At 35.5% G+C, this 133,216-nt stretch overlaps 6 protein-coding genes across 6 annotated transcripts; 2 read left to right on the top strand and 4 right to left on the bottom strand.

Moving 5' to 3' along the window:
* Positions 1-18,791: 18,791 nt before the first annotated feature.
* On the bottom strand, positions 18,792-34,640 carry LOC121424169 (dnaJ homolog subfamily B member 11-like). The gene is made up of 10 exons (XM_041619778.1): positions 34,500-34,640; positions 33,277-33,433; positions 32,091-32,188; positions 31,299-31,434; positions 30,398-30,540; positions 29,404-29,486; positions 27,626-27,683; positions 26,316-26,427; positions 24,078-24,237; positions 18,792-23,263 (listed from the first exon to the last, which is right to left on the bottom strand). Exons 1-10 carry the CDS (start codon positions 34,562-34,564, stop codon positions 23,199-23,201), a joined length of 1,077 nt encoding a protein of 358 aa, XP_041475712.1. The 5' UTR covers positions 34,565-34,640; the 3' UTR covers positions 18,792-23,198.
* Positions 34,641-34,675: 35 nt separating this feature from the next.
* On the top strand, positions 34,676-48,005 carry LOC121424159 (serum paraoxonase/arylesterase 2-like). The gene is made up of 9 exons (XM_041619772.1): positions 34,676-34,842; positions 39,631-39,701; positions 40,328-40,383; positions 41,473-41,635; positions 42,568-42,703; positions 43,396-43,593; positions 44,668-44,749; positions 45,961-46,089; positions 46,849-48,005. Exons 1-9 carry the CDS (start codon positions 34,676-34,678, stop codon positions 47,014-47,016), a joined length of 1,170 nt encoding a protein of 389 aa, XP_041475706.1. The 3' UTR covers positions 47,017-48,005.
* Positions 48,006-51,964: 3,959 nt separating this feature from the next.
* Positions 51,965-69,137, bottom strand: LOC121424149 (serum paraoxonase/arylesterase 2-like). The gene is made up of 9 exons (XM_041619762.1): positions 68,775-69,137; positions 64,285-64,355; positions 63,535-63,590; positions 62,196-62,358; positions 60,450-60,585; positions 59,490-59,687; positions 58,738-58,819; positions 57,785-57,913; positions 51,965-52,312 (listed from the first exon to the last, which is right to left on the bottom strand). Exons 1-9 carry the CDS (start codon positions 68,846-68,848, stop codon positions 52,145-52,147), a joined length of 1,077 nt encoding a protein of 358 aa, XP_041475696.1. The 5' UTR covers positions 68,849-69,137; the 3' UTR covers positions 51,965-52,144.
* Positions 69,138-71,840: 2,703 nt separating this feature from the next.
* Positions 71,841-80,989, top strand: LOC121424146 (mesocentin-like). The gene is made up of 3 exons (XM_041619751.1): positions 71,841-71,939; positions 78,144-79,400; positions 79,891-80,989. The coding sequence occupies exons 2-3, from the start codon at positions 78,299-78,301 to the stop codon at positions 80,814-80,816; spliced, it is 2,028 nt and encodes a 675-aa protein (XP_041475685.1). The 5' UTR covers positions 71,841-71,939; positions 78,144-78,298; the 3' UTR covers positions 80,817-80,989.
* Positions 80,990-87,580: 6,591 nt separating this feature from the next.
* Positions 87,581-104,299, bottom strand: LOC121424136 (probable Bax inhibitor 1). Its single transcript, XM_041619737.1, has 10 exons — positions 104,151-104,299; positions 101,037-101,105; positions 100,360-100,468; positions 99,176-99,296; positions 98,471-98,519; positions 97,958-98,055; positions 97,208-97,287; positions 95,727-95,827; positions 88,953-89,028; positions 87,581-88,063 (listed from the first exon to the last, which is right to left on the bottom strand). Exons 2-10 carry the CDS (start codon positions 101,096-101,098, stop codon positions 88,034-88,036), a joined length of 726 nt encoding a protein of 241 aa, XP_041475671.1. The 5' UTR covers positions 101,099-101,105; positions 104,151-104,299; the 3' UTR covers positions 87,581-88,033.
* Positions 104,300-107,569: 3,270 nt separating this feature from the next.
* On the bottom strand, positions 107,570-132,449 carry LOC121424125 (protein Wnt-6-like). The gene is made up of 4 exons (XM_041619727.1): positions 129,778-132,449; positions 121,367-121,593; positions 111,656-111,936; positions 107,570-109,535 (listed from the first exon to the last, which is right to left on the bottom strand). Exons 1-4 carry the CDS (start codon positions 129,849-129,851, stop codon positions 109,059-109,061), a joined length of 1,059 nt encoding a protein of 352 aa, XP_041475661.1. The 5' UTR covers positions 129,852-132,449; the 3' UTR covers positions 107,570-109,058.
* Positions 132,450-133,216: the final 767 nt, after the last annotated feature.

Here is a 133,216-nt window from a genome sequence, read left to right as displayed (position 1 = left end):
TCCTGGTCTGTTATAAGAATCACTTCTGTCCTTATACTCAAGGATCAGCCCTCCACGGGACGATACCATTGTAATAATGGAATTCAATGTCCCATAGAGCTGAGCAATGCGGTTTTTAGATGATGTTGGATTATCGTATATAAATATCCTTTCCTTCATTGATGTTTGCAAGTCCAATATTACAAGCTTTACTTGGTGACCTTCAGAGCTCTTGATGTACATCCAGCAGTCCGTGTCAGCATCTTCTTTTGTCCGTGGTCGGTTATATAAAAGTGATGAGATGGTGATGCTGGGTTGATCGTATGTCAAGGTAAAGGAGAACCCGCAGACTCCATGGCTAAACGAAGATTCTGAAGTTGAGTTAGCGCCTAATTGAAAGTGAATATGGCAAAGCTTGGTAACTTGTTACAGAATCTAATCATTTTTTATACAAGATATTTCATCATTAGGTATTCTAAATGATAAAATAACAATTCCCATACTAAAATATCATTATGTTTGTATGATTAAAGTCCTTGAAATATAAGTAAGAAATAGTCATTCATGTTATCAAGAAGGAATTTCAACGTTGTATACATATTCTAGACTTTGCTTATTTCATGTTTAAGTGTATTAATTTCATAATTGAATAAAATTAAGGAATGGGTGTGATACAACACTATTTCTTTATGTAGTTTTGAAATTCTCTGACAATTCAAAGAGCAAAAGTTTAACCAATAATATAATTTTTAAAAACTTACAAAATGCGACTGAAAATATATTGTTTTACCTCTATCAAGGAACATATAGATTATGTTTTATTGAAAATATGTTGTAGCTATAAACGTCTAGTTGTAACTTTTTCAGGGCAATAAACATTGACCTCGAAAAAAACTGATAGTTTGTTTTTCTAATAAAGAGTAAAGTATTTAGATATCCTGACTAGATGTGTAAATTCTAATTGGGTTAGCAATTTATATGCCCCACATTTTATTTCCATATGAGGTAGCCCCTTCATGGGGTTTAGCCATTGTTTCCATTTATAAAAGCCAACTGTTGTTTTATATTTCTTCAACTTTTTACTATATTTTTAACAAGTTTCACTGTTCACAACAAAATACAATTTGAGGAGTAAACGTGGAAACATACCCGTGATACTTGCTTTTCCACCAAATCCATGCCCATTACGGCCTAACTCAGTAGCATTGTAATACACATACACCCCTCCTAGAGTTGAACTATATTGGATAGGGAATTCAAAGGTTCCCGACAATCGAGAGACTATAAAGGTAGACCTTCTTGCTGTAGGGCTGTAGTCATACACCTCAACTTTTTCACCGTTTGAAGGCACCGTTTCTAGGTTATCTAGTTCAAAAGTAACTTGTCCCTCGGGTGACGCGATAAAATACATCCAACACTCCATTTGGATATCATAATATAATGAATCGTTGTAGAGGGGAGTGGTGAAGAAGAAGGATCGCCCATTCGGCTCCAGAGGTACAACGCCGCCACAGAATCCCATCTGAACATTGGGTATTTGGTCTAAATAAATAAAAATGGTTATTGTATATTATTTGGTGTCAATTGTTAAACAGTTTACAATGGATTAGATTTACAATGAGCAAGAATTACTGCATGAAATAGCCTCTCAAAATAATTATGCAATGTCAACGTGTCTCATGCCACTTCGACACAGGCTTGCTGTTGGAGGGGATGAAAGGTGTATGGGGCAAATCACAGAGTCCATCAAAATACCCTTAGTCATATAGGCTGAATAGGGTATGCAACCAGTTATGAATGCACATTCTATTTGTGAGAGATCATATTTTACGATCCATTCGCTCCCTTTTCTTTACCCCTTATTATGTTACATTTCACCACTCATTGTTTAACAGTTACCTTATGCATGGGTCATATTCATAAGACCTATAGACCTTGTAATAGACCTTACCAAGTGACCTTATGATAGACCTTGTTACCTATAGACCTAGTTGTTACAAATACTGTCAATAAAGAGCAATGCTTGATAGTCTTTCCATTATAATTGGTCAACCATTCCCCATTTGATAGATTGACCAATAGAATATTTAATTTTGATACAACTCGATAAATGATTTATGCGATATACAATGAAGCATGCCATGAATAGTATATTTGTTATTGTCAAAACAAGAAGAAAATGAAAAGAGATTATTAAAGGAGAAGTTTGGGTTGTTTACATAACTCTATAATAATTGGCCATTTGAGAAAAAGTAATGATATCATGTTTGGTCCTCTGGAACCCCGTCTAGTAGGCCCTATAGCTTTGTGCCTCTCCTGTTCCTAGACCTGTACGTTAATTGAGATATTGATGCAGAGATTTCCACCAGCAACATGATGCTAATTTTCGTTATCTATAGTGTGTTGTTAAAAATAATGCACTTTAAACAGATGGGGCAATTGAATTGAATACTGACCAGTCATTAATTGAGCTTCAGCCGTGAATCCAAACCCATTTGAAGTCTCACTCCTGTCATCGTAAAATATAGTCAGTCCTCCCTTTGACGAATACACTGTTATACTATTGGGGCTAACCAGTGTGCCGCTGAGTGACGAAATTATGTCATTTTCCCAGTTTTCCTTGTTATCTGCAATGTAAACCCATTCGTTCACTTCCGTCTCCAATGACCAGATGGTGAGTTGAACCTGTTGCCCAGGAGGACTTACAATGCGAATCCAGATATCCATGAGGAAGTCTTCGGTGGAAATTAAACCAGGCGTGGAGAAACTGACGTTTGTAAGGTTAGAACTAAGCGATACTTTACCTCCGCCAAGTTGAGGTATTCGAGAAGGCTGTTGTTCTGTCAAATTGAGGGAATGATGGTTTGGAATATGAGCAAAATGATATCACACATGAATTTTATATGGTAGGTCGATCCTAATCGGTTGCTTGTATTGATGTCAATCATTCAATATTCCATGAGTCATAAAGTGTATGCAACAGCGATGCTTTACAGAAATGTTAAGAACAATGATACATTTCTTAATTAGGATTTCCCTGAAATGAGCACATTTTCTACAGTGATTTGGTGTAGACCAAAGTGAAAAAATTACAATTAATGGGGCATTCATCATAAAAATAAGTTGAGATTAAATAAATGCATGCAGGTATTCAGTAGGAATATTACTGAAAGACATGATATTACCAATCAATTGTGCCACACAGTGATAGCCCTGTCCATGGGAGGTACTGCTGCCATCATAGTAGTGGATAGAGAGTCCCCCACTCGAGGAATACATAGTTACTTTTCTTTCCACCTTCCCTTTAATGTAAGCAATTTCGTTGGATGCTGAATTCGGATCGTCATAGATCATAACTGCTTCGCTAGCCGACGTGTCAACGTCCATAAACGTCAGTAACACTCGCTTGTCCGGAGGAGTCGTGATGTAGTTCCAACAGTCTGTCAGAACATCGACTCCTGATGACATGCCGTAGAGGGGTGAAGGCAACCGAATACTGGGGAAGTCATCCGAGAGTGCAATTCTCCCACCGCAGATACCCTCTACGTCGGACGGTATGGTTTCTAATTCTATTTGATTAAAGGAAGGATAGTTTACTGGATTACCGTTTCATTTAGTGAAGCAAACATTTTGATAGATAATTAAATTTGATACCAGTACAACTGATTTGTAATGTACCGAAAAAGATTAATCATATTCAGATCACAGGGTCATTATTCAGATGAATTATCATGTTTCTGTTCAGGTCTGTAACCTGATTAATGATCACTTTTGATGATCCATGTCTGTCGAATATATTTCTTCTCTCTCTCTCTCTGCATGGCATACTGATGCAATATGGAGGGGAAATCTCTTTAGAATTTTACGAAAATGTATCCTCCTTTAAGAATCCCTGATTATATTATCCAACACAGCTCTAAAAAAATATTGCTATCAAAACCTTTAGCCCCTCAAAGCCGTTGACATAATTCACAGGGCCCGCGTCTTAAAGACAGATGTAATACATTCAGTCCATACTCAACTGAGATAGATCTCAAATTCTAAGGTAGAAATTCAGAGATCATACTTAGCATGATTTTTATTGAATTCATCACAACTCTTTGTTAAGCAAAGCGGTCCTGGTCTTTAGTTGATTTTCAGAGAAACATTTTTTTTTCAGTCTCAAGGTTACTATGACATCTGTATAATATGTTGAGACCAATAATAATGACTAAGATCAGGCGTCACCTAGACAATGTATCTAGGGCATCAGAGACCAAGGAGACTTGGTAGAAGTCAAGACAAGCGACCTCTTCTTGTATGGAAAAGTCATGGAGAAGTCTCTGAGGGCGACATGCCTCTGACTGAGGCATGTCGTAGTCATATAAAAGCGAATGAGATGGGTCCTTTATTTGAAATTAGAAAAAGTATATAATTCACGTATTTGTCTCTTCATTTCTTTCCTATTTCTTCCCTTCCCCCTTTAACCTCATTGTCTTCTTTCTCTTGTCTTTGTTCCTTCGTTTTGTCCATGTTCATAAAACCTCAATTACACGCATTTTAAAATACCTTTAAAAGTCGCAATCAATACATGCCTTTGAAAATGATAGAAGATTTACATTGTACATTCAAACAAAATGCTTAAATCAAACTAATCTACCGCAAAAGCGCGCCAAAAAGGCCTGCAATTGACTTACGGAAGATTCTAGCTTCTGCAGTAAACCCCTTTCCATTGTACGCCTCACTGAGATCGTTGTATGTTAAGGTCAGGTGTCCTTGCGATGACAACGTCGTCGTGCCACCTGTAATTGTACCTGAAAGCGTCGCAAACGTGTCGCTTGTAAGACTATCAGACATGGTAATCTCTTCCTGACTGGTTTGGATCTCTTGAAACGTCACCAAGACTTGGTTCCCAACTGGACTCGTGAATTTTAACCGAAAATACATCATCATATCAGCAGAGGAGTTGAACTCAGGTGAGATAAAAGTTACCGATGGCGAAGCATGTGTCAGAGCCAAAGATCCACCGCAAGCTCCATTTATTATTGTAGGGGTTGCATCTTGAAAATTAATATGAAATAAGATGACCTTCTCAATGATTATATGATAGTTCCACGTCATCCCTTGGGAGTGTTTCATCAACATTTTTGTGCGACAGGTTGTAAGATCTGAATGGCTGAGAAGCACTGTTACTATGGTAACTGTCGGACAAAATGGGAACTGTCGAATAAAACGTCCGACAATTCCTTTCATGAAATGCTCCCTAGAAAAACCAGTATTAACTGGTTCAGCATTATTCTAATATATAATCTCTTTTGTTTATATTTAATTTGTTGGTGTACGTTCATAATGTCCAAATTAGAAATTTAATAGCTTATCATTCATTTGTTTACGATAAGAAATAAAGGAGTATATTATAATCGTAATAGAAACTGTCACAAGGGCAGGACGTTCCTTTTTCTTCTTCTTCATTTTCTTTCATCATATAAAGAATTCCCTGAATTATAATGATTTAACATAACTTTCAACTTTCCAAATTAAAACAAAATGCACCTCCTGTGAAATTCTTCTTACCGAGAATTTGCACCTCTGCTCTAAATCCACCTCCGATTTCATTGCTGGTGTAGGATGCCTCGTAACGAATAATTAAGCCTCCTTGCGATGACGATATCACACATTCTGAATTCAATAGGCCAGAGACGGTCAAGATACTGTTGATTAACGATGATGAATAGTCGAAGACGCCTACAGGTTCATCAAGCTCTGTTTTGACTTCATGTAAGACAAGCTGGACTTGCTTGTCATCAGACGAACTGGTAATATACCATCTACACCCGAGACTGAAGTGGTTTGTAAGTGGTTGTTTGTAAAATGGTGTTGTAAAGGTCCATGAAGACATTGTCTCACTCAGAGGAATGACCCCTCCACATGATCCAGTGTGGGAGAGTGATTCTGTGGAATAGACCATTTCGTAGTTACTTCATGGGAAATTTTGGTCAAATGACCTGTCATTTATTTCATTATGATAGGCAGATTTCAAGCAAGATATTATGTAGGCATGCCTTGCATAGCAGAATGAAAGAAATGAATAGAATAGCGCGCACCAATGACTTTCCATGAAGGTTTGTTGCATTTCTACTTTGAATACATAGCAGTGTTGTTATAACAATGTACTTAGCCAACTGTGAAATACCCGTCGGTAGTGGACGTATTGTTGTTTTTGTTGATCTAATAAAAAATAACACAATTCAAAAGAATATATGAATAATCAAGACATTAAGGTTGGTACCAATGAACTTCTTCTGATCATGCACAGAATCTTCAACAATGGCAACATAGGGCAGGGGTCGAAGGACAGTTTGATGTAGGGAAGAAGCTGACCCATTGGTGAGGTGTATTCATATGAAAAAAAATAAAAAGAAATATTTGAGCAATCCACCTCTCATTTCTCTCTGCTATTCTCATTTCTCTACTTCAAATTTTTTTCTTCTTTCTCTTATCCATTTTATCTTCAAAAGTCGGTGATCGCGCAGTCCTATAGCCCTCTTGTAGCACAGCTCTTGGAATAACAGCTTCACACAAAATACTTTATTATCTAAACTATTGGAGGCTTAAATTTGATTAGACCCCTATATTGTAATGATCCTGTCCCTTTCTTTCTTTCTCTCTCTTTCTTCCCGCCAAAACTTTCTTTATCTATGAATTCCTGCTTCTTTCTCCCTCCCTCCCTCTCATCACGTCTCATCCTGCCATCAAAAAGAAATGAAATTTCACCACGTCATGTCTCATTTTTCGTATACATGTACACTTCCCAGACACACCCAACCCACACTTTTGCACCCACATTCAACGTCGCCCACATCACGCAACTTCATATTCATCATTGAACTTGGCGGAATAAACGCCCCATATATAGACCTTGTTTAAAAGAGATTGGAATGCAACTCACCGTCTATGCTTACGGTAATTTGGAATCCAGCACCTGGATACTGCCAATCTGAGTACAGTCTGAAAGTGACTGCGTTACTGCTGAGCATACTCCCTCGAGGAATTGGTCCTTCCTCACCAAAACCACTAAAGTTGGATATCAGCTTATTGGTAAAAATGCCATCGTAAACACTCAAGTCGACACCGGCACCAATGGCAAGCTTGTCGTAGGCAACGTGGATTTTGCTATCCCCTGGTGCAATCACCACATAGTGGGCATCTAGGTAGACGTCATGAGAAGTATCTGTATATTCTGGTGATTTGATTGTTAAAGATTGTCTGCTTTCATCCAGGTCAATGTATCCACCTGACAAGAGCAAAATATCGTCTTGCGATCCTTCATCTGAAGAAAAAAACATATCGTGAATTTCCATTTAATAGCGCCAGTGAATGGCATTTTGAAAATCGAAATTGAAGAGTTAATGGTCAATTCCACCCCAGAATAATGTTGATTTGAATCAATAAAGAACAATAAAAGAAGTATAACGCTGAAAATGTAATCAAAATCGGATGTAAAATAACAGTTATGAGTTTCACCTATTTTTCAAAAAACAGTTATTTGCACAATAATCTGTAATATGCAAATAAGAAGTCGATGATGTCCCACACTCAATATTTATTTCGTTTTTCATTGTTTTAATTATACAATATTTCACTTTTTACATATTTGTCATAAGAACCTCTTGTTTGAACCACAAGGCTAATTATGTGTTCAAGAAGAAATCAAACTTTGTTTCATATACGACAATGAGGAGAAAAGTAGAATATTTCATATTTCATGAAATGAAAAACAAAGGATATAGTGAGTGGATGAGGTCATTGGTCTCCTCATTTGCATACTGAACAGGATGTGAATATAAAGGTTTTGTAAAATTAAGCGAAACTTTAAAATGTCATAACTTATTTCATTTTTCAACCGATTTTTGATGAAATTTTCAGTGTTATGATTGTTTGACTTTTCTCTTTTATTCAAACTTTTTGTTGGGTTGACTTGTCCTTTAAGTGAGTATATAAGAGTTACACAAGTAATTTCTCTCTTTTTCTGCTTTCTTCTTTCTTTACATCTCTTCCTCTTCTCCTCTCTTTCTCTTTTTGAAAAATCCTAGAGGTGCCCCCCCCCCCCAAAAAAAAAAGTATATAAATGAAAATGTCTACTGCCTCTGCTTCTCGATGCTATCTTGACTTGTGAGATACAATTGCATCGACATAAAGCCAGATCACTGAACAGCAATCCAAAACTTCATGCAGTGAGATTTTTGATACAATGACATCATATGTCCTTATAGCATCACATTCTACACTATCAGAGTATGTTAGAGCCAACTGAAAAAAAATGTGTTATAAATGAATAGTTCAGAGGGATGCTAGGCTATTCTTATAGGGGGACTAGAGAACCCTAAAGTGGTGGTGTTTTTTTTTACCCGATACCTAGCTTTCTTACACTCTTTCTCTCCATTTTTTTCACTACTTGGAAAACCATGGGTGGCGATCTCGCCCCTCTGCCTCTTTAGCCATGTTCCTATTCATCTGTGGCGTATCTAGGGGGACGAACTAGGGGTACACGTGCCCCGGGCGCCACATTTAGGGGGGGGGGCGCAAATGAGATAAGATTCCGAATTTTATTTCTCCCCTAATAATTAAACTCTATATGCCTATAGTTCTGTTTGTTATTTTTAATCAAATAAGAAATCACTATTGACGGGAGGCATCAGACAAAAAAAAATCGGTCAATAAAGCTTAGAAATAGATCCTCATTCGTATACATTTGCCGTTGGGTTTTTTTCTCGGAATTTCGGAAAATAAAGGAAAATTTGCAGGGTATCAAACAAATTCCTGAAACTATTTTACCTTCATATGATACTTCCAAGGTCACCGTAGAATCACTAACTGCTATGTCAGAATGGAAGGTGATAATTGCATTATTGACGTTAGAATATAGCGGATGGAGTTGTATGCGAGTATCGGCAACCTGGAAGAATGCTCTCGCATCAGATGAAACCTGAAGCTTGTCGCCATTTTCAAGATTCAGATGATTGAAACGGACAATAACCTTGGTATCACCTGGACTGGTGATATTCCAGATGCAGTGCGTTGCTGGACCATCTGGGTTAGAGTTGGAGCCGGTGATAGTCACTACCGGGTTATCCTGGCTCAGTACTATTGGTGTACATGGAGTCCCAGTAAAGGCACTTTCGGTGAAAGAGCATCCTAGAAATTGAATAAATGGACTATAATTAGACTTTCGATTGAAATCGAATCACTAAAGATGTTGAAAATTGCCGCTTTTACAGGACAAGTCCACTCCAACAAAGAGTCGATTTGAATAAAAGGATAAAAATCCAACAAGCAAAACACTGCAAATTTTATCAGAATTAGGTGTAAAAAAAAATTGGGTTTAAAAAAATAAGAAAGTCATGCCCGTTTTAAGCTTGATTTCACAAAACAGTTATATGCACATCCCGGTCGGTATGCAAATGACGGAACTGATGACACCACCCACTCACTATTTGTATTTTATTATATGAAATATTCTAATTTTATTGTTTTGTGAAACAAAGGTTTATTTCCCCCCTAAACATGTGGAATTACCATTGTTTAACTTGTAATGGTTCAGTCAAGTTGGACCTTATTGTCAAATCTGTAAAAATTGAAATATTGTAAAATTCAAACAATAAAAAACAAAAGAAAATTAAAAGTGAGTGAGGGACATCATCGATTCTCTTATTTGCATGTGACTAAATTATCCTAATTGTAACTATTTTGTGAAAAAAATGTCATAACTTTCTTATTTTACAACCGACTTTGATGCAATTTTCAGCATTATTCTTGTCTGATTTTTCTCTATTGATATAAATATTTTTTTCTGAGGTGGACTTGACCTAAGTAAAGAATTATGGTTCCTATTTCCGAATTGACACGAAACAACAACCGTTCACCTAGCTAGGCCTTTATCCGTCCGGCCGATATCCGTGGGACTAAAAAAAACTTGACGCCTCATAAACCCCCGATTTAAGAAAAATTATTTCATGAACGCGTAATCATTATAAATGGCAGGAAAGGTTATCTTCTATCAGATAATTTGATACCATATTTATAGGGTATGTGTTAACGCTTGGGTGATCAGGAGGTATTCTTTGCAGTGATGTAAATTTTGAATTGAGCAAAACTAAAACATGACTTCAATGATTGAATCCAGATGCCAATGATGTCATAATCTTACATGAGTTTATGCGCATTTGCAAATCCCTTTCCGATGAAGAATTAATACTATTAAACAAGTATAATGTAAATTAATAGGAAAATGTTCTGAAATTGATTTTACTGCAACTCTTGTGGGATTATGCCATCATTGACATATGAATTCATTCAGTGCAGTCATGCCTTACTTTGGAGCAAATCAAAATTTACATCACTGCAAAAAATACCTCTTAATTATCTAAGCGTCAACACATACCAGATAAATGGTATCAAATTATTTGGGAGAGTACAGGGAGACGATTCTTTTTCAAGCCATATGATTATGTGTTAATGACATTTTTTTCCTTATGAGGTGTTAAGTTTTTTTTTTACTCACGCGGTAGTTGTTAACTATCTCATCATCACCATCCAGACACTCTAAATTTCAAGGATAAAAAAGTCCATATCGGCTGTAAACGGTGGCTTCCTGAACATTTGATTTATTTCGAATCAAATTAACTTTTAAATCTTACTATAAAGCTTATGAGATGTCAGAAGTTAATCCTAATGATTGAGAACAAATCCAAAGAATGGTCCATATCACAGCCAATCTAGATTCATTCTTAATCCTTGAAATCAATTAAGAGTCTATACAATCGCACTCGTGGACAAGAAGCTATTCAAATTGTTTTATCAATCAATAAAGCAACTATTTTATAAAGTGATTAATGAAATTATAGATCGCATAACTGAAATGATTAATTAGTTCATTATCAAGGAAAAATCGGATAATGTATAAATGCTTAAGTGTATAAAATATGATAGCATATTATAATATCACCAGGAAATGATGGCATGATGAACAAACAAATTATAAACTTGCTGATGCATCGATGAACAAACAAATTATAAACTTGCTGATGCATCGTAAACATAATAACCAAAAAAATCAATTACCCTAGGAAAAGGTATGAATTCATTTACCTGTAAAAAGAGCTGAAAACAGAAAAGCAAAGGAACGGAAGCCACAAGATGTAAAAATCATGATCAGAATCTTTCCTCAGTCAATTACTAGACGTTAATTTTCTGTCCAAAAATTATTCGATTTCCATTATGCTGAAGCTGAGAAAAGTTTGGGTTGCTGAGAAGTCCAGGTGTTTTCCAATTGTAATATTTTTAACAACTGAAGGTATTCTGTAAACGCTGTATAAACTACTGCCAGTCAAATTTTTTGGGGCAATATATCATATCAAAGTCTGTCATCAAGAATGGTAAAAAGTATCCATGGTAGAATGAGAGTGTATGTTTATAAGTAGTTGAAAAACACTCTGGATTCATCTCGAAAGAAGAGCAGATGGCAAGGTAAATAAGGGATTTCTTTTTTCATTCAAACCTATTTTGGATTCATCTATACGCTTATTGAGTTGAGCGATGGCTGAATTCTTGTTTATTTTCCCACCTTAAAATTGTACAATTTAGTACATTTTAATGTATATCGATTACAATTATAAATGCGAGAGCAGAGCGTGACCTGATTCCTTTTAAAATGTATAGACATGAAACGGGGTATGCTATACACTTGTAATCAAGAAAAAGATGGGTAAGCCTATATCTTCCTATTTAATGATGCGGACAGCGAGCTACAACAATTCGATATTCTAATTTGAAAGCTGGACATTTTAAGCACGATTTCAAATAAAGAACAAGCTGTGTATCTCAATAAACAATTAATAGGAGCGCGAAGCGCGAGCTGAAAATTTTGATATACTGACCCGAAACGGAACAGTTTAAGCAATGTTTGACGTGAGTGAAAATTGTGGAGCGGAAATGGATCTAACTAAATAAAGGGAGAGATTCTTAGCTTTTTTTATCATGAACAGGATGTGTATTTAACTAAGCAATTAATATAAATGAAAAGACGCAAGCTGAAAATATTTGATGTGCTGACCTGAATGGGGGGGGATCATTTCATGTCTTTCTTCTTCTTTCTCCCGTCCACTCCCCCCGCCCCCCTTCCCTCTCTCTCCTTTTCCACATCCATAGGGGGGAGGGGAACGCAGTCTCTTCGTCATTTCTCCCTGGATCCGCCTATGACCGATGTAGAGAAAACGTTCTCAGTCAGCATGATGAGCAGTAGTACTTATCAACGTAGAGCGCGTGTGTTGTTTGTGCATGCTCGTTGCTGGAGTATGAGAAACAGGTGATCTCAATATCGAAAAAAAAAAGTCAGAAAACCCTCATTCCTTGCAATGATTTTTCGTTACGTAAGTCAGTCCACTCTAAAAATCTCTTCTGAAAACACTAATACTTTAATATCCTTAATTTTCTTGGGTATCCATTGCTTTCTTAAATATTGCTACATGAATATAATGTATTATCATTATTGTTTTTATTATTATTATAGGTTCTTCTGAATGATTTGGTAATAACATGGACCTATAAGAAATGGACGATTAACGCGAGCATTCTTTTGATGCAATCATAGTCGCCGAATCTTGATTATGTGCATATAAATGAGAACATACAGGTGTTTTGACAATAGCGGCTACCGAGGCGAATCTGATCTTTACAAAGGAATCTTTTTCCTCTTCTTGGCGCCTGTTGGCTGATATCCTGTAACAGATTATAGTCCAGTCAATCTAGCCAGAATAGGGGGGTGACCCGCCACTAATTGCAACACTTGATTTTCCACTGCAATGCTTTCCAGGAAGGTCCCCTTAACAACATACTAAAAGTCCCAAAAAATCCAAGCAGTGGAAATTTATGAAATTTGCATATTATGCAAATTAGCCATAAAAAATAGAAAAATAAGGAAAATAGTCCAGAGATTACAAATTAAGTGTCCAAAACAAATTAATTTGAGCGAAAAGTAATGACAAATAACTGTATTCAATTATTTTATTCAAAAGCGCCAATAAATCTACCTAATTTGCATATTATGCAAATAAGCATCCTTACATGGAAAAAATGTCAAGATGTTGTGATTATTCTCATATAGACTGCTTGAAAACACTTCATTTATGTAGACATTTATAAGCTACTATCACTAAGCATGAGAATTCATCCCAATGCCTGAAAATTAATTTGCATATTATGCAAATTAGCCATTAAAAAAGAGAAAATAAGGAAAATAATCCAAAGATTATAAATTAAATGTCAAAAGCAAGTAATTTGAACAAAATTTAATGATGAATAAATAAGTACAATGTTTTTATTTTAAAAAGCTAGCAAATCTGCCTCATTTGCATATTATGCAAATAAGTATCCATATATGGAAAATGTCAAGAAATTTTGATTTTCTCACATTGACTGTTGTTCAAATCAATATGCTGTTATCACTAAGCATGCATATTTCTCCTAATATAATTGTATTTAAGGGAAAATACTGGAAATGTGTTCTTCACGTCCTAAACCCATGTTGTTAGTCTGACAAGATGATGGGATTGGCAAGAACAAAGCACAGTATTTGAAATTGGTGAGTAGTTTGTTAGAGCTGACAACCCTTATATGAATGGGAACGACAGAAGGGAGACAAAGAAATTAGCAAACTTATGGCAGGTGAGATCTGATGAGTAGTCTCATTAAGAAGTGTAGCAGAGATTCCATCTGGCCTACTAGCTTCATGCAGGTTGTTTTCTTTAACAATTTCTTCAGTAGTTTGGCTACACCCGCTTGACTAAAAATATGTTTTCTGGCCATGTCTGGGTCAGAACAGGGTTCCAGGAATTGCAGAGCAGCGTCATCATCATCATGATCAGTGGTAAATACTAACACTAAAAATCTGTTGTCTTCCAATGTAGTCATAGCGCATGATATTAAGGGCTTCCAACATGTTAGTTGTTACAGCCTGGATCATTGCCAATCCGGTCAACAAATTGTGTATTATAGGCTTGTCTACAAACCATTCTATGGTCCTCTTTAATGCATTGTAGCAATTCAGAGCTTCATCTTACTGATGCTTTAGGAGCTTAACATGCGCAAGCCTTCCTATAAAACTTTTCTTCCGACACAACTTATGTCCAGTGTCCAGTCTCATTGAGGCAACTTATGTCGGAAGAAGAGATGGGTAATGGTTTGATTCTTGCCAAAGTCCTCTTGATTGACATTCAATCTCCTATGCTCGACTTGTCAGATTTCAGTACAGAGAGTTGTATGATTGTCCAAAGTACAACTGCATGACACTGTGAAAGTCAGCATTCCTCCAGACGAACATCCTTAGTCGTACCATAATTTCTGAAAGGTTTATTCCTCTGTATACCCTCACAGTCCGTTATGTTGTGTCCTCTTGTTGGAAAGGCAATAATCTGGCTTAGTCCTTCATCTGTTAACGTCTACTTGGTTGTTCATTGTCTCACTGAGGAATTTCCATTTGCCATAAATATCAGGAAATTGATATTTGCATACGATTTGCTTAGAAACTATAGCTACAATATTTGGAGATAGTTGCCATCCTTAGGAGATTCATCAAAGAGGAAAGAACAGAAAATGGATGCTTCATCCTGAAGCAGCACTGGATTCAGCAAGAACGTCTAATCACGATTCCTGTATCTGGGAAAGATGTCTATATACACTTTAAGCCTTTATCATGACTTTATGAATGGCTTTCATGTCGCTCGTATGGGCAAATGCTCATTGGTACTCTTATAAACCATGCCCAGAGATCTCGTGATCCAAGCAAGTACTCATATTCACCACCAAGACAAGTGGTGTGCTATAAGGACCAAATATTCGAAGCTAACGAACTTTTATTTGTACTGGGTGTGACATCTTGTGCTGATCACTTGACAATCAAGGAGCATGCTAGCGTGGACTATACTAGCAAGAAACGCAAAGACTCTACCAAGTCAAGGAGAGAGCAAGACTTGGATGGAAATATGAAGCATTCAAACAGTGGGACCCATGTAGAACTGACTCCTCATTGCACAATATGAGTGGGGTATCTGCCACGGTGGTAACTGCTCATGAAAAAAGTCAATATCAACCAAGCAAGAAGTGGTTACACATAATCTACGTGGAATTTTAGAGGAAAATATCACAAGTTTCCTTGATTATTTATAACATGCCGGATGCTTATTTACATAAAATGTACATTCCACTTTAGATATTAAGCTGATAATTAATGTACTAGGCATTCTTAGTAATCATATCATATTGATCTAGATCTACAGAGGGTAGACCTTTGAAGGACCGAAAATTGGCAAGGTCTTATACAGCAGTCTCCAAGATCACTGAAATTTGTCATCTCAGTGGAATGGCTCAGAAAGACCCCTCAAAGAACTCTGAAAGACATCTGTCCTATAGAGATCTTTCAACGGTCTTTCAGAGATGTTTATGCATCAAATTATCTTTCAATGATCTCTCATGAGTCTTACAGTAATCTCCGAAAAAATCTTGAGAGACTGCCTAAAGATCATAGAAAGACTAATAAGAACTTTGAAAGTTCATTGAAAGACCACTGAAAGACGATCAATTTCCATGTAAGACCGCTGAAAGACTGTTTTGAACCGTTTCAAAAAGTTTTGGGACTCACGAGGACCACAAAGACCATTGAAAGATCTATCAGGAATCGTGGAAGACATCGAAGATCTTTGAAAGTTCGTTGAAAGACCCTTGAAAGATTAAGCCAGTTTTATGGTCTTAGCAGTCTTTCACAGGTCTTGCTCTCTGTGGAATGGGGGTTTAACTGTTTGTGTGAGAAAAATCAAAATTTCTGGGTTGTTTTTTTCATACAAAGATGCTCATAATTATATATGCAGATGATATAGATTTATTTACAATTTCTTATTATTTGAAGAATTATTAAATTTGAAAGATTATCATGAGCTTCCGTTCAATTTATATTGTTCTCCGCACTTGATTTCCAAATTTTGGATTATTTTCCTTATATGCAAATTATTATTGCTAATTTGCATAAAATGCAAGTTTGTGATTTTCATATGCTTGTCTATTTAATGACTTTTAATATGGTGTTAACTTCCGGTAAGGCATTGTCATATTCCAATTTCAATAGATAATCTACTTGCAATTTTCACGAGTGTGTTTTCTTGAATATTTATTACATGTTAGATACTTATTTGCATAATATGCAAATGACAATACAGACACTAAGCTTAATATAAATGTATTCAACGTCCATAGTGATAGCAGCATGTTAATTTCAACAGTATTGAGATTCTCAAGCAGTCAATGAGAGAAAAATCATAATATCGTGACACTTTTTCCATTTAAGGATACTTATTTGAATATTATGCAAATGAGGTAGATTTTTTTGCACTTTTGATTAAAAACATTGATTAAAGTTATTCATCATGACTTTTCGCTCAAATAAAATTGTTTTGCTACCTTAATTTGTAATTTTCGACTATTTTCCTTATTTTTCTAACTTTTTATGGCTAATTTGCATAATATGCAAATTTCATAAATTTCCCCTGCTTGGATTTTTGGGACTTTTAATATGTTGTTCAGGGGACCTTCCTGGAAAGCATTGTAGTGGAATATCCAGTGTTGCAATTAGTGGTGGGTCAAACCCTATATTGACTGGACTATTATACCTTTCAATTAAGATGGTTCAGTTTTGGAACAGCAAATTGAGAAGCAGACGATTTTTGTGATATCAAATATGTTATTATCGATTTGCACACTTCTGCACACTCATAATGACCTTACTAACAATGAGAGGGGGACGACCCCTACAAGAAACCCACCATGTTTCTCTGGAATGTCATGAGGAAATCTTTAAAATATGATTATAAATTACAATCAATCAATTTCATTTCAGCCTCTATCTCGAAATATTCATACATTTTCCCAAATAAAAAACATGGAACTAAGATATTTATTTGTAAACCAGAACTGCACATCAATTTCAGAGAATTTAGGTAATTTATTACCTTCTGCGCATACAATTTGTCTAAGGTTAAATGTCTAATCACCGAAAGCTTCTGTAACTCATGGTTTAATTGACGGCGACCATGATGGTATCACAGGAGACAAAATATGAAGAGAATGTTATTCACATGACAATAACAGTCAGATGTTAGTGAATTCATAAACTAACCGATGAATGTCCAGCTTTCATAGGTCCATGGTAATAATGATGATATTATTGATGATAGTGATGATGGTGACGATGATGATGGTAGTGATGATGGTGATGATGATGATCGATGATGAACGATGATGATGAAGGTGATGTTGATGTTGATCGATGATTGGTGATGATGATAATGGTGATGATGATGGTGATGATATTGATGATTGATGATAATGATGATGACGATGTTGATGATGATGATGATAGTAATAATGGTGATTGATGATGACGATGGTGGTGATGATGGTGATGAAGGTACAAAAGTATGCTCAACACCCTGAAACAAATTCTTAACTCTACTTGGATTTAAAATCATGTCTTATGTTGTAGTTTATCTTCAGATAGCATGCCACAAAATGTCTAATAGTACAGATTCAATTATTAGTAAGTACATTTGGTGCCAAATTAATTTATAACTGAAAAAATAGATAGAATATTTTTATTTACCTTTATAATATGAGAATGAAATAGTCAAAATAGGAAACCTACAGTTAAGGCAAAATTTGACATTTCTATCTTCCCATCATTTCAGCACGGAAAACAAGCCCCCTTCCCCTCCCCATCCATTCCCTAACATAAAATTGCATCTAACAAATAAACAAGTGGAATGCCTCTGGCCGTCTCACCTGCATCACGCGATTCAATATAGCAGCAGTACTGACTGAAAACTACTACATGTATAACTCGCACAAGACGTTCAGTGATACCTGGTTACTCTTATGTCCATGTTTTATGTACTAGACCAACACAATTACAGAGATATGATGGTAATTCAACAAATACCCCCAACATAGCCAAAGTTCATTGACCTTACATGACCTTTGACCTTGATCATGTGACCTGAAACTTGCACAGGATATTCAGTGATACTTGATTACTATTATGTCCAAGTTTCATGAATCAGATCCATAAACTTTCAGTTATGATGGTAATTCAACAGATACCCCTCATTTGGCCAAAGTTCATTGACCTTTGACCTTGGTCATGTGACCTGAAATGCACACAGGATTTTCAGTGACACTTGATTACTCTCATGTCTAAGTTTAATTAGCCAGACCAATATACTTTTGAAGTTATGATGGTAATTCAACAAATACCCCCAATTTGGCCAAAGTTCATTGACCCTAAATGACCTTTGACCTTGGTCATGTGATGTGAAACTCATGCAGGATGTTCAGTGATACTTGATTAAACTTATGTCCAGGTTTCATGAACTAGGTCCATACATTTTCTAAATTATGACATTTCAAAAACTTGACCTTAGGTTAAGATTTTGATGTTGATTCCCCCAACATGGTCTAAGTTCATGACCCTAAATGACCTTTGACCTTGGTCATGTGACCTGAAACTCGGGCAGGATGTTCAGTAATACTTGATTGATCTTATAGCCAAGTTTCATGAACTAGGTCCATATACTTTCTAAGTTATGCTGTCATTTCAAAAACTTAACCTTCGGTTAAGATTTGGTGTTGACACCGCTGCTGTCGGAAAAGTAGCGCCTACATTCTCACTCTGCTATGCAGGTGAGACAAGAAGGGGGTGACAAGAAGACAAAGAATATCAGAGCGTACTTAACTATTTTTGTTTTCTTTTTTTATTGTGTTCATAAACTTTAATAACAGTAAAGTCATTTGTAATTTTGACACCACATAAAGAAACGACTTTAACACTTTTGTTGGACATGAGTGTCGAAACCATAAGTGCAACAGAACTGGACTTTCAAATCAGTCAAATAAGGCGATTGACAATAATGTATAAGCCTTTGTTTGGGCAACTCTTAATACAGTATAATGCATGCAATGTTCTTCTATAATTACCAGTTACATAATGGGACAATACATACAGAAGAGGCTGATATCATCAAATAAGTTATGAAAATTATAATAATACATTTCTCAAATTCATTTATGAGGAAAATAGAGTAGAGCATTATAAATTTGACTTGAAATCTGATTCTGACAAACAATTTCAATTACAGCATTAGTTCCTATTAACCAACAATGCTAGATAGTTTAGATACCATGTGAAGAGGTAAGGTCACTTCTAAGTTTTCCCAAATTTCTCTTTCATATAAGCACAAGGTCAATATATTACCCATTTCATAGAATAACCTCTGCCATTGCATTAAAATAATTCTGTTTTTGTTGGTGTTGTACAGTAATCCCCCATGCCAGGGATTGGATATAAGAACACCTGAACATTAAACTGCCCAAATATCTGCAGTTATGTAATAATTGTGTTCACACACAGTAGTTTCAGATATAAAAAGAGCAATAGATGAGACATAAATATTCCATCTATCTAACTAATTAATATAATATGAGAGTGACATCACCATCACTGATAACATGTTACATTCCACGTAACATATATTTCAATAATTGAACTCATTCTAAATCATGCATTTTTCCTTTCAGCACGAACTAATTTCATGTATCTTTAACTCCACACTTTTAAAAAATCTTTTGAAGTAATTTATGTTGTTTTTCCTAAAGCTCTCAATTACTTTGCTGAATTCCGAGCAAGAACAATGCAATACATTATCTCTTCATTGACATAATTTTCCTTATTTTAACTCGTAAAATGGATACCCAATATACCTCTCCTATTCCAAGCCCATGCATTAACATGTACTGCACAAACACACAAGCGCAATAGAAGGTGAAAAAATAGTCAATACATAACAATACTTCCACAAAGTACATAAATATTTGTACATCAGAGTACATACATTATGTAATTACAAACATATACACATGTAGAGAATAATAACGATTGTGACAAACCATTGTTGTGAATGTGGATGATTCAACATTCATTTTTCATATTGCAAGGCACTTAGTGATAAACAATGAGCAATTTCTAATGGTGTACTGTAAATATATCATGATCCAGACATTAAAGGTAATACAAGAGATGTCTAGCTGGGTTCTGTTCCTTAAAGGTTTGTTTTTCAATGACTGCTACACTTCTGACAAATTGGCACCCAGCCAATCACATTTCACAATTTTAGCTTTACCATATGTCATTGATAAACAAAGTTGAAGAAACATGACCCTGACATGTGGGGCTGTGCACACAAAATTAATAATCCAAAAAATGACAACTATACATCCAATAAAGGAGTATGACATTGCAAACTTAAAATAAATACAATTTCACTGATTTTATTAAAAAGAATACATTGGTGGTGTTTTTGTGAATTCTTAGTGAAATTAAATTCTTAGAGCTAATACAATTATCCCATTGACATCACTCTGGGCCCCTTCTTACAAGAGTTAGGATCGATCCAATCAATTGTGACTCTATGTGAAAACCATCGCTGTCATAATTTTTCTAAAAGGAAATTTGCAAAATGTCCTCTGTAAACAAAGGAGAACACACCAAATTGACATGAAAACAATAGATGTATGAATGAATATACATCATATTTAGAATTTTTTTAAACAAACCTGCATTTTAGGCGTGAGCATTGCTGGTTTTACTTAATTGAGGTTGATCAGATTGATCATAACTCTTTGTAAGATGGGGCCTTGATGAATCATAGGAGCCCACCTTCAATTTACCAAGTTCTATGGTTTTGTGGATTTCTATTTTCTTTTGTTCTTGTAAGAGAGACAAGCATCCTAAATATATCACTTATTACAAAAACATTTGTTTGTTTAATTCTTTGAATGAGAGTACATATTCCTTCATCATCCAGGATGAAAATGGAAAAGAAGCCCACTCAACATATCACAGAACATAGCCTGCTTCATCACACTTCAACTTTTTCTTGAATTTCCTTGGTTTATGTAAACTTCTGGCCTCAACTGTACATAGCCTGAATTAATTTCAACGAATTCAACCACAGTTCCTGCTCAAAATATTGCTGACTTGTACTCGTCATATCTGTATTTTTTTTTAAACCTCATTTCAAACAGGGAGGACTTTCCTTTTAGGTTATGGTCCCACTGCCAATCTACCAGCTCAATCTAACTCGATTAGTCCATATCAAGCAAATTTTGGGCTTGCTCGATCTAGCTTGGCAAAGGTAATTAGGGTCAATCAACATTCATCCACAATGCGCTGGCTCCCTATTTGAATGTTTTTGGACTTGCACATAATATTTGTTTAAATGTCAAGTCCACCCCTTGCCAAACTGGAATGACATATCACTTTAAAAGCTCCAAATAGATCGATCGGGCATGACCAAATTAACAGATGCAGTGAATACCTAGTAATAAATAACAAGGTGTGAATGCACTATATGTTTAAATTATTTTCTCAATACAAAATCTTTACATTCAATTTGCAAAGAACTGTAATTTATACAGTGATAATTCACAACAATTGCAAAAATTATAGATTTATCATACAGTAAATTGTGATCAAATTTTTGGGGAATAAAGCTATTTTTTGTCTAAGCCACTTTGAAAAAAATTGAAAACATTCATTTATCTAAAATTTACTGATTGCACAATACAGTACATGGTGATTGAAATATTAAGTAGATTCTGGCTCTTAGGAGCAAATATCAGAATACTGGTGCTCAGAGTTAAATACACGATGTACCCCTTTAGCAAAATTACAATGTGGCATTCTTCAATAAGTATAGACTTTTATGTATATCATCACTGGAAAAAACACATTATAATGTGTGTGCAGTTTAATATCTATCTTAGTGAAAAGTGAGGTATTCTGATTCTCTCCACTTTTATTTTGCAGACATTTTGTATTGAAAGTGCACAAGAGCTATTTTAAACCCCAAAAAATATATTCCACCCCTAAAATTTCTGGAATGTTTTAATCCAAAGAATTAAAATTAAATCTAAAAAAAAATTGTGCTGCTAGTAATTACAACACTAAAACTATGAAAAAAAAAAAGTTGCTACAATGCATAGGAGAACAAGCAAGCAAAGTTAACCAGCATGAGGATGATATATGGATATGCACTTTTAGATAAGGGTAACACGGAACATATGGTTGGAAACACACATATCAACAAATAAATAAATCAATGTCACTTGATTACAAATACAATGGGACACACCGATGTCAGTGTGTGATTAGATATAATCTGAGTACTGCATTTTCAACTGCCATGCTACTCCAGCTAACAGCTAAATTTTCATTTGCTCTACAGCAAACTGTTCCAGAACAGGGGTGACTTTGCTTTCCACAGGGCCTGCTATTCTTAAATGAAAAGGTGTACTATTCATGACCAATACTTTCAATTTGAAGATTTTTTTTTTCACTGATGAGGGATGACAGGTGCAGGACCTACCTATTACAATGTTGACCCCCTTTCACTGTAATATTGCCATTATATCATATTGTGAAACCAACAACACCTATAATGAATAGTGACCCTCTACTTCCTTTTCCAGCAATTTTGTTTTCTTGAAATGTTTAATCTGCATAATCATGTAATCACTTTTCTGTGAAAAACAAAGACCCATTAATTTATACCATCATTACCAAGAACAACAATGATCTGGTAATGCGTTTTAGAAACCTTGTTGAAAGTCGGAGCAAGAGTCTTTAACTAGAAATTCTCCCAGCATCTGTTCTATTTCACTCATTTCTCATTTCAGAATAGACAAAATGGGGAAAGTATGAAAACTGATGAAAAAGACACTGTGCAGTATTCCCGCTAAAAGAAGCAGCATAGATTTGCAAGAAAAAAATTTTCATTGCAAGCGTTAAGTTTATATAGAAGCATTAGAATCTAAATTCAAATAAAAAAATCCTAGTCAAACTTGATAAATTTCAATGTTTGGCTGGAGTAATACATGAATAAATTATCAGTTGTCAACACGCTCTCTCTCTCATTCTGTCTCTGTTTCTCTCTCCACCTCTCTCTCTCACTCACTCTCACTGGACATAGAAAGGTAAAGGACAGACTCATCAATATATTCCTCAAATACACCATTGATATCTAACAACTACAGATAAAAAAGTATCTTTCCTGATAATATCTACAACCTCATATTTGGTGTGCCTAGAAACCTTGAAGCCCATTATAAACAGTTTGTGCTGACTTTTGCTTGAGTATAGATTGTAGACCTGCATGGAGAGAAAAGACAAACAAGCATACATTTTTCAATATCAGAGCTGCCAACCTGAAAAGGAACATTTCAGCATTTTTGAAGCTGAAAATCAGTATTTCGGTGAGGAAATCACTATTTTAAAAAAATACCATAGGACCACACATACAACTGAAACTTTAGAAATCAGTAATTTACATGAAACTATCAGTATTTTCACTTTTCAGTACTAAATACTGAAAATCAGTACTACTTGGCAGCTCTGCAATATGCATGCATTGCTCGAGCATGATACAGAATAAGATTTAACAGCGTACATAAAACATGAACACTGTTCCATAACCATTCTACCATCCTTAAAATTTCATGATATGCTCATTTATTTCATTCTGAACAAGATTTTACTTTTAACTACAAATCATGGAACACTATCATCTCTAGTTGTCTGTTTATTTCATTACAATTCCAGCATACCCCAAATTTAATGATACACCATTTGTTCCAATCTGAACAATGGATGATAATCTCAGTCAACCCTGATGTTCCCATGTGACTTAATCTCACATTACTGGTATATAAACAGTTTCGCTTTCCAAGATACACTCTATCTCAAAGAAAAAAAAACAGAACTGACCCACTGTGCAAAAGTCAGAGAATGCTTTATATCATTGGAAAGAATAATTTGTTTTTTGTAGAATACTGAATGGCTTTTTGAAGCACAAGGATTAATCTACCGTGCATCACTATGTTACAAAAGAATTCATCATGAATGCGACTAAAAAGGACAAGTGGACAGAAGTATTAAAAAAAAAGAACAAGGAAATATGGCTTACTGTCTTTTTGTTCTTGTGTCATATCGCCTTTTGGAAAATCCACATCAAATGTGATGATAAGAGTTCCTTTGATATTATTATTATCATAGTTGGGCATGCCCTCTCCTTTCTTCCTCATCTTGGCACCTGGCCATGTAACTTTATCTCGCATTATATGAACCTAAAACAAAAGAGAAGAAAATGACAAACAAAAATGATAATTTCATATTGTGAAGAAAGATTTGGAAATTCTGTAAACTTTCAGAGCTGGTAGCAAGTCAGACATCGTAAAGTTTAAAGATTCTCATTCATAAATTACACGGGTCGTGTGGTCCAGTGGTTTGAGCATTGGACTCATAATCGTAAGGTTGTGAGTTCGAATCCCAACTCTGCCAATGTCTCCACTTTGATAAAAAGGCCCAAGAGTGATATCTGTCGTCTATTATGTCAGCCACTATGGCTGATTAACCTAGACGTAAGTAATTGGTTAAATACCAGCTTGGCGTTTACCAGCAAAAAATGCTGTCCTGCCGAGTTCCTACGGGAGTTACCACAAACAGAAACAGAAATTGAGATTCTCAATTCACATGTTTCATAATATATGCACAACCAATATTCATTTACCAACTTACTCTTCCCTATAAGGCTAATAAGCAAACACTGAAAGTGGGAATTAACAAATTCAAAGTGCAAGGAAGAATAAAGATTAATCAGTAGACCCACAAGTGTGATCCAAGCAAAACTATAGAGTATTTTTCAATTCAAAATGGTTTATTAAAAATACTTTTAGCGGCAAAAGCAGAATTGCAAAAGTTTACATTTCAAACAGAATCATCAATAGCTAGGTAAAAATAAAATATAAATAACTTAGTGCTACAAATAAATGTCAATATAGACATATATGAAACTAGAAACTTTATCTGTGTCCCCACTCAACGCGATCAGAAATTCATTCAATATGATTAAACTTAATATCATACAGAAACCAATATGATTTAGACATTGAACCAACTCGCATATTTAATGAGCTGTGACCTTTGACCTGCGGACTCCTAATTAAACTTAGCCTGTATTTTGGTGTCATCTACCTACACACCAAAAAATTTTAATCCATTGCATATTTTTCCAAGTGGGGGGACGGATGGACGAACAGACAGGGGCAACGCTTAATGCCCCCTCCAGACTTCGTCTGCGGGGCATAACAAAGTATATCACAAATAAATTTAAATTGATACTCATTCATTTTATAAATGAAGATTTTAATCAAGTTGAAATAGAAAGCCATTGATTAATTTAGTGTTGAACTTGGTCATACCAATCTACCAATCTCTCAGGATGGAGTGACATCAAAATAACTGAGCAACCTATGCATACTATGAAACTAACTATTCCAGAGACACAGAAACAAATTCAACAGTAGATGGAGCCCTTCACTCATTCATTGTCACTGACATAAAAGCATTATCATTGTTATGTTTCATGAGGAAATTGATACCATTCAGATAATTATCCACCCAGTTATATAACTAACAAATATTATCTTTTGCATTGTATGTTCCTCACAATGGCAAAGTATTTATTCGTGATGAATGGTGTCTATTGCCGATACATCAATCTGATGGCTCCACTTTCTTGTTATTCACATGTATTTCCATTCTTTCTCCATTTTTTTACCATTTTGGGGTCAGCAAATGATAATGTTTACTTCAAATATGAAAACTGATGACAACTGAGTTTTGGCAAAACATAATGTAAAAGTTAAGCAGGGATGAAAGAAAATAGATATGATGCCATTACCAACTGAGGACAAAGTGACATAAATTAAATATGGTATTCATAACAGCACATTTACATGTACAAACACTGGCTAATTTTCAAAGATCAGGTACAATTCAAGACATAGTCTAATGTGGTGATGCTAGAAACTAACATTCAAAGCCAAATCAAGCGCAAGTCCTAAAATCAGGAGTAAATTCTTTAATAAGATACTAACTTGTAATTGATTTATGTTGCATTGCCCCAGTATGTTTGATTTTAGGAACACAAGTTTCTTACAACAACCACAATACTGTTCAAATTACGGATATCAAAAATTCAAAACCTCTGATTATATTTCCTCATGTTCTAAGGTTAAGGAAACTTTTGTGGTTACAGTAACATTTCAAGCCATAATTCAATAGTGTGGGTGTAGAAATGTGCTGATAAATATCATTCAAACTATGATTTACGAACCATTATTAGCCAATATTGAATACTTACTTTATGGCCATCTAAATGTTTGATATCCATCTCAAAACCTGTTAGAGCATCTACTAATGATATTGTCACATTGGTGTAAAGATCATCTCCTCTCCTTTCAAATAAAGGGTGCCTGAATAATTTAGTAAAGAACATAAATACAAACATTAATTTGCATTGCTACATTAGACACTAATTCTTGGCAAATTATCACTTGCCAGGAGGGTATTACACTAAGGTTACTTTAAAATAAAAAATCAATGATGAGTCTTACAATTAATCAAAAATAAGCAAGCAAGAGTGATTTTTTTTTTTACCAGAAACGGCTGCAGTTATAGGTGATTGTTCAATTTCAACTGGATTGCCCATGAGCTTCAAGAATTGATCTCTTGACTTTTTAAAAATCTGAGCTAGAAGGTCACACTTGTCACCTGTGTCTGTGATATGTTCGAAAAATGAAGCCCAGAAAAAATTGCGTTTGAAAATGATTACCGGTAAGTGCTTCAAAACTTGAAATATAAAGTGACCGGAAACACCATCTTAATTTTATCCCATACACTTATGTGTACTATTTAGGTGTCTATAAGACACCTATTACATAATCGGGGTTTGCCTTGTAGTTTTAGCTTTTTATTCTCAATAATGGTTGTTTTCAGGGTTTATTAGTTCTAATACATGCACTTGTACACATGTTTAATCTTGGTTTGAGAATTTTTTAAATCGGCTGCTCACAAAGTTAAACAATACCTTTAAACACCCGACTCTGCAATGATGGATGATGAGGGACCCATTATTCAAAAATTTGCCGTTTGAATGAAATGGGAGTAAATTTCCTGTATCTGCCAATTTTGATAAGTGATAAACTTTGCATTCAGTTTCAACAAGAACTATAAAGTACAAAGATCTTATTTCAACTTGAACTCATGAGAAAAAAACAATGAAAGAGAGTCTGATAGCACATGGAAGTCATGCATAAAGTCAAGCAGCTACTAGCAGATTTTTGAAGCACCCCCATAACCTGATTGATCCAAATCTTAGTCAGGATGGTCTACAGAAAAGATGAACATATTGAAGATTGTCTATGGTGATAAATGCCTTATCTAATTCTATGGCAATGCAGTCCCAAAGTTTATTGGGTGAAATAATGAGGAATGGTTTGTTGTGCAAGATTTACCCCCAAATCATTGCTATATTGTGTGTCTTGCACCTCTTCATGCCAAGATCGATTTTTGACTTCATTTGTTGACACAAACATCATTAACCACTTTCCCTTGGCCCATCCTTTACTGATACACAATAATGAAATCCTCAGTGATATCATAAATACTTACTTTAATGCAATTATTCTAAAACGAAGATCTCCTGGTTCCCCATCAATATGTGGTTCACCTGAAAATAAGTGAAATGAAAGCACGGAAAGTTAAAAAAAGGGAGGTACTTGTGAATGATTTTTTTTAAATTTAAAGTATAGAGTGAAAAAAAAAACAGACTAATTCTAACTTTAAGCTTAATCATTTGGGACTACCGTGTGATTAAAAACAAACTTAAAACCTCGCAAATCCCAAATTCAAGGAAAAAATATGTCATGAACACATAATCATTATATATGGCCTGCAAGATTATCTTCTAAATTATTTGATAACATATCTATGCTGTATGTGTTAATGCTCCTGGATAATCAGGGTTTTTTTTTTTATTGTGATGTACAGTTTGATTTGTGCCAAAGTAAGGCATTGCTGCAATTAATGAATCCAGATGCCGATGGTGACTTAGGCATCTGAAATAGTAAACATATTTCTGAATCCCTTATCAATGAAATCAACTTGAGAGCTTATACTCATAAGTGTTTATTAAGCAATTCTAATGTTAATTATTGAACAGGTGTTTTGCAATGGATTTTAATGCAACCCTTGTAGGATTATGACATCATTGACATCTGGATTAATTCATTGTGGTCATGCCTTACTTTAATGCAAATCAAAATTTACATCATGGCAAAGAATATCTATTAATTGATTATCCATGCATGAAGACATAACACATTTCTGGTTATATATAATGATGTGTCCATGACATATTTTTTCCCTTAATTTTTGAGGATTCGTTAAATTTGGGGGGAGGGGGGAACTCACATGGTATAATGCGTAAGCTCACATCCAATATACTAAAAAAACAAAGTAATAATTTGAATTCAAATTGATAATCACCTTATTTCTTAAATTCAAAATATTAATATCCCTTTCACAGTTAACACCATGGTGACTTTAAAAAGTGGTCTCTAGGGCAAATTTACCTCTTTTTGAATTTCTTTTCACACAACCAAATAGTGATGCAATCAAAGTAGCAAAACAGTGCCATACAATTTTATAGTGTTGTTGCAATAAGCCTGACAAAAGACATCCAAGGGTTTCAACAAACAGTGAATAGAAATGACCTTTCAAGGTAGAATTCACCTAGGTGTGCCCATGATGACTTCACGGTAGGAATTCATCACTCACTTCTGGTGCAAGGCCATTTTGGGCCCAACACCCCATGACCAACAATAAGTTGCCTAGAGGTAATTTTGAGATATTATTGAGCTTGATACATGTATGACACATCCTAATATGAACATACGCATAAATTTTTCATGGGGGGGAGGCAGCAGGCATAATTTTTTTCCGAAAAAAAACATGAAAGCGAGAGAGTAAAGCGACCAAGCTGGTCATTGGGGCACTTTTGCATTTTGTAAAGTGAAAATTAGGGAATTTTATGAAAATTTTCAGTAAAAAAATGTAAGTTTGCTGCCCCCCCCTCACCCCACTGCATACGGCCATGCATCATAAGCTTTAAAATGACATATGACTTGTCAAAATTGATTTTTAAAAAAACCCACACAAGTAAGTGATCGAAAGTGGTAGAAATTTTCTTATTTTTACTTTTCAAAGACCAAAATATTATTTGGCTATTTACAGAGAACCTTCCTTGGGAACTTATTATTGGTGTTGGTGTGGCTGGTCAAATTTACTGTTCAATTTCTCTGGATGTATCCGCTTTATCTTTGTTGAGGGTACTAAAAGGGGGTTCTGAAGCAAGGTCACAGCCTGGTCATATACATGTAACTACTAACCTTCTGCTATAAATGGATATTCTTGACCATCACGCATTCCAGCTTCAACCTCTATCTCAAGAAGCTTCTCTTCATTAACAAATCTAATAGGATGACAGGCAGAGTGACAGAGGGAAAGAGTCAGATGGAGATAGAAAAAGAGAGAATGACGAGGGGGAAGATTGAAAAAGACAGGAAGACAGAGATACAGAAGATGGGAGCAGCAAAAAAAAATGTGATTTCATGAAGTAAAATCATACAATCATTTTCTTTCAAATTTCTTACAAGTAAACATGAGAAAGACATTGATTGCCATCCTCTCTTGACTATACATCTTCACAAAATAGATTTGCAGCTGTACCCTTATATCAAACATGATTCTTAATCACAATTCTGTCTGTAAAGTTGAATGCTTTAGGCCCTCAGAAATATGTTTAGCCAAAATTCTCGTTAGAAGAGACCTGTTTTGCATAATCTGGTTGGAATTGTTGCCCTTGATTTGAGTGATCATTCAATCTATAGGTGGTCTACTTTTACAGGCTCAATTGTTACATTTATAAATTTTCAATGCTGTAACAATATTATGATAAATATCAAGATTGACAAATCTTATCATCATTATAAACATCAATATCATCATTACCATCACCACCACCACCATTGTTGTTGTCATTATCATCATCATCATCATCACCATCTACATTAATTAATGATAATAATAATATGCAACATTTATATAGCACTTAATACAAATGTTTCTAAGCGATGCATACTATTACCCCGGCTTTAGCACAGCTACCCTAATCGGGCGCATCGAGCATTCAAGGAATTCCTTCCTACCGGGTACCCATTTACTACACCTGGTTCGAGAGTGGCAAATGTAGATAAACGCCTTGCCAAAGGACGCTAGTGCTACGGTGGGATTTGAACCCCGGACCTTGTGGTTCAAGGTCCGAAGACTTATTTACTGAGCCACAGCACCTCTGTGATAAGTCAGTTATTACAATTGACTTACTTGACATTTGGACAATCATCACAGACTTCTTTCTGTGTCATCTGGAATCTGCCTGGACCTAGTTGCACAGTCTGCATTTCTTGACGACAGTTACATTTCCTCTTTCCGGGTGCTTGTGTTGCTACCGGCTTATATCTCACAACCTTGAATTAGTGATTAAAATGAAGAAATTGTTGATAACTTCTAATGCACCAAATCTATAATCCTTTCTTACTGGTCAAAGAATTCATACATTTGTTTATATGAGTTTCCTTAGACCTAAGAGGACATGGCAATCAAATTCACTACACGTCAAGTTCAGGTCCCCAAACCATTCATAAATTATGTAAGGTTACAATCATGGAGCATTTTGAGATCTGTGAGACCCCCAAGCAATTTCCCCAAAAATATATTTTAAAAACCCTGCAATGTATTCATTTAATATGACGGATCGTGTGGTCCAGTGGTTAGAGCATTTGACTCATAATCGCAATGTTGTGAGTTCGAATCCCCACTCTGCCATTGTCTCCACTTTGACAAAAAGGCCCAAGAGTAATTAATATGTCATCTATAAAGTCAGCGACTATGACTGATTGACCAAGACGCAAAATGTTTCCTAGGTAATTGGTTATACACCAGCTTGGCATTTAACAGCAAAAAAATGCTGTCCTACTGAGTTCCTACTGGAGTTACCATAAACAAGAATATCATATTTTGAAAAAACAAATATATACTATCAAACTTGGTAATATATCAATTTAAAACACACTGAGTCTGCACTGTATAAAAGAAAACTATTAAAAAACTAATATTTGTGGCTACATCAGTACACTCTCACCAAACTCTTAATATAGCATTGTATCAAAACTCAATCCCCTTAAAGTATTTGCCTCGTTATGTCACTGCATGCTGATCAATTTACCTCAACAAAATTTCCAGTGTAGAGCTCTTCTAAGGTGACATCAAGGTCAACAGTGATATCATCTCCCTTTGGAATGTCATGACCTCTCTTCTGCCCACCTCCACCACCAAAAGCAAAACTAAAGTCTCCAAAGAAACTATGGATCAAATTAAATTATTCAACAAAAAATGATAATACAAAATTACAAATGAACTTAATTCAAGGTTTCACAGAAAAGTAAAATAAGTAAAAGGAGCATTTAAATATCTACAAATGCTGATTCATACAGTTCATAACCTTATTTCCATTTATTGAACATATTATGCAGAAAATTTGTATTTGTGTAGAGCAAAATCGAAGTAAAACAAAATAATGTTACATCAATAGAGTAAACAGCAATGGTTTAATGATTTATCAAGTTTGGAAATGTTTAGACTATGTCAATATCTTGATTTCTCAAAGGGGTGTGAAAGTTGTGTGAAAGCTACCACATGCGACACTGACAGTGAACTATGCTAATATTTTCTAAGTAATAAAATGATGAAGTTAACAGTATGAAATAGAAACTGTCAACATCAACATCTGTCGTCTCATACAGTGTGTTTACAATCTAAACTTCTAACAGGCAAAAGCTATTTGTCTAAACAAACAGAAAAATGCAAACCTCTCCCCTTTCAAAAGATTTTCACAAACAAGTTTAGTAATATGTCGGGAACACAGGCCACTTAGTGAAAGTTGTAACTTGTAGGAAAGTTGTAGGAGGCATAATCAATGACAACTAAAAATTAAAAGTGAAATCTATGTGAATCTTACCTTGAGAATGGGTCCCCATGATGTCCATGGCCCATATCCTTCAAACCTTCTTCGCCTCGTGCATCATAGGTCTTTCTCTGATCCTCATCCGAAAGAACCTGGATCCAGCAAAAATACAAATAAAGACTTGATCAAATATGGCCCACCAAAGCTCAGCAACAAGAGGTCACAAAATAAAAGGAAGCAAAACCTGTATTCTTTCAAATTTCCTTCTCTATATAATCTCGAGGTTGAGGGTCAGAGCAATAAGTGGAACAACTATACATACATTCTTTAAAGCTCAGCAACAAGAGGTCACAGAATGAAATAAAGAAGAAAAAGTACAAATCAGTATTCTGTCAAAATTCCTTCTCTATGTGACTTTGTAATAACTGGAATTTCTTTCTATTCTTGAGGGTCAGTGCAATAAGTGTAACAACTTTAGATACATTCTTTAAAAAATTGGTATAGCCATCATGTAAAGGCCAAGTCCACCCTACTGTAAAGGGAATAGTATACATGTATGGGTTACATCATTGCTTACCTAATTTGTATACTGAGAAGGCTGACCAGGATGGGCATAACTTTTGCAAAATTAGAAAATGTCATAATGTTTATTTTACACCTGGGGGGTGTTTCACAAAGATTTAAGTATGACTTAAGTCGCACTTAAATGCCGACGCGTACAAGATATGCAACGCGCGATCTTATTGATAGATACGCATTAGTGCGAGTCCTCTTGAGACGATCTGACCAATGCGGTCAAGCCTTTCATACCATATGCAACCCGGTATTTAAGTGCCACTCTAAGTCATACTTAAATCTTTGTTAAACATCCCCCAGAATTTGACAAAATGTTCTATACCAGAGAGAAAGTACTTCCTGAAGGGGAAAAATGAGGATACCTTAACATTGAAGTTTATAACAAAATAAAGTAAGATGACAACCCCTACCACGCCACACCCCACCCCCTCCTTCCAGAGGCATGCCTTTAAAGAGTTGCAATATATACAAATCAAAATCAATCTGAGATACAAATGGAAATAATAAAGAGATGAGATGGAGATCAATTTTTATTTCATCCATCATAACTCTAAAAGAATGGGCTGGGATCAACTCTATATTCAACAATAATACAGCCTTTTCCACAAATTTATTTTAATATCTATGCTATAAAGATAAGGAAACATGGAAACATGAAGCATACCTCATATGCAGCACCAAGATCTTGAAATTTTTCATTAGCTTCTGGATCATCCTTGTTTTTATCAGGATGATACTGCATAGCTAATTTCCTGTATGCCTTCTTGATTTGGTTGGTAGAAGCATCTCGAGGCACTCCAAGGATTTTGTAAAAGTCCCTCCTGTTATGCATAAACAAAATTTTAGGATTTATGAACTTCTGATTCAAAGTATAGCATATTTAGAGACCTCAAAATCAGCCTATCCACTGCAGTTTCCAAGCAAAGTTGTGATATAAAAATGTTCTTTCATTATAAAAAAGGAGCTAAATAATGTTGTTTTCAAATAAAAAAAATAATTTCAAACACCTTAAAAACAATTGCAATTTTGTCAGAGAAGCATACGTTTCAGTAAACTCTAACATGTCACTTAAGAGCAATTCCAAATTCAAAGAATTGAATGCATAATTTGAAAAATGTAAATGAAATTATCAAAATTCTAATCAAGTGTGATTTCCCAACAACATTTTATGGCCAAGGCTGGATTTCCCTTTACGGCGCAATTAAATAATCAAGAAATTTGCAATCATTAGTAGCCTACATGTAAACTAAATAGCAGATTCTATTCTAGACCTACATGTATAAATAGGTCTATTTCTGTCAGGAATATGCTCCGCTGAGACTTCACATTTTTTCCTTCAAGGGGCATAATAATCGAAGATCGGCAGGAGATCGCCGATTGTGGTAAAATCGGGAGCCGATTTTAAAATCTGTTACAGCCTTATTTCTGGAATATTTTCACTATGTATTACGAGCGCAATAGCCATCATCCGTCTGTGTAGGAGGAGGACAAAAAAATCAGAAAATGTTAAAAAAAAACTCCTCCGAAACAGACCCAGCGGATATGGATTTATCAATATCAGTCAACATGGTCAACGTCGTTTAGATAGATCTAGTCATTGTTTTAAGTGATAGTTTGACAATATCTCAAAATCAAATATAAAAAATCACATTTGCTATTTCATGCACAAATTTTGAAAATATCCAGAGCAAAAGATTATGTTTTTATCTGCTTATCCCCACACGATCACGATTGACATTCTGGAATCTGGGGTTGGCTTTGTGTGCAATTAAAACATATTTTATAAAGCGTGGGACTAACCAGACTTTACTTGACATTAGTTCTACAGGTTTTATACATTTAAAGACACAATTTTCTAAATTTCTAGATTAATCAAATTCAGCTTACCCTGCTAATACAGTTAATGACAACTGGAGGAGAAATAAGCATACATTCCACGTATAAATAGCCATGTTTTTACCATGTGAAAACGCCGGTCTTTCGGCTCAACACTCCTTTCAGAATTTCCACGAAGCCGTTTTTCATTCGCTGTTGCGTTCACATCTGATGCGCACGCAACTTCAATGGTTGCATGCCACGCCTCCCTTCATGTTAGAGATATTGCAATTTTCTCTCACTCTCCGCTCCCAGTTCTCCGTCAAACTGTGATTAAAATGGGGTTGTTTTCAACTCGTAGTATAGTCACCTACATCGCTTTTGCTGTAGTGATTGACCAACTTGCTCGGATCGCGTGAGTTTGACTTTTCGATTCGATTTTAAAAAGTTTGAAAGCCTTTTAAAAGTTTGAAAGCTCTCCTAAAAATGAACCTTTTGGGCCTGCGACGGCTCACAGAGTCACCTTCCGAATCGATGCTTGCTTCCGCCCACAGTTACGGGGAAGAAAACAGCCGCTGGTAGATAATTTCTCTGTAGACACGCCCCTTTTATATAATGACTAATACTAGAGATTATCTACATAAAGAAGTCAATTCAATTTTCAATTCAATTCAATTTATTGACCATTAAAAAGACATCAAAAATATTTACAAAAATAACATGATACAACAAATTCAAAATGTAACAGGTTACAAGTTTCTTAATGGTCAGGACCCCAACCTTAGTCTTGAGTTGAGGACGCAAGCCAATGATGATGATTTTTTTAGATATGTCATATTACTCATATACTTCTTCATATATGACATATCTAAAAAAATCATCATCATTGCGTCCTCAAGACTACCCCAACCTAAGAAGCAAGACTGCTTACTATAGCCGTAGACCAAAAGCTTCGGTCTCTGTTTTGTTGGTTGTTCAGCTGGGGCCCGTTTCTTAACACCTGGACAAGTTAGTCATATCTTTATCCACAAACCACGGAGTTAGTTCCAATAAAAATATTACTAAACCTGTTTCTCGAAAGGCTTCCTAACTAGAATACCTTGATATCGATACTATCGGTAAAAAGAGCAGACGAGACGTAGCCTTAGTCACAAAATAGCATAATTTTCAAAAATGAAAATTATGACAAAATTGCAAATATTGTGATGAATTGGGAAATAAATCTTTTCAAAATAATAGCACAGGTGTATTATGCATCATACACACTTAGACCATGAAGACTGGAGCATTCAATTGCAGAGAAAATTAAATTATGAATAATTCATTTCGTGACTAAAAAATCACTTGTGGACGTTGAGATGGGTGCCCCCGGGATATCAAATTTTAATAGTTTACGAAATTAAGCCATAACGCTTTTCTTTGTAAAATGATGATAATTATACGGTCTTTTACGATTCCAAACGGCATCAAAATATAATTTAAAGAAGCATTTTTAATCATTGATACCGAAACATAAGATATTGACAAATTATATGCATAAATTAAAGATAGAATATATCCAGTGCCGGGATCCAACGTTTAATAGGGGTCTGAAAACAACAAATACGAGTTCAGTTATGGATGGCCTGACGTGGTAGAATCTTTATCGATTAAATCGTGTTTCTATTTCAAAATGAATGGTTTTGTGGCGTTTTACCAACAGTTTTTACAGTTTCTTTGTATTACAGTTATCATTGAATGCATTAACCCACTTGTTTTGTGATGTAATTTCAACCTCTATGATTGATTACGTAAGATTATCATTTTAAAATTTCTAGGCGCTTTGGCAAGTCATAGTCTACCCACGTGATGCCACTACGTCATTAAGAAAGAAGTTATGACGGGTCCGGAGGTGTCATAAATATTTAGTGAGGTTGTTGTACCCGATCTTGGTAAAGAGGGCTTCGTGAAACGGTTAGCGGACAAGTAGCTCACTATCTCCGATTTAGTCAAGAAGTTAGACTTATGACGGTGTTGAGAAACGGGCCCCTGAGCGGCAGTCCGTTGGCTTCACTCACCAAATACATCTACAAATACTGATAAAAAGGGTTATAAACAAATACACACACACTTTCACACATCATCACACAATGGAAAAACACAGGAGATAGAATAGAATAGAAGATAAAACGAGATAAAAAAAAGAAGATAAAATACTATTATAGGGTGGGATTTGAGTTCTTTAAATAATTGAACAAAAATGACTTTGAAAGTAACTTAAATCGTGAGAGTGTTGTGCTGTTTTTTGTATCAGAATTGAGGGAATTCCATTCTTTCACCCTGATATATCTGATGGAATTGCGAATAAAATTAATTTTAGAAAAAGGAATACGATAGTTGTTTTGATGTCTAGTGAGTAATTATGAATTTGAGAATTTGTATGAAACATTTGTGAAAATTTTTTTGGAAGGGTGCCTTTGTGAAATTTAAACATAAAAATCCATGTATTTAAACGAATCAACTCAAATAAAGGTAACACTTTGTGTTTTACAAAAAGAGGCGCACTTGGACTCATATAATGAGAATTTGTTAAACGAAGAGCTTTCTTTTGTAAAATAAATAATTTAGATAAATTTGATTTAAAGGTGTTACCCCAATAATATTACAATAGTTAAGATGGGGAAATAATATAGAATAATAAATATTAAGCAATATGCTGAGGGGCAAAAAATCCTTAAGTCTGTACAAAACTCCAATACATTTTAGAACTTTGTTACAAACATTATCAATGTGTTTTTTTTCCATTCCAAGTTTTCTTGGTGAAGTTTTGAGAGTAATTAAAAAAAAAACAATTGACTGTTCAGATCAGGGTAAGGGTTAGATCAAGTTTCGTTGTTTTGTGTCACAAGAGTTGATATTTTTGTAATAAAGCTGTGGGTGAAGTTGAAGAGGATGTGTGTTACCCTTTTTTTTGGGGGGGGGAGTGTGCACATGGGGGGAAAGTTACATATGGGACATTTTGTCTCCAATATTAAGGCACAAACTTCTCCTGATTTTGATAATTTAAATAGCTGTATATTTAGTATGGAAATAACAAGCGTCTTTTTTTAATGTTCTACGGAAACATAGGACTGACAAGAAAATTGTCCAAATGTTACAACAATTCATTGTTTTTTCATAGTTCCATGAATTTCTTTACCTTTACTCGAAATTCTGGAAGAGTGCTGTGGATCCCAGCAGTCAGGCTTCCAGTTCTGTGCCATTTTCATCCATCTCAATGATTGGTGTGGTGTCTGCTCGGTGTCATTTTTGGCTCAGATCTCTATCTTAAAGGGGTTTGCTACTCATATGGTGAGCAGAACCGCTGGTCTGCCCACACCTTGTCCAGTCTGATCTTGAAGCTATTCACAGTCTGAGCTGTAACTACTTCTTCAGGGAGTGAGTTCCAGTCATTTATGACCCGCTGGCTGAATGAATCTTGCCTCAGTTTGGTCAGGCATCTGGGTTTGGAAAGCTTCAGACTGTGACCTCTTGTATTGCCTGCTGATAGTTCAAAGAAGGCATCTCTTGGGATGCGTTCAAATCCATGAACAATTTTGTACACTTGGATCATGTCTCCACGACGTCTGTGGTACTGACGGGATGGGAGGTTGAGTGCCTTCAGTCTCTCTGTGTATGAGTGATTCCTAATATAGCATAGATCATTTTGGTTGCTCTCTTTTGAACTTTCTCTATGGATTTAGCATCACTCTTGAATCTGGGGTACCATATAGAGTTGCCATAATCCAAGATGGGTTTGACAAGTCCTTTGTAGAGCCTTGGTATTGTAAATTTATCTCTGCATTCAAAACTACGTCGTATACATGAGAGTACGCCATTGGCCTTTTTCACAGTACTTGCATCATGGTTATGAAATTTAAGCTCATTGTCAATCAGTATGCCAAGATCTCTTTCTTCTGAAGTGTGCTCAAGTACTTCGGATCCAAGAAAATATGTGTGCTTAGCATTTCCTGGGCCGATATGTAATACTTTGCACTTTTCTGAGTTGAAGTGCAACTGCCAAGTATTACTCCATTCTGTTAGGGTATCGAGGTCATTCTGTATTACACAGAGATCATCGTTGGTGGAGGCTTTACCATAGAGCTTGGTGTCGTCAGCATACATCCTGACTTTCCCTCGAAGGCATTCTGGCAGATCATTTATGGAGATAACAAACATTGTCAGGCCGAGAACACTTCCTTGGGGCACGCCGCTTCTAACCCTAGTCCAGTCAGATAACTCCTCATTTACTTTTACTCTCTGGTGTCTTCCTTGAAGAAAGTCTTTTATCCAAGACTTAAGTTCACCACCTATACCGTAAGCATCAAGTTTGGAGAGTAGGCGAAGGTGAGGAACTCTGTCAAAGGCTTTCTTGAAATCCAAATAGATCACATCAATAGGAGCTCCTACATCTAGCATTTCAGTCCATTCCTCCATTACTGTCAGAAGCTGTGTCACACATGAGCGACCAGGAACGAATCCATGCTGTTCATCACATAGAAGGTCATTTTTTAATAGATGAATAACTATCTCATCACGAATGAGTGATTCCAATATTTTGCATGGAACAGAAGTCAGGCTGATCTTGGTCTGTAATTCCTTATATCTACTTTACTGCCTTTTTTGTGGACTGGCACGACATGACTGACCTTCCAGGCACCTGGTAGTTTGCTTTCCTTCAGTGATGCATTGTAGATCAGGGCAAGGGGCTCAGAGACTGATGCAGCTGTTGCCTTTAGAACACATGGGTGGATGCCATCAGGACCTGCACTTTTGAACTTTGACAAGCTAACAAGCTTCTTATAAACATCATCTTCAGAAATGGATATGGATGTCAATGATTCTCCTGGGTATTTTGGTTGGAGTCTTGGGATCCAATTCATATCCTCATCTGTGAATGTAGTGGCAAAGAATGCATTTAATGCATTTGCTTTTCCCTTGTCTGAAGATATTGGGTCTCCTTCTGGTTCTCGAATTTCTCCTAATTTCTGGTTCTCGAATTTCTTGAAATCTATTTTTTATTTTTTCATATTTCTCAGTTTTCACCATTTTGTTATTGTTTTCTTTATATTGGTTATAACAAGGCAATCTTTTGAAACTCCAAAAAGGTAGGTAAATCACTTTGGACCACACTTGAATTTTGTTTCTGGTGTTATTCAGGAACTATTTTCTTTTATTGAAACAGATATATGATGGGATTTCACAAGACTGTATACACACATTATCCTGGGAAGTGTAGAGCTCTACCAGGAATTGGTAAATATTGACTAATTAATTTTCTTTCTTTCCTTTTTATGCCTTTGCCCATCTTACGTGGTTGTTATAGGAATTTAATGTATTTTGGTTGTCTGTCCATCGGTCAGTTTAGTTTATGTTTTTATGGTATCTAAGAATTGTTCAATAGATGAGCATCAAAGTTGATCCAAATATATAAATTAGGAGTGATCTGATTAATTTGGGAGTAATAATAATTGATAGATTGATTATAACACATAAAGGATATTGTTACATATCCTTATTAAAGAGAAATTACATTATTAATATAACTTTAAGAAAATATCAATGGTTATTTTGTGTATTCAAGAGTTGCTTTTTACAAATATTGAAAAAAAATAATAATACCTGCTTCTCAGATTTTTTGTATTCATCAACTTTTCACTTGGCCTTTAATTGGGCTGGAGTGATTCCTTTAGAGATAACATGAGTAGAGAAATCATCCCCAATACTGAAACAATTTCCCCCTTGTGAGAGAATACAATATTGTTATAAGTTGAATGTAATCCTTAAAGTTTTTTTTTTGCTCTTTTTAATTTTATTATCTTTGTTTCTTTTTAAGTTTTATTTTCAATTTCACTTCTGTTTGTTAAACTTATACCATAAAGAAAATGGATCTGAGGATATAGTGACCTCGTCAAATGGATATGCATTCATATCGGCTGTAAGTTAATGTGAAGCTTTTGTAATTAAAATAATGATAATAATATTTTATCATTATTTTATTGATTTTATATTTAGTTTATTAATAATAAAGATAATTTTATTTAGCGCATTAGTAGATTTAACATCTCTTTATGTGCTTTACAGGGTAAGACATACATGTATTTATTAAATATGAATCAAAGTATTGGTATGAATTACAAACTGTCTCAAGGGTAGAGAGTACTAATACACCATAAAACTATAAATTCAATCAAAATTTGGCACAAGACTTGTGTTAATAACAAGTATTTATCGATTGTTTATAAAATCACAATAATTATAATTATTATTACTATTATTAGTAGTAGTACTATTATTAATATCATTATGACCACCACCACCATCATCATCATCAGTACTATTTGTTTAAGTAGTATAGGAGTGGCAGTAGTAGTATTAGTAGAAGTAGTAGTAATAGAAGTAGTAGTAGTAGTAGTAGTAGTAGTAGTAGTAGTAGTAGTAGTAGAAGAAGAAGTAGTAGTAGTATAGTAGTACTACAGCTACTATTAATTCAATTAAGTACTTCTACTGTTACTACTACTACTTCTACCACTACTATACTACTACTACTACCACCACTACCACTACTACTACTGCTGCTGCTCATACCACTTCTACCACTACAGCTGCTACTACTTCTTCTGCTGCTACGTTTTATGATAACTATAATGATGGTAATTGCCAATAAAGAAACTTATTGGCAAGAAAATCGAATGAAGTATTTTTTTTTGTCGTCATTATCCCTATGATGATGACAATCACTAATAAAACACAGATCAATATTTAGAATAACATTGAATGACAAATTATTTTGTTATCCACATCACTACGATTATTCTTTTTGTCGTTTATGTCATCATCATCACCATAATGATATTGTGTAATTGCTTTTATTGCTGAGGTAAGAAACTCTAGGTCTAATCCTTTATGGATTATTTTACTTTTATTTCCAAATTGACACTGAAGTAAACTTTCTGTTTAATCGTAAGAATAAATCTGAGTAAAACATTATGCTCTATCGCCTTTTTTCTTTTCTTTTATTCAACAGGGTGTCTTGAAAGCATTTGAACCTGATCAAGATATATTGGGTAAAGTCTTTCTTTTTGACTTCAATTATCCTGATGATGATCCTAAAAACATTCAGATTGTGGGATTTGATCCCTCAGACTGGATACCCTTTGGAATGGACATTTGGGAGAGTGGGCCAAAAGGTATTTTCAGAATTATTACTTAGTAGACTTGTTTCTTTAATTTAATAGCTTTTATACATGTAGGCATTGTGAAAAGGGCTGATATTTGATACAAAGCTGAAGTAGACAAGCATTGATTTTTTTTTGCCAAATTTAGTATAGATTGGTGGGAGAAAAGGGGAATTCAATAGATCTATGAAGTGACAGCCTAGAACATTCTGTCTTGCCTGTTTAAATTAATTCAGATTACTTTTCAAACCTATTACTAATTATTTGATTGTTTTTTCTGCGCTGCTCAGTCTAAAACATCTAGAAATCCTGAACCATTTCTAAAGCTCTAGCCTAGCCTCCCCTCCCCTCATATTATTGGAGCCACTATTGCCATTGTATTTGTGGTATGTCATTAGATTTTAGGTACTTTGTCCAAAGGCAGAGGCATGTCTTTTGCACGGAATCCTGCAAGCAGCTTCACATTACTGATTTTAAAGTAGATACAAACTAATAGCACCATCTCAAGTCCTCAACTGCTCATACCTGGCCAGTTTCCTGACCCATAATTCTAGTGTAGTCTATTAATATAGACCCACTTGAATTGTAACTTAAACAATCGTTACATTTATACTGCAATAATTATTTTACCAAGTAGCAAAACAATTACTCTTCCTCTCAAAACATTTAAGTTTCTCTACACAAATACAATTGTTATTTGTAGGTCAATTTATTCTCTGTCTTATAATTAGAAATCTGAAAATGTATATTTTAAGACTATGTATTTATAACACACAGTCAATGAGAGACACCACACACAGTTCACTCCTTTCTAACAGAAGGATAGCAGCTGTGAAAAGATAAATAGTGCCTTTTAGAGCTGGACGAACACTTGGCAGAGATTGGACAAAGTACGATTTCAAAGTCATTAATTCATACTTATTGTCAATCTTACTCTCATTTAGATAATCCCACACTGACCCTGTATGTTGTCAATCGGCACCCTGATAGAATAGGAATTGAGGTGTTTGACTTTTCATACCAGAAGAAGATACCTACCTTAACACATCAGAGAAGAATACATCACAAGAATATTTGGAGGTTGGTATTGTTTGTGATTTTTTTGTAATTATAAAACTTGATTTTACACAGATATGACTTAGTTTGATTTAAAGAAACATTTCTTTTTTATTTTAATCAGATGTTGAAAATAAGAATAATTGATTACATTGATCTATGCCAATTCAATGTTATTAATTCAACTGACTGAAATGAATGAATTACAATATTTTGATATTTTGTGTATGCCTTAAAACATTTTTGATGTGGATATGAATATATGTATTTTACATTTTAACTTTTGGACATTACATCAAATTGCATTATAATTGGGTGCCTGATCAATGTGTGTCGTTTTTCAATATGATATAGAATCAATTCTAAGTGTGGACAGGATATAATATTTGTCTGTAGCATCATGATACCCTATCCCGAAGCTTGTAACATACTTGAATCTAGAGCCCTTTTAAAGGAAAATAGAAACATCACCCAGAGAGGGTGCTAGATATGTTTGATTTGATAATATTAAAATTTTCACAGAGAATCAGTGGTTTATAAAAAGATCAAACAGCAACTACAAGTTTTTAAGATTGGAATATGATGAGACTTGATTATAGTTCACATTATTAACCACTTACCAAAGCTAAAGACATGCTTTAATGAGAATGAGCCATACAAGCTTAACTGACTGCATAAGACAAATGATGTATGTTATCATATATTCATCCAAACAGTCCCAACGATCTAGTTCTGGTGGATGAAAATCATTTTTATGCATCAAATGACAAATATCTCCCAGAACCTTTCAACATACTTGAGGTGTTTTTTCGACTTGGATTAGCGAGCGTGGTCTACTATGATGGAGAGGAGGCTAGGATTGTTGCTGAAGGAGTGAAACTTGCCAACGGTGTGAACATATCACCTGACAAAAAGTAATGTACACAAAGATTTGTGTCTGCCTTGGCCCACCCTTGATGCATAGAGCTATCTCTGTAATAGCTCCATGTTTGATGGTTGCTGGATGTATTGATTTTTGTCTCGCCTGCATATAGCTGAGCGAGACTGTGGGCATTGAACGTTGAAATCTTAACCTGAGCTTAAGTTTTTGAAATGTCATCATAACTTAGAAGTATGTGAACCTAGTTCATGAAACTTTGACATAAGGGTAATCAAGTATTGCTGAAGATCCTGCTTGAGTTTCAGGTCACATGATTAAGGTCAAAGGTCATTTGTGGTCAATGACCTTGGCCATATGTTGGGGTTATTTGTTGAATAGCCTTCCTAACTTTGAAAGTTTATGGATCTAGATCATGAAACTTGAATATAAGAGTAATCAAGTATCTCTGTGCAACCTGGGTAAGTTTCAGATCACATGACTAAGGCTAAAGATCTTTTCAAGTCAACAGACTTAGATTATGATGGGGAAATTAAAAAAAAATCCTAACTGCTCAGGTTATTTTTTTTTTGTCAAACTTTGAAAGCATATGGATATATTTCATGGCACTTGGACATAAGTGTAATCAAGTATCAGTGAATATCCTGCATCAATTTCAGGTCACATGACCAAAGTCAAAGGTCATTTAAGTTCAATTGTAATTGTAAAGTTTTTGCATAAAGTTCATAAAATGTGGACATATAGGGTCATCAAGTATCGCTGATCATCTTGCACAAGTCTCTGGTCACATCAATAAAGTCAAATGTCATATAGGATCAATGACCATATAGTATTTTAATGGTGTTTTATATGAATGATTATTCTATAGTTGTTTTCAAAGTCAGCGCTGATGTTATATTGAATCGCGTAATGCAGAAGCTGTTTGAGTCCTTCATCTGTGAAGTTATGCCCCAGAAATTGTTAGTTCTTTTCTTGATATTCTGTTTCTGAGAAGAAGAATTAAAGGTTTACATGTATATGCTAGATTAAGAATTGCCCCTTTGCATGACTCCACAATGTCAGCATTTTGTTGTATCGTTTTTTTTTTTGTCCCCTTGCTTTTTTAATTCAGGTTATTGTATGTAGCTGCAACAATTGGAAATGAACTGTTAGTCTACAGAATCCAAAGTGATGGAAATCTAGTAAAAGCAAAGGTAAAGTATTAATATTCTCCCTATAAAGTCAATCACACTTATCGTACTTGTCTCACCCATTGGAGATGAAGGAGAAAGTTAGGGATCCAATTGGTGTCTAGCTGTCTTTCGTCCTTCCGTCACAAAATGTCTTATGAGGCATAACTGCTGGTCCCACCAACCTTCATGTAATGTAGTCATGGACCGGTGAGACACAATCAGGCTATTGCCTTGTTTCATGGTGTTACGTTTGTTGTTTTTGTGTTGGATTTCATTTATTATCTACATCTATGTCAAAAGTGGTTGAAATTGGGAACAATGAAATATGAATTATATATATGCTTCTTAAACCGATCATTTTTTTGGTTGTTATTTAATGTAGGTGTTATGCCAGTTTAATTAACCTGCATGGGTTGTTTTGCAATTATGATATCATACAAAAGGCTGTTTGTGCTTCATAAAAACAAAATCAATACTTTGAATGAGAATAACATGCATTTGATTCAATTTCTTTTGGCATGGGAGATACATCAAGAATAAGTGGGAACATGATGCATCCCAAAGGTAAAGAAACTGAAAAGAGCCCCAGTTAATTAATATTTTGCTGCATGAAAATGTAATTTTGAATGAATGGGAAATGTTGAATGTGGCTCAAAATGTTGTTGTTTTTCCTTCTGGTGATAGGTACATGCTAGCTAGTGCTTAAAATGATAGAATTGAGTACCGGGGGTAATAGATTGGTCATGAAAAATCCAAGGAAAATAAGTTCATTCTGCATCATATTCTACATAATGCCTCAGAAGAATCTTGCAGTGTAATTGGTCAAATTATCATCACCTGAAAAGATGGAGTTCACTCTGTAATAATCACTCTCAAAGAAATGCTAATGATTTTTTAAAGACATACACTGTAGACCACCTCTGACTTCTGCAGTCTAAAATAGTTACTGTTTCTAAATGTAAGCGAAATTATAGACTTAAATATTGGGATGCCACATTTCAGACTGAAGTAGTAATTCAACCTTTTCAATACATTTCTGGCCACAGAAAACACTTTTCTTTTGTATAAGAGGGCCCATTACAGATAATGTCCCTACTTTAAAACATTCTGAGTGGCATCCACAAGAAAAGTACAAACTATGTCCTTCGTGAATAGACATTTCCCATGCAACACAAGCATAAACTGGCACCAAAGTCAATTTTAGCTGTATTTTTTTAATGATGTCTGTAAAGGCCATTCAGCTTGGGACTTTTCCCGACAACATCAACATTGATAAAGAAGATGGATCTGTTTGGATTGGTAATAATCCTGTGATGTATCATTTCTTCAACCAATTGGGGAGATTCACTGGAGTTGGACAGGTGAGTAGTGAAAATAATAGTTTTAATTTAAGGATATTTTTATAGCGTACCTATCCACCTTGATAGGTGCTGAAGGTGCTCCTTTCTTACCCTGCCAAGCTCAGCTACCAATTCCGGTGCTCACAGCTTTTTTTGAGGAATTACTTCCTGCTGTTACCCATTTACCTCACCTGGGTTGACTGCAGCGCATTGTCGATAGATTTCTTGCTGAAAGGAAATTATGTCATGGCTGGGATTTGAACCCATTACCTCCTGTTTCAAAGTCCGGAGAATATTCCACTGTGGGGCCGAAACGCTCCGCGAGTTTAATGTCAATGCCCTTGGCAATGTCCATGCATCCACTACTGAATCGAAATTCAAAAGATATTCAAAATTCAAGAATAAGTAAGGCCCCTCAATGAAAGTCTGGGCTGCATCTTTTGGCAGGGATTCTTCTCTTTGTATGAGGGAATATGAGGATTAGTGATGGAAAGAAGTTTGCAGGATTCCTGCTCAAAATTTCGGTATGGACTGTTGTTAGGTGCCTTATGGGGCTTTCAAGATTAAAAACAGTAAAGTTGTATCACATTATATTGGTGACTTTTTTTTATGTGCCAGTCATAGTTGAACTTCTGTTACATTCATTATAATCAGTGGCATAAATTTTGTGTGTAGTAATATGTTAAGAAATTAATGTATTAACATTTCTATTTTTATTGTACCATTAATTCTATTCGGTATAGTATTCCTTTCTTCAACTGGCTCCTCTATCTTTAACAGGTTTTGAATATACACCTGGACAAGAATCTGAATCCAACCATTCGAGAGGTCTTATCGGATAACACAGGACTGATACGGTATTGTAGTGTTGCATGTCGCTATGGAAACAGATTGCTCATAGGGACAGTTGCCGATAAAGCTGCTTATTGTGAAGGGATTACATTCTAAACATGTCAGTGGGAAATAAGGCAATATTGAACAGTGATTGATTCATATTATTAATTGCTGAGTAATTGAGCCATTAATATCACTTTGAAAATAAAACACAAAAGGTGATGTTAACTTTGGCTGCTGGTACATTCCTGCAGAGGTAATGAATTCAAAGTGAGTAAAAACTGGAATCCAATGAAATGACTACCCATATGGAATTACATGTCAATTGATTCCAGTAGCGATCATTTATTGTTGTGGGATGTGTACTCCACTGCTGCCCACCATGTCAGTAAATGGAATATTACAAGACATGTGATGGTCGATGGGCTTTACACCATTGCAGCAATTTTTTTTTTTATATATGTTTTTTTGATTTACAAAGGTTAACAATCATCGAATCAATAATATACATGAGCAATAACTTTTTTTTTCTTTAATTGTTCAATACTTGATGCCAATTTCCTGTGTAATATCTTACCAACCCACATGCAGTATTTCAATACATATTTTTCTAAACAGAAAACATATATTTTTATATATTATATTATATATATTAAATTTTTTATATTTTTAATCTTGTTTTGAAACTTGTTTACAAAATGTATTTAGCAATTACTATGGTAGCATCATTCTTCCCATATCTTATTTAGGAACAGTATCTGATGATTATAATGATGAATATAAAGATTACATTTGAATATGTGCCTTTTTTGTCTCAGGTTTAATGTGAATGAGATTTTTTTTACATAAATATTTCTTATATTCATTCATAGTTTCACATTATGTTGGTTTTAAAAAAATATCAAATTTCACTTGCACTTGTCAAGGAGTTCATCTGTTAGTCGTCTAGTAGTATTAAATGCTTCTTTATGTCATGAAACTGAAACAGGACCTTTTAATGTTTGTATGAAAATTCCTGGTCTGAACTCATGCGTGGAGCGTTGTGGCCCAGTGGATTAGTCTTCGGACTTTGAAACAGAGGGTCGTGGGTTCAAATCCCAGCCATGGCGCAATTTCCTTCAGCAAGAAACTGATTCACAATGTGCTGCACTCAACCCAGGTGAGGTAAATGGGTACCGGTAGGAAGTAATTCCTTAAAAAGCTGTGTGCGCTATGAACGCCTAGCTTAGCCGGGTAATATAGGAGCGCCTTGAGCACCTAACAAGGTGGATATGTGCGCAATATAAATACCCTATATTATTATTATTATTATGCATTCTTTGAAAGAATGTAAAGGTGCGCTCATTAGTTGAATTGTTATGCTTTTGTCAGTATGGAACAACATTAACAAGTCACAAATCATTTCAGTTGTGTAGGTGTGTGTCAGTATGTAGTGACATAACAAGTTTATTTAAGTATCCCACCGCTGCCACTGTATGTTGATATATCAATACTCAGGTCGTCTTATTGGTGTTTTAGGTGAGTAGGCCCTACTCCACTACAGCAAAAATGTATTGTAATCATGTTGCCTAAGACTTGATTCAATTTCCTGTTAAGTACCTCACCAACACATGTACAATATTAATGGTAATATCATTTTTATTTGAATAACATTAAAAAAGTACATCTTTGAGAGGGCAATGCATTAACTTCCAACAAAACTTACAGTGACAATATATTTTCAATAACTTGTTAGTGTATTAAAGTTTTGTATCCTTGAAGGAAAGTGAGCCTTGCGTTGCAAATTTGGAATATAATTTAGAATAAACATTTTGTTTGGATTTAATGTGATACCCTTTCAAAGATGTACTCATTGTCTCTTCATCTGTATCCAACATGTAGAATTTAATATTATGTTTAAAGTTGTTGATGTTACATTATATTGTTTGTGATTGCAAATAAAATTTATAAAGAGAAAACACAAAAAAAACAGAAAATCAAAAGCTAAGCATTTAATTTGATATGGTTCTTTTATATATATATATATATATATATATCACATTATGTTCACATTAATTGGGATGGATTTCTACCATTACATCAATTGAATTTAACTTGTTATCAGGAATACTCTTACATTGGACTACTTTTTAGACAGACAAAATGCAAACAATTTATATATCCTCCAATTGTAATAATTATTTGAATGATTACGTATAACATTTATCATAATATATATATATATATATTATTTTTTGGTATGGCACATAAATGGTTTGAGAATAAAATAACACACACCTGCCTCCACACATAAAAACATGTAGAATAATATATGCATGCATGAACTTACATAAAGTTATCTTTCCAGACATGCAATGTAAAATACAAATAAAAATTGTAGACATTTTCATTAAAAACATGCCGCCAAGGATAGCACTGGGGTATTTTGATAGGGGAGGTTGGGGTACAAATGACTTAAAGAGGGCATCATTTCTTTCACAGAAAATTATAGGATCAGGTACTTTCATGACCCATACAAGAGTTGTGACGGTGGAGGCATGATAGCTCAGTCCTTAGAGTGAGGGTTTCATATTCCTGTGACCCGAGTTTGATTCTCACTAAGTACGCTAGTGCCCTTTGGTAAGTCATTTATCCTCACGACTAGGTCCCATGGAGAGGACCTCTTGGTTGTTGGTCCTTTGTTTAGAAGCATTCATGCTTTCTTAGGCAATTAGGTTGAAAATCACCACCATTCAATCTCATGACATGCTTCTTTTTTCTGTACTTTCTACAATTTTATCAACTAACTAAAATTGTTTAAACTGCTTGGTTATACATTTTACAGTCATAATTTCTTACATCAAATATTTGTTGACCGTGTTTTTTTTCTTTCTCGTTCTCTCTTTGGTATTTAAAATCCTCTCACAAGCAATGAATGAGTTGGTATTTCAATAGGCAATGATTGTTACCTTTCTTACATACATAAATGATATACACATCTCTATGGGATAAATGTTTAAGCACATTGGACCCTGAGAATTCTAGGGGCTCTAATCCTTTCCAGTATTCTTTGGGGGCACTTCCGGGGAGAATTAGCCCCAAGTCCCCTTTAATTTTTTCCCTGACTTCAGAGATAAGCAAAACACATAAAAAATAGATGAGGATAAAAATTCAATGTATCACATGAACAATAGAATATGGCCTAGAGTAAAATGAATTATAGCTGAAACAAAAACATACTAATGATACATGTAGAGCAATAGGGTGAAGTGCCATTTATGACAATGCTATCAAATAGCAAGCAATTACTATTAAATATATCGCACTGTAGTGTAATTACAGAAAGACAATATTCAAGCTACTATAGTTCACTTTGGTCAATATTAAAGATAATCAACAACATCTGTAAAAAACTTTTGAGATTTAGCTTATACAGTAATCCAAGAATATGCCAAGTACTAGACTCTTCACAGCTATTGTCTTTCCATCATTTTTGTAATGAATGAAAAAACAGTAACCATTTTCTTTGTACAGTGAAAAGAATTTGAATACAAGCATCAAATGCGGTGGAAACAACAAATTCAAATGTACTGAATATGTTTTTCACGAGTACTGATGTTGGAGTCAAACAAACACTCATCTTTGGTAATTTTAATTCAAAACAACCTCTATCAATCTATAATAATGCAATTTGCTGTTATTAATGGATATATATCATTACTTTTATACTTTGTATTTGTAAATTTGTTGATAAACAACGAGCACCAAATTTCCATTTAATTGGACAATAAATTCAATTTCATTCAATTCAATAATAAGTATGAAATATAGGGATCCACCTTGATCTTCTAGCAAATAAACAGGGAAAATAAATGTATGTGTCATCATCATCATTATTCTTTGGGGAATGATATTCTGACCACTTTCGGGCTGATGATACTTTTTTTTCAATGTCAAAAGCTCAACTTCTCGTAAAAAAGAAGCTGTATGGGCTAATGAAACCATCCATACACCAGAGAATTCATGGAATGCTGGGTTTTAGGTATTTTGATTGAATTTATATTGTGATGAGACGGCGATTTAACAAATCATAACTTGAAAGAGCATACATGTTCATTAATATGTATCCAATGACTGCCATTACTGCCTAAGATTTCAATGAATGTAATTTTAATCAATAAGAGGTAGTTCAATTTCAGACTTGTAATTAGGTTATTTACCATATATTTTATCCATCAGAAATACGCTAAGAATGTACTAAAAACCTAAATTCATTTTTTTTATTTGTTGCAGTCGCCTGATTTCAGAGAGACAGCAAAAGATATGTACAATACCAACAAGATGTGAAGTTATTTCCTAATTAATATGAATACCTTACATACAAAACTCCGATGAGGTTAAAAAATACTGATTTATTCTGGCTAAGTGAATTCACGCACATTCACATGTAATAGTAATGGGAGTCCTCTCTACTGTCCAAACAATGCATGAATCACTATGGAAACACATGCTGGAAAAGACAGGGGTCATGTTGGCCAAGCACAGGTCAAATTTGGCAGTTACATTTATGCCTCATTTGGGAAATACAGCACTCTCTAGTTATCTCTCCTTCTCCCCATCATGCTCTGCTTCCTTCCATTCCTTTAGTTCCTTTTGTTCCATCTATATATTAACCCTGGTCTCCCCCCTGCTATCATTCATGTTGGAATACTTTTTGCAAAATTATCATATTATGTTAAGGAAAATGAAACCTTTGGAACAAGATACATTAGCTTGTGTGAAAACAGAAAAATCAAAGAAACATATCAACGAAAGTTTGAGAAAAATTGAATGAATAATAAAGTTATGAGCATTTGAAATTTAGATCATTTTTGTAATGTAGATCCTCCTATTGGCAATGCGACAAAGATGTGTGATATCACGTGAACAACTTTCCCATTGCTTTTGCATAGATTTCACTTAAAATGCCTCTTTTTATCACATCTATCAGTAGATCATTAATCATTTATACAGGAGGGCTTGTAATGCACATTTTCAGAACATTTTTCAAAGAATACATTATGGATAAAGAGTTTGTATCACCATTAGAAAGAGCATTATTTGTCTGATTTTTCTCAAACTTTCTTTGATCTTTTCCTTAGATTTTTCTCTTTCCACACAAGCCAACTTGTTCCAAGGGTCTCATTCCCCTTTAATCAATTTCAGCTCAATAATAATTTTACTATCATAATTGGATAAGATGTTGAATTTGCTCTCAACATGATCAGAATGTTATTCCTTCACAATAGGCAGCCTTGTTGACCACAGTCCCGATGAGCAAGCTGTTTCCATAGCGACTAGCAACACTGCTGAACTTTACCAGTCCTGTATTATCTGAAAAGACCTCTCTGATGGTAGGATTTAACTCCTTATCAAGCTTAACATTCAAAACCTGAGAAAGAACAAGAACATGAAACTAAATCCTTAACAAAATCAACTTCTGGATCTGTGGATTAATTCATACACTCATAGTTCCACATTTTCAAAATTCTTAATGGTTTTGTAAGGCAGAAAACAAAAACATTTTCAATATAAACTTGGTTATAGTAATACATAGATGCTCTAGTCAATGTTTTATAAAACCATTTACACGAAGTACCAAAATCTAAGCATTAAAGAATAATATCAAGGAATGAAACTATTGGTGTCATCTTATTTGTGGGAAATAGTGTACATAATCATTTAACAAGGTGAACACCACAGTAGCACATGGACTCGCTTATGGTCCCTAAACAATAAAAATCTATCATCCTCTGGGGACTGTTTCATGACAGTTGTCAGCACTAACAAGTTGTCTTTGACAGTTACCATAGTAACATTCAGGGCCAGTGCTTCTCAGCCAATCAAAAGCTAGGATTTCACTATATTAGTCGGCACTGATCATGTAGTCAGTGCTAACAACTTTCATGAAACACGTACCCACCAGATCTCAGAATACCTTAACCCGTTGCCAACGGGAGCCGTATATATACGGTTCCCTAAAACTTATTCATGTACGGGAGCCGTATATAGTCGGTTCCGCAAAGGCTATTACTCGCATCCATTTGCAGGCTTTAAAAATACAATTTCATACTATGTTTCTGCCTTTTCTGTGTTATAATTACAATGTCCATTAATTAAACTACACATTCCAGAAAGTCATACGTTTTTACCTTTTGTTTCTATAGTTTATAAAGCATTATAAAACGAGTTATGCTTCGAAGAGAGTCCAATATTGGCGTACAGTGGGCATTGCCGCGATGGAAGCTTGATTTCAACGATTTTCAGTTTCGCAGAACCACGTATATACCGTAATCAATAAAAGTGAGGGAAAACAATGGGAGCAGCGAAATGCAACCCAAAACGCACGCAGAGCTGCGTGCGTGCGCTGATATGATCAACGATAGATCGAAAACGATCGATACTTTATAAGATTGCTTGTGAGGTTTCAAAAAGTCCGGGTTCGATCCCGGCCGCGGCACCTATGCCCGTGAGCAAGGCATTTAATCTACAATGCTCTTTTATCCTGCTTTTCAAAGAAATGAAAATGCTATATGCATTACTGCTAACTAGGTGTGCACTTCTTGTTTTAAAAAAATGGCGCTGTTGAATATAGGAAGAAGAAAAATCAGGGTTTCAGTTTATAACACATCGATTTTTGTTTTCTTCTTTCATTTAGGTGCATTATTTTGCCTCTTGAAAATGGCTGTCATAATATTCAACTTCATGAACTGATCAAGCTAGATCAAACTAGAAGAGAGTACACGACTTTAAGTTGATATCGATTTCTATAATCCTAAACAAAAAGTGTATACAGCTGGCTATTGAGAATACCTCGGATCGTACGTACACTCTATTTTGTTCTAACGATACGGATGTGGTAATTGATGGAGGCATGGCCCCCTTTCCTTTGAAAATCACAAAAGGGCATCCAGCGAAGGTCGATAAAGTTGCCACTTACTAACAATGTAAAAGAGTGACTTGAAAGGGAAGGATGTACGGATGAATTCACACTTTGTCAGTTTGGTTTAACACCAAAGAGTGATAAACGCCGTGACATAGGCATAATCATGCTAATGAAGACTAATATGTGTTATTTACGATGTACAAAGTATATGAAGCATGTTTTATCCATATCAGTAATCTCATATGAATTTTCGAAAAAAATCTAAGGTTTCCCCAATTGATTTTATTCTGATTGAGTATGTTATCGTGGTTTGGTTTGACCTGCATATAAAAAAAATGTGATGCGATAGGAATCCAGAGCATGGAGTAAATATGCATTCCATGGATGTATTATTCGAGAAGATAGAGGGAATGAAAAGCAGAATATATTAAAATAAAATATTTATGTCTGCAAACAGGCCTATAATGCTTTTCACGGAACAAATGGTGTAAGCCGGGTAATGAATAAGTAGAGCGCCTTGATCACAATGTTTAGTGGATATTATATGAATTATTAATCATTATCATCATGCGGCTCGTTTAATTTTTTTTAATTGCTTGTTAGAAGGGTGCGAGAAAAACGGCATAAAGCATATTGTGATTCCATATACGTCCATTCAGTTATTTGTTTCATTTTTGGCCGTACTCCATAGAATACAACAGACGTTCAACTTTGATAAATATGAGATAAAGCAATCAGTACATGAATTGATTAATAAAGACAATTAATTAATTAATTAGAGATAATATATATCACTTAATATGAGCTGGAATATGATATTTAGGCAGGCGAGAATGGCCTTTCTATGTATCTCTTTTGAAGCACGCTCTTCCTCTTACAGTTCTCTAATTAACTCGTTATATTTGTATTTTCATCGGAGCTCTTATGGATTGTTGGCTACAAGGAAAAAGGAAGTGGAGAAATAAAACATAAGAATTATTTTAATACATCGAAATTCTGTAAAGGTGAATGTACCAGGTGAGAAATTATATACACTTACGAAATTTTAGAATTATACTTTGGCAATGCAGGTTGATTTTCAGAGTCCTTTTTCATCTTGACGAAATTGGATATTAAAACAAACTGAACGCAGGAAATAATAATTTCCGAACGGAAAGTTCCTAAAATGTTAATCAAATCATATATTGTCCGAAAATTTGACAGTGAGTGTGGCGAAACAAATGGGGGGGATTAAATGATGGAATATAATTTATATGCACTAGAATAAAAAAAAGGGTATAAAATAGTAATGGTGTAACTTGGGTTGCGATTTCATTGCTGACCTCTATTTCTCCCCCCCCCCCCTTTGCTTGTCAGAAAAAAGTAAAGAAAAAGTAGTGCATTTATAGTCCCCTCCACCAAGAATTCCTTGGTTCACCGCCGATCTCTGACAACTAGAATACCAGCAAAACCGAAAATGTCTTTCTGGTCACACTCATTTTTTTCCATTTTAAATTGACCAACATATACTTAAGTTATTTTTTCTTGCATTTTCCATGAATTACTAATCATTTGTTGATCATTAAATCCTTTGCACATACATGTCAAGAAAATAACCACACACGTTCTAAACTAGTGAAATAAACTGAGAATTGAGTAAGTTCACAATAAATAAAACGGTTTGCAGGGACTTATTGTATATTCTTGGATAATGAAAGAAAGGCAGAATGTCTTGTTTTTAATACAATTTTAATTACTAGAATCATTTGATACATAATATTCATTTTTTTTACACAAATACATGGCAACGTCTCCGTTGGATTTTGAATTAAGGAAATAATTTGGAGGTTTTTGTTGAACATTTCTCGACGACGTATAAAATCTAGAAATCATTTGAAATTGATTATGGGCCGAATATGCCGGGCACCTATCCTAATGTAGGTTCTATTTTTTAGTATGGGTTGGGCTTGGAGGGCCGGGTTTGGACATATTTCTGTGATGACGAGAATATACTCAGAAGGGAAAAAATAGAGAGACGGCCGGGTGGCACGGAACGGGAGATGAAGAAGAGAGAGAGAGCATAACCCACTTGTCTGCGCAGTGTTGTAGTACATTTTTTTCGATTAAAAGCGCCTGGTATGAAATTGAACCCTCTCCCCCCTGCGTAAGCTACTGATTGAATAGAAGGGAAAAAAGTAAAGGGAAAATAGAGGAGAGAGAGAATATAAGTAGAGGTTGACTAGAGGTAAGGGGATTAGAGAGAGTAGAGGGGATGGCATTCATGACAATAACAATAATATTTTTCAATCGAATTAAACTATTTTTTTTATTCTTTACATGTAAAATATTCAAATGTTTACATAATATCAATGATAACAATTATAAACATTACTATCAACACTAACAATGATAATAACAAATAATAAAAGAAAATATAACAATCGGATAATAAAAAAATAATAATAATATTGATAATAATAACAACAATGGTTAAGATTATGAATATAATAATGATAAGACAAAGAAAAAGATAAAATAAAAAAGCAGACGAAACAGAAAAAAGATGAAGGGAGAAGATAATGGTGATCATGGGGGATGGGGTGGGCTAACTTAAGTAATTGGATGATAAATGATAAATAATCTTCATAATAATTGTCGTATACCACCTTGCAAATTTTAATCGAGAAGATTATGATTTCTTGTTCAGAAAGTATTACTTGTATGCATATAACGATATTTTGAAGATTCATGTTTTGGGGGCATACTTTTAAAAGGAAATATCATATTCTTCATTTTTTTTCATTTTGCATGAAGAAAAAAACAGAGAGAACAAAATTAAGCAAAATAGGACGACGGGAGTAAAAGAATGAGAATAGGTATAAAGAGAAAATAAGACGACGAAGAAAAAAGGCGAAAAAAAGAAGCACAAGCAAACTCATAACAAGAATAAATAGAAGGGAAAAAGACAGAGAAAACTTAGGAGATGGAGGTGTAGGATTACACAATTATCAGTGAAGAAGAAGAAGGAGGAGAAAATGAAAAGGGAGCATTATAAAAAAGGAAGAAAAAACAAGGAGGATTTCATTTGCAAGAGGAAACAAAGCAAGAGGAAACAAACCCCCCCTTCTCAAGGGAGAAGGGGGGGTCTATAAATAGGAAGTATAAGAACAAAAAGATGAGACAGAGATCGAACAAAAGAAGAAAGGAAATGAGGATGATAAGATAAGAAGAATATCGAAAAAAAAAATATGAGAAGAAAAGAAATGAGAATAATAATTTTGATAATAATAAGATCGAAAAAGAAGAAAAGGAAGAAGAAAGGAAGGGAGAATATTATGATAATAGTAACATTATGAGAATATTATGATAATAGTAATATCGAAAAAGAAGAAGTCCAAGAAGAACTTCAAAACCCACATCACCAACAATACATTCTCAAAGAAGTCACTCTGTACGGACATAATTATAGCACTGGAGCGACAGGTGAGCTCTGAACTCCGTGCAGCCAAAACAGGAAATGAACTACGCATGCGCGAAAACTATCGATCGATCAATTCACTCATCGTGGATCGCACACACGCTTTTGTAATCAACGATCCAGCTCGCACGCACGGAACAATGGAACTGTTCGAACTTGACATGGCCGGCTGATTAATCTCGTTTGGGTGTTAGAACCTATTCTACTATGCCGTCGCGAACGGGTTAAAAATGTATTGTTGATGTTTAAACCTAAATAAAATGTTTCATATAGTTCTCTTTCACGAAAGTATGAAATATAACTATACATATATCAGGCTCTTGAAAACTATACCTTTTCTCCAGATTTTGTCATGTTATTCCCTTTTCTCTTTGAAAAAGCCTTTTTACATGCTTTTGCATAGAACTATCGTGTCCTCGTAATGAAAGTTCCTTTATAAAATTATAGAAACTAATGAAGTTGAATTGTTCTACATGGGACAAAATGAATGCACATGCTTTGGCATGAAACCATACACTCACCTGACCAACCCCATAAAGTTTTCCCATTCGGTTGAAGAAGTGGTACATTACAAAACTGCTGCCGATCCAAAGAGATCCATCATCTGGATCTACATTGATGTTATCAGGAACAGTGCCCAGGGGAATTGTCTGAGAGAAAATAAAAGAAACGTGACAGTAACCGATGTATACGGCCATCTGGGGTTTGATTTGTAGACCAAAGGATAAACTCCACAATGACTGATCATAATGAATTCGACCAGTGTTGGACTTGCAGGGTAAGAAGGGCAGGATGGGGTAATAACAACCTATGGAATTAGAAGGGATCATGCTTTAACACTGGACAATACTGGGTAATCATCAATGATGTTCCAACATATGTTCATTGCCAGCATGACATTAAGTCACATGCAACTCTTTATAAAACCAGGGATAGTTCCATATCCCTGATAAAACATGCCCTGATGAATCTACTGTATGAGATTTCTTTCACATTTTGGCTACCAATTAAGAGATAAGACACACATCCGGACCATAGTTAGATTTACACATTGGGTGATTTCACGTTCAGTGTTGTGTTGAACTTTGCATCAGCAGGTACATCACTACATTTAAAAATGTAATTGGTCCTGGGATGAACTTTGATCACTAGGTGATGAGCTATTAATAATGTGATTTGAATAACTTTTGTAAACTCAGATTACAAGTAGGTGTGAGAGCTTGGAAAAACAAATGCATAATATGATTCAGCCCTTTATGTCCCTTTTACAGCATCAAACTAGGTAGCCCAGTCTTTGAGGGGTTAAGAAAATATGTAAACATGAACTTTGACAATTTATAGTATCATCATGGTTATTTTTATTGATAACAATATTATGGGATGAAAATAATTAGTACTATCAATCATAATCCTGAATCATAATGACTAAAATTACTTGGTTGAATCAATTTAGAGGGCTACATCAACTGCTCACCTTTTCTTGTTCCAGACTTCCATCATTTTGGACTCTGTAGATTATAATTTCTTCGCCCATACATGCAGCTACATACAAAAACCTATAAGTTTTACAAACAGTGAAATAATAAATGGTATATTATATATACATGTATACATATATATATATGCATACATCCTACATAAGGGCGAAGTCTATGAATGGGTTTATTCCATCATAATAGACATTTGGACGTTAAGTCAAAGGTAGAGGGCGTTAAGGCATATTGCGAACACTGAAAGAAGACCCAAAAAATTAGCATTTACTGCAGATGTAGTTATACCGTGCACTACAAACCTGTCAAAGTTGATAAATTCAGCTTATACCTGAAGGGATTTCATAATTGGTCATGCAACCCTTTATGACCACCTGGGAGAGTTTTTCAAGGGTATTGCTTTACTATTAACAGTAGCTTACAAAATTGATGTTGATTGGATCAAAAGTGATTGAAGGTTGTAGCATCTTGATGCACTGCAAGACCAAATTCAAAAGCAGTTCCATAAGCAATCGTTAGAGGGCTTTAAATGACTTATTTTATAATCAAGGAGCATTGTAGCATAGTTGGTAGAAAACTAATCTCATAAACTAACGGCATGGGTTTAAAACTAAGTCAGTGTACATTCCTGTGCATTACAGCAAGATCAAGTCCACTGGTTAATTTAATTATACATTCTAAACATGCTAAATGATAACTAATGTAACTTAAAACAATTGGATCTGTTTCAATTTACTTTTTATCTGGTGAGATGTTCACACCATTTGCAAATCTTACTCCTTGTGCAACAATCCTAGCATCTTCTCCATCATAGTAGGCCACAGTCCCTAATCTCAGTCGAAAAAAGATCTCAAGCATGTTGAGAGGTTCTGGAAGATATCTGTCATTTGAAGCATAGAGGCGATTTTGGTCCACCAGAACAAGATTATTAGGACTGTTAAGATTAAGAAATAAGAAGATACTTATTAACACATCAGCAACAGAAACCATGAAAATTGCGTGTGTCATTGGTTGTGAGTGTCTGCATAACTGCAAACAATTTTGCTGCAGAAAAGGCAAATAATAAAACAATCCAAAACGAGATAGGCATGTAAAAATATTTTGTACTCATAGAGATTTAATTCCATATCAACAATTAGCATATCTGATAGTACTAACTAGCAAGATCATAATTATTAACAATAACAATGGTAATAAAAATGAAGGTGCCACAGGCGGATCCGGGGGGGGGGGGGGGGGGGGGCAAAGCTGGCCCGTGCGCCCCCTCCCCCCCCCCCCTGAGAGGCACAATTAAAATCTATAATGTAAAAATGCTGTTAAAACAGAAGTGTGCCTCCCCTTTTGAAAGTGAATACCTTTATTTTTTCGTGGACGATTTTTTTTTTGGGGGGGCTTGTCAAATTTTTCCTCAAGAAAATGTCCCCTCCCCCCCCTTTCCATAAATCCTGGATGCTGGTGATAGTGATAATAATGACCATGGTAAGGATGATGGTGATTATAAAGACGATGATGAATATTTATGGGCCTATGAGTGTTTTTAACAGAAAAATGGCACTTTATATATGCTGTGAATGATGATGATAAAGATGATTATTATAGTAGAAAAAAATACAATGCAAAGACAAACACTAATAAAATCAGACATAACATAACAGAGCTGATAAAATACACTTTCTTTTCATGAATGATAACCAACCTCCAAATATTCTTGTGATGTATTCTTCTCTGATGTGTTAAGGTGGGTACCTTATTCTGGTATGAAAAGTCAAACACCTCAATCCCTATTCTATCGGGATGCCGATTGACAACATACAGGGTCAGTGTGGGATTATCTAAATGAGAGAATGACAAAATATATTATGATCAAACTTTGAAATTAAATCCATAATTTTGTATTTCTTTTTTTTTGTAAGAGAAAATTTAGGGCCTGAGCAGAAAATGTTGCAAATAAAGGCAACTTAAAACTGATTTTTTTTTCTTGAATGTGTGTTAAGACAAGCCCCTCTGTTCTGTTTTATATTAGTCAGTTACTTTAGTTCTCCTTCTAATTCTTATGCATATTCCGATTGATATTGTACTTTCAATTTGACTATGTATTGTTACTTTGATTTTGTTGTGTTTTGTGAACGGAAAATGAATACAAAATCTAAATCTAAAAAAAATCAATTGTTTCTGCAATTAAATTATTCAATCATTAATTCCTTATATAAGCATTGCAATTTAAAAATAGATGAAACACGGAAGTAACTCCCCCCAACAAAAAATAAATAAATAATAATAATAATAAAATAAGAAAAAAATTACATAATTTAATAATAACGTATAAGTCACATCATATGAAATAGTGAGTTGTCACTGGGATAATTTCTTATGATAAAGCGATAGTGAATGACAACGTTTTTGTTTTATGTGTAAAGAATTCTCGCTCATCGATTGTCATACACATATTTACAACCTCAATATGTTCCTTCAACATGTGGAGAGAGATATACATGGTGAAAAAAAATTTTCCAAGAAATGATTCTGTTATTGCTCCCACCCTATGGAATAAACTCCCAATTCATATCCAAAATGCTCCCTCCGTAGAAAATTTCAAATCGTCACTTAAAGCTCACCTTTTCTCATAATTTTTTTTTTTTTTACCGATTGACTGTATATTATTTTAATCTGCCAACCTGTGCGCTTTGAAACACCAGTATAAAGCGCCCTACAAATGTTATTATTATTATTAAAGTATATAGACTTTAAATTTTCCAAATTGACCAATTTTGCCTGTAGGCCTATCTCCAGCGTTTTTGCAAAGCCTGGTGTCAGCAAATTATAAACCAATCCCCCCAAAATCGAGAAATTATGACTGCCTTTATGATAGTGCTAAATTCAGTGGAAAATAGTGAAATTGATATATTACTGAGAATTTCTTCCCATCCATTCTGTCAGAAGTTCCTAAACAGTACAATCTAAGTTGGTGATTGATGTGATCCCTGTGACAGTTCACTGTTGTTCCTGTTTGGGACTTCGAGGGCACTGAATGTTAAAGTGATTGGTTAACATTGGTTTCACTTTTAAAAAATCTGAGCTTGAAGGTCACACTTGTCACCTGTGTCTGTGATATGTTACAAAAATGAAGCCCAGAAAAAATTGTGTTCGAAAATCATTATTTAGTGCTTCAAAAATTGAAATATAAAGTGACCGGAAACACCATCTTAATTTCATCCCATAAACTTATGTGTACTATTTAGGCGTCTATAAGACGCCTATTTAGATAATCGGGGTTTGCATTGTAGTTTTAGCTTTTCATTCTCAATAATGTTTGTTTTCAGGGTTTTTAGTTCCAATACATGCTCCTGTACACATGTTTCATCTTGGTTTGAGAATTTTTTAAATCGGCTGCTCACAAAGTTAAACGATACCTTTAATATCAAGAAATACTTTTGAAGAATACCTTTTGGCCCGCTCTCCCAGATATCCATTCCAATAGGCACAAATTCTGCAGGATCGAGACCAACGATCTGAGTGTCTCGAGGATCATCATCAGGATAATTGAAGTCAAAGACAAAGATTTTACCCAGTATTCCTTGGTTTGGTTCAACTACCATCAGGAGACCCTGGTACAACAGAGTAATCCAATGTGTGAGATACAAAACATAATATACTACAGGAGACCTATTCAAAAGAATGCTATCATGGGCATGCATGTTGGTGAAATTATCACTGTCACTGTTAGTGACATCGCTGTCTATGTGGTCTAGGGGTGGTAGAATGACTTTTATGAAACGCAAGATATCAACAAGTTCCCTCACAGTCTAATACATCTATAACAATCCCAATTTGTACTATAGACCTCATACATTTTATTGATACATAGATACATAGAAATTGCTTCAAATATAGGCTTTATTTAAGGGTTTATTGAGCTCTAAACTAGACCTAACACACACTGACTTCAAACGCCAGTTTCCCATTGGGTTTACGTTATTACAGTGTATGCATCAATGCAATTAAACTCTGTGACTGATGAAAGTTCCTCTTGACTTTTGGATCATTATTTTTGATATGCAAAAAAAAAATTAATCATATGATAGGATTTTGTCACTTTATAATTAGGAATCAGTCATTTTATAATTGGGATCCACATGGGCCATGTGGTCCAATGGTTTGAGGACTGGACTCATAATCACAAGGTAATGAGTTTTGAATCCCAACTCTGGCATTGTCTCCACTTTGATAAAAAGGCCCAAGAGTAATATCTGTTGTTTATAAGGTCAGCCATAATGACTGATTAACCTAGATGTACATATATATGTTTCCTATAGGCAATTGGATACCAGCTTGGCATTTACCAGCAAAATACTGTCCTGGAAAGGGAGTTCCTACGGGAGTTACCATAAACCGAAATAGAAATATTACCATTTTGTACCCTACTGATAATAGAACGATTAGGGCCTACTTGCAAAAAATGAATAATGCTTTCTGAAAAATTCAAATCATAACAAAATTTTCAATGAAAAATCATCCCCCTATCCTGCACTTCTAATTGTTTTTGTTCACTGTCTCTGTCCCTCTGTCTGTCTGTCTCTCTCTGCTTCTCGAAGTCTTTTGTGTAGCAGTCTTTAAACAGTGTAGAGCAAATTAAGACATGATTGCAATGAGTGGGATGCTACACAAAAGAATTTTTATAAAGGTCTGTACAGAACTCATTTGAGAGCTTTTCTCTTAATCTTATGACCAAATACGCTATTCAAATTTGGTAAGCGAAGTCAATCCTGTTTTACTGTACTTACAGATGATATAAATGCAAGTCCATTAGATGAAGTCACAATATCCTCAGAACCATTCACTTCATTGGAGAAAAATTTATTTTAAAAAATGAGTTAAAATTACACATAACACTGAAAGTGGCATAAGGGAAATGGTGACACATATCCATTTAGTAGTGATGTCATTGTCATTTTTTCTCATAACCATTTTCACATTCTTGTGTCATCCATGAGAGTTAGTGAATGAGAAATTCTGATGATTCCAAACCCAAAAATGAGGGTTCGAAATAATATGAAGCATTCTGGCTATAGTCACTGAACTGCTGCCATTATTGGCTGTAATTTGTTGTACAAGTTATTTGGAAAAAAATTATTAATATATCATTCAAAACAATTTAATTACTCCAGTAAAACTGGGCTTAGTTTTATCTATTAAGATTGATTGAATAGTCTTACAGAGATGCTTTGAAGATGAATTGAGGGGCAGTAATACAGCTCAAAGCATTTCCTATGCAAAATATACAGGCACTTGATTTCGGATGCGAATCTTTTTATCATTATTATTAATATCTTCAGTTAATGATGGATTTACTGGAAACAATTACGATGAAAACCTTTTAGAATTGATTCAGTTAGGAGTATCTCTAGAAACATGCCCCATGATATGTCTTTCCTTTTTAGGTTGACTGTTCCACATCAGACAATACTTGATGCATCACAGTTTATACTCTTTATTCAGAATCAAAGTATCAAAAAGAATCGTTATAAACTCACAAATGCCTGGAAGAGCTCTACACTTTCCAGGGTGATGTGTAAATACAGTCTTGTGAAATCCCATCATATATCTGTTTCAAAATGTGAAAAAAAGTATATTTCACTGAACAATCCAGTACATACATTTGTATTAAGGCACTAGCGTACCTGGGGGGGCAATCTGCCCCCCCCCCTGACGAGTCACAACCCAGGGACCTATCCCTGCCCCCCTCCCCTGACAAGAATTTTTTTTGCTGGCACGAAATCCGTTATTTGTGGTTGAAGACCTTTTTTGGGGTCAATTTTTTTTGCGGACGATTATTTTGCCCCCCTATGGTCTCCTGTGGAAAATCCAAGGTATTTTGGGGGGAGCTGGGAATGCCCTAAATATTTTGGCTGATGACCTTTTATCATTGAATTTTTTTCTGAGACAAAATGCCCAACAGTTTTATCTGATTACTTTTTTTTGCTTATTAACTAATTTTCCGGCCAAAGACCTAAAGAGAAGGTATCGAACCCCTAATTGAAAACCCCAAAAGTGCTCAGTGAACTGTAGCATGATGGATGTCTGTGATTTTCTCATAATCGGAAAATGCGAAGTTCTGCAACGTGCATGTGGTCAAAATTAATAGGTAGCCAACCAGAGCTGATCTACTATTCTGGGGGGAGGGGGGTTTCAGGGCAGAGAAATTATTTCATGAAGCTGCTATATCCCATGATTTTTTTTTTTAATTTGGAAGCAGAAATTTGATTTTTTGAAAACATATACTTGTATAAACATAGTTTCCTAAAAAATCCAACTTATGACATACGTATTATTTCAACGCTAAGTTTCTGAAAAGTTTGAATAACTTTGGTATATAGGCCTACAGGGGGCTAGAGATTTAAATTTTGGTCTCTTTTTAATCATGATGTGCATGGCTAATATAATAACACTATTCACGATTTATCTCAATTACTTGAATTAATGATAACTGACTAAGTAAACCCCCCAAAAACACCCAAGATTTTTCACACAGGAACACATTGTGATGTAATTTTTCAGCTGAATGGAGATGAATTATCATGAAATTGGTATCATAAAGCTGAGTATAAGCTGTATGAGAGTTAAAAGCTTTTATGCACGTCTTTTTACATGTACAATACGATGCAGCACTCGACATAATATAACTTGGGGAGTTCAGGGATAGAGGAAGCAGTACACTGTATTATATGAGAGTCTATGGGACTTTTATACTGTTAAAATAAGCCAGTTCACAGTTAGCTCATGATCAACTTTTCTCAAATGACCTTTGTGATTTTTCATTAGGATAAGCACTATCATTTTAAAATATAGATGTTGCGTAAGCTTTACCGGTAGAGTAAGAACGAATCACATTGTATAGACCAGGTGACTAGAAAAGTTTACATCAGGAATAAAGTTCGGAAATCTGTTTTATTGTCTGCCTGTGGCACATTTGACTATTGTTTAGGCTACTGTCAAATACCAGTGATCATGAAGGCTCTATTTATTACTCTTCAGCTTGGATGTGATAAAGTGAATAAAGGAATACATGCATAATCATCAAATCACAAATGCCTATGTCAGTGAATTTTGAAAGCCACCTTCATGGTTTATATCTCAAATGACCCTTTTCTGCTCGTGCGCAGTTTACATCCGTGAACAGGCTTATATGCATAACTTTGGTTTTCATGAGGCCAGACCTTTGATTTAAGTCTAATTTTACAACTAAATATTTAATATAACAGGTGATAGATACACCATAGAATCATCAATTACTTACATGCATTTGAAAATTAAAGTAAGAGCTGAAAAACGTCAGTTTTCTTGTCGAAATATCAAAGTCAACATACCAGTAATTTGTATATCAAGATTACTTTGATGAAATGAATCAATCCCCTAAAGTTATATATCATATGAAAGGGAATTTCATGAGCAATACAAATAAGTTAAGTAATTAGTGGTATGTGCAAAGAGGAAAAATATACATGGATGTTTGCATTAAAATGAATTAAGGGTCCTATAAAGTCAAACATTTTCACTCATAAAATGGAGCAGTTCACCCTGCCAATTTACAATTTTTGGATTCCTCATGTAATATCTTTCCAGAACAAGGTGTATCACAACCCATGAGTCTCACCTGATTTTGAGATGAATATTTGCAATAAAACACTTGACCTGATCAACTTGATGAACACAAGAATGATATCACCCAATGGTTATTTCTAACAAGGGTAAACAAAATTGATGCAGAAATACTTAAATGAGAGCAAGTCGAACAAAAACTTAAGGATTTTGACCTTTTGACCAATAGATGACCTTTGAACCTATAATCCTCATGAACACTCATGTGGTATTACCAAAGTATAATTTGTACCAAGTGTAAACAAAATTGATACAAAAATAAAGAAGTGAGAGCAACTTTAGTTTAACAAAAACTTCACCATTCGACAATTGGATGGCCTTATCATCCTAAATGACACTGATGTGATTACCAAAGGATAAATTCAATCAAGTGTGATCAAAATTGATGCATAAATAAACAAATGAGAGCAAGTTGCACAAGAACTTCAAGAAGTTTTAATAGACATGACCTCATATCATTTGATCTTTTGACCCCTATATGACCTCTAAGTAACCCCATCATCCTCATGGACAAACATCTTGTATTACCCAAGGATCATATGTATCAGGTATGAACATAATTGACAACGTAATAAATGAGAGAATAATGAAAAAAAATAAATAACATTTTGTAACCCCAATTATGCGGATAATAGCTGCATAATTTGGTCGTAAAATCGGAGGAGGATCAGAGTTATCCGCATTATTTCGATGCTGCTATTATCCCCATAATAGCAGCATTGGGACCAGATTTTGACTTAATGAACGCATTTCCAAAGTAATGCGGATAATTGCCATGGTGCGGTCATAAGGTCACCCTTTTCCAACACAACCCCATCGGAGGGGGCATGTGCAGTTGCCATGCCAATTATCTGCCTTTTTCAGGTCTGGTGCTCGTAAAAAAAGTGTGGATTATTTTCGGAGTTTGTGAACGCAATTTGTATTGAATTATCTGCATTACTCTTAGGCGGATAATTGGAGGATGGGTTTATGAAAGGGGTATAGGTCTCTGCCAAACTTCATTCTGGTGAGACACGTTTGTATAGATAATGGCAATATTTCTAAAATTCTGATAATTTGTCCCCCAACTTCACTGAAAGACCCTGGTATATAATATTTGAAATAAACAAAATTTGTATTGAAATAAGGAAATTAGGACAAGTTAAAAAAACATTATTTTTTAAACTGGATACATGTACAACGACACATCCAAATCATTGTAAAAATTTAGATCAATCGAGCTCTCTCATCAAGTAGAATGATGAGAGCATATAAATTACCCTGTAGGATCAATCATTTGTACCCTTAAGTGCAAACATAATGCAGAAATAAAGAAATAATGCAAGTTAAACCAAAACTTTTCGGAAAAAATAATGCACATGACTTATTACTTATAAAATCTTGACCCCAAGATGTTTGACCAACGTCATCAACAAACATATCCAAGGATCATACTGTACCAAGTGTGACTATGAACAAAAAAATAAACAAATGAGAGCAAAAAACATTTCCGACAAGATAAAAGATGCACATGCCTTCCATCGATCACTAGACCCATATTGCACAAATTAATATATAATGTGCAGAATATATATATATACCTACGCAATTTACTTTAATAAATTAAATTAAATTCCGGCTTGGAACCCTTAGAAAAATGAAATCATTTATGTTTTCAGTCTTTCTGGCTTAAGAGTACCGTGGTAATAGCATATTGCGATATTGTATACTAGACCAAAAGCTTCAGTCTCTGTATTTTGGTTGTTCCGCTGAACTGCGTTGGCTCACTCACCAATACATTGCCGTCGGTAAATGGGGATTGTAGTAAAATGTCAGAAATTGTTGAATAAATCCCCAGAAACGACGGTTATTCCTGTCTAATTGTATACATGCTAATTAGATGATTATGCTAATTAATTTTATTTAGGCTATTCAAAAATTGCTCAAGGTTACCAAGGTCGCAACCAAGCTGAATAGATGAACACAAATCAACAAAAAAAAAGTGTCCATAACTAACAACTTTTCCAGGTATGAAAATTTGTCATCCCTAATAATAACACTGAAACAACATGCGATGGGCTGCAAAGAAAGTTTCGTTTTATCATATGATAGTGATGTGGGATAGAGTACGTAGGACATACTGCAACGCACATCCACTGTCCCACTCACACACCAGCTTGGGGTGGGCGTTGACCGAGGTCGATAGTTTCACGCCTGCGGTACTTTACAGTAAGTTCTTCCCGAAACTGCAGGCGCGACGCAAGCTAGTTTGGTCCTCGGAGATTGGTAGGTAACATACGAACAATCGAAACATAGGCCCGGAACATAGGACTCAACCTCAAGTTACGTGACAACACAAGATCAACCTTCAAAGAGTGATACTTACATAATTCGGGCCATTTGGTCAATAATTACAGCAAGAATGATGTATGTGATGATATTACGAGCTGTCAAACCCATTTTTACGATGTGCTTTAACTGATTGTCCCATACAAAGAGTTACGATTTGTACAGGCAGCAGCTGATCCAGAGTAGTAGTACCGTATACCGTTCACAAAACTTTTTCGCGCACAAACAAAACTTTTTCGCGCACAGACAGAAATTGGAGCTGGGGTACATACCCATGGACATTACACCGCCCAAGGTGTTAGCAATGACAAGCATGCGAGCGCGAAGCGCAAGCTGAAAATTTTGACATTTTTACCTGTAGAATGGAAGAAAATAAGTATATAACTAAATATTGATGCGAGCGCGAAGCACGAGCTGAAAAATTCGATAATCAAACCTAAAAATGGGACCCCGGAATGGGACTCTCATATTTTGTATATCATGAGAAGGATGAGTGATCATTAGAAATCTAGATTCTTTAATAAATAATGCGAGCGCAAAGCGCGCGAGCAGAATTTTTTATTATTTATTTTTAATAAATGTTTTGATCTAATAAAACAAAGGATCTGTTAACGGCTGCTTGTTGTAGTCTTGAAGGCGTTACATACATGTACATTAACTGAGCTGAAAACATTTTTGCCTGAGAATTGAAAACGATAAACGACGTATAAGTAATTATGCGAGCGCAAAGCGCGAGCGGAAACATTCTGGACACTCTATTCATATATTATTTTGTAAATCATGTTATGAAAAGGATGAGAAATTGCAAAGTTTCCTACCGTTATGCGAGCGCAAAGCACCAGCAGTCAATTTTTGATATTGTGATATGAAACTGGATAATGATTTAAATAGAGAACAAGCTGCGTATCTGAATAAACGCGTGTTTCAGATTTTGACCTTGAATTTAGGTATTCTAAATACCTTTCTTATCTTGAAAATCAATACAGTGAGCGCAACGCACGAGCTAAAAATCTATAATATTCTCATCTGAAAAGGGGTCAATTTAAATTCTGTGCACTTTGTGGGAATTGTGAGGTGGATATAGGCCTATGTTTCACAGGGGCCGCGGAACGGTTTTCAAAGTGGGGGGGGGGCTGAGCGAAAAGTGGGGGAGCTGACCATGCTAAAAATCACAATCATATGGTGATTTTTACGTTTTTTTACACGGTTTGAAAAAAAAGTGAGGGGGCTGAAGCCCCCCCCCCCAGCCCCCGGTTCCGCGGCCCCTGTTTCATTATACCTTGAGATTTGACATATAGGACCGGGACATTCTATAGGACATTATGTCATCATATGAAAATTATGACTATCTACCTATTTCTCTTCCTAAGCATAAGAGTGCGAAATCTTTTAATATAGTATGGCCTGAAAATTGGACATTTAAAGCACTTTTGTAATCTTGAATAAGAGGCATGAGATATTATCTTTCAACAATTAATCAATGCGAGCGGAAATCGCGAGCCCAAATTTTTGATAAACTGTCATCAAATGGGGATTTTAGGTAGTTTTTTTTTTAGAATTAATATTAGATATACATAACTCACTAATCAAAATGCGAGCGTGAAAGACTAGCTGATATACGTTTTGACAATCTGACCTGAATAGGGATATATTTTGATAACTTACTGGAATGCAAGAAAATAAATATACCTGACAAATCAAATTTTGCGAGCGCGCAAGCAGAAAATGTTAATATTCAGACCAAAAAACAGAAATTTTTACGGATAGCACTTTTCAAAAATCAATTTTTTAATCAAACAAAATAATGAACGTTCAATTTCCGACTGGAATGTGTTTTGTAAAGACTTGACTTTTAAGCTCCATATTGAGCAAGATATGTAAATTACCTAAAGCAGGGGCGTCGATCCACTTTTCATATTGGGGGGAGGGGCAAAATCATGGATGAACTTTCTGAAGGCAAAACAAACTCTCACACACACACACACATATTATATATGTATATATATATATATATATATATATATAATATATATATATATATATATATATATATATATATATATATATATATATATATATACATATATATGTGACTCATGAGATAGAGATCTCACCAACAAATTAATGCGAGCGCCGAGAGCGAGCTGAGAACTGAAGCTTGATATTCTTAGCATTTTTGGTACCAATGATTAAGATGGGTATATCTAATAAACCAATAGATGCGAGCGTGAAGCGCGAGCTGAAAATTTTTATATTTCGATCTGAACAAAATGGAGTTTAATGGACGTTCTTAATAAAGAACAAGATAAATAGAATAAGGTCCAACAAAAGATTATTGCAAATCGAAGCGGGAGTTCTTTTGGGGTTTAAAACTGAAAACGGGACATTCTATTCACCTATTTAATCATGAAAAGTATGGGTGTTCGCTACAGAAATAATGCGAGCGCGAAGCACGAACTGAAAATTTTTATTTTCCAATCTGAAAAGCGGACATTTTGAGCACAATTTTAAATAAAGAATGAGTTGTGTATATCTCAATCTCGCTTGCTGATTTCTATGTAACATTACAATCTTATTTTATTTTTTGCACATGCGGAATGAGGCCTATGGGGGGGGGGCAAAACGAGTGTTTGCCCTCCCAATATTTTCATTGGTGGGGCGATCGCCCCCCTGCCCCCCAGGATCGACGCCTCTGCTAAAGGCAATGAGAGCACGAAGCGCGAGCGAAAATTTTATATCCCCGGCCGACATGAAAGTTTTTTTTTATTACCTTCCAAGTCTTCCCCTCCCTCCCTCATCTTATTTTATTCACTTGTCTTCCTCCTCTTATGTTTCTCCTTTTTTCTCCTCTCTTTTCCCTTCTTTTTCTTTTTTTTCGCTCCGCCAGGAGGGGAGGTGGGCCCCTCGCCCCCCCCCCTGGATCCGCCTATGCTGATATACATTTTTTTTCTCAACAAAATTGATTCCATGAGGTGACCGGTTCTCACGCATATGCCACGCGCATGCGTTAAAGTTTAGGACAGGGGAATCCCCTTTTTCTTCACGTTACCGGTTGTCTACGGGTCTAGTCTACGTACGTACGCCTACGCTATGCGCTACGGAAGGAAGCTGAAGTCAAGTCTCACGAGCAGTCACGATTTGCAACAGAAAGATTATTTCAGTCAGACTTTGTTTTTGACATATTAACATGGTTAAAGTATCGGTAAGTAACTAGCAGTCAACTATATTATTCATGAAACACTCTTTTTTTTAAATCAATCAGAGGCTAGAATTCAATATTTACTAGAATTTTTCACTTCGATTCGAATTATCTACTTCAAGTACTTGAGTACTTCCCCGTCTTCACACCACTCATTCAAATCATAATGAACAAGGTCTCTGCACCTGTGTGTGGGTGAAATAACTAAACTAGGTTGGCAATGTTTGGCTTATTTTCTCTTGTTCTTGGGGACAAATGCTTGATTTTCTGACACCATCATTTTCCATAAAAACTGTTCATTCGGCCCTCATAACATAAGTAAATTAAATTCTCTTTGTTATTTTTTTCTAAATTTATAATAGAAGTTGAAAAATGACATAATTTTCTTAAAATTTTTATTTCCACTAGGTCCTACATGTACGTTTACTCGGGGGGGGGGGGGGCACTCGACCAAAAAAGTGGTGGGGGTGTGCCGCGGGTGAGACAAAAAAGCGGGGGCCTTGGCTTGGAGCGGGCTTATTGTAAAAAGGAGGGTCCTCGGAGTCGGAACGACAAATGTGTGTGAAAACGGGGGTCCTTGGAACGGATCGCCAGCGTTTGTGTGCATCCCTATAGAATGGTCATGCGTGCATGATACAGCTAGCGCGGCCTCCACCGGGGAGCTCTGCAGCCACTTTTCACCAAAATTGCAGCTAATTCAATGAGATCGGAGCGGCGTAACGAAAAATATGCGAAGCTTTGGAGCGGATTTCTCCTTTTTTCTCGATAAGAAGAAAATACTATGCCCTGGAGCGGCTTTCTTTGTTCTTTTTCTCAACAGGGCAAAAATGCTATGCCTTGGAACGGAAATTTGAGTGTAAAAATGGGGGTCCCCTCCGCGGCACATACCCACTATGCATTATATACTGAGTGCCCCCCCCCCGGGCGTTACTTGTGGTAGGGCACCATCATTCATGATGAAAAACTTCCATTTGAGATCACTATACCCCGGTTTCCCTTCTCATCATAGGCGGGGGGACGTGTCCCCCCTAAATTTGAGGAGGGGGGGACGGTCCTCCCCCTAAATTTGTTGTTGACCTTTTTTTTTTTTTTTTTTTTTTTTGCTTGTCAATTTATTTTTCTACGTCCCCCCTAAAATTTTGGGGTAGAGAACCTTTTTTTTTTTTTTGCTTGTCAAAATTTTTTTTGTTGTCCCCTCCTAAAATTTTTGGCTTCCGCCGCCAATGCTTCTCATCAATTCTCTTCTCCAAGTACGACAAACCCTAACATGCACTAGGCCTTAGCAAGCAATTTAAGTATCAAAACACCTGTTTCTTGACGTCGGTCCGAAGATAACACAAGAGCCCGGCATATACAATCACAGCAGGGGGCCACACACGATGGTATGCATGCGCAGCGCTGAGCTCGGTTTCTGCAAAACGTGCCGTCATTTTTATTCGCTTACTTTCCTTATTTCGAGGTCGATTTTCTTCGTTCGAAATTGAAAATGGACTAACATTAGATTACTGAATACAATATGCCTTTGAAAACGTGATTAAATATCGAATACACTAATTTTATTCCGAAGGTCCTACTACAGGCAGAGCAGTCTTACCTAATAGCACTGCTGTTGTTTATCTTTTGGTCCATTGCTCAACGCTCATATACTGGCCTGTGGAGTTGAAATTGAGACAGCGGGGATTACCTGGCCAAGCGCGGGTGATAAGGGCTTGGAAATGATATTTGGGAGATCCAAACGAAAAATGGGTATAACACCGCAATCTGAACTGCGTCTTTATCCAAAGGGGGTTTCATGTAATGTTGTCATCATCATCTGTTAAAGTACAGTCCAATATACCCCAAATTCAAGTTTTTTAGCGCTCTGGTAAATACAAATTAATAAAATTCTAATTTACATTTCATTTTAGTATGTATGATTTAGGAATTATATTACATAATATACATGAATATTATGTAATAAATTTGATAAACCTTATATTTCCTACTTCATTTGTATTAAACGCTATAAATGTTGCATAACCTGTACAATTTTTTCCCCTGATTGCTTTAGGATAAAGAAAAGAAAAAAAAATCTCTCTGAAGCTTAAACATACTGCTTTTGGATTATAAATTCAAATGTATGCATAGAATTCCTCATTCACATCAGTTATGTAGATAATAAAATATATTGATTGATTCTGGACTGGTTGATCAATAAATTCAAGAGTCTTTATGAAGAACTCCTTCCTTGTATCGCAACAGTGATTACCAGGAATAAATGAGAGTTTATCTGTCTAGTATCCCATAATTAGTAACCATCTGGAATAAAATTATTGGAAATGGTTTTTTGACTGATTTGAGTAGGTATGGGTGTCAACATTTACCAAAAAAAAGTTAGGAAGAATACGGGTTGGGGAAAGTGCTTTTTTTCAAGGTCAAAGGTCAATGACCTTTTTAAATATACTGTATCATGGTATCTCCCAGATAAAATACTACAAGTTGGTGATCATGGTGTCAAAATGCACAGATTCTTACAAGAAGATCAAATAAAATCAAATCAAGTACATACAATGCTTATTCACCGATGAAATTCAAGGTCAAAGCCTTTCAAAGGTCAATGACCTTTTTTACACTATATACCATATACGGTATTGTGGTATCTCTGAGATGAAAAGGCACAGGTTGGTGATCTTGGTGTCAAAATGCAGAGGTTCTTACAGGAAGATCAAATAAAATAAAATTAAGTCCCCAGAATGCACATTAACCAAAAACATTCAAGGTCAAAGCCTTTCAAAGGTCATCGACCTTTTTAAAAATATATACCATATACGGTATAATGGTATATCTGAGATGAAAAGGCACAGGTTGGTGATCTTGGTGTCAAAATGCACAGATTTTTACACGAAGATCAAATCAAGTACCCACAATGCTTATTCACCAATGAAATTCAAGGCCAAAGCCTTTCAAAGGTCAATGACCCTTTTACATTATATACCATATACGGTACAATGGTATCTCTGAGATGAAAAGGCGCAGGTTGGTGATCTTGGTGTCAAAAATTCACAGATTCTTACAAGAAGATCAAATAAAATCAAATAAGGTACCTACAATGCTCATTTACCAATGAAATTCAAGGTCAAAGCCTTTCAAAGGTCAATGACCTTTTTACATTATATACGGTATAATGGTATCTCTGAGATGAAAAGTCGCAGGTTGGTGATTTGGTGTCAAAAAGCAATTTTTGCAAGAAGATGAAAAGGCACAAAATAATCATAAAGAATTAACCTTCACCTTTGATATCCAGAGTCAAAGGTTAAAAGTTAATAAATGTTTATACATCCATGCATGATTCCTCCCCCCAAAAAAAGATAGTAATTAATAATTATTATATTCACATTTTATTTGTGAATTATAGAAAGAAAGATACCTATTTGTAATGAAAACTTGGATGTTAAATAATTTCACTCGGAAATAAGGATAAATAATGGCGGCCATGGAAAATATATTTAAGGGTTAAAAGTTAATCAACTATATCAATAACGTCAGGGAATTTAAGTAGATAGGTCGATAACTTGATAACTTCATTGTATATAGTGATTCTGATGGGAAAAAGACTGACCTGCATGGAAAAGGAACACAAATTTAATAGTTGATTCCTTGACCAATGATGACGTCAAAATACAAGTTCGAGGTGAAATCGATATCAAATAGCACTTTTTGATATATATTGTAGTAATGCATTGCCAAAAGTGTAAAAAAAAATCATGTATGATATAATCTAAAATGGTGAAGTTGTCTAAAGTAGGAGCATTTACATATGCATTTATAAATCTAAATCAAGGTACTAATTTTTCTGTAGCAATAGGTCACTAACCTCAATTGCTACAATCAATACTATAAACTATAACTTAATCTGTAAATGGAAAGGATAGGCCTAACCCTAATGGCATGCATCATCTAAGAACATTTTCATATAGCCAGGGGCAATGATGAAGAATTAAAATAAGGCAATCATTAGAGCTGCAGCTTTTGTCATAGTAAATGAAGTTAAGTGTCTCAACTTCAGCAAAGAGTAATTAAACTTTTGAAAACCTGACATTTTCAGGACTTTGATCTGGCCCATTCAATGAAAGCCTAATAACGTTCTGTCAAGGGATATCAGACCAGGGTCTATATTATTGCTGATATGTTGCATAGCTTGATTCTCAAGAACTGGACGTGGTGCTGTAGGAGTTTTGTTAGGTCAATGGATGTGTACTTTTAAGCTATTATCTCCTTTTGAATTTCATTATCATATCATATGCCTAATTTGTGCATGATAACACTCAGTTATTCTGGACCAAATAATGATCCTTGTACAAACTGACACCTAGTAGAAATAGCATCATGGGTGACGTACGGCAGAGAGTAGGTATGAAGTTTTGTTCTGCAACATTAGCATCTCAACAGATTCTGGCAGCTCGCAATGAGAGGTAATTAATAATAATACGGGAATTCATCTTTGTTGAAGTTGATATACATGCAGCTCTAATGATGGCCTTCACTTCATCATCATCCCTCTGCTGTTTGGAAATGCTCTCAGATGATGCTAGCTGTGACATGAGAGTTAGACCTATCCTACCCATTTTCAGAAGATTCTTGTACAAATCTTTGCATTTTGGCACCAAGATCACTAACCTGCGGTGTTTTATCTCAGAGATACCATTATTATTATCTAATGTCAAAAAGGACATTGACCTTTGTCTTTGAATTTTAAGGGTGAATGTGCATTGTCGATACTTAATTTCATTTTATTTGATCTTCCTGTAAGAATCTGTGTATTCTGACACCAAGAACACCAACCTGCACCGTTTTATCTCCGAGATACCAGTATATAATATGGTATATAATGTATGAAAGGTCATTGACATTTGGCCTTAAATTTTATGGGTGAATATGCATTCTATGTCCTTAATTTTATTTTATTTGATCTTCTGATCAGAATCTGTGCATTTTGACACCATGATCACCAACCTGTGCCTTTTCATCTCAGAGATACCATTATACAGTATGATATATATAATGTAAAAAGGTCATTGACCTTTTGAAAGCTTTGACCTTGAATTTTATTGGTGAATGTCCATTCTAGGTACTCACATTCATTCTATTTTACCTTCTTGTAAGAATCTGTACATTTTGACACCATGATCACTAGCCTGTACCTTATCATCTCAGAGATACCATTATACAGTAAATGTAAAAGGTCATTGACCTTTGAAAGGCTTTGACAATTGAATTTCATTGGTGAATGTGCATGCTAGGTATTTAATTCTATTTTATTTGATATTTTGGTAAAAATTTGTGCATTTTGACACCATTATCAACAACCTGCGCCTTTCCATCTCAGAGATATCATTATACGGTATATATGAAAAGGTCATTGACCTTTGACCTTGAAAAGAACACTTTCCCCAACCCGTATTCCTCCTAACTTTTTTTTGGTAAATGTTGACACCCATACCTACTCAAATCAGTTGAAAAACCATTTCCAATAATGTTATTCCAGATTGGCTATTTTGAGGTCTAATTTAGGGGTACCTGTTATGATAATAGTCTGTAATACAGGTCACTGACTCATTGATTGATAGTGCAAACTGCAAATACCATTTAAATTTGTGGAATAGACAGCCAAAAGATTTACTCCACTCTACAGATCACTGGATGAATACTAAAAAAACCCTGATGTATTAATGAATTATAGATATCTTTTTTCCAACAAGTCAAAACAGTTGTTCCACTTGTCACTAAGTTGTACTGTTTTGTTTTGTGTCTTGTTTCACTCACATTAATGAGAAGTATGGACACAATAGGCCTACAAATTAAAATTCCATGGGAAAAATAGTGCATTTCATTGTTTTTCTCGGTACATTGCCGATGTAAATGTTAAACTTGATGTGCAAAACACAAAGTGTACAAAAAGTATTGACACAAAGTAGTGAGTCCACTTGACCGTAAATCAACTGTCCAATTTCTATGGACTCAAAATGGTGGTTTCTGTGTATTGTAGCATACATGAACCATCGACTGAGGGGGGAAGTGAACAATGCTATGAAGCTGATAACAATTAATTTTAATATCTAATTTGTCCGATCTCAGCAATTTCAAATGAGAGATTTGTTTTAGTGTGAGTTCGGACTGTTCCTATAATTTGAAGATGTTTCTAATTTTTGATATTTTCTATTTTCACAGGTCAGAGAATTTCAACTCTTATCGATGCTTGATTGGACTGAATAGGAGCAGCGAGGAATGGATCAAATTACAGTTTATTTTATTCTAACAACCTGTTATGCAATATACTCTAATTTGACTATTAGTCCAAACCATTAAAGTGAAGGTTTTGGAACATGGCTAACAATATTGTTGGTGATTGGTCAGAAGAACTGCCTGTGAATTTGACTGGCCAGATATGTCCAGAACATGATCCTTTCAAACTAGACTTCTTTTGCAAGGAGTGCAAGAGAGAAGTCTGTGTAAGGTGTGTGGCCTTTCATCACTCTGACCATGGTATTGAATATTTGAAGGATGAAAAAGAACAACTGTCAGAGCTAGGTATTGAACATTTGAAGGATGAAAAAGAACAACTGTCAGAGCTACGGAAAGAGCTTGGAAAAAAAAAAGAAGATGTGAAGTGCAGGAAGAAATATTGTGAGTATATGCTGACAAAGGTTCATGAAAAGGCAGAGGAAGATTTATGTTCTATTGATCAAGATAGAGACAGGAGGAGATCATCAGTACAGCTGACGAAAAATGACTTTGAGAGACGTATTAAGGGCTGTATAGAGAGTCTTGAAAAAGAGGAGGATAGAATATATGCTCTTGAATTTTCATCAGAAGCAGTCCTGTTAAGAAGACAAGGAGCTGGTGACAAAAACACTTTGGGTGATACCCAGGAGGATTTAAGAAAGTGCATTAGTGCCCCACTCCCTCGTGTTAAGACATATAATGATTTGAAGTCAAAATTCCGGAGAATAGTGTCTCCCAACCGCTTCTCATCATCCAGTAGTAGTACTAGTAGTACCTCTTTGCCTTTCAGCCCTGAAGATAGTAGCATATTGGAAGAAACAGGGACCTTATTTAGTCGTGGAAGTGCTTTTGACAATTTTGGTGCTGCTGGAGGGCTAGTATTTAAGTGTGATAGACAAGAAGAAGTTTTTGAAGGGTGTGATCTGAACTCTAGAAGAGATGATTTAGTTTTGTCGGAGCTGGTTTCTCATCTCCTACCTGAACACTTAACACCACTAGGTTTGAACTTGGGTGTGGGTAATCCTATTATTGCACACATTGTACATAATAACCCTCGAGACATAGGTAAGGCAATATTCCAGGTGCTTAAGGAATGGAAAAGAAATCTGTGTACTGAAGTCTTAATGGAGGGACATTTCAAGACACTAGAAGAATGCCTCAGAAAAATTAAGAATGATGATGCAGCTGACTGGCTCACAGAAAGTAAGAATCATATTTTTGTTTTTCAATGCAAAGAACATTTTTTAGCAGTAGTAGAAGTAGTAGAGGTACTGGTAGTAGTTGTGGTGGTAGTAGTAGTAGAAGTAGTAGTAGTTGTTGTAGGAGTAGTAGTAGTAGTAGTAGTATTAGTAGTAGTAGTAGGGGTAGTAATTATTCATGGCAGAGTGTGTGCAAGTTCATGATCTGGGGTCAAACATTTAGAATCACATATTAGATGGTCTCAATTTTATATGCTTCAGTTGTCAAAATCACTAGCATGTTCTCCTTCCTTGACAATTTTGTTATAGTGCCCAATGTTGCACTGGATATTTGTCAAAAAGATATTAATGCAAATTAATGACCATTATTATAGAACTTCTTACATATTTACATGATGAAAAGATCAGTGCCTCCACCTTACTGAAAAGATGCACTCTTTATAATTGTGTTGATTTCATTGTATTTATTTTTTCACCATTTTCATGCACATTAGGAATGAAGGATTCTGCTGATCAACCTATGGAGACTTCATCATCCTGTGCCAAACTTGTTCAACCATCCTCTTCTCCTGGCAAATTGATGCCACCCCCCTCGTCTGCTGACCCACTTGTGCAACCCTCCCCATCTCCTGTCCAACTTGTTCTACCCTCCCCATCTCCTGTCCAATTTGTGCAACAATCCTCATCTCCTGGCCAACTTGTACAACCTTCCTCATCTCCTGGTCAACTTGTACAACCTTCCTCATCTCCTGGTCAACTTGTACAACCTTCCTCATCTTCTGGCCAATTTGTGCAACCCTCCTTATACCCTGGCCAACTTGTAGAACCCTCCCCATCTCATGGCCAACTTGTACAACCATCCTCATGTCCTGGCCAACTTGTGCTACCCACTTCCTCTCCTGGCCAACTTGTACAACCATCCTCATCTCCTGGTCAACTTGTAAAACCCTTCTCATCTCCTGGCCAACTCGTACAACCCTTTTCATCTCCTGGCCAACTTGTGCAACCCTCCTCATCTTCTGGCCATCTTGTGCAACCCTCCCCATCTCCTGGCCAACTTGTGCAACCCTCCCCATCTCATGGTCGACTTGTGCAACCCTCCTCATCTTCTGGCCATCTTGTGCAACCCTCCCCATCTCCTGTCCAACTTGTGCAACCCTCCCCATCTCCTGACCAACTTGTGCAACCCTCCCCATCTCCTGTCCAACTTGTGCAACCCTCTTCATCTTCTGGCCAACTTGTGCAACGATCCTCCTCTCTTGGCCAACTTGTACAACCTTCCTTATCTCCTGGCCAAATTGTACAACCTTCCTCATCTCCTGGCCAACTTGTACAACCTTCCTCATCTCCTGGCCAACTTGTGCAACCCTCCTCTTCTTCTGCCAGTACACCACCAGTACAATTTCCCTCATCCGAGTAATCTATTGGCTGCTCCAAGTGCACTTGATCTGTCTTTTTCTTCATCTCCTTGCCAACCTATGCATCCCACTCTCTCCCTTTCCAACCTCTAACCTCGTGGTCAACGTGCACGACATGGACAAGCATCCTCATCTACTGACCAACTTGTGCAGCCGTCTTCCTCTTCAGACTTTAACAGAGGCTTGCTTAACTGTAATAAACATAACACATCACCCTTTTCTGAGATAAAGCATACCGTATCACTTGTAAACAAAACAAATCTACATTAAATACAAGTACATTGTGCTTTTAGTCTGTACATACCTATTTACAGTACTACATGTATAAATTATATATGGCATTTGATGTCAATGTTCACACTATTCACTCACTTCTAATGAAGCTGACTGTGTGTGCTTTGAATTTCAAGTGCATGACAGTTATGCTTTCTCACTTTTAGGTATGATGATTAGAATGACAATCAGCTGTTACTGCATGCAGTCTTCCATGGTTATTAATATCATCAGACTTTACTACAAGTATTTTCTCTTTTAACTCAATTGCATATCCAGCATGAAAAATTGTCTGAATTACATTAAGCTGTTGCAGATTTCTTGCCTGTTTAGAAATGGATTTTATATTCAATATATTAGCGTTTATTTTATAAATTTGTAGAGAATAATTTCATTATCAAATAAAACTGCTCATCACTGCATAATTGTATGATGTAAAAATGATGTATTCGACTTTAAGGATGAGATAAATACTGCAGATACATGGTTTTTACTTAAGTAATTATTATGGTAAAGAATCATTAGGAATAAATACTTGCCAATTTGCGATTCATGAAATGTTTATCCATCAGCCAAATACTCATGTAATTTTTTTTCTTTCTGCCAAACTGCCTCTTTATGTAATTGTATCCTCCCAAAATGAAACCCTGAATTATCAAAGCTTTATCATATATGTAACTTACTTAAAAACACAATTCATAAATAACATACCAGTTATCAATGTTAAGTGGAGAGATTTTTCCTCCATTAAGTGCAAAAGAATAATCATGTAAAAATTATTTGAAGAAAGGATACCCAATACCCGTTTGCATTTCAGACAGTATAAGCATTTCTAAAGAAAATCATATTCCTTGAAATTGTTCACATTCTTTGCTTAATTTTTGGTACATTTTCTTTCAATTGCTTTTATTTGCTGATGCATGATTCTCATAATATGAAGGGCACAAAATGAAAGAATTAAAGAAAATGGACTCTAGGGATAAGCTTTACAATGATGCATCAATTATCAATCATAGTTGTGATTAAATGTGAAAAAGTAGGTATTTTTCAATTTTGATTTTCGAGGATGTGGTATAAACAGTACTTAATTGCCATCATTAATTGAGAATTGATTATTGTATGACACTTGTATGATACTGCCAAATATTGCTGATAGCAGCATGAGCATTCTTAAGAATAACACACATGAGATACCTTTGAATAGTTTGATAAGGGGCCAAGGTATGGCCTGTAAGTATCGAGTGTGGTTAATCATACTAATGTCCAAACCAAATGGTATTTTTTTCTTTAGATATGCTGTGAATCCTTGTTATTTCATAAACCATGAAACGTCAGCATACTTTTCTTGTTAAACTGCTTATCACTGGTCATAAGTGAAATTATGTCTAACACTAAAATGACTGGTCATGCACATGTGCGGATCCTTTTGTAAAGTTATGATATTTAATGTAAACCATTACAACTGAAATTTCTATTGATCAAACCTTGTTTTAAAAAGTAAAAAATAGCACATTTCACATTGCTCATGAGAGGGCGGTAGGTTATATATTGTGACTGTGTAGCAATTCTTAATTCATGTGCAACTGGTTTAATGGCATTTCATTTAGCTGAAGAATGCACTATGTGAAATGTACTGTGCATGCAAGAGTTAAAGCCCCTTCACCTCAACAACTGGGGAGCATTTCATGAAGGGACTTATAAGATATTTTATCTGACAAGTCCTGTTTTATCCGACAGTTACTGTAATAACAGTGCCTCTCAGCCATTCAGAATCAATTTAAATTGTCAGATCTGACAACTTGTCAGACACAAGTGTTGATGAGACGCTCCCCAGGTGGGTGTTTCATAAAGCTGTTCGTAAAGTTACGAACGACTTTACGCATGACTGGAACATGTTCTTAGGTCATAAATCAATTACATAGGGATACCACATACATGTAGCACAAGAAAGGATCACCAGTCGTGCATAAAGTCATTCGTATCTTACGAAGAGCTTTATGAAACACCCACCAGGAATGGGAATGTCCATGCAAATATCCTAGCCTATGTCTACAATATTCACTTTAAGGTTGCATTGCATGCATGAAATAGGCAGTTGCCAGTTGAATAGGTCATCAAAACACTTAATCTTGCTCTTGATATGCTATAATTGGAATTTAATAAAATTTTGCAAATTTGCAATCGATTGCAAATAGCTTCATATGAAACTTCCTAATAAGCCCAATAAGTGTCATAGCTAGACATTTTAATTCTGAGGAGATTGAATATCATGATGTATATAATGTTCCAACAAGTATTCTTGTTCAATTTATACTTGAACTGAATGAGTATGCAGTACTATTACTATTTTATGCATTTATTTTTTATACATGTATAAAGTATTTTAGATGAATTAATTATATCAGAGAACTGTAATTTTTATTTTTATTTTCTCAATGTTTTATTCATCAAGATGTTAATATTTCCCCTTAAATTCTCTGAGTTATCTGGGGCCAGCCTTCTGAAGATCATTTTTTATCTTATCATTATTGCAATTGACATATAACAGATAGGCCTTAATGAGGCATTTTTGTGATTGGTTGAAGTGTGCAAATATGCGCTGATGGACGACTGAGGCAAGTAAAAATATATGAGGTTTAACCAATGGCGTACCTCATTCCCAATCACTATAAGACCCAGGGTAGTATCGAAGCACCTTGAGAAAATGATAGTAGTTGTGCTTGAAGCATTCTCATATTTCCCTTGTATAGATACTGATACAAGAGGGTCGAAAGACACATGTAGAATTACCCAACAACATTCCTATTGGCTCAGAATACAGCAGTGGATGGATGTTAAAAAAGCATTCCTTCATTTAATGCTCAAAAAGCAGAGAAAATAGATACATGTAAATAGATGTTCTTATGGATATTCGTCATGAATTGGTCATGAATAGTATATTTACAATAAAGTAGTTTACCAGTGTTCTTTCATAATCAGAATTCAATGAAGTGTATCATTTCATTGAGACTGGGGGTGTTGCAAGAAAATATTTGCGCTCAATTGCAAATATTCTGTTGCAATTTTACAACTGATAGATCAACGTTAGCTGTAGCAAATCAGATTAAACTTCTTGTTTCAAAGAGCAAATTAGGAATCAATCACCAATTTGCAATTAACTGCAATACATATGATTGATTTAGTGACCGAAATTGACCTGCAATTGATCGCAAGTTTCTTGCAACACCCCATATATCTCAGTAAAATTTACAGAAGGCCAAGAAGATGTATATTTTTTCTCATTTTTTGTGCCTTTGAACTACAGTAACTACTTTCGTATTGAAAATAGGAATTTATCATGCTTTATGGCAATTTGTATGTGTTACATCTTATATATACCAGGTATGTAAAATGATAAAAATGAAACTGATTTGGAATAAAACTTCAATGTTGAATCATGAAGTAGAATGTAAAATGGTATTTCTAATCCTATAATGGAGATGCCTGTATTTATGTATTAGCTATTCAGTTTATTTGCAGGTTGTAGGAATTTTAAAGCAACCATTAGGATTAAAAATGTGAAACTACAGCTTATGGAGATAGAGAAAGAATCTAATATTGAATGCACAATATTCCTGAAGATGCTAATTTTGCTCTTCTTGTTATGGATTTGAGCATTAATATCTGCCAAGCTTTAAATTCATGAATGCACTTTTCATTTGAATTTACATTGAGCATTCATTTAATACAGCTAAAAGAAGTGCATTAATTGAACTCTTTCTCAAGAATATGCCCTAAGAAGCATACTCAATGCATAAACCATGTTATCAAACCCTGGGTTCAAAATCGTCTTTGTAATATTCAGGCCTTTGAATTATTTAATTTAGACATCTAATCAGAATATGACACTGCCATTTCTTCTTTTGACCTTCCATGATCATTAACCCAAGGTCAGATGTCTTTCATTGAATTTCATTAATTGCCATTTTTTTAATCAATTGCGATTGAATATATTTATTTCCTTGATTGTTTGAGGTAAAGGCCTGAATTCACTAGGTGGTTTTGAAAACCAACGGTGTGTATAAAACATGTTGCTGATGCACGCTTTTTTCACAGTGCGCCGAATTGACGCCTGTTACCATGGTTTTAGATACGCTACTTTATTCATGAGTCCACTGTTTGAAGAGTGGACTCATGAATAAAAACAGTGAACTCATGAATAAAATAGCGTATCTAACCACGGCAACAGGCGTCAATTTGGCGCACTGTGACAAAAGCGCGCATCAGGATTGGACACGTTTCATACAAGCTCCCGATACGCGCTAAAATAAGCGTAATTTATATAGGAAATCTGCATAAACCGTGGACTCAACTGTGGGTTTTCAAAACCACCTTTGTGAATTCGGGCCAAAGTGTCTGATATTTATTGAATGCACATGTAAACTCATTACCAGTACTATGTAGATGATATTGTATAGAATTAACATTACACGAAATACGAGAAGCTTCATTGGAAAAGAAAATAGCAAACTTACAAATTCACACAACTCTTATTCTTTGATCGGTTTTCGTCCAACCATCATTGACGTTTCTACCTTTCATGCATTTATCATACCAACCTGACATCATTGTCATTTCCCCCGTTCATTCTACATGTGCTTGAATATTATGTCGATGTTCAACTGCCCAGTCAAGAAATTAAAATTTGCAGTGAAATAGAACTGTAATACTCTCTGGGGTTTTTTATTTTCTATTTTGAAAATATTTAGACTTTTTTCCCAAATGAAATTGAAAAAGACAGATAGTGGTATATGGTAATATAAGAGAGGGAATGAGTGAGAGAGGGAATGGGTAAACAGGAAAAAGGGGGAGGGGAGGGAGAAATAGACATATATATAAGGAAGTGGAAGCATGAGATAGAGAGAGGGAGCAAGATGAGAAAGAGAGGTCAAGTAAAAAGATGAAAATAACAGGATGGGCATGTCTCCATTTGGTACACTTCTTATCCTCCTTAACCCCTTCTCCCGATCACATTTCACTTTTTCTCTCATCTCTCAGGCATCTCTCGTTGCTCCCCTCACCACCTTTCTATTGCACACAATGCTCAAGTTATCCTAAAGCTAACAGTACAGGTAAATTTGCCTGGATGTCAAATCTTTGGGGACCACAGCAGTATGTTACGAAAATTTGACTTAGTAGAGGTATAACTCAACAGATTTGAATAATCTGGTCTAAAAACTGCTTTAATTTGGTTAAATATTTGACTTATTGATGCGCTACTTATTAGCCAATTTTACCTGTAATCGGGTAATTCAGTGACACAACGTCTGCTCTGGCGACATAAAATTTGCTCCAGTGGCAAATTAATCTTGTGCTTATTTATTGAAAGAGAAACGGTCTGGGTCAGGTCAATATGCAGATTTTGCATCAGAACAACTGTCACTGGAGCAAATAATACAGCTAGTCTGCATGAGTCAACCCTCCACAAGCCAAATAATTGCCAAAGACAAAGTAATTTTGCAGACCTGTTGCAGAAAGTTGCGTTTAAACGCAAGTCAAAAAATCAATCGCAAGTCAAAAATGCGCGCTGTTGATTGGTTGAAAATCAAGTTGCGCATGATTTTTAAAGTTGCAATTGATTGCAACTCTTTCTGCAACGGGCCCCATATTAGTTATTCACTTCAATATCAACCATATTTTCATGGTCCAAAGAGATTTGACTTCGGGAGATTTACCTATATTCACATGTATATGTATCATGCAAACAACAGTGTCTAAATAAGTGGAGTATTCTTCATAATTCAATACAAGTGATATAAGATCTTTTTAGTTGTTAATCAAATTGTGTACAACGTAAAAGTTGAACATAAAAAATATGCCAATAAAGATTACTTTAATATCTAGGTGATCCAATAAGATGCTTTCCTTAAAATTCCTTTGAACTAATGAAAATACAATATATATACTATATTTACGAGATGAAACATTTAATCACATTCAAATAGTAAGCTGAAAAATAATCATATTCACATAAAAGAAACTTGTACATGTGAGAATCATGCTGTGCAGGTTTACTTATAAATTTGAGCCTGGCATAACCTCATGATGAAGAACTATAATCTAAACAATGCTGAGCTGGTCATTTTACTTTAACTTTATGCAGTTATAACATCCACCTACACAAGGACACTTTATTCCCTTTCCTCCAAGAATTTAGAAGCTTCATACGTCTTTTTTTATTTCCTAAAAAATACTATGCATTATCCTTTCCATCAAAAGAATCAGGAACTCTATCTGAAAAATTAACAAGTGTTATAAAGACATCATGGAAAAAAAAGGTTTAATGATGATAATGATAATGCTTCTGGGATATATCTATCTTTTTGCATCATGCTATTATCTTACGTCAGGGTTATACATAATGCACCTCAAAAGGCAAACAGTAAACTAGATATATGGTGCTGTGCACTAGATATTACGATCATCATCCGAGGTTTAAAATAACCATATCTTAAATTCTTTTCACTTTTCTTTACCAAAGATCTGTATTAACTCAAAAGTGAATGGAATTTTTTTTTCTACCTCCACCATAGCATACACAGAAACACAGTAGCCACATTACACTAATATTAACAGGTACAAGTGTTGAATTGTCCTTAGATTAAATAAATGGTAATTAAATAAGAGAACTGAGCCATACTAACATCGTGATATTTATATTTGACTCATAAGTCTAAATGCTTGTGACTCTATGCGATTGTTAACTATATATAATCCACTCCTGCTTTGTCTGTCACATCAGCAACATTTACCATTATGCACAAATGCTTATCTAAATTTTAGTAATAGAATCTCTGAAAATTATGAAATATGAAAATTAAATATGTTAATTATTTTTGAAATTCATGAAATTGAAATGAAAATTTCAGATGTTTCCAAAATGCTTGAAGTAGAGAGAAAGGTGAATCTACTTCCTCCTGTTGCGACGGTTCTTGTTCTGGAAATCAAATAACAAATGGAATAATGGGTCAGAATATAATATGATAAATGATAAATCCATAATTTATTGTTCGAAATAGACATGAAATGAAATGGAATACTCCGAAAATTTGCTTTGCCCAATTGATCGTGGGCCCGGCAGCCGCTGTTCAGCGCCAGATCGACGAGGCTCTATCCCTTTAATCATTGAACGCCAAACAGGGTAGCAGCAACTCCCATCTTTTAACGTCTTTTGGTCTGACGCGGCCGAGGTTTGAACCCCCGACCTCCCGGTTGTGAGACAGACGCTCTACCAACTGAGCCAACACACTGGTTGATGCAGGTAATGATGATAATGATATGAATTCTTCAAGAGCTCAGTCATAAGAGCATGCACATACACATATAATTTTCTAATTATGTTTATGATCAATAATATATACACACTTGACGCTATAAAGAATAAAGAAAATACATAATTCATATTTCTGCTGTTGTCAGTGTTACATTATGTTAAAACAAGGCAACATGATGACATCACAGGATCAACTCTACCTAAAATGGAAACACCACATGATAGCCAAAACTATATTTTATCAAAAATCTTATGATTTATAATAAACTGGTAACTTGTTAGCAACATACTAGAGTTGCAACTGAACTCTATCACAAGAGCCAAACCTTAGCTGAAATCTTACCATATCTTTGTTCTTTCTTAGCAACATGACTACTTTGGAAGTTCAAGCAGATGATTTTCAGCTAAAATTATGTGCTCTTTCAAATGAAAAAACATTTTTTTCAACATTTGGTACCAGTCCGCAGAGAGTGATTATAAACTGAACAGAGATGAATATGTTCAGACTGTTCCTGTATTACATATATATTTGGGAATACTAATGTAGACTAACCTCATTGTTCTGAGCCATCAGGATCAGGATGTGACGGAACAAGTTGACAAAGTCAAGGAAAAGATCCACAGAGTGCCTGAACGAAAAGAAAAAATTGGTAAAATTCAAAGGCATTAGCTTTCCTCACATCGACTTTCATCCATATTGTACTACATTTGATTCAAGTAAAATAATTGTAAGGGTTCCTGGCAGACAATCTTCATTGGATAACTTAGTGCCTATACGATACTAGCGCAGCAACGATACTGAAGTCATCATTGTCATCAACTGTAATATCACAGTATATTGCCTCAAGCAAAATTCAATGTCGAACAACATTCAATTACCCTTTTCCCATTACTTAAGGCTTACCGTTGACCTTTCTGGGTAGCATTTTCATGGAAAGAATAAGTCAATTGCTCTGAGTCTATCAGATGCAAAGATTTCAATAACTTACGGCATTAAGCCGGTGAAAATCACTATTTGTTTTGGGTTTTTTAAATGGTCTCTTGGTATGCTTCATGTAGTCTAGGAGCCAGGGGGCTTTATTCAGAATTTTTGGTGGGGAAGGTTTGACAAGCTTATCCGGGGTAAAATTGTGCGCTGATTCCAAAAATGCCACTCTTATTGACCGTACTCACGCCATTTTGGTCATTTTGGCCAAAACTGACCATTTTGACCACTCTTTGGAAAATGGTCCCTTAACAGACTGCTTTTGTAGCCACATGCAATTAAAAGGGTCTATCTTAGGTAAAAATGCACACAGATTCCAGATAAAGTGCTTTCATTTGCCAAATCACAATAGCAGTGGTCATTTTGGCCATAATTTGGCCCAAAATGAAAATTTTCATGATTTTTTGGCCGAAATGTGTTACAAATATTGATCAGAGCTACGACTGGATGTTTTTAGAAATCCACATTTATTTTCAAAATGTGCGCTGGATCATAACCATCAACCTCATGTAATTTATTCCGTCAGTTTTGACCTATGAGGGTCATTTTGGGTACTTTAGACATAACTGACCATTCGCGCAATTTGCATTATTAACTGTTCAAATAGGCAGGAAATTGAGGTCTTCAGCATGTTTTTTCTTCTTCCCTTATAAAATGAGAATGCATTTAAATGTCCTTCATGTGTAAAATTTTATGCTGATTCCAAATATATCAGTCTAAATGACCCTATTTAACAGTTTAAGGTCATTTTGGCCACTTATGACCCTTAAAATGACCAATGACATCAGTTCAATTATCCAAAAATACTTTGAATGTTACCAGAATCGTTACAAGGGCATACTGTGACACCTAACATTGGTGTATTAATCCTTGAAATTGAACATCTCAAAAGTATTTTGACCTCATGCAATTTATTCCATCAGTTTTGACCTATGAGGGTTACTTGGCGTACTTTAGCCACAACTGACCATTCACGCAGTTTTGCATATAATAAACTGCACATAGACAGGAATTTGAGGTCTTCAGCGTGTTTTATCTTCTTCCCATATAAAATGAAAATGCATGCTAAAGTTCATCTTATGTAAAATGTGATGCTGATTCCAAATATATCAGTCTTATTGACCCTATTCAATAGCTTATGGTTATTTTGGCTACTTATGGCCCTTAAAATGACCAATGACATCAGATCATTTTACCCCCAAATACTTCGAACGTTACCAGAATCGTTAAAAGGGTGTGTTGCGACACCTAACATTGGGGTGTGTTAATCCTTTAAATTGAACATCTCAAAATTATTTTGACCTCATTCCATCAGTTTTGACCTATGAGGGTCATTTTGGGTACTTTAGACATAACTGACCATTCGCACATAGGCAGGAATTTGAGGTCTTCAGTGTGTTTTATCTTCTTCCCTTATAAAATGGGAATACATTTAAATGTCCATCTTGTATAGAATATTATGCTGATTCTAAATATATCAGTCTTAATGACCCCATTGAACACCTAATGGTCATTTTGGCCACTTATGGCCATAAAAATGACCAATAACATCAGTTCAATTTATCCAAAATACCTCAATGTTACCAGAATCGTTACCAGGATGTGCTGTGACATCGAGCATTGGTGTATTAATCCTTTAAAATGAACATTTCAAAAGTATTTTGACCTCATGTAATTTTTATCATTAGTTATGACTTTTGACCATTTTGGGTAACTGACCATTCGTGCAATTTTGCATAATAACTGTGCAAATCGGCAGGAATTTGAGGTCTTCAGTGTGCTTTATCTTCCTCCTTTATAAAATGGGAATGATGCATATGTCGTTCTTGTGTAGAATTTCATGCTGATTCCCAATATGTCAGTCTTAATGACCCCATTTAACAGATTATGGTCATTTGGCCACTTTTTGGCCCCAAATGACCATAAGATTGTCCCCTGCCCAATGTGTATACTAAATTAGCCTATAGTGAACATAGTGAGGAGACAATTCAGGATTGTGTTAATATTAGCATCAATTATTGTTAAATTGGAAAAGTTTGAAAGCTTTGGGGTGAAAATCAATGCAATGATTCCATATAAATCAGTATTATTGGCCGAACTATTGGACTTTGTGGTAATTTTGATCACCTTTCCTCGATAATTTCTCGTGACCACACATTATTTGATTTAAAAAGAGCTCAAATGTTGCTTAATATTATTTTCAGCTAGAGCTACTACACCAATAATCAAGAGTTTAATGAATGTGATAAAAACCTTTACATCAAGTACACATAAGGTTGTTTGACCATGCACTTTGGTCATTTTCATGACACATTAACATTAACCATTTTGTAATTCATGGAAACGAATTCAAGAATGATGTTAGATAAGACATATTACAAAAACTTTCTGCACCAGATTAATACAATGATTTAGAATATATTAGTCTTAATGACTACTTAGTGGCCATTTTGGTCCCTACAATTAGCAATGACAATTACATGTATCAAAAGTATTCCAATGTTCTTGCTCTATATTTTTGTAAGATTTGTTGTATCAATTATAATCAATGACAAATTATTTAATTCAATATGATATTACTAATAGTACATAATCAAAATGTGACCACTTTGGCCACTTTGACCGTTTATCCAGTGTGTGAATATTGAAATAAACATGACTTAGCAGCAATTGTAGGTCTATGAACATGATGAAATGCGTAAACCCTTTTCATGGGAAATATTAAAGGCTCACCTTGAGTAAAAATTGTGCCAAATATCATGTGACTGTCTACTGTGGCCCCTTTGGTCACTGTATGTTCCTAAATAGCCAGAATTATTTTCCTTCTTTAAAGTCAAATTGTACTGAGAATCATTACAAAGCAAAATAGGTCACAGTGAAGTTCACAAACAGTTTTGACTATCATTAATTTTTACAATCTTTATTTTTTCTAGTACAGTGATTCACAAAGCTCACTTTGGAAGACGTACTGGGTAATAAAATACATTCTCTTTATGAAATTATTCTCTGTGCCGAATTTTGGTCACTCTAACAATTTAGGGCAAGTTTTCCACTTTCAACTTTACCAATCATGCCAATGTGAGGTTTGTGAAACATTACACAAAATGGCAAAGGTAATAAAAATGCACCATGGTTATTCGTGAAATCCACTTTGACCAATAGCTTTGTAATGACGCACCTTTGAGTTCAGGATTAGTGCCTTCATCTAGAATATAGTTATCTGTATAATTTAAATAAAAAAGGAGGGAATGATGATATGGCTACTCAATGACCACACGATGACCAAATGGTGAGGTATTTGGCACAATTTTTTTACTCAAGGTGAGCTTTTAATATTTCCAATCGAAAGGGATTGAACACATTTCCACAATTGCTCCTGTCATGTTTATTTACAAAAGTCATACATGCGATAGATAGTCATAATGGCCAAATATTATTTGGCCATTTTCAAAATTTTGATAATGTGCTATTAGTCATATCATATTAAAATCAATAATTGATATAATACATCTTATTAACAATACTGAGCGACAACAAGATTTGAATCCTCTTTGATACATGCAAATATGATTGGTCATTGTCGGGACCAAAAGCGACCAAAATGACCACTAGCTCATAAATGGTCATTCAGACTAATATATTTGGAATCATTAATCTACATTAATCTAGAAAAGTGTCTTAGAATAACATGTAAATGATGGTGAAGTGTCTCATTCCTGAATTTACTGCCCCATATATGTGAGGTTTCAATAAACATTTACCGTGTGGTCAAGGTGGCTAAAATCATGTAAATGACCACAGTGCCATGGTCAAACAACCTTATGTATGCACGATGTAAAGGATTTTATCACAATTATCGACACTCTTCACCGATTATTGGTAGCTCATGCTGATAATGATACTGACCAGCCTTTGAGCCCTTTTTGACTCATCAAAGCATGCAAGGTCTCTCTCTTAGCTGATCTCTCCACTAATTGGAGATTCCTAGGGTCCATGGTCACTGGTCAATATTGAGGGAAACGTGGTCAAAATGACCACAGGGTCCAATAGTTATGGTCTGTGTGGAATAATTTCATTGACTCCACCAAGAAGCTTTCAAACTTCCCCATTTAACAATAATTGATGCTAATATTAATGCAATCCAAAATTTCTCCTCACCATGTTCGATATCACCATTAACATACACAATGAGCAGGGCTGGCCGGGGGTCAAGGTGGCCAAAATGACCAAGGTAGTCAACTTTGGGGATGCTCAATTTTAAGGATTCATTCACCAGTGTTGGGTATTACAGCACACCCTTGTTAAGATTCTGGTAACATTCGAAGTATTTCTGGATAAATTGAACTGATGTTATTGGCCATTTTAAGGGCAATAACTGGCCAAAATAACCTAAAGCTGTTAAATAGGGTCATTAAGACTGATATATTTGGAATCAGCATCACATTTTACATAAGATGAACTTTTGAATGCATTTCCATTTTATATGGGAAGAAGATAAAACACGCTGAAGACCTAAAATTCCTGTCTATGAGCAGTTTATTATAGGCAAAACTGCGTGAATGGTCAGTTGTGGCTAAAGTACGCCAAGTAACCCTCATAGGTCAAAACTGATGGAACAAATTGCATGAGGTCAAAATACTTTTGAGATGTTTAATTTCAAGGATTAATACACCAATGTTAGGTGTCACAGTATGCCCTTGTAACGATTCTGGTAACATTCAAAGTATTTTTTGATAAATTGAACTGATGTCATTGGTCATTTTAAGGGTCATAAGTGGCCAAAATGACCTTAAACTGTTAAATAGGGTCATTTAGACTGATATATTTGGAATCAGCATCACATTTTACATAAGATGAACTTTGGCATGCATTTTCATTTTATATGGGAAGAAGATAAAACACGCTGAAGACCTGAAATTCCTGTCTATGTGCAGTTTATTATATGCAAAACTGCGTGAATGGTCAGTTGTGGCTAAAGTACGCCAAGTAACCATCATAGGTCAAAACTGATGGAATAAATTGCATGAGGTCAAAATACTTTTGAGATGTTCATTTTCAAGGATTAATACACCAATGTTAGGTGTCACAGTATGCCCTTGTAACGATTCTGGTAACATTCAAAGTATTTTTGGATAATTGAACTGATGTCATTGGTCATTTTAAGGGTCATAAGTGGCCAAAATGACCTTAAACTGTTAAATAGGGTCATTTAGACTGATATATTTGGAATCAGCATAAAATTTTACACATGAAGGATATTTAAATGCATTCTCATTTTATGAGGGAAGAAGAAAAAACATGCTGAAGACCTCAATTTCCTGCCTATTTGAACAGTTAATAATGCAAATTGCGCGAATGGTCAGTTATGTCTAAAGTACCCAAAATGACCCTCATAGGTCAAAACTGACGGAATAAATTACATGAGGTTGATGGTTATGATCCAGCGCACATTTTGAAAATAAATGTGGATTTCTAAAAACATCCAGTCGTAGCTCTGATCAATATTTGTAACACATTTCGGCCAAAAAATCATGAAAATTTTCATTTTTGGCCAAATTATGGCCAAAATGACCACTGCTATTGTGATTTGGCAAATGAAAGCACTTTATCTGGAATCTGTGTGCATTTTTACTTAAGATAGACCCTTTAATTGCATGTGGCTACAAAAGCAGTCTGTTAAGGGACCATTTTCCAAAGAGTGGTCAAAATGGTCAGTTTTGGCCAAAATTTGGCCAAAATGACCAAAATGGCGTGAGTACGGTCAATAAGAGTGGCATTTTTGGAATCAGCGCACAATTTTACCCGGATAAGCTTGTCAAACCTTCCCCACCAAAAATTCTGAATAAAGCCCCCTGGCTCCTAGACTCATGAAACCACTCTGACCACTAGAAGTGCTAAACTTAGGGAGTGCCAGTGGACCTCTATGGTGATTGCTACGGATCACTGGATGATTGCATGATCCTCATTGTAAAGCAATATGGGCGACCGCTACAAACAAATTGATAGATATCGATCAATACTACCAATATCTTCGCCAAATTTTATATGTAAAATATAAGAACCTTAGGTGCAACATTTTCGGTGCACAAGCTGCATGTTTGCTGCATGTAGCATTGTACTCTGTAACAACATTGGGCATGTTGATCACAGGTTTCCTCAGCCGATGCTCATAGTCTTTCCTGGATTTAGCCTTCTCTGATTTCATTTGGCAAAATCATGAAGGTCGATATTCACTGACAAATGGTGTTATAAGGCTATAGCTTGAAATCCCACCTGGAAAGGGGGCACCCACGAATTTGTTACTCATAAGGGGATCATAAAGTGGGTTCCTGTGATACTTACATGATGAAGTCTCTATCACCTCGGAGGTGTTTCTCAACGATGAGTTGGGTGTCAAAGAGGATGAATCCACTGAAGATTACCACTCCAATATACAGGCCAAACTACACATATAACACAGGAATCACAATTGTTTTATGGCAAGATAGATTTTATATCAAAGAAATATCAATTAGAATATACACAAATATAATTTCCTAAAGTACTGTTCTTAATATTTAACATTTAAGAATTTCCAATACCTTTTTTTTATATTTTCAAGTTCAGAAAAAAACATGAACATGACAGTAAAAAATGTCAGACTTTACCCATTACTTACTTCAAAAGAATGGGAAAAGGGATTTGAAAATGTCTATACAGATGTACATGTATCATAATAACTTTTTGGTATTTAAGAGAATGAAATTTTTTTTAACAATACCACTATTAGCAGCTACTTGCAAAAATAATGAAAATCTCCCTGAAAAATGATTGTATGACCTTTAAAGGACAAGTCCACCCCAACAAAAACTTGATTTGAATAAAAAGAGAAAAAATCAACAAGCATAACACTGAAAATTTCATCAAAATCGGATGTAAAATAAGAAAGTTATGGCATTTTAAAGTTTTGCTTCATTTCACAAAACAGTTATATGCATACCCCGGTTGGTATGCAAATGAGGAACTGATGACATCACTCACTACTTTCTTTTGTATTCTATAATATGAAATATGAAATTTTTTCATCATTGTCATGTGAAATGAAGCTTTATTCCTCCCTGAACACATGGAATTCCATTATTTCAACATTTTGTGCTTCAGGCAAGGAGGTCCTAATCGTCAAATTAGTAAAAATTGAAATATTGTATAATTCAAACAATAAAAAACAAAAGAAATAGTGAGTGACATCATCGACTCTCTCATTTGGATGTAACTGGCTCGTTCATATAACTATTTTGTAAAAAATAAGCGAAACTTTGAAATGTCATAACTTTCTTTATTTTACATCCGATTTTGATGAAATTTTCAGCATTGTGCTCGTCTGATTTTTCTCTGTTGATCCAAATCAACATTTTTCTGAGGTGGACTTGACCTTTAACAAGGCTGATATCATGTATATGTATGTATGCACCAAAGAGGCTACAAGTTTTATATTACATCACTGACAATTTATAGGATCAAACTCCTGTATCATTCTGTACATGCTTCCAGAGGAATTTTCTGAGAAACTGTGTTTGGCAAAGGATCTAGTATCCTGCTTTGACATAGAATAACTATCAAATGAGAAATGGAAACAGGGAGCAACATAGAAGTGGTGTTTCACAGTAATTTTCTTACATAACTCTTTATAACTTTATATAGAACATCTTCCTTTTAAATAAGTGAATATTTAAGAACTGGAGGCATTTGAATGGTAATTTATGGTAATGATTTGTTAGAACCTTTGAACAAGCAATCCTCCTAGCAGAGTAAGAAAGAAGAGGCATACTTATTCTAGTACTAACCTGAAACACCATGGCAGACCTGAAGAAGATGTTGACAAGAGACATGATCATCATCATAGACAGACCTGACATCAGAGGTCCTTAATATTAAAATATAAAACACATAAAATAATCAACAAGGCATGACAAAATCAAATTCAAAAATACTTTTGGCCAGATCTTTAAACAGGTCTCCCACTCAGAAACATTTCCTTCAAGTCCTTTCTTTAAAACAAATCTCCCAATCTTTTTTGTGGAAAATATGTTATCTTGCTCCGAAAAGAAAAAAAATTCCAGGGGACTGTGCAGTAAACTTTACCATAGGAGTATGTAATAATAATCAAAGAAAACAATCTGTCACTGGCTATGTATATCTCAATGATTTTGTCTCTTGATGGGCTCGTCTGTATCCATTTTCTATACAACTGATCAGCTTATTCTCTGATTATCTAAATCCATTAGGTCAAAACCCACTTGGTCCATTATCAATTTGTTCTATTTACCGATTGGTCCAACAACCATTATGTCTAATACCCACTATCAGTTAGACTTATTCCCAGATGGTCCACCAATTGTTATTGCATTATTTTGCACTTTTGTCAAATCATATAAAACCGAGGTAGTGGTAGATCAAATGGATATCAGACAAAGTAGATTCAGCCTACCTGTAAATTAGACAACTTGGTGAATCGGCAACATACATGAAAATTAGACCAAATGAAAAGTAGGTAAAGTGGTGTTGACCAAGTGGCAATTCATCAATGAGCTTACCTGCCAAGAAGAGCATAGTTCTCTGCTGTGACATCAAGGCAGCCAGGCTGAAGCACACAAAGACTACAGTGGTAGCCATGAATGCTGTTGTGATGATCCTATCAAATGACAAAATTGGTATTCATTTAGATGACATGAAATTAAATGAAGAAAGGCAAAGGGATTAGGGGCAACAGAGGGGAGGATGAGAAAGGAGATAGGGAGAGGAAGGGGGGGGGGGAGGAAGGAAGGATAAACAAGGAGTTTACAAGCTGATTTTGAACTGAGTAAGTCAATAAGCATGAACCAAACATGCACCAAGGAGGGAGTCAATGGCAACCCCCCCCCCCCCCTGAACAAAATTTGCAATTGTGACACAATACTTGAAGATTACATACATACATACATTTTTTTGTCAATCAACTATAACTTTCTTATTCCTTGTCACTCAGATTTCTCGAATCCCTTTCCATTATGTTTCATTTTTCTCCTTTCATACTGACCCCTCTTAAAGGTAACAAAGGTTTGACTTACGATGGATCAATTTCTGCAACAACTGTGAGAAGAGGTCCAGTGCTGACACCTGAAAGAAATAACGATTGAAAATACAAAACACCATCAATAACACTATACTGCTTGCAGTATTATAACATGGTATTCTTTTCTACCAAATTAAGCACTTGAACTTCTGACACTATTATTTAAGCATAGATGCCACTGGGGCTGACATTCCAAGTAAACATTGTGCATCAACTTTTGTGCACTTTGAGCATTTAAATTCTTGAAAAGAATCTTGGAAACAGAATTCATTCATAGTATTATACTGTTATTACTTTGCATCCTAGCGAGCACCCATTTACGATTGGGGAAAGGAGTGGAGAATGATTAGACTGTAGTTATGATAGTGGAAAATTATTAGATAACGCCTTTCTGAAGAATACCAAGACTGAATTTTAAGCCTGTCTGGGGCTGAATAGAACTGTGTATACTGTAAAGGCCATCATGGTGCTAGATTTACCTAAAGACCTACTTGTTGATTCAATAGTTTCAATAATGTCTGCAGCAGGACAATTACCCATCTTCCCGATCACAAACTGATCAAGTCATGGTAACTATGAGAGGTAATTACAGCTTTATGAACAAGAAACAAAGATTAATCATTTCAGGAAGGTCAAGGGTATAAGACCATTGGACGCAAAAACTTGACATGGAGTTGTCTTATTACATCTATCTACTTACCAACGCAGAAGGCAAATCCCAGGAGAATGGAGAGTCTCTTGCCCTGGTTCTCTGCTGTCTGTGGAATGCTACGAAGCCAGAAGAAGAGGCCCAAAGTTGCGATAGTTGTCAGGAACTGACCCTGTGTGCATAAAAAAAATCAGTTACCGGTAATTACCACTTGGTATGGTATTGTTCAATGCCTATTAAGGCAAAGTGCATAAATTTGTTTACAAGATTTTCTGATAAACTTTTTGTCAAAACATTACACAACCATAGGCTCAATTTCATATAAGACCATCAAGACCATGGCACTGGATATCCTTTTGATGGACCTCAATGCCTCTATCATTGGCTTAGGAAATTTTCCTGTCCTTTTACATATCTGCCCATTTAATAATATGTTGTAAACTGTGCCTTAAAAAGTGGTCTTGTCAAATGGATATAAAAATATGTGACCCGACACATTTGTCATTTTGTTTGACTTTCATTTTAGAGGCCATGTCCATTTAAAAAAAAAATAATATACAAATAATGCACATAAGCGCGTGCATACTGGGCCAAATAATGAACGATGTGCAAGAAGAGCCAATGGATGTACCGCACCAAGGCCCCAAGGACCAAGTGCGGTATATCCATTTGGCGAGTTGAGCACATAGTTCATTATTTAGGTCCTCTATGCACAAAAATATGTGTGCATTGTTTGTATATTATTATTATTGTTTTAAATGGACATGGCAAACCCTCCCCCATATTACTGAGTAACCCCGAATGCTATATTTGATCTAAATTCTAGATAATTCTAAATAATTCTAGACATCGCACTATCATGCACTCTGACGTCAGAGTGCAGGATAGTGCATTTTGGATGCAATAGTGCAATTCGCTGAATATCATGTGATCCGATTTGGACCAATCAGATTACAAAACATTCTTGGGAGTTGTATAGTAATATCTATTAAATTTATAGTCTACATCATCATATGCACTGGTAAGAGAATAAAACTGGGATAATAGATTACTGAACCACTTGATTATTTAACAAAATAACAACTAGACAAAACAACAATAAAGAAAACACAATGAGAGTAGATGAAGCAGGTCTTGTAATGTCAGATGTTTTGCTAATTAGACTAACTGGTATTAGCCCTTTCCCACAGTAGGAGTTCCCCTTTGAGGGTACTGTATAATGTACATATGATTACCTGAAGAATATGAAGCACAGCATTGACATAGCTTCCTACAGCTGCAGCCATCATGCACATTGCCAAACAGGAGTAGACTCTCTTCAAGTGAGACTGACAATCTTTTGTCCTGGATATATATATATTTTAGAAAAATAGAGAATGAGGTCAACCATATATGTAACTATTTTTATTTCATTTATTCAATTTCTTATTCATTTAATTTTATTATCATTATTTTTTCAATTTTCTAAAATTTATTATTCTTTGTAATTTTTTTGGGGGGAGGGGGTGTTTATAAATTGAATATGAATTAGGATATTCAAGTTTGATTATAAGGTGTCTAATAGACTGACAGGAATAATGAACGGGGAGGGTAGGAGGAGGATTCATTGGATGAGTACAGACTAGAGATATTTTTTTTATTGATCTTGGAGAGAAAAATTAATTTACCAGTATAGGATATTGGACAGATACATGTAGCACTCTGTAAAACACAGCAATATTCGTGCTCAGCCATTCACAAATCCGCAAAATAAAAATCCACTTTATAAATTCAACCCACCCCTACCCCCCTAAAAATTTACTCTAAAGTTTAGTGCTGTAAAGCATATTTTCAGACATTTAACAGTTTCAGGAAAAGAAAACATTGAAGATAAAATAGAAACACTCTTGGGTATCTACACTATCATACTTACAGCTGTGAAAACTGGAACAGAGCATTCCATTCAATTTTACGATTTCCACTGAGAAAATCCATTGTTGATCTGAAATGCAAAAAAGAAATTCTATCACAATAACTTGAATAATATGATTAAACTATTAGTACATGTAATTGCTTCAGTGTACATGCAGATAAGAGGAATCATGCACAACCTCTCAATCCCTGTATTGTGAGCGTACGAATACCGTTTGGAAGAACACTTTATACACTCGGAAATAAAATTTCTTGGACACTAAAAAAGTTAAAATATTCCATATAGATATTTGATTAAAGGCAAATTATTTTATGTCAACATGATCAGACAATATTCCTCTTCCAGTATGACATGACATTTTCATGTTAACAGTCATGCATGGGTGGTTAAATGCTTTTAACAATAGCAATGTCAGTAAAAGAAAATTGCAAAAAATGGACCATTCAAATTCAATTCAAACAGGCTGCATGAACACGGCTGGCACTCCCAACAACCTGCACGAAAACCAAAGCTGTTGCCTCAACACATTCAAACTCGTTTGCGTTGGGCATTTGATCATCCACGGTGGACAAGACGAGACTGCAGCCATATCCTTTTCACGGATGAATCGAGATTCTGTCTCCATCATAATGATGGTAGGGTTCGTGTATGGAGGAGGACAAGTGAAATATTCAGAGACTGTTGTGTGCAGGAGAGGCAACAAGGCCAAGGAGGAAGTGTTATGGTCTGGGGTGGAATTACGGAACAGGATAAGACACAGCTCACTGTTGTCAATGGAAACCTCACTGCCCTTTCTGCAAACCATGGAGAACAGTTTCTTCTCATGGATGACAATTTGCGTCCCCATCAAGCAAATATTGTTTAAAGAGTTCTGGATGACCACAATGTTCAGTGCTTGGATCCATGGCCGACTTGTTCACCAGACATGACCCCGTTTGCACACTTGTGGGATCAGCTAGGAAAATCGGTCAATCAAAGAATTCAACCAGGAGACACTCTTCAAGACGTCCGGTGTTATCTCCTGGAAGACTGGGACAACATCACCCAAGAGCAAATTCACCAACTTGTGACAAGCAACTTCAAAGTGTAGCAGTCATTCAGAGCAAGGGTGGACAAACGAGATATTGAATTTTCTTTTGCCAAGATACTGAAATCCGACATTTTTTTCCATCGACTAACTTTGACTTAAAGTTCCAGTGGAATAGTCATGCATACAAGGTGGATAACTCTCTCTTCGCTTTTAGAGTGGTATTTGACTTTAAGTTTGCTTTTATTGTTTAATGGATATTTATGCCACATAAACTTTCACAACTGAAAGAATGACTGATCGTTTTCTTGCAATTTTCTTTTAATAAACATTGCTATTGTTTAATGCCTGTAACCAGCCATGCACTGACTGATCCATTTCTTGCAACTTTCATTTATTGACATTGCTATTGTTTAAAGCATTTAACCACCTATGCATGACTGTTCACATGAAAATGTCATGTCATACTGGAAGAGGAATATTGTCTAGTCATGTTAACATACAATAATTTGCCTTTAATCAAATATCTACATGGAATATTTCAACTTTTACAAGTGTCCAAGAACTTTTTTTGCCGAGTGTGTAAATAAAAAATCATTATTATGAATTCTGATTGTAAATAATTATTTATAATCAATATTCAAATGTTATTATTTAATAAAGAATAGGTCTTATTTTAATCTATAAAAAGTTCTTCAAAATGGCACTAATATGCTGACACGGTCATTGTTGGACTTATCTCTAAGAACGATGAAACAGAATATAGGAGAACTCTGGACACTTTTGTACACTGGTGTGATTCTAATTACCTTATCTTGAATGAGAAGAAAACAACATCATAGGAAAAAAAACAAAATGTCTATGTAAATCCAGTTGTTATGAAAGATTCTGAAATTGAAATTGTTCCATCATATAAATATCTTGGTGTAGTAATTGACGATAAGCTAAACTGGGAAGAACAGTGCAAACATGTTCTAGGTAAAGGCAATGGAAAGCTCCACTTTCTGAGGAAACTGAAGTCTTTCCATGTCGACAATGTCATCCTCAAACTCTTATACTCCTCAGTTGTTGAGAGCACCATTTTATATGGATGCCTCTCTTGGTATTGCAGTTTGAGGAAATGTGACCAAACAAAAATTCAGAGGTTGGTAAATCAAGCAGGATCAAGCAGGATCCATTTGGTTCGGTACATGTCATCACAAAAATTAGAAATCTTAACTAGGGCCGGTGGCCTATAAAGAATTGTCTTAGTTATTTGAACAAAAAGGGTGTTGTGAAAGATTCGCGTGCACCAGCACTGGCAGCAGGTGCATATGAATCCTTCGCACGCGAGATGAATTGAACCCATGGGTGCCTCGCACCTAGACCAAAAGCTTCGGTCTCTGTTTTGTTGGTTGTTCAGCTGAACTTCGTTGGCTTCACTCACCAAATACAGAGACCGAAGTTCTAGCGCGATCTGTACAGGGGACTCAATGGCCATATGTTTATGTACTTAAGATCGGATAAAACGGGGAAGTGAATTTGCGCGACAGCCGAGGTAAGTCACTGTTTTTGTTCCTTTTAACTTCATTTTTCTCCATTTTTTGGCAATTGATGCCAAGAGGGAATATAAGTTTGCACTCTGGTCACTATAATTTTCGAAATTTTTATTCATTAAAGACAAAAATTGAAAAGCCCCGACGGGGGGATTTTGCATTGCAAGTCCCCTAATGGTGGCTGCACGATAGCGAGCCGTCTGTGTACGAGGAGAATAAAAAAAAATGTTAAAAAACTCCTCGAAACAGACGGCTGCCAGCTGTCTGCCTCGCACCATGAACTGCGTTTGGCAGTGGCTTTCTCTAGTGGGTCGCCCGTGCTGCGACCCCAGTCACAAGACAAATCTACTGGGCGATTTAGCTAATGTGCAATTCGAATGCTTTTTCACGGAAGCGTGACATTCCCTATGCAACATGCGTGCATGAAAATCGCACACACAGAAATAAGAATTGCTCTGCACAGTGTAGGTTTGAACTACAGCTACATCACGTTCATATAACTCATTACAAATTACTACTTTCCAGCAAATATCTAGGCGTTACTTTGCTTACCAGTTAGAGGGTGAGAGATGGTTCAAAAGCTTCGCTTCCTTGACAGAGAATTCCAGTCAGCAATTCTCTACTAGTGAGTGGTAGGGTAGAGTTTGAACTTATTTTCCTTGAGTTTGTTGTCAATTAACTGCAGTAAAATAAATTACGTATATTTGTAGCCCGCCCTCAAGCGTCCAAATGGGCACGCAGGCTGACGCCGCGCCCTTTTCTTGAAAAGTTCTCGAAAAATCTTATAGAGATAAATCAGTTTGCGAAAAATACATGTATTTCAAAAAAGTTCATAGATACTTTTTTTTAAGATGGCTAGATGTAATCTATGAAAACACAGGAAATCATTTTTACCAGAGTCAATTTTTCAGTAGAAAACAAATTGTTTTAATGTTCAGTAGGCCTATGTAGGCCTACGCATCCCTCCAAAACTGCCCCCGTGATGTGCTTTTTGTTCCTCTATTTTGTAATGAAATACCTTTTCAAAAGAGAGTCAGTGTACTCTAACAAGATTTTTCTGTCTTACATTCTTTCCTTTTAATTCCAGAGAATAAAAAACCCTCTATTTAATACTGTAAACAAAACAAAAACGAATCAAATTATTTTACAAAACTATTTTACATTCATTTTTGTTCCGTCTTGTCCACATAACAATCATACAATATTTTATATAAAGATTTTGCTATGAACTTATTCAATGAAAATAGCTGGGAAGAGCCTCTGGATATCCGATTTTCCATTTACAATTACCGCAGTAAACGACGCAGAGTTTATTGGAAGGTCATTATTCTTCCTCATTTTAACTCGATATTTTTTAGATTACATTAATTTTACTTTCTCTTCTTTAAAAAAAAAACAAGCTGACAAGATACAGGAATATTACATTCTCCTTAAGAATAGGGCATATACATGTAAAAAAAAGTAGCCGGGTATATATATAAATCAAAAAGAGAATTAAAAAAAGTGTAAGCCTGCAAGGTTACACAAGTGATCATCTATTTTCACAATTTCTACCAACATAAAAATATATCCAATCAAAAATAAGTTTGAATATCCAGCTGAAACTGCTCCTTCCGTGAAACTTCCTCGCCTGTGAATTCCCCCTAATTTTCTCCACTACCGTGAGTACCCATATTTATTTTTTATTGAAACAAATTGAACCAAAATGAATTACAATATTCATAAAGGATTTTATTTTGAGAATTATCTTAGTATTTGTTACGCTCATTCTATTCATGGGTCACACTGAGCGGGGTTTACATCAATTTTACCCTGGAATTTTACTTGAAAATGAGATTGTTTCTGATAGAAAGATGCCTTTGCTTGAGAAATTCATAAGACATCATTCGAGAGATTGAAAAAAAAAATACGAATATTTTGCTAACTTTGGCTATACTAGTAAAGGTGAAGTGCGCGTGGCGTACACAAGATTATTATAGTTACTTTAAAAAAAACAGAGCCACAGAGAGACATAATTATCATGAAGAAAACAAATAAGGATAGAAAAAAAAGTTTTTTTAGGGGGGTGACCGTCTTCATTAATAAAAATAAATTCAATTAAGAAAAAAATCATCCCCAACCTGACAAGAGACCAGTGTGATGTTTGTCAGTGACCGACTTTATAGACAGTAATTTGTATATTAAACAAAAAGTTCACACCTAGTTACCAATAATGCATATAGCATTTCCATTTATTTTAAAGCAGGATAAAAGAGCATTGTAGATTAAATGCCTTGCTCACGGGCATATCTGCCACGGCCAGGGATCGAACCCCGGAGCTTTTCATGTAGAGCCAGGCGCCTTAGACCACTCGGCCACGGTACTTCAAAATTGAAAGAAATGAACAGCGCCCTCACAAAAAAGGATGAACGGTCAAGTCTCCCACCTACAAAATGTCGAGTTGAATAAACCGGACAATCCAAGCAAGCATCTGACAATTTCATCAAAATCGGATGTAAAATAATTTCCGCGTATTTTCAAACCCTTTGCTGTATGCAAATGAGGGAGCCAATAATTGACTTTGTATCTATTATTGTAATTGATATTTGATTTTTTTTTCCCCACTAATGCAACAGTAGGATTGATTCCGGCAAGTAACTTGTAAAATATAATTTAGAATTCATTGTTAATTTGTGAAGAATCTTAGACTAATAAAATAAACTATTTCAATTTCGAAGATTTGGTAAAACAGTATACTGTTTTACCAAATCTTTGAAATTGAAATAATTCATATTACTAGTCTAAGATTTTTTAAAAAGTGGGTAGTATTATTGCATGGCTCCAAGAGTCATGGTGTTCATGTGACCGTTTTTATGTTTTCAAATAAGTGGAACTTTGTCATTTTATTAACCTTTCCTTTTATATCCGATTTTGATAAAAATTGTCAAGGTTTATGCCTGTTTAACTTTATTTATGTATTTAAATAAAGTTATTATTGGGGTGAACTTCGGATTTAAAATATACAAGCCTACATGTTTATCATAAAAAAATTATTACAAAATTAATACTAACTTGACAAAAACATCTACCTGCCTTAATTTAAATCAACTTGAAATATATAATATCAAATGTATTTGTTTAATTGCTAAATCCAAGACATTATAGCATAAGCTTCATTTCATCACGAACATTTTCCTCCTTCCAAGATCTCACAGCATTTGAAAAGGTTAGATAATTTGTTATCATAGCTAATGAAAATAAGCCTTAACTTTTTATCAAGGGTATTGTTAATTTCACTCTTAATCTTTAAAACTTTTAAGAAAATCGGTAAATGTTAATTGATGTCATTTTTTTCTTACCATGACTACCGTTCTCATTCGGGGTATTTCATCTATTTTTTTAATTTCATTGGCAAAATGCGCAAGAAATACAGGGTGACGTATTTAAATTTGAACATTTGGTTGCTACGTCACTGCCCCTATCGACATTTCCTGTTGCCACCCAAGCTGAATGATATTTGTGGAACAACAATCAGAAACAGAAAAAAATACAAACATATATAGGCTAATCTAAGCAATTCAAAACTGCTCATTTTTATTCACAAAATGTAGCACTATATCAAAAACACCATGTCTATCTTTGCATATTTTGGTGTATTTTAATTAAATAATTCAAAATATTTACATCATTTTCTTTGTGAAAAAATATTACAATTATATGTTTCTTTTAAAAAAAAATCATTCAAGTAATCGCAAACTTCAAGTACAAATAAATCAAACAATATTTGGTTGCACCGCGGGGGTTTGTTTCAACTGATTGCCCCACACTGGGCAACGTTATCAGATGAGTATTGTCCACATAAAAATTTGTTTATGCCAATTAATTTAAATGGAGTTCAATTGATTTTCTCGAGTTGGTTCGAAATTATCGGGAAGGGGAGGATTTTAAATTAAATTTATGATGTAGACTACATTTTGTCGCCCAAAATGTAAAGTTACATAGGCTTGAGCCTATCAAAATATCAATACGACAGATGATACACTGATAAGTCCCCGCAGAGGGTATGACGGTGGTCCAGCAAAGACAGTGGTCTAGCAAATAAGCCTACATTGACATAGAAAAAAATCAAGAAAAATAAAAAGTTAGAATTGTGGATTTTTGTCTAGGAGAGGGGCTACCGCCCCACGCCAGTACAATTGTCGGTATATGCATCTAGGTCGATATTGGTGTTGAAAGTTAACAATAACAAAGTGAAATGCAGTGTTATATTATACAGGCTTATTACATTCATTTCATTAAAAATGAATGTGTCTCAGTCTTAGGATGAGTATATTCTCACAACAATGAATTATGCATCAAAAGATATAGGACATCAAAATAACACAAACTAAAACGAGGCTGAAATAAATAACATGAATACCAAGGGCGGAATGGGAAAGTCAATTTAGCGACCCAACATTTTGAATTCATTTCAATAACTGTTAGTTACACTGCTTTAATTTGGTTTCTGAATACACATTTGGCAATATATTTTGAAGAAAGGAAAATTAAGGCACCTTCAAATCCGATACTGATCTAAAAATTGAGTACCGGTAAACATGCTATTTTCTAACATAAGACAGTGTGTTGGACTAAGCACCTATAAAAAAAAATCTGAACCACGATATATTGATATTCGATCGATTTGATGTATGCTGAATCTCCTTTTCTCTACAAATTGTATTTCATTAATAAACGTGCAAAAATAAGATATTTATTTCGGTCTATACATTTGAAATATATCTTCTTAAATCATTTCGTGATAAGAAGAAAAGCAAAATATTAAAATCTTAATTTAATCATAGAATGATATAAAAACTATTCTGACGAAATTTCTAATGTTACAACAATCAGAATCTTTTTTAGAGGAAAATAAATGATCAAAAGGTACAGGTATTTCATGTGTTTACAGAAAAAAGAGACTACAACCCGACAATGAATCATAGAAATTTCAGGTGTAAGCATAATTAGATTTTTTTAATTTCATATTTGCTTATGAATATGAATTCATCACCCGCGCCGCCTTTTTCATCCAACCCCTTACCCCTTTGTCCGCCCCCTCTCTCAATATGTATCGGAGGATGTGTGTGTGAGGGTGAGTGTGCGTGTTTGATATGCTTAGGGGCTACTATGACCCAGTCAGTGTAGACATCCATCGGTTATTAGAAAAAGTGAAGCACATACGAATATTTATCAAAAATAACAACTTGATAATAAATAACGATATTGTTCGATATAGTAAAACATAGTCATGTTGCTTTACCAAAAAGAGCATGCATAGACAGAGCTAGTATGAAAAATAACAATATGGGCCAAGATGGCCAACATGTCCACGTTGGAGATAAAATCGAATAGCATTGTCCTGTACATGACCTGCTATCGGCAATACGTAGTTTGATTGTTCATCTTTTAAGTCTTTGTAAACTTCTTCATTAATGGGTGTCACCCAAGATTGTATCCGTTACAAGTCTGTATCGTTTGCACCACTCTGCACGTGTCGCAGTTGACGACGCAACACCAGTGAAACCGACACCTACAGTTTTCACGCTTCTCAGCCAGGACCTCGTGGTATCCTCTTCCACAACACATGATGTCGCAACCTCCAACGTCCATCGAGGTGCTGTTACATCGTCGCCCTTCCGTGCCAAGGGAACCAGACTTACGATCGGGTTCGCAAAAGTCGTGTGACTCCATGGAATAAACAAGGTCTTTGATGGTGGGCTGTTTAACCGTTTCGTCTTCCGGAATAAGATTCTCGCCGCTGTTGCCGCCAGTGACTTTGACGGCGCCGTCGAAGGCAGATTTAAGGCGGTTTCCGACGTCACGGAATGTGGGCATTTTCTTCCAGCAAGTCTTGAGTGTACAGGAGCCTGAAAGTCCGTGACATTTACATTCCCGTCGCATGTGCCTCGAGATGGACTATATGAATCGTAAAGAGAAAATTGGGAAAGAGGGAAAATACATAAATGACAATTAATGCTCATGACAAATATCACAAGAACAGATAACATTAAACAATAATGTTAAACAGATAAATAACCCAATAAGCCTGATCAAGTCATCCCCGCACATCGGTCATGACTTATTAGTGGTTCACTGGGTATGTTACTGGAAAAGACCCATGGCAGCTTCAAACAAACCTCCAGTAAATTTACGACATGATCTATTCATGACCGTGTCATATTGACAGGTCTGAAGCTCTTTAGTTTTAATTTAGTGCCCCAAGTTTCATGCCCATCAACTGCACCCTCCCCATCTCCCAGTGCTCCATCGCTATTCCAGATAAAACATACACCATGATAGCCTTGTATACATAACTGAGATTGTCGTATAGATGCTGAACCTCTTCGTTTATAGCATGTCCAAAAAGTTACATTTTTTACGCTACAGCGCCAAGCAATTCACATATAATAGGCCGTAACATGTTCTTATTTTTGTCATTAGCATTTTTTTTACAAAATGTGCATGAAATAGAATGAATAAATAAACAGTAAAATTGATAAACTTCACTGCATGCCATGCATACATGACATACAGTGGAGCTAACAGGTTAGTGAACCCCTCCAAAAAATTCACTCCTTCATGCTGATGAGTAAACGTGGACAAACAATGTTACAATGTCTGGCGAGCCAAGAGAAACAAACTAATTTATATTGAATGCAATATTTCATCATCTGGCATCACAATTAAATATTCCAAAAATGGCATAATCTGGACACTTTATTTATGTTCATTTTCTAGTGGGTTCACTAACTTTAAGTACGAGTATGGTGTTTTATTATGGTAGGGGTGGTAACGGTCAGGGTGCTCAGATGGCATCACTTCGTCATCCTCTGTTAACGAATGATCCACCACCTTGGAGACAAAGCTTCTCTCTTTACATTTCATCTTATTGCTCATACGATAATATTCTAATATACTCCTCTTAAAAGTATCATGGATTCGCCGATGAATCAGGTAGCTAAATGAATACAGACGAATAAAACTGGGCTGCAGTTGCCACCAGAACAAGACTGTCTGTCGTGCGACTTTAGCACGAGTGTATCAGTTACAAGCAATGTTGTTAAAAAGTGATGGCTCTGACCGAGTTCGTCCATGCTCTGACATTGTCAGAACACTGGGAAGTATATTTGAGGTCAGGCCATGGATATATTTTTCATCTCATTTTGGATGGCGTCGCTAACTTTACACAAACTTATTGACGGACCGTGAAACGTCGCCATAAATCGTCTGCACCAAGAATCAGTGGCCAAGTGACACATTCAAACTTATTCCATCATACTCCCACTGTTTTTGTTTATCCACCATGATCGTTTCTTCTATCAGAATGGAATTCGAAATGCTGGTATGATTATTATGATTTTATCAATGTGCTAAAAACACACACACGAACTAATCCAAAACTGATCGACCAGAATGACTTGATAGCGAGAGCATGATTATGTCGTTATGGTAATTTACAGGATATGGAAATGAAGATGGAATTACCTAAGTTTCTTTGGAATTACTATATAACTAAAATGTGGTCCCTGTATTTTTTTTACCAATCAATAGCCCCCCCCCAAAAAAAAATAATAATAATAATTTCTGAATTGTTTTTCAGTATACATATGTTTTCATTCATTTTTTCTTCAGTTCAATGTCTGCTTTTATCAGCCGGATACTGTATACTCGGTATGGAAGGTACAGGAGCAGATAAGGCATTTCATTGAAAAGGGAGGCACATTTTTCCATGAGTGTACTCCTGGGAAACGCAGAAGGGGTATACGTAGCACCATGAATGTTCATTCCCAGGCAGTCTTCGCGAAAAAGTGAAAGTTAATTCAACATGAGTTGACTAAATAATGGCAAATACATCATTTACAGTAGACCAATAATCGCTGGAATATCGTTTAACGCGTTAAATAGAGATAGAGAGATGTGTAACGAAAAGAAAATCTTCCAAAATAAGCTGGTATATGCACCTCTGCCAAGTTATGGTCGGTGTGTTAGTGTGTGGGGGGTGGGGTGTTTAAAAAATGTTAGAAGTCCATTCCTACCAATCTTCCTGCTTCGTTATTGTGTAATGTGACCAGTGTCCCTATATCACTCCGCCTCTTCATATGTGCATCGACGAACTCCTTCGACTTGGTGTAGCCATATTCGACGTTATCGCCACACCCTCCCCACACCCAGGCTTCGTTGCTCTCGAGTTCGTTACGCCCATTGGGTAGGTTTGCGCAGCCGCACTGGAGTAAATTACCCATACTACAAGCCTGGGTGGCGGCGTAGGTCACCCCCGCTGTTGTAATAGCATTGACGAACGCGGTTTGTCGAGTATCTGAAAAAAATAGAAAGGTATCAAGTACGATAATTTAAGGAGACATTTCAATAAAATGGCACAATTTAGGATTGCACGAGAGTTATTTTTGTTTTACTGAATGAAATTAAGGACACCAGAGGAATTACACCACGATAGGCCTACTTGTTGGGAATGTTCAGTTCACGCCAAAAATATCGCCCCAAGTTTAAAGGAAAAGTCCACCCCGACAAAAAGTTGATTTGAATAAAAAGAGAAAAATTCAACAATCATAACACTGAAAATTTCATCACAATCGGATGTAAAATAAGAAAGTTATGACATTTTTAATTTTCGCTTCATTTTTACAAAACAGTTATATGCACATCCTGGTCAGTATGCAAATGAGGGGACTGATGACACCACGCACTCACTATTTCTTTTGTATTCTACTATATGAAATATTCTGATTTTCTCGCCAAAGACAGTCATTTGAAACCGAGCTTTATTCCTCCCTGAACTTGTGGAATTAACATTGTTTAACATTATGTAGTTCAGTCAAGTTTTACATTATTCTCAATTTTATATATTTTGAAATATTGTATAATTCAAACACTTAAAACAAAAAAATTAGTGAGAGGTGGACATCATAGACTCTCACATTTGCATATCACTGAGTTGTGCATATAACTAGTTTGAGCAATTTATGCGAAAGTTTAACATTTCATAACTTTCTTATTTAACATCCGATTTTGATGAAGTTTTCAGCGTTATGCTTGTCACATTTTTCTCTATTTATTTAATGATTTAAAAAGAAGACTCATTACATTTTTTTTCGTATGACCCCCTCCCCTTCCTATATACCCATGGCAGAGATGAGTGAAGTAGTCAGATATGTATTCAACACGGAAATTCGAAAACTGATTTCTAACACAATGCATCATCGAAATGAAACTTCAATGTTGTTTCTGCTTCTCACAATACGACACAGGAAAGAAAAAGGGAGAAACTACAAATAAAAGAAGGGCATCGTACTTTCTGCCCATCCATCGATGTCGTAATTGAAACATTTTATGTGTCACACTCGGAATCAGAGTGACAACTGGTTGACCTACACACCCTCGCACCGATTACTGATTAGGGTTTGCTCTAACTTGGGTGATGACAACCGCAGAGTGATGGGCAAACGGTGAATATTTCCCTTCTCATACGTTATCGTAACGTTTCATTACTTCCTCTTCGTTCTTCTCATTTTATTTCAAATATTGATTCCTCGTTTTTGTTTAATTTCATTCCCCGTCCCCTTTCCATAGGCAAAGCAAATAAAAGAGAAATAAGAAGAGAGAACATATACTGTGACGTGGATTAATGATATCTTTCACTACATTGACAAGCATACATACAAGCGTCATTTCACATGCAGTGTTCAATCATATGTCTATACCCTATCGTGTGTTAAAATACTTAATGGGGAAAACAGCAAAGTTTATATTAGTGAATCCCTCACACGCATGAAACTGTCCAATATCGCTACGGGTATGGGTATTTTGAAGGTCTAAAATACTTAATTTTGCTTGTGAAAATAACAAATTTTCTTGCTCGGTCGCCACGCTCCGTCACACAAAAACGCCATTTGCCCCGGAATATCGTTATATAGACCTATATTGTGTTTTAAGTGCCCTATTTTGTACCGTGTGTAACAATTGGTAATTTAAACTGGAGTAAACAGCTAATTAGGCTTGCTCGGTCGATACGCTCCCTCGCACATCAAGCATAAATCCTCCTTTCACCGTAATGTCTGATTGTATTCCGTGCTGCATCACTTATAGAGCCCTTTAATAGCTTCATGTTCTGCCTTTTCGCCTCTCCACTGTTCATTATGTATCTTGATGATTATATCTTAAGTTTGCCATTTGTTGCTACTCACGCTGGAAAAAAATTAACCCGCCCACCCCCCCAAAAAAAAAAATCATTTGTCTTGGAGGGCTTATCCAAACTGGGGATGATGTTTAAGAAAACCATTTCACCAACGATTTGAAACCACAACCGAGTGGTGACAGTGTGAATTCACGCTCCCAAAATGACTTTAATCCATTAATTAGCATTGCGGTCCCAGGAACACAAATTGTGGTCTAAATTGTAACGTGAGATCTTTCAATATAAGGCTCTGATATAACGGTGACCCATTTTTTCTTTACCAATGTCCAAATTCAATCATTGAAGGGGTACCTTGAACAAGTAACTAGAATTAATTGAACGATAAGGCTAATGGAGTTCAATGATCGAGGTACAGGTTCACTCATAAATGAAATAAGTGTGGAGTTTATCTAACATAAATGTTTTTCTCTTATCTCGAATTCTTGTCCATTCTTCATCACTTGTCCATTGTCCATTCTTCTTCACTTTTACGTGTACAAATTATATATTCCTAATTAAAACCTGGTCGTACATAACGTTGTGAAAGACTGTGAGACTATATGAGATCTTATTCACTTGCACAATGTGAATGTATTTTTCAAAATCAAAGTATTCTTGTAAAATATTTTTATTGGAAGAAATAATTGTCGTTGACATGGTTGATTATACTTATGCTAATGAGATTTGTGCATTTCGACGTAACCTTATGAAGGAGAATCGAATTGGCTCCCCAAATGCGCGTCATCATTAAATCTTAAAGTTAAAAAAAACAACCGAACACATCTTTTATCATTTGTATGCTCTATTTTTTGTTTTCTCTATGTTTTACATTGTTTAGAGGGATGGGGTAAGGGTCTTGGTCGAAGAAGAAAATGGGCAGAAATTAGATGGGGGTAAAATAAAGAGAGTAAATTAAGGTTTCAAGCACTTTGTTCAATTTTAAACTTTAACATCTCGATAAAAATCCCAACATCGACCAGAAGATTAAAAGAAACCATACATGATATCAATTTGAAGACCTAATAAAAAAAGACAGAATAGACAAACATAATTACTGCCCGGTGACATTTCTTTTAGGCTATGAGAGTCATTCCAATATCTTGATAAATGATAACTTATTTGTAACAACAATGATCATTATCTTGTCGTGAAATCATTGATAAAATAGGGACTTTCATTGTCATGAAATGGAAGTCATTATGCGAATTTTCCCATTGTATCTGATGACAAAACGGAAAGAAAATGAGACAGTTACAACATGGTTACCGTTCTTCCTATGAAAGGGAAACCTATTATATGGAACCCCCAGTTTTCTTAACATACTGTGATTATATGTTTTTATTTTACAATAAACTGACATTTTTGCTTTTTTCATTTTTAACTTCTTATCATTACACAAGCGTTTTATTTCGTTCTCAAAACTGTATACAGAGTTCTTGCGGAAAGATGACATTAATTCCCTTTATTGGATTAGACAAATGCACAAAACGATATAGCCTTCGCAAAACCAAACGTTTTACCAAGTTTTCGTTTTATGTATTTCGTAAATTTCCAAGTATCTGGCCCTTTTGTTCAAGTCTTTATAACAAAATGTAGTCCCCTTAGTGAGTTTAATCTCACATTGATAGGACAGGACAGGACAAAATCAGTCATTGTTATTTTTACCGATTGAAAATTGTATACGGATTGCATGAATTTTTCTACACAATATGCATCTAAAACCGGTCGTAATTTCTTAATACTTTCTTCACATCTACTTGCCATTGCCTCTTCTATCATTTATCATGTTTATGTACAATATTTCCTCACAGTTGCTTTGTTCATTTAGCCGGAGATAGTCGAACTGCATGGTGTCATCATGGTCATACTGTCATTTCGCGAAGCCGTTTACAGACGAATTTACGAAAGACTTGACCATGGAATGCCAATTCAATTAAGATTAAATCAAACTAATATTATATTCGAGGGGAAATTACAATGATAGGATTCCCCTCTCCCCATATACATTTCATATTTCCTGTTTTCTTTCTTCTCACTTTCTTTTATTCACATTTTCTTAATTTTCCGCCTCTCCATTCCATTGGCGTACATGTGGGAAGCTTGGGCGCTGTTACCCACCCCCAAAAAGTTCTAAGAACGACAAACGGAAATGAAGGGAAAAGGGAAGAAAAAAAAGAAGGAAATTATAAAATGTGAAATAATTTTCGGAATATTGTGCGAAAATCTTTCACAAAATTTGAACTTAGATTTTAGAAAGGAACATTGCTTTTCGTTCACAAAATACGAAGAAATTGATTTTTTTTCATTTTCATTATTCAATTTACATCAAACTAAAAGAAATTCCCAGTGAAATTTTTCGTTTTACAGCCGAATTCTATAAGACATAACTGGTAAATCTTCGCCTTTATATATCTTTGTTATTGGTATACTTTTAGCTTCTACCTATCTATAAACCAAACCTTAAATAAATTTAGGTCCATTTTCTGAGATCATCCTCATTCTATGGGGGCTTAGATGTTCCCAAGGGATATCATGATAAGTTTCTTTTAGTATTTTCTCTTTTAAAACGCCATTTCCTTTCTTAATTGTCCTTGTCCCATTGCTTTCATTTCTTAACAGTATGGTGTTCAGTATAGGCAAATGCAGGGATGCAGGGGCGAATGGCCCGTCTGAATAGCGAATTAAGTGGATATAAAGATGGAAAGCAATGATGAAAGAAAGAAAGAGAGAGAGAGAGGCCGGAGAAAGACATACAGACAGAATTGATAGAGGGCACTAGCGTACCTATGGGGGGCAGACTCCCCCCCCTCTCTGACGAGTCACAACTGATCCCTGACGAGCCACAGTGACCCCCTCCTATGAACTTGAAGACTTTTTTTTGCTTGCCAATTTTTTTTCTGGTGCGAAATGTCCTTTATACGCCGTTTAAGACCTTTTTTTTGCTCGTCAAATTTTTTGCGGACGAATTTGCCCCCCCCCCTTTGGAAAGATCTTAGGTACGCTATAGAGGGGATACAGAAATTAAATCAGAGGGATCGATTCGGGTAGAAACATTGATTTTCAAAAAAGTATAAAGAATAAATGGAGTGGTTGGACAACTTCGTAAAAACCATCCAAGCAAGACTCTAACTATGACTCAAACATTCATCAGTTAATAATTCTCAATCATAATTCTCAATCGAATTGATACGATTGATTAATTTGAGGTTTCCATTGATTCGTCAGTGTTATAAGAGTGCTATCGGAGGTAGTAACATGATGAGTGTTAAACCACCCTTTCACACGGTAAAAAAAGTCGTAATTTGAATGATTCCAGTGAAAAAAATAAGGCTAATGACGAATATTAGCACGTGTGAAACCAAACTAGAACATGATAAGAATCACGAACGCTAATTACAGTCACGGTTAAAATAGCATCGTCATTACAATGATAATTCAAGATTCACGTGTGAAAACGCCCTAAGTCATTGCTAACTTCGACCTCAAAATTTGACTTTCATGTCAATACCTGCCCTTTTATATATTTTCTCTTTAGTTCCATGTAATATGCCTTTTAATGTTTTACATGTCCACCTCTATATTTTCTCTCTCTGCGTGTATCTTGTTCGCTCTTATCCCTTATATCTTATAAACCTACACATGCAGCAATCCGTCTTTCTGCTCCTCATTTTTTATATCAATTTTTTAAAAATACACAACAATTCATCAACGAGCTTGTATAGGTCTATCAAAGCATCTGTCCGTTTCAAATTATCGGCCCCAATGTTTAAGTCCTTAAATCTGTCGACCCATAGTACCTAAAAACAATGATTTACAGTTCTCGACACACTAGCTTTTTGCGCTTGTCAAAATAATTTACGGATTGTCATGGTATATCGACTGTTGTCTGGTCATAGATAGTTTATAAAAGGTACAATCATCACGTACTGCTTGTATCTACAGAGCCAGTGTATTGACAAACGTTAGGAAAAGAATTAATCCAGTATTTATTTTAAAGGCAATATGCATGCCAGATCCGCCAGTGCCACCTTGAATAACATCAGCTCCAGTATGTCATCAACAACTAAAACTGTCCAGGGGAGCGTTTAGTCAATTATTTTTTTGTCTGAAAAAAGTTGTGAGATCTGACAACTTTCATTGATTTTGATTGGCTGAGAAGTACAGTTTCTATGGTAACTGTCGGATAAAATAAGACCTGCCCGATTAAACATCCGACAAATCCTTTCATGAAACACTCCCAGCACTTATCCAGAATACATCATTCTTCTACTCCCTTTTACTTTCACACAACAGGGATGTTGCCAAGGAACTTAGAACTTGGCAACAATACGGTTCCAAACATTTGTATTTTCCAATAAGTTCCTTAAGTGACAATCGTAACTATTCAATTATTCCAAACGTAACAATACAATTTTAATTTCTGTATTAATAAAATGTATATGTCAAGACTAATGATTAAGCACAGAATGAACTACCTGAGAGGACAGCTTCTTTTTAAAAGTTACGAATGAATATAAGATGACCAATATAACCACATTAATCGTTATCATACTGTTACGGGAATGTAGCTTTAAATAATAGGGTGAAAGAAGAGAAATTAAAAGAAATAAAATTAATTTAAATTGAAGTCTCGTCGATGGATGAGTCAATGAAAGAAAATTCAAACACAGACAAACAGGAATTGGGTGCATCTAAGAGTTTAGGGTGTCATATTGATTGAAAATATGGTATGATTATGATAGGAGAGAAATGAACGTTTTAAGATTCAAAATTTAGAGTAATTTGTTGTTGTTCATCGGCAATAAATTACACTTCATAGCAAATGGGAACGGCTAATGGAGGAAATAAAAACGGATTAAAGGGATGTGGAAGATGACAAAGATCGAGATCATAAATTCTGTTCTGGATGATTGAGAGTCGCGTGGGAGTTGTCATTGAAATACGTGACATATGATGAATGTTGTTAGTTTTTAACTGGCGTCGCTGACAATGTACTGTAAATTATGATACACAGCAAAAAGGGGCTTGCATGGAGGGTTGAGGACATGTCATGGTTCCCGGGGACAGGCTCAACGGAGCAATGGGTTAAAAATATATAGGAGCTCCTGTTTTCCTGTTTCTATTTGCAGATTGGTAGTGAGCCCATAAATGAGAGCACTGGTTTGATGGAAAGGAGTTTATTGAGGGTTGGCTGAAGAATTTTTGAAGAATCCGACAACTTTTCACAGAATGTTGAAACATATTTTTGGCTCGCTGGTTTCGCTCACTCTTGAATTTCTGGACACAGATCACCATATTTAAAACTCAGTAACTCATTACACCACTGTTATCATGGTTGTCGAGTCACTTTCGATCTCTTTATACATTTAAACCAATGCACACCACACATATAGGCTTTTGGGTCGCCCCCCCCCCCCCCCACCGGTGACGTGACGAAAAAGGAGAATGGGAGAAATTTGGATAGTGAGAGGTGGGTATTTCAGAAAATTCGTTATCAGTATTTGATTTGATTAAAAGGAATGATTTGGAAGAGGAGAAAGATGTCTCGGAGATTGAAAAAACGAACATTAGAAGAGGGAAATGTCAAAAAGAACAATAAAAAGAAATACTACAACGAGAATCAAAGTAACGTGTAGACACGATTTTTCACAATAAAGTTTCTTGTAATTATTTTCTTTGTCTTTTCTGCATGCGATTGGCAGGAATAATATCAGAGTATCCCCGGATAAAGTGTTTTACCCAAATGAATGTCTGCATGGGTGGGTGATGTAAGCATGTTGCGAGCTATAAACACCATTGCGGACTTTAGGGTAGCGTGTCTGTATCTTAAACGGATAACTGCAAAGGATACAAAACAAGACAGTCATTTTTTGGAAAGTCATATGTCCCTCTCTTTTTTTCTTTATCAAATTCCACAACACTGGGATATGAAAGGCAAATTCTGGTGAGAAAAGGAGACTGCGTGTATATTTGTAGAGCTTAATAAAGTATAGTTTAGGAATGCCGTATCATCTTGGTGAATTACAGGAGAAGAGATGAATAGAAAGAAGGGTAAGAGAGATAGCTACCCGATCAAAAGAGCTATGAAAACATGATTGTGTCGAAACCTTTCAAAAAGATTCGGGCTCGGGAATTCTTTCCGTTTAATGCCTTTGAAAGTTAATCCTAACGAAAAAAAAATTGTGGGTCAGTCTACACACGTATAAGGTCTAAGATTTTGCGATGTCAGTGACCCATATATCCCATGACCGATCAAGCCAAGACAGGGAAATAAGGTTGTTCGAATTATTAAATCATTGCCTTTTTACAAGCATTGGACTTGGAGAGCAGAACAATAAATCTACCAATGCTTTGTTCGTGAGGTGTGGTATTTCTCCTGAAAACTTTTCGGCATCAACCTCCGCTAGCTGGCAAGTGCTGGTGCCACGGGCTAGTTTTCACCCAAATATGATGACGAAGTAATTATGGTAGTCATGGCAACGTGATGAATGATACTTTCCACATTTCGAAGTGCAGAATTGGTCTGTGTTCTAAAATTTTCCTCATTCTTGGCATGGAGCTACTGGTAGCTCCATGCTCTTAGTTTAAACTGAAGTGTGGTGATGAATTCACATTGAACTTTTTAAGTGAATGCCTGTCCAAAGAATTATATCTTATATGGGCCTATAATAAGATAAAGCTCGAAAAAGACTGAGATAGAAAATTATTGTTGGTGTAGGGCGTATACTGTCGTCAGGGATTCGCCATTCTCTATTCCAAAACCATTTCAAACATTTTTGGCTCAATCATTTTGGTCGATTATTTCGGTCAACCCGAATTCACATTTATGATAATATGATACATTTATCCTGGGTACAAACTTCAGATGTATAAAGCTGTTATTCCAGAGGACCCTGCATATAGTATTACTAACTTTCTCCATTCTAATATGTCGAAAACGTGACACAAAATCAAAAAGTCCAATTTCTTTAATATTTGGTATGACTCAGTAATAAGTGACGTTAAACACTAACGTTTTATGACAAAAAATGGAATGATTTACCCCGAATTCAGGCGAAATATTAACCGAGGGGTGGTAAGTTTAGAACCAAACTGAAACGAATTAGTCTGAGACGAAATGGGACAGAGATGTCAGAATATTTTACCATGTGCCTATTTCCGAAAACCATTTCCAATCTTCTTTGTGATAAATATGCAAATAAATAAATGAATAGATAAATAAATAAATCATGATTGATAAATGAATAAATAAATTGATTAAAAATAGTTAATAAATAAAATGATGAATAGATAAATAATCAAAACAATAAAAATAAATGAATAAATAAATAAATACATACATAAATACATACATACATAAATAATCAAATATATAAACAAATAAATAAATAAATAAATAAATGAATAAATGAATGAATGAATAAATGAATGAATAAATAAATAAATAAATAAATAAATGAATAAATAAATAAATGAATAAATAAATTAATTAATTTAAATTAATTAATCAATTAATTAATTATTAATAAATAAAAGCAAAATGATCTTCACTAACCATGTCTGATAACTTTAATAAAAGAATTGTGCATGGTGGTACAGTTCCATCGATCGTGCCTGAGCTGAAATTGACATTCCATCATCCCGAGTTTCGTTCCCCGAACGACCTCCTGGACGATCTCGGGTTCACGAAGACAGATGTCTCTCTGCTTGCTGCTACCACGGAGCTTCCGTGATCGTCTACAGATTCGATTAGGGTCGAAGTTCAGTGGACTTCCTACAGCCCTGCGTGAAAGAGATAACAGAGTTTTATGGAATCATGATTACTTCAATTTAAATTATGGAAAGCCATCGACGCCATCATCCTTCATCTAAAAAGAAAATATGAAATTTCCCCCAACTACCTTGTAAACCAGCAAGAGCGCTCTTCAATGGTCAAAACAACCTCAGACACTAAAATGTTGGTGTGACTGGCCTTCTATATATACTTTAGATTAATGGACCAATATACTGTAAAACTGGGTCTATAACTAAGAGTAGAGAGAAATACGATGAGATATAAAAAAAAATTGTACATTTGTTTAAAGGCAGTTCGTAACTTTATCAGGATTAAAATCAAAATCACTTATTCTAATACAATAATAATCAAAACCATTAAGGTTAGACAAGCCAAGGATCACCGAAATTAATGAATCAGGTCACCCATGCGGTCTTTCCGCTGGGTGCTCTCATGCACGGTGTATGACGAACCGCGATTATTTTTGGCTTGGTACCACTGCACTTAGTGCAGAGAGGATATAAAACGGAAAAGATTCTTGCAGTCCGTAGGAAAACGTTATATATCCGCTTTGTACTCTTTGCATATAGGCTCTAGATCAAGGCAGCTTGGAAGGAGTTACCGGAGGTTTTAAATAATCTACGAGATGCATATACGCTTAATGGTCACACCACCCGAGCGTTGTTGGAGCGGTCATGGAGCGGTAGGGAGAGAGGGTCGAATTTCGCTCACAAAATTGGGGGAAAAATCGACAAACAAAAATGGGAAAAAAAATCTAACTAAAAAATGGTGAACGGTAGCGAGCGGTGATGATTTTTTTCTCTCCGCTCCACGACCGCTCCAACAACGCTCGGGCGGTGTGACCAGGCCTTAACATCCTTTCTATTTCCGTGCTACTAACGATGAATAGACGAGACGTTCCATGTACCTTATCTTTCCTCCCTCTTTCCGTTGTTCAAGCCTTAGTGGATAGGATAGGATGGAGAGGATATAGCGGACGTTTAACTGATAAGGACACGGAACGTTTGTTGGTCGTATATGTGGATTTACATCGTACCTGGCGGAAAGTTCATCCGTTCTATAAGTTTCGTGCGGCTCAAAACTTTTTTTGCGTGGATGAAATCACAGTGGACGGATGCTCGATGGATAGAGCATTATGCAACACGTTTGCAATGAGTACACAACGGATGCATAGCGTTTTTCCAACGGATGTTACGAATTTTTCCGTTTTATATCCTCTTTGCATCCGTAAGTGCAGTGGATTTGGGCCTTAACATGGTTAATGACTTCCATTTTGCCGAGAAAATTCAGGTACTGCTGACTGTACACTATACAGAGAAATGCGGTATACACGTACATTTATGGTAAATTGCCAATTTGTCCACTGCTAACTCGTCCACTCACCACATGGTCTACCTTCATTTAGTCTAATGCCATTCCGTCCATCAACATTTCGCCTAACAACCATTTGGTCCAATCATCATTTCATGTAATCACTAATTCGTCTATTACCATTTCGTCTTATAACCAGTTGGTGTAATACCCATTTTCTTTTCATTCATTTCGCACACTTTTGTTTAATAGACTAAATGGTACATGGACCTATTATGATAGGTCCATGGTTTAATAGACTAAATGGTATATGGACTAATTGGCTGTTGGACCATGGTAATTGGACTAATTGGCTGTTGGACCAACTGTTTATTAGACGGAATGGCATTAGACTAAATGAAAGTAGACCATGTGGTGAGTAGACGAACTGATGATGGACAAAATGGTAGTAGGTGAGTTGGCTATTGGACAAATTGTCAATAGACGAATTGGAAATAAACCCGTTTTATTCCATCAGAAGCTCTACTTTCGACAAAATTCATTCATCCATCTAAAGCTCATTAGAAGTTTTTAAAATTCCCCTAGATGCCTGTCATCGTTTCCCATTTCTCGGTGACATAATATTAATGAAAACGAAAGTACACGTGGATTCCGTTTAATAAAGCTTGTTATAAAGCATATAACGTACAAAGATACTGTAGCTACCACTGAGTTGCTAAAGTATTTCAATTAATACATTAATATCGGTACGATGCCTATTTGCCTCACGTGGATCAAGAGTGACAACGCAATGTCTTGCCAAATAGAAGTAATCAAACGCAGTGTGTAATCAGCTCGTTCCATATCTTATAAAGATTTGCGATCGATTCGAATGCATCTCATTTTTAATCTAACATCATAGTTCAGATCATCACCGTGATCTCATCTTTTTAAATCAAGAACTGAATCGATTCGATTGCTGAACCATCACATCTTTGCAAAGGATCATTTAACAGCAAATGCGATTTCCACGTGGATTTTTTTTTTTGTTCAATTGTCCAACCTCGATGACATTGACAATCAATGTTTGACATTCCACGATAAAATACTAAAGGTCTTCCCAAATGACCACCATTAACCAAGACTGACAAACCATAAATGTGACGTGCTTAAGGCCAAGGAAGTTATATAATCTCAAACCTATTCTCCTTATCTGAATCTTTTCATTATCAATGATATAAATTGGGGAATCTTCGTCAAAGCACACATTTGCGATGGCAAGCATAGCCAATTGAACTATATCACTAATGGATTCATAATAGAGCAATTCATAAAGATGCCAATGAACGCATTTTTGGAGTTCATGATAAGTCATTTTTGAAATAATAACCATGCAAAGAATATAATGATCACCCTACCCACCATCAGCTAAATACATTATCTGCTCTTAACGCGAGCTAACAATGTCACCCTATCTTCTTTAACAGTTTTTATTATATCAAATTGCAATTATTGAAATTGTTGCTCTAAAATAATGACGTAAAATATGATTGATCACTGATTCAATTTGTGAGATCATATTGCTTCGCTGTGACTATGTGTCATAAAATATGCACGAGTCACAGAGCATGGACACCAGTACTCCTCCCACCCCACCCTATCCAGTCCTTACTAATTTTTTTTCACGACATTTTAATGACCACAAACTGGCTTCTGAGTGCACGGAAACAATGAAGAGGAACGGTCGTAAAACGGGACCATAAACGAGCCGCTTGTCCCATCGTCGATGTACTGTTAATTACTAACTGTCGAATTATCTATTTAATGACACATTCACAAGCATTTCGAAACTCATGAGTCACTTGAAAAAAGCAATCACATTTTTTTAAGATTACGTAATTTATACCCTCCATATTACCCCTCTTCATAAAAGTCATTCTTCGAGCAAGAATACGTAGAACAGAGTATCGGAAACGAGTGTCAGATACAATACAGGCCTATTTATGAAATGGCCACTTTCCGCAAAAAAAATATTAAAAAATCTTTAAAAAAAGAATAACCTGTAAACTGAAGCTAAATGAATATATGTTTTGTCGAACCTTACTTGGCCTTATATTGGTAAGGTCAGTACACTCAAATTGCGTTCTGGCTTATTAACATGTTAACTTACCAACTTTTTATAATAAAAAAATTGCAATTAAACGAACCATATTTTAATCGAGAGCTATTTTTATTGCTTTTAGTACATATTATATTATATATATATAGAGAGAGAGAGAGAGAATAAGCCATATAAACAGGTTTAAACATGAGTGTGGTAATACTTCAACTTTTAACAGCGAGTTGAAAAGTTTTAAAAATCAAGGACTAGACGGATTTCCTAGTTTAACGCCATAATTATTTTCATAAAAACTAATTGTGAATTAGTTTTAAAGTAATTCACTCAAAGTATTATTTTACCAGTATTCAACAATATTATTTTCATCGGGCAAACAATAATGTTTCTCGAACACCAAAAACAAATGGGAGTACGTCAATATTGCTTGAATTAACGATCAACCCCTTTATTTGGGTGCATGTAGATGAAGACTTCATTGGATTTACATCATGATTTTCATATTGAGTAATATGAGAGATTTCATCTGCTCAAGTAGTGCAGAATTATTTGAAATACATAATGAAAGACATATCAATTACAATATTTCCCATAAATTTCAAGATCGTCGTATCAACAGCTATACCATTGTAAATTAGGAATGAGAAAATGATGTGAAATCATTAAAAAGGGGAAAGTGGACGTGAATTCATTCGAAAAAAAATCACTATGTACAGTTGCAGATTTGTGACGAAATTGAACCATTGCATTCTTGGGGATCTTTGACCTCTATCATAAAGACATGGTGGTTCATTTTTGATTATCACTCGGGGGTCCTCACACCTCCCTCAATGTAAAACGGCTTCTCAAAAATGGAGAGCCATAATTTTTTCTCAATTATCCAAAAGTCCCTAATAAAGAGACCGATCCTAACAAAAGAAAAATCGGGACGAGAGATTGGCAAGAAAGGATCGGGGCACAATGAAAACGATACCTTTTTGAAAATATTAGCAAATGTCACCTCTCGCTTCTCAAAAATCACTCCCCCGATCGGTAAAAAAGTGACAAATGACTCGCGGCGAGCCGTCCACCGTGTAAGGTTAACCTGTTTCAGGGGTTTAGCTCAAGTTTTTACATTTCGGCGGGAGCGAGGACTCTTACCCTCACACAGACGATCGCCGAAGTTTTTGAACTTGAACTTCCCGCGTGCGTATGGGTGGTTTTAAAGGTGGTATTACAGCATTGCTTCTTCTTTGTGCGGAGGCTCTTGGTTGGATCATATTATAATGGAAAATAAATGCCCACGGGTGACGATTAGCTTTGAAAATCATCAACGTTTGGTAAAGAGACGGGTAGGAATGCGAGGTTTATCTTACCTTTGATTGTGTTCATCCAAATGTTAGCATACTGTTGCCCATAATAAAGATATACCTGAAAGTGCTTTATAATTTTCTATACTTCGGGATCCTCCCCACACACCCTCGCCCACTCACTCACCCACATGCACATAGAACATTGGCATTTCAGCATGTTGAGTAATGGGTTACAATTTGCATGCATCTGAAATGGTAAATGGCTGTGCGGGAGGTGTCGAATGTAATTTGGCTGCTAGAAATATATGCCTATCGTGGAGGACTTCCATATGCCTATCGATAAATTAAAAAAAAATAGCATGTTCATCAACCAATTTATCTTAAGGAGAAGGCTTAAATCAGAAGAGAAAATATGCATTGTATACCAAAACGAATACATACCGAATTTATATAGACCTTCAGCAATCGGAAAGTGTTTACTTGATTGTCTGTTTAGTTCATTTTTCTTTTTGTATGCTTTGTTTGAAAAATCAAAATTGAAAGTACAACCGTAAGAAAAATTATGAATAAATTGACGTTAATAGGCTATCAGCATACGACAGTGATTTCTCTTCAAGGCCGATTATGATAATTGTCAAAGTTTATGATGCATGAGCTCTCATTTGCTTCGGTGAAGAGCACGAAAAATAAAAACCTTCCGAACAATATCTCCCAAATTATTCCCTTACTTCCCAAAAGAAGCCATTTTCCATGGCTATCCAACGAAAACGTGTTCACTGGGTCACTCAATGGCGTCAATATAGGGCATATTAGCTTGTCATCACAATCGCGTTGACCTACATCTCACTACTATTACTCAGCGTTAATGATTCCAACATCACATATTCTTACTCATGCAAATTCGATTTGGACATTTTTGTTTCCTGATATCTGAGTGACAAAAATATACAATGACATTCTGTCATCGCGAGTGTAAAAAGTGTAAAATAGTAGTTACCCGTGTCTGTTCTATTATGATTCATGCAGTCATAAAGAGTTTAGGAATGGTATCAAGAGGTTGCTTTTGAAAACCATTGGATAACCGTATATTAACTGGTGTTTGTCTTTTGGAATGGCGTTATACAGAACATATCAAATTCAACATGACCTTACAGGCCTCTCATAAATGTGCCACAATCCCTTAAATTATTGGTTTATGTTATCATAAAAACATCCTTTAAAAAAGTTTTTATACAGAAGATGTTTCACGAAGGGTTTCGTCAGCGATTGGCATCAAAAGACATCATAAGCTAACTGCAAACTGACAAGACTCTATCATGAAATGCTCTCTGCGGGTTTCAATTGAATTTGTCAAATTTGAAAATGAATCAATTTCCCGTTGGGTTACACACACCATCAAATAAATAGAATAAACATATCGATTGTTTGAAAAAGAGTTAATCATCCTTAATTATTCATTTGCTGTAGCATTTACAACGTGTTGGCTTATCTCGCAGGAACTTTAATCGATGAAGACAACTATAGAAATCTGATAACAATTGATGATTTGTGTTATTGATTCAAACACTGTATATAATTAGAGAGAAATAGCATTACATTGTTTATTAATCATATTAGCACAAATATACATTAACAGGTAATGAGATGAAGATCATAATACACAAAATATCATATTTATTCTCATTAAAAAATATCATTTCATGAATTAAACACAACTTTCGAACTCAAACACATATCCGGGATACAAATAAACCCAAATGAGATCCTTGTGGGACCCCATTTTTTTAAGTTGACATTTTCAAGGTTTACACTCAAGACCTAAAACCCCGGGGGGGGCACTCGACCAAAAAGTGGTAGGGGGTGTGCCGCGGGCGAGACAAAAAACGGGGGGCCCCGGAGCGGGCTTATTGTAAAAAGGAGGGTCTCGGAACGGGCTTCGGAACTACCATTTTGTGAAAAGGGGGTCCTTGGAACGGATCGCCAGCAAATGAGTACGTGCATAGTGCACCCCTATGGAATGGGCAAGCGTGCATGATGCAGCTAGCGCGGCCTCCGCCGGGTGCGCTCGCACAGAGACGATGGTCGACAGCGCTCGGCGGCCGCTTTTCTCCAAAATCGCAGCAGTATCAATGCGACCGGAACGGCGTAACGAAAAATATGCCAAGCTTTGGAGCGGATTTCTGTCTTATTTTTTTCTCGATAAGAAGAAAATGGTATGCCTTGGAGCGGCTTTCTTTGTTCTTTTTCTCAATAAGACAAAAATGCTATGCCTTGGAACGGAAATTTGAGTGTAAAAATGGGGGTCCCCTCCGCGGCACATACCACTATGCATTATATACTGAGTGCCCCCCCCGGGCCTAAAACGAAATGTTCATTTCCAGAATGTAACCATGGTAACAGAATATATATTCAAGAGGAAATACATAGTGAAAGGAAAGCGAACGAGTAAGAAATTATGGTGGAGGACGAACATGACGAAGGATCCATTTCATAGGAGTAAGTGATAAACTTTTGCATAACGTGACATCTAATTGGTTGTCGTGGGGATTTTCATCCTTAGCATAACGGGTATTATCTTCGAAAAATTCGATCATTTTTTTCTGTATAGAGTGGCCAATAAAAATACCTATATGCACTACAATTGATATTTGAATAATAGAAATTTACTATAAACTATCCAGTCTGTGAACTAAAAATTGACGCAATCATTTTCTGAAGTATATCCATGCATTCAGTTTGCATAACTTAAATAGAATGGAAACGCCAACGCGAAAAAGAATTCTGATTTTATATACACGATATAAAACTATATTGTTCTGGTAAAAGACTGTGCGTTTATTATTGTCATAAGGTCATTATTCTTTGCCAAGTTTATCACATCCCACATCGGCATATACCTTACAAAAATCGTCCATTTTAGTTTGACCTTGTCCTTATGCAAAACCAGGTCTAAAGAGTATACATGCAGGTCCCCGTCAATTTTAGATGAGTATATGATCTGAATGTCGTCGCAGAAAGTCATTTGCAATCGAACATAATTATGTTTTCATGCAATCAGATTATTTTTATGTGCGTTAGGCTTTCTTTGGTTTTGTTTGATGACATCTGTTTATAAAATTTGATCCTTGGGTCTAGTAAAATATCTAGCTACAGTTATTATCATTATTATCATTATTATTAATATTGTTATTATTATTGATATTATCGTTTTTATTATTATCATTTTTATCAACATTATTTTCATGATCATTATTGTCATTTTTTTGTTAGTATCATAATTACTATCATTATAATCATTATCATCATCAACTTCACGACTGTCACCAACACAATATGCATGGTAGGTAAAATGATTATCAATAGTCAAATAAAAAACTACGATGGTAAATCAAAAATATCACGAAAAATTATTATAAGTCATTAGTTTGTGATATCAGTTCAAAGAATAAGAGTGGAACAAGATGTAAACTTACCACCAAAGGCCAATGATGTGGGGTGGTAGAACTAAAAATATGACGAGACCAATTGCTATTCGTGTCCACTCCATCTTGTAATACTCCAATAAAATATCGTCCAGCGATTATAACAGCTCCACAAATCGTTTGGCTTAATTGTCTCTTTCGGGCTTCTCTTCAAACTTTGTTCTCGAGGTTGTTATATGGTAACTCTCAATCCGGACCAAACGAAATATGTTGGTACTTCGCCAAAATATCAGAAAAGATCTCTCATCGAGTTATTGGTAATATAATTTGTTTGAAGGGATAATGTTTGTGAGTTAGATGAGAATTTGTATCACTCTTTGGCTCCTCAATAGTGTTAACCCCATTGAGATGAGAAAAATTGTTTGGTTTTTGCTATATATTTCTTTGCGGATGAAATGTAGAGGTGAAAGTTCAGAGGGTAGGATGCTCTTTTCTGTGACCTGGTTAAACCACGGTTAAACAAGGTCCTTGATGGGGATCTCTTTACCACCTACTGGTTTTTGTGGTTAGAATTAGATTTAGGTCTTTGGACATTAGGGGACGCCACAAAATTACGTTGAGAAAGCTATGGTGAGATGATACGGTGTTGTCACTTTACTTTGGTCCAGCGAAAGTTGGCAGCACCCGGTGTCCCCTATCTCTCGTTTTCTCTCCCTTTCTAATGGTCGTAATAAGTCTAAATCCTATAAGCCAATCCAGTATCTACTTTCAGGGTTTATAATAGCTATTACATGTAGCATCATCCACTTATCCAATAATGTGTTTAATGCTCATTGAAGCAAACTGTTTCGAAATATGACTTGGGGTTTGAGACTCTGACGCATCAAGGCTGGGCAGTGGTCAAATTTCTTAGCAGACTCTCACCACACGGCATCGAATCCATGAATCAAGCAAAGGTTACGGATTGGAATATAATTATGCCGACTTCGGGCAATTAACTGCAAATTGTGTTCAATTATTAAATCAGTATACACGTGGTTATCCGAAAAGGGTAGTTTGCAAGTTATAGAGTATTTTTACACATGTAATACGTCCCAATCTCAGTTATATGAAATCTGGCATCATATTTGACAACATCTCCAAAAAAGTCAGAAAACCAAGTACGAAAGAAAAAATCCAAAAGAGGACGTGCATTCCAATAATAAGATTCTCACTTGGCAAGCACTCGAAAACTCTTAGTAATTTGATTTGTCAAAATTCAATTAACAGTTTGGTTTCGTATTGCTTTTCAATCAACACCGTTCTTCTATCATCCAAAAGGGGGAGGAGTCACAACTGGACAAGAATCACGTGTTATTGTTGAACCTCCATACATGGATAGAAATTCTATTACTTTAAAATCTAAAACGAAAAGGATTTCTCTGGAGACTCTAAAATCTTGTAAATGCAGGGTCTAGCATATGAATTCAAGCAACAATCCGATTTCTGAAAAATATGCTCCGAATCAGGAGTTGCCTGAAATATATATTACTCTTTTCCACGCGACTTTTCCAAGCATAAATTTACAGTTTGCGATACCATCCCATCCGTAGTCACATGTTAAATGTCACTTCACCAAGAGAGTGAACGATGTAATCATTTATGTTTTACGAGTCTTAATCTAATTCACAGAATACCTTCTAAGAAATCCTTCGACGTAGATCATTGGAAAACCGAATTGAAGATGGCACGTATTTGTTAACCTCTTTCATGAAGCCGCCACATAATATGTCTATATCTGCCTTAGAGTCTATGCTGTATGCATAGATCTATTTTTCTTACAAAAACCAGCTATTCAAGCCTTTGTTTCCGTGCACATGCGAGTACAGTATAGGATCAGTTTTCAAAGAAGTAATTGATGTGAAATAGTTGCATTTTCAATGAAAGTTTAATAAAACCATTTTGTTGAATTCCACTTCATATTAGATATACAGTATATCCAAATCACTTGGTGTGTTGAACGAATATATCCCCGATGAAGTGGACGTTGAAGGTGACGTCGACAAAACCCGTTGATGTCGCAACGACTCCTAGAAAGAAGAATCCAGAGGATTCTGAAAACTCTGAAGTTATCAGGTTTTGAGCTCCGAACGTTTGAGATTTCTCATATGAGAGTAGGTATTATATTTTGAATATAAAGCGTGCCTGAAGGAGATCGGGATTGCCATCTACAGCTTTCTGTCTTGCTCACTCGTGTGTGAAAAGATGACCAAATTTAACACTAAAACCATGAAAAAAACCCTGCCTTTGATGGTTAAAAGAGCGCTTCCATTAAACAAGTATAATCATGTCATTGTTGGCTGACGAACCATGCATGGTCTGTAATGATCCATGGAATTTAAGAATAAATATTACACTTCTAAATATCGAAAAGAGAGCGATGAAGGGTAACACTTATCGACGCCGACCCTCTCTAATGTTCACATGAGCCTCTCGGTTGACATCTACGTCTCCTCCTTACTTACAGGACCCACCATGCACCAATCTGTCCATCCTCGTCAAACCCCACCAGTCAGCCTAATTCCCTTTTGATCTGTATGACTTGTAACTAATTCAATCTGAAATGATGAAAGAAAATGATGAAAGAAACCAAAGTACTACCTCAATTCCACGAGTTCATGCTTCCAAACTGAAGCCCTTTTGGTTTCGGCTCCTCTGTGGACGGGGATTGTCCAGTTTATGGTCGTGGCTTCACGCCTATGCAAACCAGTCAACCAGAATCGCTTTACTTTTATTGTTCAAATCGTAAACAAGATAAACAAAAAGGCAAGTCTCATCCGGTGTTATTTTCCTTCTTTAAACTATAAGCCGACGATTTAAGGTGCACTTGTCTTGATTTTTATGAGTTTCATCTTAGAATCTCTTGTATAAAACAGAATACGAAAAACTGGTGCTGTGGAGCAAAGAGGGTTTCGATTTTGTGATGATTTAGAGCTTGCAGTCGTCTGAGATGATTTACTTAGGGTTAGAGAAAGGCTCTCGTGGCTGACTCCGGAAAATACTTGTGGAATGATTTAGGAGTGGCGCTTTCGCCGTACATCATCACAATGAATATATGTATTTTGAAGGGGAAAAAGGGCAGGTTTCAACAAGACCGGTACATCGTCGACAAGTTCCTGTTATCCGGGAGGCCATTATAATTTTTTCACACACAGCATGATGAACTGACACATAATCTTCAGTTCATATTCATTTTTCATTTAGTCATATTCAAAGTAAAGGAACACGGTCCGGCCCAATGAGGGACTACCGCCTCCTGTCGATTTTTTCAACTATTTTATAGAAGACAAAATACAAGACATGAAAAGAGAGAAAGAAAAGAAAAGGTAATAAAGTACCTCGGTGCCACACCTGAACTTAATATTCATGTGAGATTTTGTGCGATGTCTATATACCTGAATGAAAATACAAGTTGGGAGAAAATGTACTTTTTATTCATCTTCTTTAGCAT

The sequence above is a fragment of the Lytechinus variegatus genome, chromosome 1 (assembly GCF_018143015.1).
Source record: "Lytechinus variegatus isolate NC3 chromosome 1, Lvar_3.0, whole genome shotgun sequence".
NCBI classification, from domain to species: domain Eukaryota; kingdom Metazoa; phylum Echinodermata; class Echinoidea; order Temnopleuroida; family Toxopneustidae; genus Lytechinus; species Lytechinus variegatus.
Note: the sequence above shows the minus strand (reverse complement) of the source record. Positions and strands in the feature narration are given on the sequence as shown.

What these genes read in the sequence shown, in the direction of transcription:
- LOC121424169 (XM_041619778.1), bottom strand. Translation starts at nt 34,564, where the DNA reads ATGGCTATTTATACGTGGAATGTATGCTTATTTCTCCTCCAGTTGTCA. An exon ending in TCATTAACTGTATTAGCAGG is followed by an intron (nt 33,434 to 34,499) that starts GTAAGCTGAATT and finishes TATGCATAACAG; the next exon opens with GAGGGACTTTTACAAAATCC. An exon ending in ATATCCATTTATAGCAGAAG is followed by an intron (nt 27,684 to 29,403) that starts GTTAGTAGTTAC and finishes ACTTATTTTCAG; the next exon opens with GTGAACCACATATTGATGGG.
- LOC121424159 (XM_041619772.1), top strand. Translation starts at nt 34,676, where the DNA reads ATGGTTGCATGCCACGCCTCCCTTCATGTTAGAGATATTGCAATTTTC. An exon ending in TTGGGAGAGTGGGCCAAAAG is followed by an intron (nt 41,636 to 42,567) that starts GTATTTTCAGAA and finishes ACTCTCATTTAG; the next exon opens with ATAATCCCACACTGACCCTG. An exon ending in AACATATCACCTGACAAAAA is followed by an intron (nt 43,594 to 44,667) that starts GTAATGTACACA and finishes TTTTTAATTCAG; the next exon opens with GTTATTGTATGTAGCTGCAA.
- LOC121424149 (XM_041619762.1), bottom strand. Translation starts at nt 68,848, where the DNA reads ATGGGTTTGACAGCTCGTAATATCATCACATACATCATTCTTGCTGTA. An exon ending in GACCAAATGGCCCGAATTAT is followed by an intron (nt 64,356 to 68,774) that starts GTAAGTATCACT and finishes ATTTTGAAACAG; the next exon opens with ATATATGATGGGATTTCACA. An exon ending in AACTTTATGGGGTTGGTCAG is followed by an intron (nt 52,313 to 57,784) that starts GTGAGTGTATGG and finishes GTTCTTTCTCAG; the next exon opens with GTTTTGAATGTTAAGCTTGA.
- LOC121424146 (XM_041619751.1), top strand. Translation starts at nt 78,299, where the DNA reads ATGGCTAACAATATTGTTGGTGATTGGTCAGAAGAACTGCCTGTGAAT. An exon ending in AGCTGACTGGCTCACAGAAA is followed by an intron (nt 79,401 to 79,890) that starts GTAAGAATCATA and finishes CATGCACATTAG; the next exon opens with GAATGAAGGATTCTGCTGAT.
- LOC121424136 (XM_041619737.1), bottom strand. Translation starts at nt 101,098, where the DNA reads ATGGATTTTCTCAGTGGAAATCGTAAAATTGAATGGAATGCTCTGTTC. An exon ending in GGTCTGCCATGGTGTTTCAG is followed by an intron (nt 95,828 to 97,207) that starts GTTAGTACTAGA and finishes TTATATGTGTAG; the next exon opens with TTTGGCCTGTATATTGGAGT. An exon ending in TGATGGCTCAGAACAATGAG is followed by an intron (nt 88,064 to 88,952) that starts GTTAGTCTACAT and finishes TTTGATTTCCAG; the next exon opens with AACAAGAACCGTCGCAACAG.
- LOC121424125 (XM_041619727.1), bottom strand. Translation starts at nt 129,851, where the DNA reads ATGGAGTGGACACGAATAGCAATTGGTCTCGTCATATTTTTAGTTCTA. An exon ending in TATTAAAGTTATCAGACATG is followed by an intron (nt 111,937 to 121,366) that starts GTTAGTGAAGAT and finishes TATTTTTTTCAG; the next exon opens with ATACTCGACAAACCGCGTTC. An exon ending in ATAACGAAGCAGGAAGATTG is followed by an intron (nt 109,536 to 111,655) that starts GTAGGAATGGAC and finishes CGATTCATATAG; the next exon opens with TCCATCTCGAGGCACATGCG.